Below are 135,274 nucleotides of genomic sequence, written 5' to 3' on the forward strand. Positions count from 1 at the left end.
AATGTTAGCTGAGGCTGAGGCCCAGGCAGAGAGAGAGCGAGAACAGGAGGAGGTGGAAGTGGACTCTGCCTTTGGGAGTAATCGCAGCGTGCTGGCCACCTCAGCCTCTAGCGCCAGTACCATAGTCCACACTGACGGAGAGGTGGAGGAGCTAGAGGAGGAGATGGTGAGCTGGGCCAGTGTGAGGATGCAGGGGGATAAGAAGAGACAACATGCCACCCATGAGGATAATCAGACGTACAGTCTGCTGATGAAGGGGTGAGCCATCCACTGTTCAAACACACCATACCTTGAAAGCAAATATAGAGATGAGTTTAACACTTCATACCTACAGTACCTGTGCCTACCTCAAATCTAAACTAAAATGTATTCATTGAAACAATGTACAGATCTGTTGAACTTGTAGAAAAACAATGTGAAGGTGTATCCCATGTTAAGATGTACATGTTTTTTCCCCCTGTAGTCGTCCGTTGGACTACATATCAGATTCCCATTCAGCACTCAAGTCCCCCATCTCATTGACCAGCCCTCGCAGGACCTCTGCGGATGGCCTTGACTCCTTCAGCCACCACTTTGAGAGCATTGTGGAGTCTCACCGGGCTAAGGGCACCTCTTACAGCAGCCTGGATAGCGTTGACCTCTTGACCTCCAGCGGCCCGCACGTTTTCACCTTTGACCTTCCCACCCTCACCCCTGAGATCCAGAGCCAGATATGTGAGAGTGCGCGTCACATCACAGAGCTGAGTTTTGCCCCCCTGGCCCATCCAGAGCCTCCCAGAGTGTCTGTCCCTGTCCGGTCTGAGAACACCCTGGCCCCCACAGGAGACGGGCTCAGCAGCTACTCTGAGGATCCTACTTCAGGAGGGAAGTCCTGGTTGGAGAAAGTCTCAATGAAAACTAACTTAGACTTTCCTCTCATTCGGTGAGTGACAGACAAACAGTCCAGATGAAAGCGTGGACGTCAAGGTTTACTTAATTTAGACCGTTTTGTATCAGCAACTTTGCCGTGTCCGTGCAGGAGAAAGTGGTAACATGCACGCGCAAAGTCACAATCCCTTCACCAACCTCGAGATTGTTTCGCTGTGATATCTCTTGAGTGCATTTGTGTGTTTGGTGGCAACACCTACAGTGAGCTCCATTTTTGTTGTTTTGGCTCTGAACTCCAGGCCTTTGGATTTGAGGGGATACAATGACTGTCCGCTTTAATTTGAGGGTATTTTCATCCATATCAGCTGAACCGTTCAGTAACTACAGCGCTTTTTGTACATAGTCCCCCCCATCAAGTATATTGTAAAAATGCACTTATGTGTAGTAAAAACTTCAGTATTTGGTTCCATATTCATAACGTGCAACGACTACATCAAGCTTGTGACTCTACAAACGTGTTGGATGCATTTGCTGTTTGTTTTGGTTGTGTTTCAGATTATTTTTGTGCCCAATAGAAATGAATGGGAAGTAATGTATTCTGTCAATTTGGAGTCACTTTTATTGTAAATAAGTATAGAATATGTTTCTAAACACTTCTACATTTAATGTGGATGCTACCATGATTATCCATGATTATGGATAATCCTGGATGAATCGTGAATTATGATGACTGAGAAACCTCTCCCTGTTATTGTAATGGTGAGAGTTTAGCATGTCTTGGGGGTATGATATTTACCATTCATTTCTATTGGGCACAAAATAATCTGAAACGCAACCAAAACAGAGAGCAAAATGCATCCAGCAAAGTTGTAGAGTCAAAAGTGTGATTTTTCTAATGGTTCACCCGATCTGGATGAAAATACCCTCAAATTAAAGCCGACAGCCTGCGCTTTAACCTCATAGCCATTTCAAATCCAAAGTGCTGGAGTACAGAGCCAAAACAACATCAAACTTGGCGCTGTCCCAAAACTTTTGGAGCTCTCTGTATTTTGCTATATGAAGATCCTATTATAAGATATAGTATCCTATTATGCTGTTTCATAATGGTAAACCGCTTAATGCTGCTTCGGTTATACGTCTTTACTCCTAGATGACCTACAAAAGGACTGTCACTAAAATATCATGCCATGTGTTGTCCCTTGAATGGTTGTTCCCAATTATTTGGATTGCATTTGGAGTTTAGAGCCTATGATCTAAGCAGGTGTGACATATGGTTTGGTCTGGCATTTCCATTATTGACAGTCTGTTTTTGTATATAGCTGTTTTGATCAGCATCTGGCTGACCTGACCAAATGAATCACGTAGAGACGCGCCAGACTCTCCGAAGCTCGGAAGGCCTGATGTTAGAGTGCAAATAAGACTAAATTGCCTCCTCCTCACAGTCTGTCTTTAACTGTGCCATGCATTTCCCCATCACATTTAACCCCAGGGGAGTCTGAGCTGAGGTCCTCTGAGCAGGTCGTGAGTCCTAGGTGTCTCAATTCTCAAGAGTTCCAATTCCTATTATATTAGGATATCTCTCCGAAATATGTGTTTTCAAAGGACCCAACTAGGTGAAAAATCTGTCCGTGCCCTTGAGAAAGGCAGTTAACCCTAATTGCTTCTGTAAGTCACTCTGGATAGGAGTGTCTGCTAGATGATGAAAATGTAGTACATTATATGGTTAGGGTAGCCTAGTGGTTAGAGAGTTGGACTAGTAACCAAAAGGTTGCAAAGTTCAAATCCCCGAGCTGACAAGGTACAAATCTGTTGTTCTGCCCTTGAACAGGCAGTTAACCCACTGTTCCTAGGCCGTCATTGAAAATAAGAATTTGTTCTTAACTGACTTGCCTAGTTAAATAAAGGTAAAATATGGAACTCAACCGCAGAGATTTAGTTGTACCACTAGATGGGGCCAGAGAGCCATTGTTTCTTTTCATGAATGTTTATCCAGAAAGTATTTATTACCAGTACAGCACTGTCTGCTACATGGTATTGGATTGAGTGTGTTGTGGATTGATGTCCAGTGATTTGGGCTCAGCAGTATGATACCTCTGGTTAAGGTACACTATCGGTCAAAAGTTTGAACACACCTGCTCATTCAAGGTTTTTTAATTTTTTTTTTACTATTTTCTACATTGAAGAATAATAGTGAAGACATTAAAACTATGAAATAACACCCATGGAAGCATGTAGTAACCAAAAGTGTTAAACAAATCAAAATACATTTGAGATTATTCAAATAGCCACCCTTTGCCTTGATGACAGCTTTTTGCACTCTTGGCATTCTCTCAACCAGCTTCATGATGTCATCACCTGGAATGCATTTCAATTAACAGCTGTGCCTTCTTTAAAGTTAATTTGTGGAATTTCTTTCTTTAATGTGTTTGAGCCAATCAGTTGTAGTGTGACATGGTAGGGGTGGTATACAGAAGATATCCCTATTTGGTAAAAGACCAAGTCCATATTATGGCAAGAACAGCTCAAATAAGCAAAAAAAACGTCAGTCCATCATTACTTCAAGACATGAAGGTCAGTCAATACGGAACATTTCAAGAACTTTGAAAGTTTTCAAATGCAGTCGCAAAAACCATCAAGCGTTGTGATGAAACTGGCTCTCATGAGGACCGCCACAGGAATGGAAGACCCTGAGTTACCTCTTCTGCAGAGGATAAGTTCATTTAAGTTACCAGCCTCAGAAATTACTGCCCAAATAAATGCTTCAGAGTTCAAGTAACAGACACATCTCAACATCAACTGTTCAGAAGAGATTGTGAATCAGGCCTTTAGTGGTGGTTTCATTGCAGAAATCCAACCATAAAGGACGCCAATAATAATAAGAGACTTGCTTGGGCCAAGAAACACAAGCAATTGACATTTGGACTGGTGGAAATGTGTCCTTTGGTCTCTTGGAGATTTTTGGTTCCAACCACTGTCTTTGTGAGACGCTGTGTGGGTGAACAGATGATCTCCACATGTGTATTTCCCACCGTGAAGCATGGAGGAGGAGGTGTTATGGTGTAGGGGAGCTTTGCAGGTGACACTGTCTGAGATTTATTTAGAATTCAAGGTACGCTACAGCAGCATTTTGCAGCGATACCCCATCTGGTTTTGGCTTAGTCCCACTATCTTTTGTTTTTCGACAGGACAATAACCGAACACCCCTCCAGGCTATGTAAGGGCTATTTTACCAAGAAGGAGAGTGATGGAGTGCTGCATCAGATGACCTGGCCTCCACAATCCCCTGACCTTAACCAAATTGAGATAGTTTTGGAGGAGTTGGACTGCAGAGTGAAGGAAAAGCACCCAAGTGCTGGAAAAATCCTTCAAGACTGTTGGAAAAGCATTCCAAGTGAAGCTGGTTGAGAGAATGCCAAGCGTGTGCAAAGCTATCAAGGCAAAGGGTGGCTATTTGAAGAATCGCAAATATAACATGTTTTGATTTAACACTTTTTTTTTGGTTACTACATGATTTAATTTGTTATTTCATAGTTTTAATGTCTTCATTATTATTCTACAATGTAGTGGCTAATAAGCATGTTGGTGTTATTTTTATTGGAAGGTGTAGTATATCAGTCCCACCAACCCTGCTAAGAATGGAATTATTATAAACTTTGTTTACAGGACAAATTATATTAATAGGGGCCTGAGAATCCGAGTACCCGGGTCCTATTAGTGAATGTTAATTTAAGCATAAGTGTACATTATATAAAACATGTGTAGGCTTACTCATATCCAGTGTATTTTCCCATCTATTCAGTGAGTGAGCGTTTCCATGTGTTAGCGTTACTGGTTTCACTGAAAGTCAGTCAAACACCTTCTGCCATGCCACCTGGCTCCTTGGCTGCACCGCCTTTCACGTAAGGCAGCCAATCAGATATGTAGCTCAGCCAGACATACTGGGTAACCATGGCAGCTGCAGATTAACTTCCTGGACCATGTGATTTCAGGGTTTTAAAATAGAGAAGAGCCAGTTGAGTGTGAGGTTGAGCCCTCGTTTGGACCATTAAGTCACAGGAGGCTACAGTATTAACACAACTCCTTTTTCAAGTCCCACCATGAACTCCAAAGTCTTTTGATCAAACTACAAAAGGCACTTTTTAATTTGAATCGAAAGCTCATTTAAAGATGTGTCCAGTGTTACAAGTTGACTTTGAGAAAATCAAGTTCACTTCTGTTGGCTTTTGATCCACAAGACAACAAGAGACCCATTGTTATAGAGCCAGACTTGTTGGACTGAGTGGTCTGGAAGGAGTCTTATCTTAGGCCAGATTCTTTACTTAATGTGCCAGAAGCCATGTCAACAATGACTTTAAAATATGAATTAGTAAAACCATAATGTCTGTTCTTTGGTAGACATTAAATAGATTTATTAGTAAAGGAATAGATCTGGTATCGTCAGTCTGTATGATGTCATTGTATGCTACTTTGATTATCTTTCATTTCTGTTTGTTTGGCTTTACTGCAACACGGACACACTTGTCTTTTTACTGAAACTGTACTGGGATTTAAATCCGATGGGCTACATGTGTATTTGTTTAGAGCAATAGGAGCTGACAGATGTGAAATCAGAAAATAGGTTAGAAACATAGAAAGTGGGAGGGGAGGTAAGGGGAGACAAAGAGAGGAAGAGAAGAGAGAGGGGAAAGGAGGTAGGATTGCAGCCATGGCGAGAGGAAATGCATGCTTTCTCCAGCAGCGGAAAATAGCCCAGCTGATGAGCCATCCGCAGAGAGCGGCACACGATGGATACTGACTGAGAGACAAGGCAGTGAAAGACAGAGTGACCGAGTAACTTTGAGTTCAACAAAGATCCTGCCAAATTATTACCACATACTGTGTCCACACTGGCTTGGATACTTCAGATTGAGAGCTACAGGCAGAGACGGAAGAGGAAGCGAGACACCCCACTCTGTTTTTTTTCTGGTTCAATGAAATTCAATGTACTAAGGAGACCAGATCCAGCTGCTATTTCATTCACACCCAGTTAAGTAGACCGGAACTGACCTTAAAAAAACAACAAAAAAAACAATGGACTAAGCAAAGACAGTACAGTATGAAACTTTGTGGTGGTTTAGTTCACTCAGGCCACAGAGTTTCTATCTTCATTTATCCACCATCTTTGCTACAGGGAGCCAGAGAGGGAGGAACTGACCGAGCCAGCGAGAGAGTTAAAGAGAGACGGGACAGCAGGGGAGGACAGCAACAGGGTAACTGCAACAGATTAGGGCGCCAAATAAGGCAGAGCGAGTATCCAGACACCAAGGAGGGGAAATGGAAGATAACATATTGTGAAATGCACCATGAGGCTCTGCTAGGCTCAGGCTGGGAGCAGTGTCGGGCGTGTGGCTGGAGATTCCATGTGGTCAGTGGGATAGACTGTTGACTGGCAGGGTTACCTCACCGCAGAGTGCCGTTTTTGGGTGTGAAAGGGGCAGGGCTCTGGGGACAACATGGCACGCTATTTGCTCTGCTGGGGGGGCGGGGCTTTGGAAGACGGGTACCTGTATGCCCCCTATCCAGCCATCTACCGGTGAGTTCCCCACGGTACCATACCTACATCCGTCTGTCTGTCAGAGGTGTGTGGACCTCGACAGTGTTATGGACAGCAGAGGTTGACTATGTGTTTTTAACATTTAGTTACGAATGGTCTAATGTTATGAAGTCAATGTGAGCTGATTATCTGTGTTTCTGTGACTCCTAGCTGGCTGGACAGTGTTATACAGTGTCTGGTAAGAAATGGGTGATGTACATTACATTGATGTACAGGGTGAGCGTGACAGTGTGTGTTCCAAGGAGCTATGTGGCACTTCATGGTGTTATTGATGGCGTGATTAAACCTGTTGGCTCTGGTCCCCACGACAGAGGCTCACCTACAGTGATCAGCTCGCAGACTTGGCTTCACCTAGGAGGGGGGGTTCTTCAGTTACTATAATAACCTAGAACCAAAGAAGTTCTAGAATGTTACGTTGTTCATGGACCATGTGTTCTTTGTCCAATAATTTCAGCTATTTTGCCATTTCCTGACCTGAGACTCGTCAACTGAATCCGCAACATAGATTCCTGTTTATTGCCTCTGTATATAAACTGTAGCGCCTAGATTCTTGCTCTGTGTAGAATGCGAAATTGAATTCTTGATTAGGGTGTATATTTTTGGTTTATTTAGAAATGTGTTGAGTGAAACCCCTTGACGTGACTCATCTGATTTTTCCAGGGTGCTTTGGCTCTGAACTATCTGTACAGCAAGAGCTAAAACAGTTAATAATTCATAGCACAGATGGGAACTGGGATAAAAGCTCTAAGATATTTCCTAACAGGGGAAGCAATGTGATTCCTTCAAGTAGGCCTAATAACTTCCACAAACAACTTTGTGCCTGTTGGGGGGGAAATGTGTGTGTGTGTGTGTGTGTATGTTGTAACATGCGTGGAAGAATACTAACTTATTCAGTAGCCACATACACTCATCACTCCTGTTGCTGCTCTGTTCTATAGCATAGCCTGAGTCAAAGAGCAAATATATCAGAGAACATGTAACTCCCATTGTTCAGCTTACTTTGGTTACCTTTTAGATGTCATAGCTTCACCTGGAGCTTTGTCTGTCCGTCTTAGTTGGAGGGTTTCTTCTCAGTGGTGATATGTTGTCAGCCCTTGTCAACAAAGGCAAGACTGAGCACTGTGTGTGTGTGTGTGTGTGTGTGTGTGTGTGTGTGTGTGTGTTGCAGCACAACCAGTTTATGAGACTGCTGTTTTGGGGACATAAGATGTCGGTTTGCGATAGAGACCATGTGTATAACTTTACAACCAACTTTACATTTGACTGTAAAGTTAAGGACATAACCTGCCAATATAAAGGCTGGAGGTCTGGTTTTAAATGTTGAGACTTTTCTATAGAGCTCCATGGACGCTGTTGAATGAAATATCCACTGGCCACTCCTGCTAGCATCCCAAAAGAACAGTCTCCCTCACCACACCCTGGAAAATAAGTCTGGGAGTCTTTCTCTCTCCCTTTCTGTGGAGGAGTGGATCATAAACCCATTGTTTTAAGAATAAACAAACTCAGCCCCCTGTTACTTATCTCCCCACCCACCTCCTTTGTGGTGGACCATTCTGTCAGAGGGGGTGACCCAAAGGGCCGGTGGGATAAACCAAACACAACCAATAAACAGGGGTGTTCTATATCCTGAGATGGGTTGCTACCTTGCTGTGGAGGTCTGAAAGGAGTCATGCGTTTGAGGAGGAACTCACTTGGTTTAAAGCAAAGTGGACTACTAATCAATGGACCATGCTGTTAATTCGGTAGGGCAGATGACTTCATCTTATCTAGATGGGGATTCACCCACTGTAAATGCATGGGCATTTCTGCGACGAATGGCTGCAACTCTCTACCATGTTGTTGTAGGAAGGACTTGCTGACAGTTCCATTCAAGCTCTTAAATGAGCTCTGATTTTGTATTTTCTCAAATGTCTGCAGAGACACAAGTCTAACTTTAGTCAATTTGCTTTGTGACTATCGTGGGTGTAGTTTGTAGACGCAAATGGAAATGTTTAACAATTTTTGAAACTCTCTCTTTATAGAGTATTTCAAATTTGAAGAATGAATTGACATGGTGATTTATCCATTCCATACATGACTCATATCATTGCATACAGATTCTCCACTAGGGAAGAGCTTATTAGTTAAGCACTGTGCATGATCTTTATTCTAGAAATTCTCCAGCCCGTTTAACATTTCAGAAGTGCAATAGATGGATCATCCTTTGAGATACAACCAAAATAACTGACATTTTCTGTTAACTTTTTTTCTTTTTGTCGCTCCATTTGATTAATAACAGTATAGTAGGTCATAATCATTTGCAATCCACGCATGTTATGAGCTGCAGAAGAACATTCATGCACAGAACCCTTTTGATGATGTTCAAAAATGGAGAGAGACCTGTGGGACTGTTTAGATACTACTGTGAATAGACATGCTAATACTATACTATTAATAAGAGCCTGAAGCTGGAGGGGCTGGAAATAAACAAATCCAGCTGCGTGTTATGAGTGACAGCAACGCGGAGCAATGGAGAAAATCGACGGGTGTTTCCCTTGGAGACCATGGATTTAATACAGAGTTCATCTCGGTGTAGTGCATGTTGAAAGGCTTGTATGGTTATAGTACAGCTACATGCTTGGAATAGTGGTTCTGTTACAATTGGCTATATCCTGCCAAGTATGGAAGGGCTGTGTGCCCATTTCCCATGACAATAACCTTGGCACCTGCTAGTCAACTGATTTTATAAATATGGCACCTGCCAGTGCCAACCGTCTTCTTTACTATCTGCCAAGACAGTTTGGCACCGACAGTTTTATTATTATACATTTGGCAAAAGGTAATACAGAATTTGAGACAGACCCAAACCTGTCCCGTATAATCGATTGTTACCTAGCTACCGGTTTTATAATAGGGCTAGAACAGCCTCATGTGAGTCATCCCTCCTCTCCTCTTGTCATCTGTCAGGGAGAAGCCAGGCCACCGGGCTCCAGACCTGTTCCCACAGCAGGACGTGGGCGAGCACTTGGCCCTGGGCAGCAACGAGTCCCTGTCCAACGGCAACAAGGCTGACCTGCAGGCTGCCAAGCGCCTGGCCAAACGCCTGTTCAACCTGGATGGCTTCAGGAAGTCTGACGTGGCCAGGCACCTCAGCAAGAAGTGAGTTTACTGGAATACAACATTTTTTGTGTGTGTGCACGCGGTGGTGTGAAAATACTTTAAAATAACATTTAATTGGTCACAAATTTAGCAGATGTTATTGCGGGTGGAGCAAAATGCTTGTGTTTCTAGCTCTTAACAGGGCAGTAGTATCTAACAATACACACATCTAAAAGAATGGAATTAAGAAATATGTAACTATTAGGACAAATCAAATTTTATTTGTCACATACACATGGTTAGCAGATGTTAATGCGAGTGTAGCGAAATGCTTGTGCTTCTAGTTCCGACAATGCAGTAATAACCAACAAGTAATCTAACTAACAATTCCAAAACTACTGTCTTATACACAGTGTAAGGGGATAAAGAATATGTACATAGAGATATATGAATGAGTGATGATACAGAGCAGCATAGGCAAGATACAGTAGATGGTATCGAGTACAGTATATACATGAGATTAGTATGTAAACAAAGTGGCATAGTTAAAGTGGCTAGTGATACATGTATTACATAAGGATGCAGTAGATGATATAGAGTACAGTATATACGTATACATATGAGATGAATAATGTTGGGTATGTAAACATTATATTAGGTAGCATTGTTTAAAGTGGCTAGTGATATATTTTACATGTCCCATCAATTCCCATTATTAAAGTGGCTGGAGTTGAGTCAGTGTGTTGGCAGCAGCCACTCAATGTTAGTGGTGGCTGTTTAACAGTCTGATGGCCTTGAGATAGAAGCTGTTTTTCAGTCTCTCGGTCCCAGCTTTGATGCACCTGTACTGACCTCGCCTTCTGGATGATAGCAGGGTGAACAGGCAGTGGCTCGGGTGGTTGTTGTCCTTGATGATCTTTATGGCCTTCCTGTAACATCGGGTGGTGTCGGAGTGCTGCTGACTGAAATACAGTAGAATAGAAGTGGGGCTAAAAAGTATTTAGTCAGCCACCAATTGTGCAAGTTCTCCCACTTAAAAAGATGAGAGGCCTGTAATTTCATCATAGGTACACTTCAACTATGACAGACAAAATGAGAGAAAAAAATCCAGAAAATCACATTGTAGGATTTTTAATGAATTTATTTATAAATTATGGTGGAAAATAAGTATTTGGTCACCTACAAACAAGCAAAGCAAAGGGACCAGGACGACTGATCCATGTAAAGGAAAGAATGAATGGGGCCATGTATCGTGAGATTTTGAGTGAAAACCTCCTTCCATCAGCAAGGGCATTGAAGATGAAACGTGGCTGGGTCTTTCAGCATGACAATGATCCCAAACACACCGCCAGGGCAACGGAGTGGCTTCGTAAGAAGCATGGTCCTGGAGTGGCCCAGCCAGTCTCCAGATTAATACACTTTCAATATAACATGCATGAAAACAAGACTAACTATGCTAAATATTTTGTTGTGCAAGAGATTTTGTTGTTGGCAGACTGCATCGTAGCAGGATTCTGTTGCGACTCGGGGCCCTACTCTACAGACTGGTGCGCCATAACCAATCAGAGCTGCAGTAGGCCTGTAGGCAAATCACTCATTGACACAAATCCATATGGAATTCACTGTGAACTGGATTGCATGGAGCCTTGTGTGCACTTTTGTCTTATTCTCTGTAATAATGGAATTGGAATAATAATGCATTTTATTTTGTAAAGTGGTTTCTTGCATCAAACAAGATGACAAAATGTTTAGTCACCTCCTTGTCTGAAGGACAAGTGGATAAACAGGTTAATGTCAATGTAGGCCGACATTGAACACCACACATTGGCTGCTACTGTAGACTGAATTATAAAACAACTATTTCCATATTAAAATGTTATGTGATACATTTTCTCCATAGTTTTTTTTATGGTAGGCCACAGTAGCCTACTTGGCCGCTGTTAAACAGTAAATTAAAGCAGGTACAGTCTGTGTTCACAGTAAACGCGCGCCGGAAGTTACACAGAAGTTTCACAAGGTTCAAGTTTGCGCTCAGCAGACCTGAAATTTGCTCCGTGCTGAAAAATATTAGCAGGAACACTTGCTTGACATCAAAAAGTACTCGGTACATTTCGAATGCTTAGCAGGACAGAAAATTGGTCTAATTCACGCACTTATCAAGAGAACAACCCTGGTCATCCCTACTGCCTCTGATATGGCAGACTCACTAAACACACATGCGTCATTTGCAAATTGTTGGAGTGTCCCCCTGACTATCGATTAAATAAATAAAAACAAGAATTCTGCTGCCTGGTTTGCTTAGTATAAGGAATTAGAAATTTACTTTTGATACATAAGTATATTTAAAACCAAATACTTTTACTCAAGTAGTATTTTACTGGGTGACTTTCACTTGAGTAATTTTCTAATAAGGTATCTTTTATTTTTTTACTCAAGTATGACAATTGGGTACCTTTTCCACCATTGTGTGTGTGTGGTGCGTATTCTTGTGTGTTGCTTAATACAATATATACAGTTGAAGTCGGAAGTTTACATACACTGAGGTTGAAGTCATTAAAACTCGTTTTTCAACCACTCCACAAATTTCTTGTTAACAAACTATAGTTTTGTCAAGTCGGTTAGGACATCTACTTTGTTCATGACACAAGTCGTTTTTCCAACTATTGTTTACAGACAGATTATTTCACTTATTATTCACTGTATCACAATTCCAGTGGGTGAGAGGTTTACATACACTAAGTTAACTGAGCCTTTAAACAGCTTGGAAAATTCCAGAAAATGATGTCATGGCTTCAGAAGCTTCTGATAGGCTAATTTACATAATTTGAGTCAATTGGATGTGTATCTGTGGATGTATTTCAAGGCCTACCTTCAAACGCAGTGCCTCTTTGCTTGACATCATGTAAAAATCAAAAGAAACCAGCCAAGACCTCTTAAAAACATTGTAGACCTCCAAGTCTGGTTCATCCTTGTGACTAATTTCCAAACACCTGAAGGTACCATGTTTGTCTGTACAAACAATAGTACGCAAGTATAACATCATGGGACCATGCAGCTGTCATACCGCTCAAGAAGGAGACGCATTCTGTCTCCTAGAGATGAACGTACTTTGGTGAGAAAAGTGCAAATCAATCGCAGAACAATAGCAAAGGACCTTGTGAAGATGCTGGAGGAAACGGTACAAAAGTGTCTATATTCACAGTAAAACGAGTCCTATATCGACATAACCTTTTAAAGGCCACTCAGCACGGAAGAAGCCAATGCCTCAAAACTGCCATAAAAAAATCAGACAACGGTTTGCAACTGCACATGGGGACAAAGGGCGTACTTTTTGGAGAAATGTCCTCTGGTCTGATGAAACAAAAATGTAACTGTTTGGCCATAATGACCATCGTTATGTTTGGAGGAAAGGGGGAGGCTTGTAAGCCGAAGAACCCCATCCCAACCGTGAAGCACGGGGGTGGCAGCATCATGTTGTGGGGGTGCTTTGCTGCAGGAGGGACTGATGCACTTCACAAAATAGAGGATGGAAAAGGATGTGGATATATTGAAGCAACATCTCAAGACATCAGTCAGGAAGTTAAAGCTTGGTCGCAAATGGGTCTTCCAAATGGACAATGACCCCAAGCATACTTCCAAAGTATGCTTGGCAAAATGGCTTAAGGACAACAAAGTCAAGGTATTGGAGTGGCCATTACAAAGCCCTGACCTCAATCCCATAGAAAATGTGTGGGCAGAACTGAAATTGTGTGCGAGCAAGGAGGCCTACAAACCTGACTCAGTTACACACGCTCTGTCAGGAGGAATGGGCCAAAATTCACCCAACTTATTGTGGGAAGCTTGTGGAAGGCTACCTGAAATGTTTGACCCAAGTTAAAAAATTGAAAGGCAATGCTACCAAATACTAATTGAGTACATGTAAACTTCTGACCCACTGGGAATGTGATGAAAGAAATAAAAGCTATGATAAATAATTCTCTATTATTCTGACATTTCACATTAAAATTAAGTGGTGATCCTAACTGACCTAAGACAGGGATTTTTTTAGTAGGATTAAATGTCAGGAATTGTGAAGAACTGTGTTTAAATGTATTTGGCTAAGGTGTATGTGAACTTCCGACTTCAACTGTAGGTACAGTAAAATACTTTTGCTATCTTTGGTTTGACCGGTCTAATTGTCTGTATCTTGTCATTCTGCAGTAATGAGTTTAGTCGGATGGTGGCAGAGGAATATCTCAGTTACTTCAACTTCTCAGGCCTTACTATTGACCAGGCAATACGGTGAGATCTCTTTCAGTGGAAATGGTCAGAATATGTAGCATAATGTCCAAGTGATTTATTTATTTTTCTTTATTTGAATAGTGAACACTCACAATGCTATATGTCTTCCACAGAGCCTTCCTGAGGGAGTTTGCCCTCATGGGAGAGACACAAGAGAGGGAGCGAGTGCTGGCCCACTTCTCTAGGAGATATCTACAATGCAACCCAAATGCAATACCTTCTGAAGGTTAGACCGGTTGAATGTGTGCGCACGCACGTGTACATGTGTTTTTGTGTGTGTATATATGTGTACATATATGTCCACACACACATTATTTTGTTCAAGTTGTTACAGTTTTAAGGTTATTAAAGAACACATATTATCCATATACTGTGTGCCACTGTGGGGCACTCTTACGCTGATATTGCATTTGAACACACTGAAACATCTCTCGCTCTTTCTCCCTGTTCCAGACAGTGTCCACACTCTGACCTGTGCCCTGATGCTGCTCAATACAGACCTGCATGGCCACGTGAGTAACTGTGGGTGAGCCAGGGGCTAGAGAGCTGTGGAGGGAATGTTGGTAAAGAGTTGGTAGTTTTCTGGTTGAAAATATAGACCATTGCCTTGAGCAGGAAGACCACTGGGCCCTGGTTATAGCTTATAGATATGTAACCTATATGCTATAAAACATCAATACAGACCTAAAGTTTTCCTTCGAGGGGTCCTTAAGCAGACAGTGTGAGTAAAGGTGCTTATTTTTCCTTCCTCAGAATATTGGCAAAAAGATGTCCATTCTGCAGTTCATCAGCAACTTGGAAGGACTAAATGATGGAAAAGATTTTCCTAGAGAACTGCTCAAGGTCTGTTGAATTAGTTCAAATATACAGTAGAAACTAATATAGCTAGATGTGTGGAACCAGGCGCGCACGCGCACTTGCACGCGCACTTGCACGCGCACTTGCACGCGCACTTGCACGCGCACTTGCACGCGCACTTGCACGCGCACTTGCACGCGCACTTGCACGCGCACTTGCACGCGCACTTGCACGCGCACTTGCACGCGCACTTGCACGCGCACACGTGCACACACGCACGCACACACGCACGCACACGTGTGCACACACACGTGCGTACATACACACACACGTGCGTACACACACACACACGTGCGTACACACACGTGCGTACACACACGTGCGTACACACACACGTGCGTACACACACACGTGCGTGCACACAGTGGGATCCTTGGTTTAGCTGCAGGACCTCAATTTGACCACATGATCTCTTGATATCCATGATCTGGTTTCAGTCAGTCTTGAGAACTTTGTTTTTTCTCCCCCCCGATTGTTGGTTGACATCAGAGTAACTTACGCCACTGACTGGCAAACCTGCTCAGACGATATCGAGAGATGCATGTCCTGAAAGCTGTCAGAGACGTAATGTTTCTCACCCTCCAATGTGTTCTTTTACATGCGTGATCCAGCATTACGTAGTTTCTCCCTGTTGTAGTGGAAAGGGCTTTCTGTCTATTATAAAGGATTTGAATGGGATCTGTTGACCACCTCTGAGCTGTTGTTAACAGCACCATGTTGTGAAGATCAGAGAGAGCGAGTCAACATGTTCTACCTTCCACCCTCTCACTCTCTGCCTCGCTCCTGTGAGCAGCATCACCTCCTACTCCCTGGTTTTCATCTCCCTCCCTCCCTCCTTCCTGTGTTTTTCAGTTTCTCTTACTCATTCTGTTACAAATCATATCACCGCATGGCAGAACATTTTCCATCTGCCTGCTTCTGTTCTTCCCTCGTTTCTCCATTTCATGTATGAAGTATATATTTTTCTCTCTCCCTAATGGCTCCTTTGCTCTCTGTCTGTGATACGTGTTGTGTTCCTACCTTTCTGTTCCACCTACCTCTGTGGGAGCTCAACCCAGCTGCCCACAGAGATGACCAAGCTTTGTTACTCCTTAGAGTCTCTGTTAACTATTCATATCACAGCTGAGATATCACAATGATGAAATATTAGGGAAGGCTCAGCAATCCACCGTCTGTTTGTCTGTTCTATTGGTGCAGAGAGAGGAGGCTGCTACAGTACAGTAGTCAATGGGGCAGGGCTCATATGGTAAATTACTGGTGACGGGTGAGAGGGAGGACAGGCCTCTCAGTAAATGGGAATTCGGCTGTCACATGGTGCCGCCTGCTGTGATGAGCGTTTTGTCATGGCATTATCAGACAGGCGTTACAAATCACTCTGTCTTTCTCACTCGCTGCTTCCTCCCTTTCTGTCTCTCCTTTCTTCCATATTATTCTCCATATCCTATCTTTTCATAACCTTGTCAGTATTTTGTGTACAGTGTGAGTAATGTTAATGTGTCTGTTGGGTGGCGATTATGCAGGGTATGCTAATGCAGACAGTGTGGTGTATGAAAATATATTCACTCACCACTAAGTTGCTCTGGATAAGAGTGTCTGCTAAATGACTAAAATGTAAAAAAACGAAGTGTAGATTTCTACTTTTTTTTCTCTGGGTGTCAAGGGCATAGTTCTCTGTTGCTGTGGCGCATATTAACAGAACTCACTACAGTGGAGAGGTTCACTTTGCTTCCTACAATCAGCATGTCACACTGTTCAGTTAGTGTCATAGGAAACCTAAACAGTGAGTGTATTGACAAAATGAGTCTGTGTTCATTGAGCTCACTTTGTGAATAGAGATTCATTTTATTTCACCTTTATTTAACCAGGTAGGCCAGTTGAGAACATGTTCTCATTTACAACTGCGACCTGGCCAAGATTAAGCAAAGCAGTGCGACAAAAACAACAGACTTACACATGGAATAAACAAACGTACAGTCAATAACACAATAGAAAAATCTGTATACAGTGTGTGCAAATGAAGTAAGGCAATAAATAGGCCAATAGTGGCGAAGTAATTACAATTTAGCAATTTACACTGGAGTGATGTATGTGTAGATTGTGCAAGTAGTGGTGTGCCAAAGAGCAGAAAAACAAATATGGGGTTGAGGTAGGTAGTTGGATGGGCTATTTACAGATGGGCTGTGTACAGCTGCAGCAATCAGTAAGCTGCTCTGACAGCTGACGCTTAAAGTTAGTGAGGGCGATATAAGTCTCCAACTTCAGTGAATTTTGCAATTTGTTCCAGTCGTTGGCAGAAGAGAACTGGAAGGAAAGGTGGCCAAAGAAGGTGTTGGCTTTGGGGATGACCAGAGAAATATACCTGCTGGAGCATGTGCTACATGTGGGTGTTGCTATGGTGACCAGTGAGCTGAGAAAAGGCGGAGCTTTACCTAGAAGAGACTTAGATGACCTGGAGCCAGTGGATTTGGCAACGAATATGTAGCTAGGACCCGCCAACGGGAGTATACAGGTCGCAGTGGTGGGTACTATATGGGGCTTTGGTGACAAAGCGGATAGCACTGTGATAGACTACATCCAATTTGCTGAGTAGAGTGTTGGAGGCTATTTTGTAAATGACATTGCCCAAGTCAAGGATCGGTTGGATAGTCAGTTTTACAAAGGTATGTTTGGCAGCATGAGTGAAGGAGGCTTTCTAGATTTAACTTTGGAGATGCTTAATGTGAATCTGGAAGGAGAGTTTACAGTCTAACCAGACACCTAGGTATTTGTAGTTGTCCACATATTCTAAGTCAGAACCGTCCAGAGTAATGATGCTGGGCGGGCAGGTGCGGGCAGCGATCGGTTGAAGGGCATGCATTTCGTTTAACTAGCATTTTAAAAGCAGTTGGAGGCCACGGAAGGAGTGTTGTATGGCGTTGAAGCTCGTTTGGAGGTTTGTTTGCACAGTGTCCAAAGAAGGGCCAGATGTATACAGAATAGTGTCGTCTGTGTAGAGGTGGATCAAAGAATCACCCGCAGCAAGAGCGACATCGATATATACAGAGAAAAGAGTCGGCCCAAGAATTGAACCGGGTGGTACCCCCATAGACTGCCAGAGGTCCGGACAACAGGCCCTCCGATTTGACACACTGAACTGAGAAGTAGTTAGTGAATCAGGCGAGGCAGTCATTAGAGAAACCAAGGCTGTTGAGTCTGCCGATAAGAATACGGTGATTGACAGAGTCGAACGCCTTGGCCAGGTTGATGAAGACTGCTGCACAGTATAGTGGGTCAATCAATTTCATTTTAAAATATGTCCCGACCCAATAGTGGGAAACGGAATATCCACTTCAATGGGATAGATTGATCAGATACATTTTAGGGCAGTTTATTTAAAATGAATCTGCCCAATCCCAAAACAACCACTGCCCCTACCTTGTATGCAGTTATATAGATCTGAAAAGATTGGATCGGTATAAGCAGTATGGCAATGGCTCCACCTTACCCTCTAGGCTAGGTATCCTATGCAAAGCTTTAAAGGCAATTTGATGCAGAGCAATTTGACTCGGGCAAAAAACTGTGTACGGATAAAAAGTAAAGCCCTGTCAACATGATTTAGTCCTTTGTGTTTTTTAGCTCCCGTCATCCTCTAAGACCGCTTCCTCTTTTCATTTGGGGCTGGATGCAATAGCACCTCTGTATGCATGTCAACCCCCTACCATCCCAGTCGGCTGACCAGACTGAGAGATCTTTTTCTGACAGGCTACCTTCCAGAGGATTATTTTCCTCAGTGACCTGGAAATGTTACCTTTCAATCAGGAGTTCTGATTATTTTGGTGTGTGTGTGTGTGTGTGTTTTGCAAGGAGTTTCTGTTTAATGGTTTTACATTATGTTCTATACATTGCTCATCCCATAGGTGATCATTTTCTGTCCTTTTTGTATAGCCTATATTTCAGCCCACAAAATGGTAGCAGTATCTGGAAGGCAGATTTCTTCCAAAGACTATTAATTACTATAGTAGAAAGGCACCATTGTTTCATACTTGTCCCTGGACTGCACATTCCTTTCTTTTACAATGTTAGACTGGTGGAAATGGAGTGTGAAAAAGACCTGCATTTTAAGAAAACAGTGATATGGAGGCAAATGATTGACACTAAAAGGAGGGAGGGATCTGAACAGAAACATGGACCGGGATTTGCTGCTCAGCCGGCGAGAAATGCGCATAGAGAGAGAGAGAGAGAGAGAGAGCAAGCTCTCTGTCCTCATCATCCGCTTCCTTTTGTCACTGTGATTCAGTCTGTTTTTTCATCTGAAGCACGCAGGGAAATAGAACGACAGTTATTGAAAAGAGGGAGATGAAAGGAGTGTGAAGCACAGATGCAATTTTCTCTCCCGACTCTCATAAAGGGCTTTTCGGAGGGAAATAAGAGATTGACGCATACGAAGGAGAAATAAGTGGATGTGTGAGAACCATTTACAAGTTTGAAGACAAACCAGTAAAGAGGCGAGGATCCAGGAACAGAGAGAACAAAGAGAGAGAGGGGGGACCTGTTCAGTCCCTCATCAAGCCAAAAGCCTTTCATTTATTAGAGAGCAACAGGGTAGTCTGTCTCCAGCATCTGTAGCGTCAAGCCGTGGATACATGTTAGTTCCAATAGGATGTGCGGTGGCGTCAGTTTGAGGGTTCTCTTCGACAGCTTGCCTGTGAGTGAGTGGGTGGAGTCCTTTCCCTCCACCCGCTCTATCTGGTTTGGTGTGTGCTGGTAGTGTATGTATGTGTGGGTGAACTCCGTTGCTTGCTCATTGCTGTCTTATGGTTGCTATGATCGTCTAGTCGTCATTCGGCCTCGTTAACTGGGTTGTTGTTTACGTGTGTGTGTTTTTTTTTGTGACTCTCTTGAGTATCATTAGTTGTTACGGAGTGTATGGTGGAGCAGTATGCATGTATGTATGTATGTACCAGCTCTTGAATAGCATGTTGGGAACTGCTTGACATCCTTCCAAAAAGACTTCCACCTTCATAGACTTGACGCAGAATGGTGCCACAGCAAGTGGCAGTTGCACACCACTGTTTCTCCATACATGCATAATGAATGCATATGGATCCATTATGCAGGAACTGAAGTCCCTTCGGAGGGCTTGAGGCCCATGTTAACCTCCATCAGTGGTTTCCTCAAACGTCCAGTGAAGCGCAATTCGTCGGACCGCAACCCCTGTTGTCAGTCACCAGTGACAGTGACTGTCTGCCTCTCTGTCTGACACCTCTGAGAGTCACCTCTTTGTCATGCTCTCTTTTTTTTGACCTTTTAACTGAATCTCTACATTTCGGTGTTAAGCTTTGAAAGAGGCCATATACAGAATCTGTGGAGCCTTTGATCAACAGGAGAGATCCAGGATTATCTGGCTTTATCCATCCCTCCACCGTCTCTTCTCCTCTCGACTGCTCCTGTTGGTGCATTATCATGATTGGTGTAAACAGCATCCACTCTGATGGGCGGAATCGCTCCCGCTCTCTTTGCTCTGTGCGTGTTCGCCGGGACTTCCGAGTGATGGACCCTTTCCGCTACCCCCGCGCCCCTCGCTCTCGTTCCCTCAAACCCTTGTCCTTCCCTGACCTGCTGGGAAGGTCCCAGGATGGACAGAACCACCCACAGGCCCGCAAGAAAAAGGCACAGCTTGGAAAATGCAGGGTACATTTTGTGTGGTTTGCTTTGGTCGAAGCAGCAGGCTTGTGTTTCGATCAGTGTGACTAATATGATCAATGTGAACTGCTTCATTCAGGGCATCTAATGATTGTTGTCGCACAATTAGCAGGATGACCAAGGGTCCCTCCACACTCATTAGACATTTCACACACACACACACACACACACACGTTTTTCATATGTGTGATGTTTGTTATGTCTTGTCTTTTTCTCTAGGCCTTGTACAACTCCATTAGAAACGAGAAGCTCCAGTGGACCATGTAAGTGCTCTTTGCATAAGAAGGATGTGTTTGTTCTCATGAAAGTATGGGCATACAGTACCAGTCACACCGACTCAGTCCAGGGTTTTTATTTGGACTCTTTTCTACATTGAAGAATAATAATGAAGACATCAACACTATGAAATAACACATGGAATCATGTAGTAACCAAGAAAGCGTTAAACAAATCAAAATCTATTTTAGATGATTCCATGTGTGTTATTTCAAAGTTTTGATTTCTTCACTATTGAATGAGTCAGTGTCCAAACTTTTTTGACTGTTACTGTATACGCATGTCTGACTTTATTTGTGCACTTGCCTTATTCAATTAACTGCTGTTAAGGTTTCCTGAATTCATATCGTAGTTGGATTCATTTTCTCAATGTCACAAAATGTGTTGGATTGAAAAAGTCTCTCAGCGTATCATATGTTTTTTAAAATTGTAATTAGCCGCAAATCTACTTGAAATCAGTCTACAAGCAATTTCCCCCCCTACAGAATCAACGACCAACTGTGCCCCTGTAGCATTTGCCAGACTGTGTGCGCACCAAGGGTTGCTATTCTGGACCTAGTCTTTTGTGATGCCCTGAGCCCCTAATTTAAGACGGAAGCTCTCCAGATGTTGTTGCCATGGATACACGTCCCTACTTTCCTCTTTCGTATTTACAGGGTCAATGTCTGACTCTGATTCTAAAGTGCAAACACATACAGCACACACAGTTTTAGGGGTACAGTCAGCCTCTGAAGGAGAGCAGTGGGAGCAGCATCTTCTCTCACATTCCCTTTCACTCTGCACCACTCTGCTTTAATCTTCCCGGCCCCAACATCCCAACGCTCGCCATGTGCCTCCCTCTCTATCCTCGTTTTTCTGCCTGTAGCCTCCCCTCTCTCCCCTGACCTCTTTCCTGCTCTGTATTTCACTTTTGCCTCCCCCCTCCCTGTTTTCTCCCTCTGAACCTCTCTTCTCCACTACTTGCTCTTGTGGATTCAGAGAGGTCAGCAGTTACTTAGCAACAGATGAGAGCTGTGATGTACAGTATGTGCTGACTGGTCGGTTCACTGTTCAGAATATACCTACATGTATTAGCAGCTGTAACACAAGTGGTTCGTTTCTGTCTTTTAAAAAAAAAAGCTAAATTGATGCAATTTTGTAACACTTAAAATTTGACCTGCGGGTATAATTTATAACTTGTTTATAAGCATTTTATAAACCTTTGTCTAACAAAAAGGCCTATTGTGTTATCTTTATGCATTTAATATTGCAACTGGCTCAAATTGGCTGTCAAAAAAATCACGAGGTGATTATATAAGACGTTATGCTTATGACAAGTCTTACAATGCATTATAACTGCATCATAATGCATGATACCTGCAGGCTATGGTTTGGAGGAGGTATGGTGAAAGAAAAATGGATAGAGAGCGGAGGTGAGCGACAGAGTTTAAGACACCGATCCCCCATGGGTCCTGGGATGCGTCACACCGAAGAGTGTCCGACTGAACCGCATGCACATGCATGTGTGGTTTGTGTTCATGTTTCTGGTTTGTGTGTCCACAGATGTGTGTGGCTTCTGTGACCGTGGATGATTTCATCTTAAAGATCGACGCGTGTGTGCGTGCGCCTTTATGTACACATCCGAGTGTGTCTCGCAGAGAGACGGAGGAGGTGGACAGTACAGTCAGGACAGTGTGACGCAGCAGCACTCCCCCTCTGACTAACAGCAATTTCGAGCTCATACATTAATGAATGTTTATGGGAGCAGCTGCAAGGTTCCACTGGTGTACAGATCTGCATTCAGTCAGTGTCTTCAGTGGGCGGGGAGACACCATCCTCCCCAAATGTCAGTACTGTAGGATTCTCTCTTATAGCCTCGTCGAACACTCGGACCCCTCAGTTCACGGGAACAGGGCATCACAGTCAGTCAAAGAGATGCCAGGATACTGTTATCTAACAGACAGTGAGTCACTCACCACTCAGGATTGTTCCTCTTGCAGCACAACCATTTTTTTTTTTATGTAAGAAATGAATTATAGATATCTGAATGATAAGTGAGTGGATGAGATGTTCGACATAGCGTTCATGCTTGTCCAAGTGAGTTCTGTCAGTGTTCAGGAGCAGGGTTTTTGAGCAGGGTTTCAGTTGTTAGAAACTTGGTGAACCCTTCTCTGTGATTGGCCAGTAAGATGCAACCAAGCTGCTCGGCGGGAGCATCATGGGATGTGACCTCTCAGCGTGGGTGACAGACAGCCAGTGGCCCGGAAATCCAGAGGCTCTCACAAGCGTGGCATGCTGAGTGGATAAAGACATGGCCTTCTGACCTCCAACCTATTAGGACTGAGCGTTCATTAATTCCTACTGGATCTGAACTGGAGGACACGACCTCAAACAGTTTGAGACGAGCAGGTTTTGTTGATTAGGGACGTAACTTTTTGTGTTTGAATTGTGTCCTCTCCATAGCGACGAGGAGGAGTTGCGCAAGTCCTTTTCAGAGTTGGCCGATTTGCGCACCGACTCCGCCTCTCACACCATGAAGCGAATCGGCAGTGGTCTAGGCGTGGTTCAGAATCCTGACGCCCTGATCTATAAGAATGGTTTCCTGGTGCGGAAGGTCCACGCAGACTCTGACGGCAAAAGAAGTAGGTTCTCTTTACCCTCCCCTGTCACCATTCACCTGTTAACCATAATCTGTTCCACTTCACTGCTGATAAATCTGACCGTGTCAATCTAAACATTGCTGTACTATTTGTAAGTTTGATTAAAAATCACACTTGGGAGCAGCAAATACCGAGTGGATATTTTCTTTGTTTCCATTATCTGTTTTTCAGCCCCTCGAGGTAAGAGAGGGTGGAAGACGTTTTATGTCATGCTGAAGGGATTGGTCCTTTACCTGCAGAAGGTACACCAAACCACACCCCTCCCAACCATCCTTATATCCCAGTCTCTGATTGGACGTGTGCAATAGCATTCCGCTCTCTGATTGGTCCGTAGGGAGAGTACCGTCCAGATAAGCAGCTGTCTGAAGAGGATCTGAAGAACGCTGTGTCCATCCACCACTCTCTGGCCATGAGGGCAGCAGACTACAGCAAGAGGCCCAACGTGTTCTACCTGCGCACTGCAGACTGGCGAGTGTTCCTCTTCCAAGCACCGTGAGACTCCTCATCCTCCACCCACTCCTCATCCCTACCCTTCTCCACCCATTTCTTATCTCCATCAAGTCCACCTCTTTAACTACATTCTTAATCGTATGGAATTATCTGGCCCAATTTTGTGCTCTGTATTAGCCTTGGTCGTTACTCTTTCTGCCTTCTACAAGGTTGTTCTGTACTAAAGCTGTGCTAAGTGCCCCCAAAACAGTAGTGATTGAGTGTAGAGTGGGCATTGCCCCTCATACAGCCCCAGGCTCAGGTAGAGGATCATGATGCTTCTGTGTCCCTGGAGGACACCGTTGTCTATGATGTTCTAGATATACACTTTCAGTGTTGGGCTGAATTCCATTTCTATTTAGGAAGTTAATAAGACAAATCCGAATTGAAAATAAGTGTCACACTTCTTCAATTGATAACTGACCCTAAGCCTGTCTACATGTGTTCTGGGGCTGATCATTTGTGGCCTTTATTCTGATAGCCAATATCCAGATTTGAACTCTGTTGTCCTCCATCTCAGTAATGCAGAGCAGATGCAGTCGTGGATCACCCGTATCAACGTGGTCTCAGCCATGTTCTCAGCGCCACCCTTCCCTGCTGCCATCGGCTCCCAGAAGAAATTCAGCCGCCCGCTGCTGCCAGGCTCCAACACCAAACTGTCTCAGGTACACAGAGGCCTCCACTCACATCATGACCCTTTCTCTTTCTCTCTCTGTCCTTCCAAGTACTAGTTCCCAGACCAATCTCACTCATGCCATCCAGTATCTGTACTGTAGAGAGATCAACCCCCAAAATTGTAGGAACTTGTATACTTTTTGTGTGTGTTGTAAATAGCAGTTCTCTGTTTTTAACTAACTCGAATGCGTAAGTAGGCTTCTATGTTGATCAGAATTCTGTGTGAGTAACTGACTTTGGTGTAGCCTTATGTTCATGGTCCTCCTTTGCCTTGTGCACTGACAGGAGGAACAAGTGAAATCCCATGAGACGCGTTTCCGGACCATCTCCTCTGAGCTGATCGAGCTAACTGCTGTGATTCCAGACAAAAAGGCCAAAGTTCGTGATCTGGAAGAGCACAAGCAACGTGAGGAGTACCTGGAGTTTGAGGTGAGGGAGCGATTGATAGTTGTTGTCTGGTTAAATCGAGTGACAGGGATTGATAGTTGTCACAACTGAATAGTTGCAGCCAGAGCCATAGTCAAGCTGAGTTTGGCAGACTGAGTTTGTTTGATATTAAGAATTTTAATGGCTGCCAAATGTTTCAAGACAATTCCATTCCAGGTTCAGCCAGAATGGAAACTTGATTGCTTTTGCTTGGTGCCAGAATCCAGAACAGATTGCCAAACTTTACTGCCAAACAATGGCTCTGATCTCAGCAATGCCGAATCCTGTTTGACATCAAGTGTTCTCTCTGGCACAGAAAACTCGCTATGGGACGTACGCAATGCTACTGAGGTCTAAGATCCGGAGTGGGGAAGAGGATCTGTCTCTGTTCGAGTCACGCCTCTTTGACGATGGGGGTCTCCAGAGGGCCCACTCCAGCCCCACTCTGCGGGAGGAGCACAGCAGCAGCAGCCAGGCCAGCAGTACCAGGGAGGGGGAAGCAGCAGCAGCCAGGCCAGCAGTGCCAAGGGGGGGGCCAGCAGCAGTAGTTCCAGCACCAGGAGGAGCAGCAAGACCAAACGCTCTGAGCCCCAGAGACACAGCTACAGACAGGCTGTCAAACAGTGAGAGGGACACAAGAGGGTGTTGGGGTGGACAGGGTGGTTTAAACGATTGGACTATCCGTGATGATCGATACACAAGGACCACTGGTGTGCCCGGTCTCCATGACTGGAAAATGGTGGGGAGGAGAAAGATAATGAGGGGATAGACCTGTTGCATGCTTCTATCCCGAGAAACCACAGACACTGGATGCACCAGGGCTAATTATACAGTACAGTGGATACTCAGTCTCCCATTTTACTATACAAATGACTAACTTCTGCGTGGTCCTACATTACTGGTAATATCCACATTTCATTTTATTTGATTATGCTTTTGGACCAAATTTTTGTTGACAGAGATCGGAATATTACGTTAAATCAGTCATTAGAGCTGGGGTTTTTAAGAGGTGTAGGTTGTTTTCCCTCCACTAAGGTTCAGTATCGATCCATTCCATCTACTGTATGTCATTACCGCCCAGCCCACCTCTCTGTGACCGAGACAGAGCTGCATCAGCTGATCCAACTGTTCCCATGGAGACTAAACGGACCCCGTGCCCATGTCAGGACCCCTACCGACCAGAGTGCCAGGACCTCAACCCACCCACAATGCATTTGGAGGAAACTGGAAGAAACACTGTATTCTTCATGAGACATGATCAATTGGAACGAATATAGAAGGTTACTGGACATCATTTTACAATGCTGCATGCACATACTAGTTTTGTTTTCAAAGTCTTTGCTATGATTTTGTTATTCTAAGGACTTTTCTGGTGACAAACTGCACTGATCCAGAACCAGGCCCGGTTTGAGTAACTGTGTAGCTCTGCTGGGTCTAATGATTTCTAAAGACCTTTTACACACATCAGCTATGGCACCGAGGGATTTGTCATACTAATGGGTTGATGAAGTAGATTGATCACACAGGCTGGCTATCTGTCCGTTTAATTAACTTTTGAAGAGAACTGCATGCATATCAGGAGCTTGATGACTCCGTCTTTGAGGACATGCTTCACTATATCAAAAGACAATCGTTTTTTTTAAAATTCTTACGTTATTCACGTGGTGTTTTGCATTTGTACAACTGAAAATGAAACATGACAGAGCTTAGTTTACAGTACATCTCAGTTGTATGTCAAACACTCGTTTGAAAGTGTCTACAGGAAGAACGTCAGATCATTTTCAAATGTTGGTAGAATGATTTAAATTCAGTATTATGAATTGTAATGAGGCACTTTCTACCACACCCAATATATTGTATAAAAGAATGTAACATGTGTAAAACTATATGGAATGTTACGGCGTGGCATAGCCATTTTCTTCTCAGGCTGGCAGTGTTGTCTGTAAACTGGTGCAGTAATGCCACCAAAGGGGGCAGTTCAAATGGGAAACGTTGGTCCTAGGTGGTAAGATTGACTTGACTGTATAATACAGGGTTTATCTGGGTGTCATGGACTCAGAGGCTGCATTTACACGGGCAGCCCAATTCTGATCTTTTCCCACCAATCACATCTTTTGACCAATCACCACAGATCTGATCTGATTGACCAAAAGACCAATTCAAAAATAATATAGATCTGCTTAAATGCAGCCAGAGTGAAGTCTTACTGCTTTACTTTCCCACGTGTTAAAATATGACCACGGTGAAATAGATTCCATGGGCGGAGGTTCCCAACAGTATGAGATTGTGTTATGTTGTGAGGTTATTCTGTCTAATTCAACATGGCGGAGATGGTTCTGTGATGAGTACCTTTGCCTGAAGACATTTGCGTTTTGAACTGTTACCTAGGCTTTAGCTCAGCGGGTTCAAACCAGCAACATTGGCTGTCATTGTAATTCTATGGGGACCATGACAGGGTGAGGCATGATGTGTTCAGTCATGCAGAATGCCACAATCACTTTTTGGGTGTGTCTTGCTCCCACTGTGAATACGTGAGGGACAATAAATCAACAGTAGACCTAAACTAAAGTAGCGTCAAGGACCTTTGAGTAGGGCTTTAATGTGATCGAACACAGGGGTTATCACACCCTCTGCACTTTGGGTTAGGGACTAGTGTTGACGTCTATCTTTTTTTTTTTCTTACCAGTTAACTTGGTCTTGTTGAGTATTTGTCACTGTCAAACGTAGACTGCTATTTCTGTACATGTTTCTACTGGACTCACTTCCCATAGAGACGCTAAAACGTGCAACTTATTTCTATACATTTTTCTTGATTAACTCTACATATTGTCAATAACACATTAAGATGTTGCTCTCAGTCAAATATACTAAATGGTTTATCTTTGGAGGAATAGTTGACAAAAATAAACACATTTTGAAAAGAAATTGTCAGAGAAATTCGTTTAATTCAACGAGAAGATATAGTTAACATTACATGGCAAATACACCTGCAATATGGCTGTACAATTATTTGGTGAATGTTAAACCAAATTAATACACAGTATTAGTAAGACTGTCAGCCAATAAATATGTGAAATTGATTCATAATTCCTTATTGCATATTTGAGAAATTCTTATTTATACTTTGACTTTTTGGAAGGTGTCAATGGACCATTAAAGACCAGCCTATCTTTTGTCAACTTTCACCATCAGAAATAATGTAAGGAGATGAGGCCACTGTTATAATTATTGAGACAGAGTTTTCCTTAGTTCGTTGCCTTCGGCTCTCTGTCTGCATAAGACAAATAACGTACAAGAACATTATCTGGATGCCCAACAATGTGAGTTGTCAACGTTGCAGTCATGGCAGAGAGAATTCTGCATTCATCAGCAAAGGCTCTGGAATGACATCCAATTCTCAATAGTTTCCCCATAGGGTGTGCTGAACAGGGTTTGTTACATCTCCCAGATGAAATGCTGGACTGAAACCTCCCACCCACCGAGCTGGTCCTGGTGCTCACTGGTTGGCCAAGGCTGGCTCATCCATTGGCTGACTCCCAAAGCCGCTGTCCACTGTCTGATCTGAATGGCAGAGTGAGGATGGTTTTTATGTCTCATTTCATATTAGGCATGAACAGATTAAATAACATTGAATTTGGATCAATTCTACTGTTTTGGGAAGGAACCTCTACATACAGTATGCCTTTGCAATGGCATAATTGTTTTGACTATTCTACTGGTCGCTCTGGTACCTGTGTTCTGTTTGTCCTCTCTCAGCTCAGCCCGTCTCAGCAGTCGCACTCCTTCAGTCAGACCCAGAGACTGCAGAGCCTCCACCAGTCCTTCCACTGGACCGCCACCCAACTACACAGAGAGAGAGAGATACTGTCGGCTCACTCGGGCACCATCAGCTTTCTCTTCAAGCACAGTCATGCCATTCTAACAGCCTACTTACTTAATACTAAGCCCCTTACTCGACACAGCCCCTCTATTCACCTTGTAATTCTCCAGCAGTTTGTAGCAGGGAGAGGGACTCTCCTGGTACAGGTGTGCCAGGGAGAGCATGTTGAGTTTCTCTGCCAGCTGTCTCCAGGGCACATCGCCCAGACTGAGGAGCTCACACAGTTTATGGAGTGTCTCACTGTCTAGCTGCTCACTTTCTGCTGAGGGGAATGGGAACAGTGGTTAGATTACTGGATAGAGCTCAGGTAATGTTCCAGAGTCAAAATGGTGGCATGACCGTTCTCTTACCGTCCGTACTGTTCGGTTTAGGCTTTTTACTTGAGTGTTGGCTGCACTTGGGTCTCTGTCTGGGGTCTAGAAGGTCTCTCACCTGTAGCAGGGGATGATTTATGTAAGGACTGAGGTTGCTGCCAATCTATCCACACCAAACACTATAGCATGTTCCGTTTTTAATAACTTTTTCCACACAAATGTCGGGTTGATAAGACGAATCAATCTCACCTTTTGACATTTAGTAAGGTCAAAGGGTGTATGTCCTGTTGCTGGTCTCTTACGAGGGTTGACTTGTACTTTCCCCAATGGTGGTGGGATGGTTGGTTGCTGTTGGATCTGTAACTCTCTGAAATCTCTTATTGGTCCATCCTCTTGCTCCTCATCTGAGGAAGAGGAGCTGAAGAAGAGCGGCTCATCATTCTCCAGATTCTTATCGGCTCCTGAGGAGAGGAAAGTCGTTAGTGTTCTATTTGCGTTCTATTCCCTTAACGGACACTTTTCCAAAGCAAAATAACATGGTGATCAAATTGAGTGAAATGCTTACTTACAAGCCCTTAACCAATGCAGTTAAGAAAAGTGTTAAACAATAAGTAGTTAAGAGCAGCAGTAAAATAACAGTAGCAGTAAAATAGCAGTAGCGAGGCTATATATGCACAATAAATGACTGCTCACACACTTCAATCTTGTTTTGTAGTCCAGTCCCTATGTAACTGACTGAGGTAAAACCATTCTGTTTGTCATGCATTGGATGGTTGGTAGGGGGTATGTATCTCACCTGCAGCAATGAGCATGGAGCAGAGAGTGGGGGAGCCCTGACTGGCGGCCAGATGGAGAGGAGTGTTCCCCCCAAACGTACACATGTTTACATCTGCTTTCAGCTGTAGGACAGGAGAGAAGGGGACACCACAGGTTAGATAAGAGAGAAACAGAGACGCCACAGAGTAAGATTAGTAGATGAGTAACTTCATTAAGGTGTGCGCACTGGGCGTCAAGTAAGGTACCTCTGTGATGAGAGTGCAGGCCACTTTCAAGAGGTTCTCTCTAACAGCCAGGTGGAGGGCGGAACATCCACTCCCACGCTCGGGGTCGTTGATCTTAGCCCCGCTCCCCACCAGCAGACGTAGACAGCGCTCTCCTCCCTTGCGAACAGCCAGGTGGAGAGGATGGAGACCTGAGAAGGAGGGAATTAAAGAGATTAATACCGTCTACTACAGTAATAAGCACCTAGTGAGTCTTAGGCCGAGATTCAATCTGACCGCGCCTGTAGACAAGGCGTCTTTTTAAAAGGCATTGTTCCCACGTTCTGCAGGGACGCTGCATATGCCGGCTCAATCGGAAATTACCTTTAAATGTCAAGGCGTTATAACAGACTGGATTGAATCCCATCCTTAAGTTAATTGAAGGAATACTGAGTTTACTACTATTGAGAGTAAGCAGCAACCACCATTGCTTAGTTGGTAATTCACATGGTCTAATTATCATGCTCAGGTCTCATGGGCGAAATAAACTCAGATTACACCCTTCTTTCCACCATCCCAACTCACCATGATAGTCGGCCATGTTGACCAGGTGGTTGTAACGTTCTCCTAGGTGCCCCAGGAGGACCCTGAGTGTGACGTCGTCCCCGGCCAGCGCTGCCAGGTGCAGGGGGGTCCGGCCGTCCCGGTCCAGCAGGGTGGGGTCAGCCCCGGCCCTCAGGAGAACATCCACCACCTTCACCTGCCTGGTGATCACCGCCAGATGGAGAGGAGTCTTGAGAGAGAGATGGCGGACACAGTCAGGAAGAATGAATCTCTTCAACACTAAACCACCCCTAACTGTACTACTAGGTAAACCTAAAACGTATTCTAGTTCCCCCCCCCCCAAAAAAAAGATGTCTGTGTGCAAATATTCTATAGTCCATCTTCTAAAGTTCAATCCAGCCCTGGTGAGTGGCAGAAGGGTCAATACCTGGCTGAGGTGGTTGAGCTTGTCGAGGACTTTGTGTTGCTGGATGGTGAGGATTGTATGAACCAGCTGCTGGATCACAGCTGACTGCTGGTGAATGATGGCCAGGTGCAAAGGCCTGTGGGGAGACAGAACACAGAAGTGAGCAAAGCAAACTCAACACAAAAACACACTGCATGTAGAGTATAATGTATAGAACGGAGGCAGACACTCAACTCAGATCCTCAAAAACATGTACTGATGTGCTGTAGAGGCAGAGTTAGACTCACGTGTCTCCGTTTTCATCCTGGACCCCACATAGGTGTCTCTGCATTGCCAGAAGGACCCGGACGTCCCCAGTGGTGCAGTACTGTAGGAGAGCCCCAGCTGTCTGCTTGGTCATCCGAGAGGCCCTGCTCTGGAGAGTAGCAGCTGGAAACAACAGGATAGTCTTATTAGCATAACACAACTTATGACAATTTCTCCAACATGTAGCTAGCTAACTCTAGTTTTCCCTGCACCAGCACTGCTATAATGTGGCTTACCAATCTGGAAGAGCTGCTGTTGTAGTAGTGGAGAGGCTGTCTGTCCTGGCGTCTGTCCTGGCGTCTGTCCTGGCGTCTGTCCGGCCGTCCCTCCAGCTTGCTGCTGGGTACCCTCAGCCTGGGCAGTGTTGCCTGACATCTGGGCTCCACCACCCCCAAAACAAGTGAATCCACCCCCCATCCACCCTGATCCATTCATCTGCTGGTTAAACTGGAATCCTGTAGATAGGAAAGAAATTATTTAGTGAGGAGGCCAGCATTTCATCTGATATCAACGAGATGAAGGGCAGACAAAAGAGTTCAAGTATGTAGATCTAGGTTCCTCACCTGCTCCTCCTGGTCCTCCGGCACCTCTCCCTGCCCCCCCAGCCCCTCCCAGAGGCCCTCTCCATGGGTCATTATAGGGAAGGGGCTTCTGCTTCTTACGCTGAACCTCCTCTTTATCTAAGTTACACACGCAGAGGAGAGATGGAGACGAAGAGAGAGGGGGAGAGGGGAAGAGAGGGAGAGGGGAAGAGAGGGAGAGGGGAAGAGAGGGAGAGGGGAAGGGAGAGTTAAAGGTTTGATTCAATCCAATGGGAGCTCTGGCTCTGGACTCCATCATTGTTCTCTCGCAGAAGGGATTGTGAGTATCAGACTAACTCACCTTGAATTTGAGGAACGTAGGTGAACTGCTTGGGGTCGCTGCAGTCTCCCACTTTCTTCCTTTTCAACTGGAGGAACACAGTGACTGAACGATCGATCTCTGTGCTGTGGTACGGAGGTGTCTTAAACACGATGGCATACTGCACAGGTAGGGGCCCAAACAGTGACATCAATGAGAGGGGTTTGAGTAAGATCATACATGGTGTGGGGTCAACGTTTGACAAATAATGTGCTTGGTATTCACAAGAATACTTATTACTCACACAACAGCCCCCCCCCCCCGACACACTCTCTCACTTCACACCAAGTAAGGACTCTGTACCTGCTTGTGGACATCAGTTGGAGAGAAGTCACCAAAAGCCTCCCAGCTTCCATCCTCCTCATAGAAGCGGATCTCAATATCATCTGCAAAGTAGAACAAAACGTGTGAAATTGTGTAAATTGTTTCCAGACAAACTATTGTAAAATGAGTGCGGGCTGAACTGCCCCCTCACCTTTTTGTACTTTGTCACACAGTAGGAAGATCTCATCCCCTCCCAGCACAGACCCAGAGGTCTTATCCATACGGGAGATTTTCAGGTTGGAGGCGTTGGGTGACTCTGGGTGGATAAATATAATCATGTGTTCACTACTGACAATAGTAATACATGTACATTTTTCAGCACAAACACAAGATATTCAACTAATCAAGGTCTTGATGATTAGTTTATTCATTTAAAATCTGATATGATAGTACTGGTCTGAAACAAAAGCCTGTAGGTTCCTAGGACCAGGATTGAAGAACACAGATAGAAAGAGTTTACTCACTGCTGTCAAAGATGGGATTGGAGACCACTGGCTTCAGGGCCCTAGAGAATCCTCCGTTACTGTCCTGGAGGTAGGCCGTGAACTTTAACCTCACTATGTTCAGGTCCATGATCCTGCCCAGCTCGTTGGCTTCTCTCAATATGGCTTGTTCCTCTGCATCTGTGAGAGAGACAGACAGAGAGAGGATGTCTTTGTAGTAGTTTTCACAATCACATTGATTTCTATGCACTAACATGTAAACCATGCGATGAGATTTGCAAAGTTGTGGGTTGCACATAGTATATCTCAAGTTAGGATTCCACCCTCAGAGTAGATTCCTCATTTGAAAGGACAGTAAAGTAGGCTCTTACCAGTAAAATGGTAGTGCTGCCCCCTTTGTCTCTTCTCGTCTCTCAGTCTCTTGAACAACACTTCTCCCACCCCTTTCTTTGTGACATGGAGGATGCCCAGGTTACTGAACCTACAGAGGAGAGAGAAATCAAATGAGAAACAGGTAGTTTGAGAGATGTTGACATTCACCAGTCAAGTTACGGCAGGTAGCCCAGTGGTTAAGAGCGTTGGGCTAGTAATCAAAAGGTCGCTGGTTCAAATCCCCGAGCCGGCAAAGGTGGGAAAACTAGGTAGACAACCAATCTGTACTCACTGTGCTGTGAGTTCATTGGGGCCCACATCCACACTGCATTTTCCACTTTCCGTGCAGCAGTGCCTCCCCACCAGACTGTGAGCGTGGACCTGGGGAGGGTCAGAGTGGGTCACCAGCTGCACCTCTATCCTGGCTATCCCCACATAGTTAGACACCTGGAGAGATGCAGACAGAACAAAAGAGAGGGAGTTAACACAGACCATTATTGACGAAAGATAACTATGTTCATGTCCTATGAGGCTGGACTTCACCTCAATACACCATTACACAGATACACTAACAACGTACAAAGCAAGATGATTCAGTGGAGAAGCACAACTTTACAGTTAAATTACTGTAACAATTGTTTTTATTCACAACGTGCGTCTCAAACAATAACGAAATGTCAATATATCGTGTATACCCATTCGAAAGCTTATTGGGCTCCATTGAGTTAAGACGCATGGTGAAAAGCAGGCAGACAGTGAAGCTAAGAAAAAACAGATAAACAGACAGCCAAGTATCCAACAGTGTGTACTACAGTACAGTAGCTGACCTTGACAGTGGGATAGGTTCTCCTGTTCCTCTCGCTGGAGGCCCCTGGGAGCCCACCGTGGGACGGACCCTCACACTCATAGCGGAATCTGAAGCCTCTCTGCAGACAGGCGAACAAGGAGGTCAAGAGATAATTCCCCAACATCAGTGCCTGCACTTACTGTAACAAAGAGTCACTTCCTAAATCCTGGACTTTCCAACTCAGCGTCATATTCTAATCCCATAAAGCAAAGACGGGAGTGAGGGACAAGCCTGACATTGGTATCTCGATTTCTACATTCCATTCTAGTTCAAAGGGCACCTTCTTTGGGAGAGTTGAGAGCAGGAGCAAGATATAAAGTACCTATAGGAAAATGGTTGGTGTGAATCAACTGATTATGTGAATGTCATAGTTTCGCAATGAAAGGCGGGAAGAACTCTGTAAATTTGATAGTTTCGAAATTGTTGTTCAAGTCTTATGCAATTATTTTTGAACAGAAACAGTAGAGCAAGGGAAGACGTCATTCCACTGTTTAAGAGCAACTCGCTGAGCTCACCTGTTTGGGCTCCTCAAGTATTTGAATGTAGGGTCCATGAACTGTTAACAAAGAAACACAGGGTCACTGTCACTGGAAGATGGAGGCTACAAATCAAGACTCACATCCAAGCCCTTCAAAAATCCAGGGTAGAGAATCCAAAGATTTAAAAAAAAAATATATATATATATATATAGGCAGCATATTTGCATTACATACATGTGCATGGTTCATTGTGTACGATATCATAATTACTATGCACTACATACGGCATGTGCAGTTTTGAAAGACATTTAAACATGTGTCAGTGAGATCCCTTCTACTTGAGTGACGTACGTGCCATATTCACATCATACCAAATAATATTACTACAGTACAAATTGAGTATGCAGTTTCCACGTGGTACAACGTGTACACAAGGTACAAACTCACCTGTCTCGGGTACGTAGGGCTCACTCTTGACCTCCACAGGTGGCATGAACTCATAAGTCGATAAATTCATCATCAGCTGGGGAGATAACATGATTACATTTTTATTTGCATATCTTTCAAAAATGTATTTCATTCTAACATAATATAACGGACATACTGACAAATCAAGCAAAAACATTACCTCATTTTCAATCATTTTCATGCTGTACTGAGCTTCATCCATTCTGAAACACAAGGTTGAAATACAAATGACCAAATGTAGTTTCTCGACAAAATGTCGACTCTTTTCTGATCATAAATAACAAGTCTCCACACCTTTCAGTTCTGTAGAGATGTACACAGACAGGAAGTCGTTTACTTCAATACTACTCAATGTGAAAAAGTCACTTGACTCACTAAGTCCCCTCTTTTCCCTCTCATCGAGATTTTAAAAAACAAAAATTCAAGTGAAAGAAATATGAGATGTAACAACAACAACAAAAATGGAGATAACGTTCAATCTCATACACTCACACTTTATAGCAATTGAACAAGGAAGGGTGTTGCAGTGTTCTGTTCTTTTCTTACTTTCCCCCCTCCCTCCCTCTTTTACTCACGCATATCACTTCCTGGAAGTGAGGAAGGAAAAAAAACAGAGAGGAAATCCCCCAGAATACCAGCTCAGCGCTGCCGCTGATTTCAGACTGACTCAGATACAAAAGCCTGGTGGGGTTTTTTTATTTTTATAAAGAGCCTTTATTTCTTTCTCTGTAATCTTTAAAATAACATCCAACCTTCTTCCTCTCCATTTTGCATTCGGAAGGTTTTCTTACAGCAGCTACCCTTCTAAGTTGACAGAGAAAAGTTTCCAAAAAAATCCAACTGAACTAAAGGAAAGGAGGATGTTTAGTCAGTTGTACAACTGAATGCATTCAACTGAAATGTGTCATTCTGCAATAAGGCTATTTGTATAAAAGTTCTGACTTGATGTGAACTGAGGTTAGCCTAACCCTTCAAAGTGAGACTACAAATGTCCAAACCTGTTTTTCTACTCTGAACAATAGGGAAAAAACCCTGACAGCAGCCTCCTATTCTAGAATAATGACTACGTATCTCCTGTGCCCTCCATATCCAGATTAACATGTTGTAAAGCAGCCTCCTTTCTTTGTCTTGGGGGGGGGCAGGTTCTAAGGTCATTGCCAGTGGCTTCCGCTCTGACTGGGCCATGTTCATGTAGTAGGTTTATAAGTAAGCAGGTTTAGCCCAGGTGCTTTTTGTACAGATGAGCAGGATGCTTTTCCGAACGTGTTACATTGTCATGGAAAATGTCACGCCTCTGTGAGACACTGTCATGATGCTGAATTGAAAGGAAGTCTGCGGTTTGAAGAATGTTAGCAGTGACATCTGTCATCTAAACCAGGGGTGTCCAAACACCAGTATCCGTGATACTAGGAATGAAGAAAGAAAACATAACAAAACATGAAGCGGACTTCATTTCTTGAGGAAATAGTCCGAAAGTTGTAAAAAACAGCCGTATGTTGACACAGTCACATTTGTTAATTTTGCTGAAGTAGGTTGTAGCCCTTCACACTGGTGGAATGCAGTGGCTGTACAGTAACATGCTATAAATGTCAGAGTTCAGACTCTGTGCTTCACAGCGCTGTATGGATTTTCACTGACAGACGTTCTGAACTTGAGCACTGAATGTGACAAGAAGTTGCCCCTCTCCCTCCCACTAATTGTGATTTTTTTTTTCATCTGAGTGAGGGAAATGCTACATTTTGAAAGAGACATTGAGGATTATAGTAAATAACGATTTGATGTCATACAAGCAAGCCAAACGCCTGTCCAAATGCGTACTTCACATTTCCATATCATAAAGCTCATGTTATACATTGTCAACGTTTATGATCACTATGTTTGATGTACAGTTACAAGATGACATGGCGTCCTACCCCTGGGTTGTTCTGACCAAAATGTCTGTTGTGAAGAAAATTCACCGTGGAACACAAGTCTTTTCTAGGCACCAAAATGACGATCTGTTTCTCTAAATTGCCCTGTGAAAGCCTTACACGGTAGAATCATATTTTATAACTTAGCTGGTCATGTTGACAATAGATTAAGCTTTCAAATGATGCCCACCTGGCCCAGATTGTGATTTATAATAGGCTGTTTCTGGATTTGCGTAACAACAACAACAACAGTATGTTAACTGTGTGATGGCGGGGATGCAGGGCTGTGTTCAAAACAACTTCAAGTCTGTTTGCTGTAGTTCCTCAGGTGGAGGGGGGGGGTCCAAAAAACACCCACCTTACAGCTGAAGACTCTTCATTGAGTCATAAAAGTGCATTGAAATGCCTTAAGAACCGTGTACACTTTGGGGAGGTGTGGCCACTGGGAGACACCCGTTAGTCCTCTCACTGAAACCCTTGTCATTTTTTGGTCTGATGTTCATCTACCCCACATTTTCCAGGAATATTCTTATCATGTTACTGAATGTATCCAGTACCTTCAGATTTTATTATCAAAAAAATGGGGCTCAAAGTAGAGCACACATCAAATCAACAGTGTAAATGTTTGGATTCAGTCTTGAGTCAAGTGAACCGTTCTGTCCTCAACTTTGGTCTAATCATTTCCCCATAATCTCCAAACTGTTCCCTTTCAACTGCTACCAGGTTTATGCATATGCTTTTACTATGTATTCTGTAAGACACATTAAATTTAGCCCTGTCCATATAGGATAATTCCCATGAGTAAAGGGCAACTAAAAGGACCATAGAGTGAAATCGGCTTCGGTTATTGTTTTGCAAAGAAAAATCTGGTATCACAGTACTGCGCTACCGGTATTGTGACAACACGAAACAAAACGGAGGCCTTTGTTTTATAAATTAGATTCCGAGTGGCATAAGAGAACGATGCGTGGACATATCAGAACACTCAAGAACGTGTACTTGTGTATGAACAGATTAATATGGCAAAGACAACTTTTAGATAAAGTCGGCAAACAGCACCACCTCCAGCAGCAGAATGAGTCTCCACCTTTCAGAAGTAGCACCATGAACACAGCTGCCATTTTACTCAAGTCTTCCTCTCGCGCTAGGCCTACTCCACCTGAGCTATCAAAGCGTGCCAGCTAAAGAACAGCAGAACGTTACGCAGCACTAAAACAAGCACAACCATTAACTGGTTCATTCCTTTACAACAGACCCCACTCTTGACCCTGAGCCATAGTTCCAGTCTGTTCAAATTGACCTCAATCAACTGTAGAGGACAATCAACTGTCAAAAGACTGTAGAGAGACCCCTCAACAAAGAAGCACAACAATCACAACAGCAGTACGTACCTTAGTGCTTCAGACATGATGCCTATCAGTGGATCATAGATGATAATACTTCAGGCTCACTGTCAGCTCCCTGCAATAGGAAACTGTTATTAGTCCATTGGGTATTTCTAATTCAGAGGGGTTGGGTTAAATGCGGAAGACACATTTCAGTTGAACGCATTCACGGACTAGGTATCTCTCTATTCCGTTCCCTTATTTCCTATGGGTTTAACAACATCATCCCACCGTTTGCCCCTCAAACCACCACTATAGTGGCTCACCACAGCAAGTTTGTGTGTTCATATCCAAATAGTACAGCAGCAGACTAATACGGGAATTTCCAGGCCCTGGTTGCTGAGATGGGGCCAAATCCGCAACCCACTTTTCCCCATGAAACAATGTTGAACAAATTAGAATGAATGTACATACAGTCAGTAAGCATAGACAACCAGTAACTATCTTGCACAATGAGAGCTTTATTAGTTGGTCCAATTTGTACATAATCTTGTTACATATTTATTAATGAAATAACTCAGTCTGCTGATGCCTAGGCTTCAGCTGTAGACCTATCATCACCTCACAGCCAGTCAACAATTTATGGCTGTGCGTTCATTGAGCACAACAAATATGCCTCGTCCATCATTTGTAAACAAATTCATACTACATATCATGTTAAAACACGTTCTTACGTCTGGCGCGGTCCCATTTCAATGTAACTATCATTCTTTTAAAATCATATTTGTTTGTGAATGTTTTCTGATGCATATCTAGCCAAGGGTTTATGAAGGCATTAGGCCGTTAAAGTTGTTTCATAACTTCAAACCATAATTTATAATAACGAAAAGGCCACAACTTTCCAGCAAGATATAGGGTATATATAGGCTTGTCAAAGGAGTCTGTCCTGGATTACGTATAACAGGGAAGACTACAACATACATGCAACCACTGTTCATAAAATCCCTTACCTTACAACTCCTCTGAACTTGATCCACCTCTAAGGAGAGAACTGGGCAGCACGACTGCTGCTGCTGAAGTTGATCAAACCGATGATGAAATGTCAGGGCGTACCTCAAAAGTACAGAGCACAGTGTTCACTTCACTCTCGGCTCAAATCCGGGATTTGTTCCATGTATTTCCCCATCTATTAAACTGTCGATTTTCTCATATTTAGCTATCTGTTATGATAGGCTGCCTCTCTTGTCTACGGTCTATAGCAAGCCAGCTGGAAAGCCCCGGAGAGCTGGGGGAATTCCGCAGACACGTGTCAAACTCGAGCTACCAATTGGTTGTGGGAAGTGCCCTTTCTACAAACTCCCGCCCTCATTGCAACGGCAATAAAATGATCTGGACTGCAAAGATGAGAGGTTCAAGCAAGGATGTAATGGATGTTTGTATATTTTAGTAATAAAATGTGATATGGACAGAAACAAAATGTACATGGTACTGTACTGCAATATTTGTACACTGAAAATATATATTTTTATTTCACAAGGAAAAATGATTAATATTCCAACAAATTCATACAAACATGACACCATTTTACATATCAACATAGTACTTTCAGGGAGGCCTAAACATACCTCAAAGATCTGTGATGACTGTGGTAGGGTAGTACAAATACATTCATGTGACATTTGGAGTTGTTTCAAGTGAGCCGAGACATGTTATGATTTGGGTTCATGAAAATCCAGCAATAGAAAGTCCTGGGCAGTGGGGACACTGTTCTCGTCACACAGGAAGTGGCTGCGGACGGTAAGGAGGAAGGTGCGTCTGGGAATGGACAGCAAGGAATAAATCCTCTCAGCCACTACCTGGACTAACCTCACATCTGACCCTGGAGCTGTGGGAGAAAGAGACATAATAATGTCAGTGTCACAAACTGCAGGTGGATGAGTGACAGAAAGATAAGAGGCATGGGGTTTGGCGGTGGGAAAACACATCCTCTTACCGACCGTCTTGCTCAGCTTGTCAGGAGGAGTGTCGAGCAGGATCTTCTGCAGCAGGACAGGTGGCACCTGCACACACACCTGGCTTTCCCCATTCTTCACTGTCAGTATTACTGGCCTGGAGTTAAGTGGGAAAGTCACTTTACTAAACCAAAACACAAGCCAAACAGTCAGTATGGCACTATCATAGTGTAAGCTAGTATTGGAGCTTGAAAGAGCCATTTGCGGTTGATATAATCACCTCTTTTAGAAAATGAGAGCTATTCAGGCTGCTTGAGTTAATTACCGGCCAATTCCATTTCCATTTGGAATGAGTGTGTTTGGTACGTCTGAGAAATGGACACTTCCACGAAGATAATGCGAGTCAGTGAGGGAAGCATTATTAAGGTCTCTCTGTATACCTTAATGGAATGTAAATGCTCGTGATGTTGGTGAGATGCACCGTGTTGTGGTTGTAGGACCTGTAATAGCGTCGTACTCCAGTATGGGGGAGGCAGGGGTAGCAGGGACAGTAGATCCCGTTGTCATCTGTGTCCAGCTCGGCAGCGCAGCGCCCACAACCTGTGAACGTGATGTCACCTGACACTGTGTCCAGGATACTCTCCAGATGCGTGTCGCTGTCCATCCGCTGCAGTGCATTCTGGGAGGGGCTGCCTTGAAACTGGAAAGCTGTGACGTGAACTCTCAGTTCCACATCACCTTAAAGGACAAAAAGCAACAAATGATAAAAGTCAAATATAAGTAAAAACAAAAGAGAAACATTACATCTGCTTGAGGCTGATGCCACACAAGCGCTTTCACGCAGCACACACACGCAGGTTGTTACACAGGTAAATAGTGGCACACAGAAACACACAGTTGGCCTTGCAGTGTTGAATATTGTTCTCCTGGATGTCTTTTGTTTAGCATTTACTGTCTTGTTGTTTTTTGTCGTTAAAAAAAGTATCCATTGTTGGTCGTTGGCACATCGTGGTTGTTTGAATATTAAAAAACAATTGTACAAAAATAAAAAGGCACCAATTGGTAGATGGGCATAAATTTAAAAAATGCAGACATTGGAATTATATATATATAAATAAATAAAAATGGTCAGCAACTTCTCAATGGGTTGTGAGAACAGCAATTTAGTGCTGATCCTGCTACTTTTCAATACAGAAATGCATTTACAAAACTGCTGTACTACATGACAGAACCACTATTTTTCGATTTCTCAAGTGTTGTAACATTTTTGTGGCTTGACCAACCAAAATTCAATTGTATTTTTCTGTGACCCTACAAATAAACAAAGTAATGTTCCTGGTCAAAACCCATGTTGTGACCCAGTAGGAATTGCAATGGCCATGAGTCACGCGTAGGTCCCAACCCACTATTTGTCAAACAAACACTGATGTAGCGGCTTACCAGTGTACTTCTGGGACAGGAGAGTGTGCAGGTCTATCTCCAAGCTGGTGCTGGTATGTTTGGCAGGGCCTGGCCGGTAGAACTCCAGCGCCCGCGTGTCGTCGGGGAAGAGAGGCTCACAGGAGCCCCAGGGGGTGGAGTGCAGCTCCAGCAGGCCTGTCGTCATACTCTCTCTTACCAGGAGCAAACGGAAAACCCACACTGCATCTGCACAGGAGCAGGGGGCAGCAGCTCACTCATGCAGCAAGATCTAAATAGCTGGTTAGATTATGTAACGCATACAAGAAGAATGATTGCTAGCACTTGGCTAAATGTTTAGCAAAGTTAGTAACTCATTCTTATTTGTTCTGACTTTACCTTTGTTCCTGTTGATACGCTGCAGCCAGGTCAAGGCAGCTCCCCAGAGCACCACTGCCCCCTGCTGTCCATCCCCCTGCACTACAGTCAGTACAGCCTTCAGTACTCCTCCTACCCTGGACGTGCCCTCTGCCTCGGCTCGCCACCCTGGGTTACACACAGAGTCAGACACACAGGCTGCTGCTGTCAACACTCATGTATTGATCGATGTCCATACAACCACCTTCCATATCAAAGTCAAACAAAATGCATAGCAGACAATAGGGATACATTCAGAAGTGTGCGCATACCTGTCTAAGTGACAGCGGTGGCGATCTCGGTGCATGTGACAATGCTATGTTGTGTGTGTGAAAGATATAGTGTGTGTTTACATGATGTAATCTCCTAGTCTGAGGTGTATTACCTGTGGTCATCTCAGTGTGTGTGATTCGAAGCAGGGCATGCACCAGTGTGTCAGGTCTCAGGGTCCTGAGACGGGCGTGGGCGATGGTGTTAGGATCCTGAGGGACGCGAGGAGGGAGGGACACCAGCAGGGGACGCTTCTCACGCAGGTAACCACACAGAGACCTCAGTGTCCGGCCATTCACATTCTGTGGAACTGCAGAAGACAAGAAACATTTGTCAATCCCCTCTAGATGTAACGTGGGCTTTTTAAGGACTCAACAGTCAGAGATGAACATGTGCAAGGGGCTTTCACAAACACTGACATCATGTGAAGATCAACACCCTCTGAAACGAGTGTTCAATAAAAAACAAGACATCAGGAAGCTATTCAAATGGTCACACTATGCCAAGAGCAGAGAGCAAAAGTGAGTAAGTGAATCTACACCATAAATCAAGACAACTGTGAGAGTGTGATTAGAAATTCTACAACTTCTAGGGAGGGGTGATAAATGTGCCGCAAGATAAATTGATAGGCACTTGAGAAATTCCCTGTCTAGTCACCAGATTAAAAATTACATATACAGTGCCTTGCGAAAGTATTCGACCCCCTTGAACTTTGCGACCTTTTGCCACATTTCAGGCTTCAAACATAAAGATATAAAAATGTATTTTTTTGTGAAGAATCAACAACAAGTGGGACACAATCATGAAGTGGAACGACATTTATTGGATATTTCAAACTTTTTTAACAAATCAAAAACTGAAAGATTGGGCGTGCAAAATTATTCAGCCACTTTACTTTCAGTGCAGCAAACTCTCTCCAGAAGTTCAGTGAGGATCTCTGAATGATCCAATGTTGACCTAAATGACTAATGATGATAAATACAATCCACCTGTGTGTAATCAAGTCTACGTATAAATGCACCTGCACTGTGATAGTCTCAGAGGTCCGTTAAAAGCGCAGAGAGCATCATGAAGAACAAGTAACACACCAGGCAGGTCCGAGATACTGTTGTGAAGAAGTTTAAAGCCGGATTTGGATACAAAAAGATTTCCCAAGCTTTAAACATCCCAAGGAGCACTGTGCAAGCGATAATATTGAAATGGAAGGAGTATCAGACCACTGCAAATCTACCAAGACCTGGCCGTCCCTCTAAACTTTCAGCTCATACACGGAGAAGACTGATCAGAGATGCAGCCAAGAGGCCCATGATCACTCTGGATGAACTGCAGAGATCTACAGCTGAGGTGGGAGACTCTGTCCATAGGACAACAATCAGTCGTATATTGCACAAATCTGGCCTTTATGGAAGAGTGGCAAGAAGAAAGCCATTTCTTAAAGATATCCATAAAAAGTGTTGTTTAAAGTTTGCCACAAGCCACCTGGGAGACACACCAAACATGTGGAAGAAGGTGCTCTGGTCAGATGAAACCAAAATTGAACTTTTTGACAACAATGCAAAACGTTATGTTTGGCGTAAAAGCAACACAGCTCATCACCCTGAACACACCATACCCACTGTCAAACATGGTGGTAGCAGCATCATGGTTTGGGCCTGCTTTTCTTCAGCAGGGACAGGAAAGATGGTTAAAATTGATGGGAAGATGGATGGAGCCAAATACAGGACCATTCTGGAAAAAACCTGATGGAGTCTGCAAAAGACCTGAGACTGGGACGGAGATTTGTCTTCCAACAAGACAATGATCCTAAACATAAAGCAAAATCTACAATGGAATGGTTAAAAAATAAACATATCCAGGTGTTAGAATGGCCAAGTCAAAGTCCAGACCTGAATCCAATCGAGAATCTGTGGAAAGAACTGAAAACAGCTGTTCACATATGCTCTCCATCCAACCTCACTGAGCTCGAGCTGTTTTGCAAGGAGGAATGGGAAAAAAATTCAGTGTCTCGATGTGCAAAACTGATAGAGACATACCCCAAGTGACTTACAGCTATAATCGCAGCAAAAGGTGGCGCTACAAAGTATTAACTTAAGGGGGCTGAATAATTTTGCACGCCCAATTTTTCAGTTTTTGATTTGTTAAAAAAGTTTGAAATATCCAATAAATGTCGTTCCACTTCAAGATTGTGTCCCACTTGTTGTTGATTCTTCACAAAAAAATACAGTTTTATATCTTTATGTTAGAAGCCTGAAATGTGGCAAAAGGTCGCAAAGTTCAAGGGGGCCGAATACTTTCGCAAGGCACTGTATAATTAACTTGGCAAGTCAGTTAAGAACAAATTCTTATTTACAATGACAGCCTACCAGGGTACAGTGTTCAGGGGCAGAACGACAGGTTTTTACTTTGTCAGCTCAGGGATTCGATCCAGCAAACTTTCGGTTACTGGCCCAATGCTCTAACTAGGCTACCTGCTGCCCCAACGGGGACAAGGCCTACAGGTGCCCAGGTTGGAATCGAAATAGTTGGCTGATTCTACTCCTCTACTTCCACAGTTTATTGTATCCATATGGCTTTGGCATGATATTCGATTCATAGTAATTAATTTATAAATATGTCACCACAATTAAGACACAGTGGTTTACAAATGGCTTGTGAATGATGTGGTGTTTCCTGTCTAAACAGCCCCACCTAGAGGTGAGCTGCTGCCGGTGACTTGGCCCAGGTTGAGGAGCTTGCTGCTGTACGACGACTGCAGAACCGTCTCTCCTCTCCACTTGTCCTCATTCACCATCACACCTGTCATGATAACACAACAGGTACAGTAGCTGTTACTCCTGTATCATATAGACAATTGATAGTCTATTGGTAGCAAGTACAAATATAAGGAGCAAATGCAAGGAACTTCCTTGCACCCTTGATTGTTGTTACTGTAGTACATAAACTGGACAAAGGTGAGTACTTGCAACTGCAAGAGATAACAGCACTATTTTATCTATAAAAGATTTATAACAAAGTAATACAAGTAACTGGGTAGTTTATACCTACCAGTGATGAGCAGCACATCTCCAGAATACACAGTCAGGGCCCAGAAAGCTGCCCTCCTCCACAGGACCACCTTCATCTCCACTTCTGATTGGTCAGTAACCACCACAGAGGCCAGGGGGATACAGGAGCCAGCAGACGCCCCGGACCTCACTCTGATCTCCTTCAGATGACACGGGTGCACCACGGCCACTAAGATGGAGTAACGCACTCCCTGGGTGCCACATCTAGCCAGGGTGGTGTGGGCTTGGGAAGTAACACAACCCTTCCCTGTAGTCTGGTCTGATGACTGATCAGTTCTGCCTATTGTGGGGGAGACTTTACTCCTTTTAGGGGATGGGGGTGCCGGTGAGGTATTTACAGGGGATTTAGGTGATGGGAGAGGGCTTTTGGAGACTACACCCACTTCTTTGTTCCCCTTTGGGTTACCCTGAGAGCAGAGCACCCCATCAGCAGTGGCCTCCAGTATCACCCCTCCTTCCTCCTGCCTCTGGCTCAGCAGGGGCTCATAGAAGAGCTCCATGGAGCCCTGCTGGGTCCCTCCTTGGCCCCGCTCTCTGGGGGACTGAGTGGGGGTGGCTGGGCTGTACAACTCTGGGGAGCTGGTGAAAGTGGATGGCGTAGATTTAGGTGGCGTTTGTGGAAGTCTGGTTTTCACAGGGCTGGTTTTTGGTTGTCCCCCCAGTCTTCCTCTCAGGAGCAGGGCCTGGCTGACTGTCCATGCACTGAGGTACTCCGTCTCCACAGACACAGACTGAGCAGGGGCTGGATCTGACTGGATGCCTGCTCTCTCAGGGGCAGACTCAGGCCCTGGGTCAGGCTGCCCGTCAGGGAAGCAGCTGTCCAGATACTCCTTCACTGATTCAGAACACATGTCCTCATCATTAACAACTGTTTGCTCATTCTGGGGAGTTGAGCTCGCCAAAGGGGCCAGGCCAGCCTGGGTTGTCTCTTTACAGCCTGGTTCTCTCTGTAAGGGAAATCCGGTTTGAATCTCAGGACCTTGGAGACTGGTACCGTGCTTGCTGGTACTGGGCAGCTCTCCGGGCTCTGATGAAGCGTCAACCTCACCTCGACCGTCACTTCCATGGATCCCACCCTCATCTTCCCTGGCCCTCAGTCTGCCCCCCTGCCAGCAGAGCTCCATGGTCCTCCACTGACCAGACTTTCCCTCATCAAAATCAGACACAGGTGTGAGGGGAGGGGCACCCATGAACACATGAATTTTGGGTTTGTCGGCCATGCTGCTGTTTTCACTTAAAGCCACATGTCAGAATCTCTTGGGTCCCATAGACACTGTGATGCAATCCTTTCCTCGGGACAGAAAATACTCCTGTGAAGAAAACAGAATCTACGATATAACATGTGCATGTTGATAATGATTACTTCATCCCTGTGATAGATTTCTAATGTTACTATGGTTATTATGTAGGCTAATGCTTAGTAAATGTATGTGTTTATTGGTCAAATAAAGATTAACTCTTTGCCACAGTATGATGCCAAAGAGCAGGACTAGAAGACTTTAAGGTGGGACACTGTAGAGCCCAAACTCACTGATGTGCGAAATCACCTTGGAGGGGTTGAATACTGTACCTCTCTGACTTCCTCTCTTTAAACAGGGCACATTTCAAAAAGGACAAAGAAGGATGTTTAGCTATTGCTTGGGAGGACAAATAGATTTGTTTCGTCAAGCAAACCTCACACACGAGTCAGCAGAAAGCGTAATGGTGATTTGAAAAACATGGCAGAACCACCCCCACGGTCAAACCCCCCTCCACACTCAGTACAGGGATTTTAGTGCAGCAGAGGTATACAGCGCCACACCTGGCAACAATAACAGAGGTCATTAGTCACAGAATCTGTTAAATACATGTTCCTGGAATGTGATGTTTCTTTGGAAAAGCCAAAAAAGGCCATGTGTTTGAGTAACTCCCTAGAACTCACCAACCAGACGATGGGTGTTGTGAGCACGTGGGCCAATGATCCACCAGAACTGTCCGCTTTGAACCCACATCAAGGTTGATCGCAGCCCTTGAACTACAGAACGCTGTGGTGAGAGACAAGAGAAGATGGGAGTGAGGAGAGGGTGTAGGCCTTCTGATTGTCAATGTTGTGAGTGTGCTTATACCACAGACACTGCCAGAGTTGGTGCAGCTGTAGAACGTTTTGTGGCTCTATTAGCATAGTTGTGGTTGATCATTGGTAGATTTCTTATTTAAGAAAGCATGGTGGACTGGACTCTGTGTCTGTGTGTGTGCGTGTGTGTGTGTGTCCAGCACTAGGGGTGATCTTATCTGTTTACTCAGGGTAGAGTCCACAGCAAGGGTTCAGTGTGGTGGTAGTAAGGAATTACAAACTGAAACAGCTCCAACCTGTTTGATATCAGGTTGCATCAGCCAGTGCTGTGCCTTTTAGACATGTGTAAGCAAACCCTTTGACACACCGCCCAGTAAGCAAAATGAGGTGGAAAGACCTCTTTTAGATGTCTTTTCCAGACATTGACATCACATGCATTTCAGGTGCTGAATGAAAGGTTAGAAGACATCCTATTTCCAGATGTCGAAAATACATTGAAAAGATGTCTTATATGGATGTCAAAAATATGTATATTCCGGACATTGTAATTAGGTGCTGAATGAAAAAGTACAAAAACAAATTTTCCAGACGTTGAACATTCTGCCTGTCTTGCCTGTCTTTCCCAGACTATGAAAAGTTCTCATTTACAGACATTGAAAATACATATTTTTCAGTCATTGATTCTATGGCCAAATTTCAACTACTACACATTCTCAAATAAATAAGCATTATATCACAATAATAATTTCACACCTCTTAATAGGAGAATTGCCCAAAATGTAGTATTGCACCCATGTACTGTATCACATGGACTTATGTTAACTTTTTCAAAAGCTTTAAAACTGGCAACAATGATATTCAAAGTTGTCCAACATACAGAATAAAGGTTATATTTATTTATTTTTTGCTATGAATGTGATAGGTTGTTGTTAATCTACTTTAGTTGAATGCACTGAAGACAGTCCTATAAGTCACACTAGATAAGAGCGTCTGCTGAATGAAAGTTCTCAGGACATATCAACACAAACACTTGCAAAGCATGCTGGGTATTATTCTAAGGAGCTCCGCCCCCAAACATGTAAACATTTGGTCGGTGCCGACCAGATCCAAAACTGAACGAATCATTTTTCACAAGTTCAAATATCACAGTACAGTAGAGCACAGTAAAAACAGAGTACAGTATAGTACAGTTCTATATGGTACAGGACAGTAGAGTTTTATTCAGTAGAGTACAGTATGGTACAGTAGTTTAATTCATTAGAGTAGACTACAATACAGTACACTTTACACTAGTGTGCTCTATTGTACTGTACATTTCCTTACTGTACTGTGCACTACAAGGATGGGCCCGCGGTTCAATTTCCTCAAAAACTTTTTTAGGAATTTACTGTTGAGAGTTAAAATAATAGAATACACAAGGTGCCATTTTGAAATTTGGTTGTGCATCAGCACTATTTCTCTCGTCATGTCAGTCACTGAATTAGCCCATGTCAGGTATAATGTTTCAGATTGGTAAATTAACTTGCCGCTAGATTATCTCAATTTGTAGTAATCATGGTCGAATTACCGACTGGGGGGCCCCCATTGATTTTGGTAGTCACTCTCACTAAAATATGATATTAAAAACTGCAAACAACTTTCTCCAGCCTATGGCAAAATATGTAGAGTTTCATGAAATTGGCTGTTAAAACTGCACATTTTTCTCTCCACCCCATGGCAAAACAAGTAGAATTGCATGAAATTAGTCTGCTTTCAAGAGGGTTCTGACCTGCATGTGTGGGTTTGGATGTGCGTATACTGACCCAGAGCCACGAAGGTTGAATTCAGATTTTTTTTGTGGCCCCGACCTCCATCAAAGTTGCCCATCCCTGGTGTACTGTAATGTACTGTGTAGCTCAGTTGTAGTTCAGTTGGTAGAGCATGGCGCTTGCAATGTCATGGTTGTGGGTTCGAATCCCATGGGGGGACCAGTATGAAAATGTATGCACTCACTTCTGTAAGTCACTCTGGATAAAAGCATCTGCTAAATTACTAAAATGTCAAATGTACTGTTATCTGCTGTGCTCTACTGTCAAAACTTGTGAAACATAGATGTATATGATTGGTTCAGGGTTGGTCCTTTCCAGACCAACCGATCATAGACGTCCATGTTTGGACTAAATCAAGGTTGGTCTGGACAAAATCTGAATGTCTATGTTTGGTTCAGATTTGGTCCTTTCCAGACCAACCGATCATAGACGTCCATGTTTGGACCAAATCAAGGCTGTTCTGGACAAAATCTGAATGTCTATGTTTTGGCCAAATATGGTGCGGACCGTAAAAAGACGTCGCCTGACGACAAATGCTTGGGGTGCTAGATCTACATCTAGACGTCAGATTGGGCGTCACTGGCACAGATGTGACACGACACCCTTCTTCCCTGCCAACCTATGACATCAGGGAGACACCCATAAAACACACCAATGTGCAGCATCTTACTTACTAAGGGACACTCTCTGCCTTGGCGTTCATTCCTAAAAATTGGGATGTCGTGGTGTATGACTTTGATGGTTTCTACAACTGCTACAGTCTGCAAGTCTCCTTCCCTCTGTGATGCAAAATAACTAAATGTACTGAGCATATGGAATATATTTTCTTCAGTGCTCTCTAACGTTACTCCCTTCCCATGGGTGAACCTGCCGTCTTTCAAAGTGACAGAGAACTTTTGAGGGGGGTTTTGGAGCAATCTAAGGGTGCTGCAGTTCAAGATATCAATTTTGAAGACCCAAAATGTGTATCTCAATCCATTTATTTTCCATAATTCAGTACTTCCTGTATACCCCACACCCTTGAACATACCCCTCTCCAACTCATGAATTGATATTCTACAAATACAAATTAACTCTCTACCACATCATTCACTGTGCAGGATTACACACACGTTTTTGACATTTTGCTTGAATCAATGACAAAACAACCAGGCCATGTTCAGTACGAAAACATTGTGGAACGTTGCAGATATAAATGCTATGACTAGACTGATGTGATTCCTTATGAATATCACACATTTATATCTGAACGTTGCGTCCTGCTGAAAACGCCAGGGAGCGCAAAAATGTGTCGCGGAGGCGCGCATTAATTTGCATGCGCGTTCAAGTGGAACCCTCCCAGTGAGGTGGGAATCCACACAAACACGCCTGCCTTTAAAACAAGAAAGGGGACGCATGACTGCTGTAAGATCAATTCGAAACGGGACAGGACAAGCCGTTGTCTTGTTATAAGTTTTTGGTTTGCCTTCACTTTTATTTGAATATCATTCGTTACTAACCCGCTACCTCAGTTAAAAATGTACAGATATTTCGGAGAATTACTTACTCGTGGTGCAAGCAGTGCTCTGGCCTCGGGATGTGTCGAGTCGGCTCTTCCAGTTACCGCGTCGTTGATGAGGGTGCGCCACTACAGCGAGGTCGTGGGAGAGAAAGATGCAGATGACCCCAACTTCTTTAAAATGGTGGAGGGATTCTTTGACCGCGGTGCTAATATCGTTGAGGATAAACTGGTGGAGGATCTCAAGAACAAGGAGACGCCAGTGCAGAAGAGACACAGAGTTCGCGGAATTCTCAAAATTATCAAGCCCTGCAACCATATACTGAGTGTATCGTTCCCCATCAAGCGAGACAACGGCGAATGGGAGGTGATTGAGGGGTATCGTGCCCAGCACAGCCAACACAGGACCCCCTGTAAAGGAGGTAAAGCGGGAAAAGTGAAATGACAGTGAAGGGGCGTGGGTCATACAGTGCTAAAGCTGACACTAACTAGCATGTTCGCCAGCCTGTTAACTCCTGTTCAGATGGTTCAAATATTTTCAAACTTTCCTAAACTACGTATGTTTCGATGCTAGCTCGCCAATATTGACTTTTAAAACTACTTTGTGTGAGGAAGCGGCTGGTTTCCATGTCTTGCTAGCTACTTTGACAGTCAAATCATGTGTCCCCCGGGGGGCCACGCAAATCCACATAGCTAACTTACGTTAACGTTACCACCTTAAGGTAATATGCATTGGCTTAATTACTAACTAGTTAACTAGGTAGCTTAGCTATCCATCACCAAGCCAGCTAGATAAGTTATGACACGTACAACCGTATTCTGTTGCTTGTACTCCATGTACAATGATGATGTAATAAATCAAACTATAAAACGAAAGCTGATGCACAAAAGGTCTTTCGTCAGTCACCGGGCAAATTAGCATCTGAGGTTGCAGGGGCCTATCTTCTTTTGTCTTCTTCTATGAGGTTTAACGGCGGTTGGCATCTAATTTGTTGCATTACCGCCACCTACTAGACTGGAGTACAACTCCCTTATACTTTGCTTGATTAAAAAAAATATATATAAATAAGTACCCTACCATCTAACACTACTCACTAATTTCAAAACGAACACCACCCTACTCCACTAATGCAATGTATTTATTCCTACCTCATGCCATTCTGAAAGGATGGGACATCACCACTTAACACACCCTGTAACTCTTCTGATGTCCAGTCTCATACACTTAAATATCTCTCTGCAGCTGCCACCACAACCTCAATTTTCTGCATCTTCCATTTCATCCCTGCAGTACAGTTGATAACCATTGCTATGAATGCTAAAAATCCAATCTTACTGAAACGTATCACTTTTTGGCCTATCCCTCTGTACTGGTATATCGCTACTACTCTCACCACTCCTCACTCTTAACTCATCTTCCTCTACTTTCTAAACTGCCTCAGCATATGACAACCTCTGCACTACTCTAACTGTGGAAACCTTAACCTGACTCTCTCCCACAGGACATTTCTGATCCCCAGCTCAGTGGGCACCCCTACAATTAATACATTCTACTACTTTCCCCAATACTACACATTCCTTTGTCTCATGCCCTTCTGCACACTTCTCACACCTTTGACCCTCCCTCCTACACACTGCTGCCACATGCCCATAAGCTTGACACCTGTAACATCGTAATGTATTCGGCACAGACGCTCGTACAGGATAACTTATATATCCTAACTTAAACTCAAAAGGACAGACAATGACTCTTCTGTTTCCCCACTCTCGCCACCCTGTCTGTGTTGCATCAAACGACGAGCATCACATACACCGGGAATCTTTCCCCTTAGCTGGTCAACTTTTATATTTATCTCCTTTCATTGGTGCCCTTTTCTTGAGAGCGAAACAAATTCACTTTTCTTGCCCCCATTTGTTTACTCCGATCGCCTTCTCCCTCTGACCAACAGAAACACAAACAATTATCACTAGACCACTTCTGGTTACCCTCACCGATTACACATTACACATCTCTTTTCTTCACCCACCATGAAACCAAAAATGGATCAGCCAAAAGGCAAGAGTACACTTTTTCCATAAACTTCACTCCTACTGTCTGACTCATCTTTTTTCTGACCCTTGGCGCATACCTTGGTCTCCGATAACTTCACCACACCTATCACCTCCGATACTTCCTCCGATACTCCTCCTGTCTTCAGCTCCCTCTGCTTACAATTTCTATTTAAAAAATCTTTAAAAGCATCCTTTTTTCAATTTTTTTATCCAACTCAAGTTCACCCTCTTCTTCCCTCTCTCTTAGACCTCCTATCCCTCTTTTTCTCTCCATTCCTCCTCTGTTTTCAAGTATACGTATCCTTATGATATTACTGCACTACTCCTGGCAACCATCTTGTTCTTTCTTTCTCTAGCGACTCCATTTCCCTCACATCGAACTGTGTGATACCCAGGGAAACGGGAAACAGAAAGTAGGTTGAAAATACTGTATCCCTGAACCGGAAACGGACACTTTATACCTCTCAGCAGAGAGTGGTAGCAAATAGTTAATCTGTGTCGTTTTTCAATGGGAGCATATGAAGCACAGTGGGCAGAACAAGCAAGGAGGTGGGCGAAGCACAAGCTAGATCCTATTGGCGCATTGTAGAATATATTTGCATATTTCCGTTAGGGAACGCCGCCTCGGAAGTGCGCATGTGCACAAACTCAATTTGACCTTGCACTCCTAAACATAGCAATTTTTTAAAAACTGACAAAGCATCAAGTCTAAAATGTAGGGCACTGTGTTCATAACAGATTCAGTTTTGAGAACAGAAAAATGTTTTGTGATCAGATGTTTCGTCGTTGAGAACATTTGCAGAATGTCAGCACAGTTTCACCGTGTTCCATCCCCTCCCACTACCCACGACTGGACTTCCTCTCACTACCGTATTTGTGACTCGTTTCAGGAAACTAGGTGTATGTCATGCATCACCACTTCACAAGAGCGCCATTTGAACGTAAACATTTATTTTTGATCAAAATGTGTTGTTTTTTTTAGAAGAAATGCCTTCTGGAACATGTGAACTTTCATGTGCATTAATAACAAACTTGTATGCCGTCTGTAAATACAAATAAAAATGTAAATAAATAAAATAAAATGTGTAGGTAATCAGTATGTGTAGGTAATCCTTTCTAACATGGCTTTTTTGAAAGATATCACGTAGGGGAACTGCATAAATGTTGCTCTCCACTTTCTGGAGGAACAAGTTTTGAAATCAGTGGAATTAATCTGATAGCTAAGAAGATGGAGAAGATTGTGACATTTGATTGCAAATATGCAGACTGAGTCAGATAACGCACAGAAGGCTGTTGTATAAAACACCCGTTTCCGGATTACATCTTAAAACTAATGGGAACAGTGACATCTGTGACATAGAGGGAGAAGCAAATGGGTAAGAGAGTGTAGCTAGCTTCATTTTCAGATTTGATACGTTTCTAATTTTGTCAGTTGTATTCGCTTCAAGTTAGTGTACTGTTAGCTACCGTTAGCTGGCTGGCGAGTTAGCTAACGTTACGTGTATGATCTGTGTAGTAATATTATTCATATCTCAGAGCCATTCGCATTGCTAGTTATGGCCTAATGTTAGCTAGCTAACATTGAACCTGGTTGGTTAGCTACCTTCAAATTCATGCAGGGTAGTAACGTTATGAGTTGGGATTATGGTTAATTGTTTAGCTAGCTAGCTACATGTCTAAACAAGACTCCACTATGCAAGTAACTATTTCAATAGAATGTTTGATGTCACTGTGACAACTGTTGCCTAGTGGTTAGAGCGTTGTGGGCCAGTAACCAAAAGTTTGCTGAATCGAATCCCCGAGCTGACAAGGTAAAACATCTGTTGTTTTGTCCCTGAGCATGGCAGGTAACCCACTGTTCCCCCTGCGTCGAAGATGTCGATCAAGGCAGAGGGGTTGGGTTAAATACGGAAGACACATTTCAGTTGAACAACTGACTAGGTATTTTCTCTTTCCCTAAATTCGCAGAATAACTGATGAATTTACGAACGCTCAACACCCGTTGAATATGGCCAGTGTCAGTAAACGTTGGCAAAAAAGCGTAATTAAGTTATTACCAGCAACACAGCTGCTGTCACCAACGCTCTGGATAGTATAACAGCCTAACCTGCTCTGCTAGGATGAGTAAACTGGTCAGTGAGATGTTCTCTCATTTGTGTCTGTAGGTAGCTAGCCAACGTTAGCCAGTTAGCTTGGGTGCTTGACTGCTGCTGTTAGGTCAGAACACTCGGATCAACCCTACATTATGGCCAGAGCGTCCAGTGTGTGCTCTGAATGCTCCGAGAGCGAAACGGCTCTGAATTTACGAATGGCCAACCTGACAGTGCTCTGAGTTTACAAATGCCCAGAGCACACACTGGCATTCAAATCAAATCACATTTTATTTGTCACATGCGCCGAATACAACAGGTGTAGGTAGACCTTACAGTGAAATGCTTACTTACAAGCACTTAACCAAAAATGCAGTTTTAAGAAAATACAAAAAAAAGAGATAAGAATAACAAATAAAGAGCAACAGTAAATAATAGCAGAGCTATATACAGGGGGTTACCGGTACAGAGTCAATGTATTGAGGTATGTACATGTAGGTATGTACATGTAGGTAGAGTTATTAAAGTGACTATGCATCGATAATAACAGAGTAGCAGCAGCGTGGGGGGGGGGGGTCAATAAAATTTCTGGGTAGCCATTTGATTAGATGTTCAGGAGTCTTATGGCTTGGAGGTAGAAGCTGTTTAGAAGCCTCTGAAGCTGTTTAGAATATTACATTTACGAACACACCCATATTATAAGCCAACATTTAGTCTTGATATCTTTGGTTGTTTAGTACATTAGTACATGGCCTCACATGTGAATCCTTAAAGAGATGGGTGGGGCTGGCTTATGAGGGTGTGAATGATGCTGAATGGGTTTAGACAAAGAAGTGCTCTCCAGTAGGTACCAAAACAATCAAGGGCCATTTTCTCAAAGGTGAGGTTACAAGTTTATCAACTTTCAAAGCAGAATGACTTTCCCATTGTTCCTCAACAGTAGTGTATGATATACAATTGAGTTGCTACTTTTATCCAGTGTAAAAAACAGCATTTAAAATGTTGCTACATAACACCGAATCCAGCCGGTCGGTCACATTTTGGTGGTGAGAAAACATTCTAAACGGATGCCTCAGCTTTACAGCCCCTGTGAAGTATCTGGATTGCCCCTTCTGTCTGTGGTGGTAGCTGATTGGAAGGGGAGACACTATATATGGACACCTGCGGCCTAAGCGTCAGATCAAAGGTGTCATTAAAAAAATGCACCCCCCTCCTAAACATTCAAAATATTTTCACCCGACTCTCCCCTTTCACCGTAATATACATTGAATACCCTCCCCCCTCATATAATTAACTCATAATGTTTATGACCAACTGTAGCGACCCTGGATATCAACTTTGCCACTTCAGCGTGCTTTTGTGGCACAGTCGATGCCACGCAGGACTACAGGCCAGAAGGTTGAGGGTTCGCCGACCACCACAGACAAGGTCACTCTCCCTGCCATGTTTCATAACACTATGATCAGAGCCGGCTATAGACAATGGTCAGGTAGGGGGGAATCTGATTTTCAACATTTTCATGCCATATTTGTAATTATATTAAATATATGCTGTGAATTTTCCACAAACGGGTTTCTGTACCAATCCACCACACAACCAATAAACAAAGCATACTGACTTTGGGCACTTAAATATCATGGTTTGTGTTTTCAACACCACAATAAAAAGACTGTCAATCTCTATGAACAGAAAATGCATCCCTCCCTGCCTTGTAGGCTTACCCAGTATCAAAGGCTTGGCTTGACATTCTCTGAATGTCATTAAACTTTTTGGTGTTTTGTAATGTATTTTTCCATTCATCAATTGGCCGCTGCACAGTTAGGATATATAGATTTTTTATTTTTATTTGTCAGTATAAAAATAAAGCACAATAAAGCCAGGGACTTATTTCCATTTGTAATCCCTATTTTATTTATTTTATTTTTTAAACAAAAATACATATACCATAAGAGATGAAAAAATGCTCAACCTCCCAGATGAGTAGGAGGGGGTACAATTCTCACCAGCTTGTTTGGCATGGAGCTTATTCTTTAGATGTTTGGCCAGCTGGTGAACCATGATGTGCAGCCATAATCAAAGTGACACTGGACTTTTGCATTTGCCTTTAGGGTGTCTATAGCTAGGTTTCCATTCAGTTGGCAACATATTTTCATGTGAATATTCAAAAATCCATTAAAAAGTATATGCCATTGGAGTTTCTTTTAAGAAAATTTAGCATCAGACAACATGACAGGGAAGATTTTAATTTACAGGACATTTGAAAATTTTAATGGACATCCTTATGCATTCAGATCTGACCTGGCGCAGCCAGTGCCATCAATAAATGAGCGATGTTGGCAAAATGATAATTGTTTACTCTGAAAAAAAAGTAAACTACGGTAGACCTACACACTTCAATGCAAAAGATCAACTGGCTGTTCATCTGTTAAATACCGCGCTGCCTGTCGGACACTTGAAATTATAATAGCCTATCTAATAGGTCCAATTAAATGAGCATGGTAATTTGTTGAATGGCTACTTTGGGAATATGAACTCATCCATGGCCAGAAAAGCTGAGAAAAGTATTCTGCAATGGTTACGATATGTATTAATGTTTATAAATAAAGTATTGTCTACTTGAGAAATTTGACATTACACTATTCAGATGTAGTGGTCTACAAATGTCAATGGTAAAGGTGAACCATCTGTTCTACCATTAAACTGCTCATCGGATCGCATAGAGCAAATTACTTTAATCTATTTACTGCTGTGAAGTGTGTCCAATTAAATGAGATGGGACAAATGGTAGGCTATCCAAACTTATTCTACAGTCTTGGCCCAAAACATTGGCCACCTTGCACTTTTTTCAGATAATGCACCATTTCTTCCAGAAAACGGTTTAAATTTAAAAAAAATTGGTGTGCAGTTGAACTAAACAAAATCAGAATAATTGACCAAATCTTAGCTTATTCCACAAAGAAATCCTAAAATGGCCAAGACAATATTGGCACCTTCTAGAAGTAGTTAGAAATAATTAGATTTCAAGCAGGTGATTTTCCTTTGTTGGAATTTAACTCACCTATGGGGAGTTGCAGGTACCTGCAACATACTAATCACATTCAACCAGTTTGAATAGAGAAAATGACTCCTTCTCCTGCTTTGTGTACCGCAATGAGCATGGAGAGAAGAAAGAAAACCAGAAAATTATCTGATGTCAGACAAGATTGTATCTCCAGAGACATTGATGTTCCTTTTTCCGCCGTACGTAATGTTATCAACAAGTTAAAAGGCCCATGCCACTGTAGCCAACCTCCCTGGACGTGGCCACGAGAGAACTTGATGGAAGATTGCAGTGAAGGATTGCTTGAATGGTGGAGAAAGCACCTCAGTCAACTGCCACACAGATTGAAGCTGACTTTCAGACACAACGTATGACATGTTTAACTCGTACCATCCTTTGCCAACTCAATGAAAGGGGGTTATATGGTAGGAGACCCAGGAGGACCCCACTGCTGGAAGACATAGGAAAGCCAGACTGCAGTTTGCCAAAACGCACCTGAACATGCCAAAAACCTTCTGGGAGAATGTCCTGTGGACAGATTAAACCAAATTAAGAGTTTTTTTTTTGGTAAAGCACACAATCTCTGAAGGCTTTATTTTGTTTTCTGTAAACAAAGAAAATAACACCTTCCCTACAGTCAAACAATACAGTCAAACAAGGAGTCGGTTCAGTGACATTTTGAGGTTGCTTTGCTGGCACCGGGTCACTTGAACGTGTGCATGGCATCATGCAATCAGGAGAATACCAAGGCATTTTGGAGCACAATGTTAGACCCAGTGTCAGAAAACTGGGTCTTTGACTCAGGTCATGGGTCTTCCATGAAATTGATTTGCAATGACTCCAGTGATATCGTAATTTCAACATTTATTGTATCAAATGGTAGCCTACAATGGCATATACATCAATGGGCTACTTGAAAAGAGGCAAATGTATAATTCTCCACATTTAGCCTAATTTCAGTTCATTGAGGACTTTTTCCCCATAAACAAAACGCAAGGGAGTTCTATAACTTCCATTTCAAATTTCCACTCTGGCAGCACCCGAGACCCAAGAACTGAGCATCCATAAAGCACCTTGCTTTATATCGTTTTCTTTAAGCAGTCAACATTAGAATGCAGTTTAAACAACCACCCAGCAGATTTATGTAATGCGCCCAAAGTCGTTTTCCAGTGCTTTGTCTCCATTACTTATTGACGTGCATCAGTTCTAGAGTATTTCATGTTTTATGGAAAAAGGTTTGGAAATAGGTTACTCCATAATCTAAATAGCCTACCTACAACTGGTAAAACGTTGTCAACGTCTCCTGCCGCTCACGTGACTCAGCCAATCACTAGTGCTCTCTCAGCACACATGCACCCCTCTGGCCCTCAGCAACAGCCTGTCTCACTGTGAAATATAGCAGTGAAATATACATTTTTTAAGATCAACGCCTTGGCGACCGCCAAAAACCCGTGACCAATACATTTTCACCCGCGACATCGTTTTCAAAGTAGCCCAATTTGCCAGGAAAATCGCGAACATGGCAACACTGCCTGTGGGAAAGAACTGCAGCCCAGTGGGAAGCAACTCACGTGAGCAACCACCTCGTGTACAACATAGTTGTACTGGTCATTCGTACCGTCTTGTCGTTAAGTTAGCGAATTGGCATGTCATGGTGACCAATACTACAAGTTAATTCTCCCTCGCCCATCTAAATAAACACGTAACAACTTTTAACTAGCGGCATGGTGCTGTTGTTTCCAGCTAGCCAGCATAAACTAATTTACTGGAAACTGTTCGTCGCCACACTGGACTCTGAGCTGCGCGATCTACGTCATCAATTTGGGCACCAGGCGTGTCTGCATAGCCTCTCCTGATAGGAAGTTTGGAACTGAGGTCAGTATATTATTTACACGCGAGGGGCCAAGAAATGACTGAGCCATAGAAATAGAATAGATGGACTGAATCACAATTCCAGATTCAGAGGGTTGAAAATGGAAGATCATAAATCTAGTGCAGTTGAATGGAAGTTTGAACTCCACCCAGGACAGGAATGCTGACATTACAGTTGTTGGTTTGTTTATTCAACTGGGCAGAGCCTTGTATGGCTGTGTGAACATTGGCACTTTCAGATTTAGTCTGGATATTGATCATTGATGATTTATAATAATATGCAACTTAGCAGACCACCAAAGCATGACATGAAGAACCACTTAAGGCTGAACTTGCTAGGTGATGCTAGTCTGCATGCTCAATTTTAAGAGAGCAGGCAGCTCTCTTCCTCAATTTCTGTCCAGGCTGAATTGTATAAAGCTTGGTGTGGAGCTTCAGGATTTGTTCTGAACTTTTAATAACAAATTACTTGTAGCTTCTCTCATTTGTCTCTCTGGAGTTTGTTTTAAAGGAAGGATAATGGGGTTGTGCCAGTTTTACAATTATTAAACTCGACCTGACCAACTCAGAGCTGGTCAAAACCAAACCTGGATAAGGTAGTGGTGTGAGATGAGAGCATAAGTCCTTTACATGGGAGGAGGCTGCAGTGGCTACTGGGTTGGCTAAAACGGCGGGGTGTGTGTGTGAGACTATTGTGTCGTGCTGCTCCTGTCATAGACTGGAATGACCCCCTGACAGAGGCAGCCCTACTATATTTAACCTGTGATGAGGATATGAATTCTTGGACCTTAAGTGCCTGCTTGCCTCACTCATCTCAGTGAAATGTACGGTGTCAGCCAGTTTCTCTGTATTCAACTTTATGCCATGAATTAGGGATCCAGAAACCGAGACCCTGTTGTTTCTTGAGTCTTGTTAGGCTAGCTAGTCCATCATTGTAAATAAGAATTTGTTCTTAACCGACATTCCTAGTTAAATAAAATGTTCACCAGTAGCCAGCCATTGAGTAAAAGCCATAGTACAGAAATGCTGGCACTGGCGATGACGGGGGCGGTGTTAGAATAATTTTTGCCACCTTCCACGGTTATTGGAATGAAGACTCTCTGGCATTACATCTCTGGGCACTGAGCCTTGGTATTGATGGGTGCACTGGAATCTCTCTGTTTGGCTCCCTGTCCAAAGATGACCTGAGTTTGGTACAGGACGACATGACATTTCCCTGAATATTTGAGGTGGCTTTTCTAATTTGAACCTCAATTCTGTTATGTTAGTCGATTCTGAGCCATGTCCATATGTCAGCTGACTTACAGTAGACCTATGGCAGATGGTTGAAATCTGGATGAAATCTGATTTCTTAAGAGTGTTGTTGATGAAGCTAGTCACAATCAAACAATTCTCTCCCACTGGAAATATATTACACTTCTTTCAATTACAATCCTGTTAGGTCTGCTTTTGAATTGCACACCTTCCCAAAACCAGTTCTCTGCATCAAGTTTGAACCATCAGCCTCATGTTGCACTAATTAGAAATACCCTGCACTTTATGCAGCTATTAAAAGCTTCAGTGTCTTCGGAAGTGGAAAGTTTGAGGTCCTGTGTGTTGAGCAGCCATACTCTATAGGTGGACTGCCGACCTGATCCGGACACAAAACGAGGTCATTATGGACCGCGGGTCCCGACCATTAAAAAAAAGTCACTTTTTGGGAAGTTGGTCGTGATTTCACTCCTGGTATCATATGAAGATCCATAAGACATGGACAATTTGTAGAATTGCAGGAAATTATCTTTGAAACGGCAACATTTTCCCATCGCTCCATAGCAAAATGTCTATAATTGTATAATCGTGGTGGCAGGGTAGCCTAGTGGTTAGAGCATTGGATTAGTAACCGAAAGGTTGCAAGAGCTGACACGGTACAAATCTGTCGTTCTGCCCCTGAACAGGCAGTTAACCCACTGTTCCTAGGCCGTCATTGAAAATAAGAATTTGTTCTTAACTGACTTGCCAAGTTAAATAAAGGTAAAATAAAAAAATAATTGGAGGAAATTAGCTTTAAATCTGCTCATTTGTCTCTCTGCCAATGAGGGTATGAACAGTTTGGGGTTGCAAGGTGGGGGTTTGTTACTATGTTGATGAATGAAAATATCCATCCGGACCTTTGCCACCCAGGACATTTGTGTGCCCATACCTCAAATACTATTTGAGTACCCCTGCCTGGTATAGTGGTAAGAGTCAGTGAACAAGACGGTCCTGCCAGGAGCACATTTAGTTTCCAGCTCAATGTTTTTCCTAATTGTGGGTGAGAGGAGTGGAGGGGGGCCGGCGGTCTCGGGAGTGAGAGCGTTATATTAGTTTAAACACGTGGCTGCAACCCAGGCGTGGTTGCCCCATTCAAAGCCGATGGTGAAGTTGACTAAAAATAAAGTGATGTATGTCAGACACATGGAGTAATTACTTGGGATTCCCATTCAAAAGTGTTAGCTTTTTTAAAATCTGCCTTCCCGGGAAAAAAACTCGTTTGAAAATGTAAGTCACATTACAAGCCCATAGCTTGGTGCAACCTGGTTCAGCCTAATCAAATCCTCTCAGTGAGCAATAGCACTAGACAGAGATGTGGTTTCACCACCCTCGCGTGCAAGCCTCTCCTCTCGACGGAGCTCTACTGTAAGCACAATTTCCTTTCGTAGGATAGCTGTAAGTCATTAATATTCATGAGTTACATCTGGTGATTTGTTGAGCCTTCTTGCTTGTGTGACATCATAGAGATGCACTGCAAAGCCTTCTGTTTAGCTTGCTCACCAGCATTAGCAGTAAGCACAGAACGACTTAGGAAACCCAGGTTCGGCTTAATTAAATGTGAAAAAAATAAAAGCCTCACCAGCTAGCTACCAACTAATTTTATTTTCACTGTCTGATCGTTCATTAAACGAATCCACTAATTGTTATTTTTACCTTTCCACAAACTCTGTTGCTTGATATGTGCAAGTTGACCCAAATGTATTAAAGAACAGGAAGTCCACGATTAGTTCTCTAGTAGTGGCTACATTTCAGTCATTTAAGTTAGTTATCCTCTTAAATGCGGCGGACAATGGATAAACTAACAAGAAGTTGCACATAAACTCAGCAAAAAAAGAAACATCCTTTTTTCTGGACCCTGTCTTTCAAAGATAATTCGTAAAAATCCAAATAACTTCACAGATCTTTGTTGTAAAGGGTTTACACTGTTTCCCATGCTTGTTCAATGAACCATAAACAATTAATGAACATGCACCTGTGGAACGGTCGTTAAGACACTAACAGCTTACAGACGGTAGACAATTAAGGTCACAGTTATGAAAACTTAGGACACTAAAAAGGCCTTTCTACTGACTCTGAAAAACACAAAAAGAAAGATGCACAAGGTCCCTGCACATCTGCATGAACGTGCCTTAGGCATGCCGCAAGGAGGCATGAGGACTGCAGATGTGGCCATGGTAATAATTTGCTATGTCCGTACTGTGAGACGCCTAAGATAGCGCTACAGGGAGACAGGACGGACAGCTGATCGTCCTCGCAGTGGCAGATCACATGTAACAACACCTGCACAGGATCGGTGCATCCGAACATCACACCTTAGGTACAGGATGGCAACAACTGCCCGAGTGACACCAGGAATGCACAATCCCTCCATCAGTGCTCATTCTGTCCACAATAGACTGAGAGAGGCTGGACTGGGGGCTTGTAGTCCTGTTGTAAAGCAGGTCCTCACCAGGCATCACCGGCAACAACGTCACCTATGGGCACAAACCCACTGTCGCTGGACCAGACAGGACTGGCAAAAAGTGCTCTTCACTGACGAGTCGCAGTTTTGTCTCACCAGGTGTGATGGTCAGATTAGCATTTATCGTCAAATGGAATGAGAATTACACCGAGGCCTGTACTCTGGAGCGGGATCAATTTGGAGGTGGAGGGTCCGTCATGGTCTGGGGCGGTGTGTCACAGCATCGGACTGAGCTTGTTGTTGTTGCAGGCAATCTCAACACTGTGCGTTACAGGGAAGACATCCTCCTCCCTCATGTGGTACCCTCCCCGCAGGCTCATCCTGACATGAACCTCCAGCATGACAATGCCACCAGCCATACTGCTCGTTCTATGTGTGATTTCCTGCAAGACAGGAATGTCAATGTTCTGCCATGGCCAGCGAAGTGCCCGGATCTCAATCCCATTGAGCACGTCTGGGACCACGTCTGGGTGAGGGCTAGGCCCATTCACCCCCCAGAAATGTCCAGGAACTTGCAGGTGCCTTGGTGGAAGAGTGGGGTAACATCTCACAGCAAGAACTGGCAATTCTGGTGCAGTCCATGAGATGGAGATGCAGCTGGTGGCCACACCAGATACTGACTGATACTTTTGATTTTAACCACCCCTTTGTTCAGGGAAACATTATTCAATTTCTGTTAGTCACATGTCTGTGCAACTTGTTCAGTTTGTCTCAGTTGAATCTTATATTCATACATATATTTACACATGTTAAGTTTGCTGAAAATAAACGCCAATTGACAGTGAGAGGACGTTCCTTTTTTGCTGAGTTTTTCTGAAAATGAACTAGTCGCTAGTTGTTGCCAATGGTGTTCTAATGTTTAACCCGTAGGCTATTGAAGCCAGTGTGCCCATGAGCTCCCAAGTATAGTTAGCAGTGTTTGGCGTCCACGATTAGCCAACAGTTAGTTGGCTACTGCCTGGCCAGTGTGATCCAGCATGCTAGCTACGTTTCAGTCAGTAGTTATCCTAAATGCGGTGGTCACTGGATAAACTAGCTATGAGTTGAACGTATGCTGGTGAAAACTAACTTGTAGCCAGTTGTTGCCCATGGTGGAATCATATCTAACCAGCTGGCTCCTGAAGCCTATGTGACATGTCTATACAAATGTGCTCCCGAGTCTAGGTGCAGAAAGCAGCTGAGGTGAATCAAACCCTGTAGCTAGCTAATGTAACAGTATAACTTTAGACCATCCCCTTGCCCATACCCGGGCGCGAACCAGGGACCCTCTGCACACATCAACAACAGTCACCCACGAAGCATCGTTACCCATCGCTCCACAAAAGCCACGGCCCTTGCAGATCAAGGGGAACCACTACTTCAAAGTCTCAGAGCAAGTGACGTCACCGATTGAAACGCTATTTAGCGCGCACCACAGCTAACTAGCTAGCCATTTCACATCCGTTACACTAACAAGCACTCCTTTGCGACAATGTTACTGGGATGCAGGAATATTTGATGTCTTTTCATTTTAAGATCACTGTCACTGAAGTTGGTGGTTACTACTGGTTTTAGATCTGGGGGGTAGAGAAATTGTCCGCAAAGGGCTCAGAGTGATGTCCCACACCCAAGAATCCTCAACCAATCACCCGACGGCTATTAATGACTTTGCCTCCGGCAATCCTACGAATGGAAACTTTACCTACTGTGACTGACACTGGGTAACTGCAACCATTTTGTGCGGTAATCAAATGTTATTGGTCTTTATACACATGGTTATCAGATGTTTTTGCGAGTGTAGCGAAATGCTTGTAAGGACTAGAAGAGAGGCAGCCCTCTCGGTCGGCTCCATCTTGGTTAAAACTGACTACCTGCAATAACTACGAGAGGCCAAGTATGAAATGGAGATTAAGTTAATGGAGGAGGAGGTTTTAGAAAGTGGATAGTGTACACACTTCACTTGTTTTATTGTACAGCAACTTATAGGCTTATTGTTTTCATCATGTATAAGGTACATACACACCTACTCTAGCTAGAGAATGAAAATGGGAAAACATGGCTTTTTTCAGCCAAGTCTGATATCACAGGTTTCACACCGCTAACTCTGCCATGTTGTATGTTTCAGGTATCCGCTACAGCACCGAGGTGTCGGTCGATGAGGTGAAAGCCCTGGCCTCGCTGATGACATACAAATGTGCTGTCGTGGGTAAGGGCTTTTACACACCTGGCCTTTATCTTTGAGACATCAGGCCTCCAGACATGTTTATATAGCCTGTTGTGTTTTCTGATGTAACCCCTTCCATTTTAAATTCCTTCAGATGTTCCATTTGGAGGAGCCAAAGCTGGAGTGAAGATCAACGTAAAGAATTACACTGTAGGTATTAGTTTGTTTCGGGATACACCAGAGTATCTTAAGAAATTGTTGATGTCCTTTCATCCCATTCTCATTAGCTTTAGATTGTGTTCCCTTTATGTACAAAGCAGTTTCTCAATAGACAACAAAGTCAGTTTCTACTTTATTTTAAACTTGTTTATCTGTGACTCAGAGCTTATCGTACAGGCTCACATTACCAAGTAATCTAAACGAGTGATAAGGGTGCTGTCAAGGCATGTCATTTTCATCTCACTACGTCCATTGTGATGTATTTTACCCCTAGTGCATAGATAATAACCATTGGGCACACACTGTTTGTTTCAACGCATTGACATGGAATCAATGTGGAAAATACGTTTGATTTGAACAAAGTAATCCAATTTTAATCTAATTTCAACCTGCTTTGTAAACATTGAAATTAGGGTAATACTTTATCTTAAATGAATTGACTTAACCTGACTAACAGACATCAATTTAATTTTAACCTAATCATCAGATCTACATTATCAGTCTCAAGTTTATACACCTACTCATTCGAGGAGTTTTATTTTTACTGTTTTCTACATTGTTGCACAATAGCGAAGACATCAAAACTATGAAATAACACATATGGAATCATGTAGTAATCACAAAAGTGTTAAACAAATGAAAATATATTTGAGATTCTTCAAAGTAGCCACCCTTTGCCTTGATTACAGCTTTGCACACCTCTTGGCATTCTCTCAACCAGCTTCACACGGTAGTCACCTGGAATGCATTTCAATTTAAATGTGTGCCTTGTTAATTTGTGTAATTTCTTTCCTTAATGAGTTTGAGCCAATCAGTTGTGTTGTGACATGGTAGGGATGGTATACAGAAGATAGCCTTATTTGGTAAGTTTAAATCAAAACGTTATTTGGCACATGCGCTGAATACAAGTAAGTGTAGACCTTACCATGAAAATGCTTACTTACAAGCCTTTACCCAACAGTGCAGTTAAAGAAAGAGTTATGAAAATATTCACCAAATAAACGAAATAAAAAGTAACACAATAAAATAACATTGACTCGGTACTCCCTGTATGTAGCCTCGTTAATGTGCGGGGATACTCGTTAGTGGTGATTTGTACATCTACAGTAGGTAGGGGTGACGTGACTATGCATAGATAATAAACAGCAAGTGGCATCAGTGTAAAAAAAGGGAGGGGGGAGGGGTGTCAATGTAAATTGTTCGGTGGCGATTGTATTAACTGTTCAGCAGTCTTATGGCTTGGGGGTAGAAGCTGTTAAGGAGCCTTTTGGTCCTATACTTGGTGCTCCGGCACCGCGAGCCGTGCGATAGCAGAGAAAACCGACTATGACTAAGGTGAATGGAGTCTCTGACAATTTTTGGGGCTTTCCTCTGACACTGCCTAGTATATAGGTCCTGGATGGCAGGAAGCCTGGCCCCAGTGATGTACTGGGTCGTACGCACTACCCTCTGTAGTGCCTTATGGTCAGATGCAGAGCAGTTGCCATACCAGGCGGTGATGCAACCGGTCAGGATGTTCTCGATGGTGAAGCTGTAGAACCTTTGAGGATCTGGAGACCCATGCCAAATATTTTCAGTCTCCTGAGGTGGAAAAGGTGTTGTGCTCTCTTCACGACTGTCTTGGTGTGTTTAGACCATGATAGTTCGTTGGTGATGTGTACACCAAGGAACTTAACTCTCGACCCGCTACACTACAGCCCCGTCGATGTTAATGGGGGCCTGTTCAGGCCCACCTTATCCTGTAGTCCACGTTCAGATTCTTTGTCTTGTTCACATTGAGGTAGAGGTTGTTGTCCTGGGACCACACTGCCAGGTTTCTGACCTCCTCCCTATAGACTCTCATCATTGTTGATGATAAGTCCACTGTTGTGTTGTCAGCAAACTTAATGATGGTGTTGGAGTCGTTTTTTGCCACGCAGTCGTGGGTGTACAGGGAGCACAGGAGGGGACTAAATACACATCTCTGAGGGACCCCAGTGTTGAGGATCAGCGTGGCAGATGTTGTGTTGCCTACCCTTACCACCTGGGGGGGGTGGCCCGTCAGGAAATCCAGAATCCAGTTGCATAGGGAGGTGTTTAGGGTCCTTAGCTTAGTGATGAGCTTCATGGGCACTATAGTGTTGAATGCAGAGCTGTTGTCAATGAACAGAATTCTCACATAGGTGTTCCTTTTGTCCAGGTGAGAAAGGGCAGTGTGGATTGAGATTGCGTCATCTGTGGATCTGTTAGGGCGGTATGCGAATTGGAGTGGGTCTAGGGTATCCGGGAGGATGCTGTTGATGTGAGCCATGACCAGCCTTTCAAAGCACTTCATGGCTACCGACTTGAGTGCTACGAGGCCATAATCATTGAGGCAGGTTACCTTTGCTTTCTTGGGCACAGGGACTATGGTGGTCTGCTTGAAATATGTAGGTATTAAAGATTCGGTCAGGGAGAGGTTGAAAATGACACTTGCCAGTTGGTCTGCGCATGCTTTGAGTACACGTCCTGGTAATCCGTCTGGCCCCGCGGCTTTGTGAATGTTGACTTGTTTGGCTACCGAGAGCGTTATCACACAGTCATCCAGAACAGCTGGTGCTCATCTGCATGCTTCAGCATTGCTTGCCTCGAAGCGAGCATAAAAGGTATTTAGCTCATCTGATAGGCTCCCGTCACTGGGCAGCTCGCATCTGGGTTTCCCTTTGTAGTCCGTAATAGTTTAAGCCCTGCCACATCCGACAAGCGTCAGAGCTGGTTTGTAGGATTCAACCTCAATCCTGTAATTGACGCTTTGCTTGTTTGGTGGTTCGTCTGATGGCATAACGGGATTTCTTATACGTGTCCAGATTAGTGTCCCATTCCTTGACAGCGGTAGCTCTAGCCTTTAGCTCGATGCGGATGTTGCCTGTAATCCATGGCTTCTGGTTGGGATAAGTAGGTACAGTCACTGGGGACGACGACGTCGTTGATGCAATTATTGATGACGCCGATGACTGAGGTGGTTTACTCCTCAATGCCATTGGATGAATCCCGGAACATATTCCAGTCTGTGCTAGCAAAACAGTCCTGTAACATAACATCCGTGTCATCTGACCACTTCCATATTGAGCGAGTCACAGCTTTAGTTTTGCTTCTAAGCAGGAATCAGGAAGATAGAATTATGGTCAGATTTGCCAAATGGAGGGTGGGGGAGAGCTTTGTATGCATCTCTGTGTGTGGAGTAAAGTTGGTCAAGTTAATTTTTTATTTTTAATTTGGTTGTACAGAGGATACGTTCATTAGAGTTACCAGCCTCAGAAATTGCTGCACAAATAACTGCTTTACAGAGTTCATGTAACAGACACATCTCAACATCAGCTGCTGAGAGGAGACTGCGTGAATCAGGCCTTCATGGTCGAATTGCTGCAAAGAAACCACTACTAAAGGGCACCAATAAGAAAATGAGACTTGCTTGGGCCAAGAAACTCGAGCAATGGACATTAGACCGGTGGAAATCTTTCCTTTGGTCTTTAAAGTCCGAATTTGACATTTTTGTTTCGAACCGCGTGTCTTTGTGAGACGTAGAGCAGGTGACCGGATGATCTCTGCATGTGTGGTTCCCACCGTGAAGCATGGAGGAGGTAGTGTGATGGTGTGGGCGTGCTTTGCAGGTGACACTGTCTGTGATTTATTTAGAATTCAAGGCACACTTAACCAGCATGGCTACCACAGAATTCTGCAGCGATATGCCATCCCATCTGGGTTGCGCTTAGTGGGACTATCATTGTTTTTCAACAGGACAATAACCTAACACACCTCAAGGCTGTGTAAGCGCTATTTGGCAAAGAAGGAGAGCGATGGACTGCTGCATAAAGTGACCTGACAATCATGACAATCACAAGACCTCAACCCAATTGAGATGGTTTGAGATTACTTGGACCACAGAGTGAAGGAAAAGCACCCAAGTGCTCAGCATATGGGGAAAATCCTTCAAGACTGTTGGAAAAGCATTCCAAGTGAAGCTGGTTGAGAGAATGCCAAGCGTGTGCAAAGCTGTCATCAAGGCAAAGGGTGGTTATTTGAAGAATCGCAAATATAAAATAATTTATTTGTTTAACACTTTTTTGGTTACTACATGATTTCATATGTTATTTCATAGTTTTGATGTCTTCATTATTATTCTACAATGTAGTGGCTAATAAAGTTTTTGTTATTTTCATTACAAGGTGTAGTATATCAGTCCCATCAACCCTGCTAAGAATGGAATTATTATAACTTTGTTTACAGGACAAATTATATTAATAGGGGCCTGAGAATCCGAGTACCCGGGTCCTATTAGTGAATGTTAATTTATGCATAAGTGTACATTATATAACACATGTGTTTCCATGTGTGTAGGCTTACTCATATCCAGTGTATTTTCCCGAGTGAGCGTTTCCATGTGTGTTTAGCGTCACTGGTTTCACTGAAAGTCAGTCAAACCCCTTCTGCCATGCCACTTGGCTCCTTGGTTGAACAAGGGAATCTATATTCCGTCCTGCCCTTGACTTTGGTGCAGGGCATATGATGTCCATAGCCTCTTCGTCACCGCTCACTCTGAACAAGCAGGAGATGCTGCTCTTGCTTCTTCAGCTTGACTGATTTAACAGCTTCTGGCAGATTGACAGATCTGAAGACCTGATAGGTGTTCTTCTGCCACTGCCAGCACAGGTCTGTCCTCGGCTTAGTGCTTGAGATGTGGGGCAGCAATTTTCTCCACACATTCCTGAAGGAAGACAGCCTAACTACACGTACCTCTGGAAAATACAGAAAACATTTAAGCTCAATAAAAGTCGTGCCAATAATGTTGGTCAATTAAATAATCAAGATGTGTTTTTGCTTTACATTCCAAGTGTTGTCATCAATTCCTTGTAGAGATGCCACACTGCTGCTTTTGTCACATGGGATGACCGCAGCTTTCCACCAAAGTGTTTGTGTCCTGGGTGGCATCCTGGTAATATTATTGCATTATCCTCTGAGTAGTTGTTGAAGTTCACCACTCGCTGCAAGTCCTCATGCCTCAGGTGTAACCTGTGCTTGCTTGGGCCAGCTCTCTTTTTGATGGGAGGCATTAGACCATTCTCCTTGTATGACTGGTTGAGGAGAGTCAGGCGTGTTCTGGTGAAGCTGAAAGACGAATTCCAGATACAAATATTTTAGCATTATTATACAATGGTTGCGAAATGGCATTCTGAGAACATAACTACACACAGTTCATACACGTAATGTTCAATAGCTAGCCAGCCATCTAACGTCAGCTGGCCTAGCTAACAGCAAGCTTTAATTAGCAATACAAACCTGATTGTCATAGCCTGCTAAAGTTAACCAAGTAGGTTCAATGTTAGCTAGCTAATATTAGGCTATAACTAGGAATGCGAAATGGCATTCTGAGAGAATATCACTAAAAATATTTTTACCTAAATCAGCGATATCCTCATCTGATTAATTTTCAGTCAGAGAGAGTCGGCATGACACGATCGTCCTCAAGAAAGTAGTCCATCACAACTTTTTCCCGCTGACCTTTGTTGATAGCGCCTGATAAATTCAGGGCAGAAATGTTTAGCACTAGCAACATATTTGCAGTTCTCCATGGCTAACGTTATATCTTTTGAAAACAGCAATAGAAAGGATTATCTACGCATAACGAGCAGCTCATTTTAGACACAAGATGCTACACCGCAGACCAATCCAAACTCATCGCTCCGCATGTCCAGTAGACTCATTATCTCAGCCAATCATGGCTAGCGGGAAGGTTGTGGTCTTTTTCTGTGGCTAAACCAACTAGGCCTGTAATTTAACAGTTTATTCATATTTACAGGTGGCATACAAGTTTTGATATTAAGGCACATGAAAGTTCACATGTTCGAGAAGGCATTTCTGCCAAAAAACACGTTTTTACATTCAAACGGCTCTTTTGTGAATTTGTGACTTTGAGACATACGCCTAGTTTCCCGAATCGGGTCACAAATAGGACATTTCTGTTTTCCATTTTTATAAATGTGCTAAAAATTCTAAACCTGTTTTTGCTTTACCATTATGGGGTATTTTTAAATACATTTTAGAATAAGGCTGTAACGTAAGTCAAGTGGTCTGAATACTTTCCGAATGCACTGTATACACTGAGTATTCCGAACATCTTCCTAATATTGAGTTGCACCCTCCCCTTTGCCCTCAGTATAGCCTAATTTCGTCAGGGCATGAAGGTGTCCAAAGCATTCCACAGGGATGCTGGCTCATGTTGAGTCCGTTGCTTCCCAAAGTTGTCAATTTGTCCATTCTTGATACACACTGAAAACTGTTGAATGTGAAAAACCCAGCAGCGTTGCAGTTCTTGACACAAACCGGTGCACCTGAACCTACTACCATACCCCGTTCAAAGGCACTTCAATCTTTTGTCTTGCCTATTCACCCTCTGAATGGTACACTTGCACAATACATGTCTCAATTGTCTCGAGGTGTAAAAAACCTTCTTAAACCCGCCCCTCCCTTTCATCTACACAGATTGAAGTGGATTTAACAAGTGACATCAATTGGGGATCATACTGTAGCTTTCACCTGGTCAGTCTGTCATGGAAAGACCGGGTGTATATAATGTATGTTAAAAGACATCAATAACGGCAAGGTAAAAGTTGTCTAATCATCTATTTGGCATGCTATTTATAGGGCTAGTGGTAACTATGTCTAACTTCCAATCAACCTTAGATGAATGATAGTACACCTAGCTTCACATTGAAATGATGGTGTTCTCTGGGCAAATCGAATGTCAATGCAGCCTTCATAATCTAGTGATGGAATAAAAAATCCATAGTTACATATCGGAATATTAATTTTGACTATCACAATATTTCTGTGCTAGTTGGCTGTATCTGCATAGCTTGTTCTCCTTTTTCTTTTTAAATAGGAAGCCAATTTTGTTTTCAACACTTATTTCCATAACTAATCAACTTGTTTTCTCATTGCTCTCTCTTGTCCCTCTGCAGCAGACATATGATGAGCAATATCAATATCAGTATCAATACATATACTGTAGAATCGTGAGAATTGCCATACATATTGTATTGGTACCGAAGTATCACGATAATGTCACAATTCCAATGCCTAAGATAAACCCAACCTCACTCAGAATTGACTTTTAACATAGAGCTTTTGTAAGAAAAGTTAGTTACTTTCAACTCTTATTTAGGTAGTCTACTCAAATAAGTATGGAAGCTGGTCAATGTCTAAATGTGTTGACATGATAGCTCAGCTGAAACGAACACAGCTTGTTTACAACGCTAAGCAGGGTACATAGTTAGACATCTGGATGGTAAACTAGTTCTCCTTGAAGTGCATTACCCCGTCATGTATCAGTAGGAGTCCCTCAATGTTCAAGCAGAAATTGTTACTGTGGCTACACATTAAATTCAATATACCACATCACTTAGGTTGATAGCATGATAAACAATTACATTGATTCAAACATACCATTCTATCAACATTGAAACAAGGTCAAATAACATGTCTAATCAAATATGAACCATAATATATTGAATATAGAATTAAAAAGATGAACATTTCTATGTGGAATTTCAACATATATTTCTGGTTATGTTGAAATTAGATTGTAAGTTAGGTTAAGTCTATGTATTTAAGTTGAAGTTGTACCCTAATTTCAATGTTTACAACGCTGGGTGCAATTAGATGAAAACAACTGGATGATGACTTGTTTTCAAATCCAATGTATTTTCCACGTTGATTCTGCGTCACAATACGTTGGCAAATTACATTGAAACAATGTTGATTCAGCCAGTGTGTCATGTAGGAAGGCTGCAGGATGTCCTATTATGTGACCATTCATTGGAGTGTTTGTTTTAGCAGTGATCGGAACAAGGATGAGAATCTCTATCTTCAACTTTGACCCCAGAATTAGCCGAGATTACTACTGATAGGGAAGAAGGAGCCATAGAAAATTATTTTATTGTCTATGTTTCTCAAAAATAGAAAATATGCATGACCTGTACTTAATAGTTATTTAAATTTGCGAATAAGAATGTTATTAAGTGCATATTGTACATATTATAGCACACGTTATTAAGATGTTGAATACCTTATCTAAATTTAAAGATCACACCATTCCTGAAAGCCCCATTGTGTTCAATAGAGCTGTGCACAGGAAGCTGTTAGTCAGTGGGCTCTCCCTCCACTTCCTGTAGCCAGCCCAGCGCTGACCTGCCCTGTGTTGTTATTAAGCATTGGCAGCTCTGCTCTGGGGGAGAACTGCTGAGCCATCAGCTGGTAAACATCATGACGGGGACATTTACCCCTTATCCATCTGCTTGGCTGCTGGCTCTGAAAGAGCAGGAGGGTTTTTTTTTTGTCCCTTGATCCTCCTGAGCCAAACTTATAGTCCTTGAACCAGGTGGATGAGTGTTTCACCTTCAGTTTTCATTCAATAAAGTAATCCAGCTTTGACATTAGTATTAAACTACCTGAAGCTGATGTTGCATCTCAATATTTGAGAATCATATTCTATCACAAAGCAGGATGTTTTTGTGCTGTTTAAAGAGCACAATTGGTTATTTGGTCTGACTTTACTGCCAGTGAAATATTCAATGCCATTTATCATACTGTTATTTCTCTGCCTGCAGGACAATGAACTGGAGAAAATCACCAGAAGATTCACCATTGAGCTGGCCAAAAAGGGTTTTATTGGTGAGTCGTGTCTGTGATCAGGGGAACACTGAAGGCTGGTGGTGAAAATGTCTGGCGGTAATGTGTATGTCCGCATGAATACATGGTCCCCTGTAGTGGGGGAGGGGTTTCATGAGCACACGACGCAGCACAAACATAAATAACCATGATGAGAGAGGAGTTAAGCAGAAGGCTTGACGAGGGGAAACTGTACACCAGAAAAAAATCTAAGACGGAAAAAATACACCAAATATTTTTGAGGGATGTCAGAATTAAATAAGCAGTTCACATTAACTTCACGTTCTTTGTAACAGTGACCTATCATTCCCAAGGACTTCCGTTTGTTTCAAGAGTTATTTTAGGATGATGCTTTCAAAGTATGAAGTACCCGTGACCTGACTTCAGGCTTTCGTAGGGGGTTTCTAGCCTGACAAGTCCAGCGTTTAAATAGGCAAGAATGGCACTCTTTATGTCTCTGTTATTCAAAGCTGTAAATGTCGTCCACATGATCACTAAATCAGGAAGTTCAGAGGAAGCCAGTTATTAAAAGGCATTCCAGGAACATTCATCCATAGTGGGATGAGGGAACTGTTTATATAGCGACATGTCTTGGTTACACGTCATGTGACTAGACTACCTACAGTACACTGCAATAGCTTCAAAGTGGGCCATGAGTGCCTCTATCTAAATACAGTACTACTGTTTCACACCAATATGCGTTTCAGTATGAGTTTGTTGTTGGTGTATTGTTTGTTTCTTCTTTACTGAAGGCATTTTTTGTTATCCTAGAAGTTCACTTTAACCTCTCTTCTTTCCCCTGTCAGGACCTGGCATTGATGTCCCTGCCCCTGATATGAGCACTGGAGAGAGGGAAATGTCCTGGATTGCTGACACCTATGCCAACACCATGGGCCACCATGTACGTGTTCCCCCTATGAGAACTCACTGCCCTGTCGTGGAAATTTCCTGTATTACCAAATCATGAGAGCAAACCACACACAAGTCAGAGTTATCATAAAGTCCATCTTTAATTATTTGAGCTCCATCACAACCCTGTGACTCTCAGATCAATTCAGTGTCTATAAATGAATTCTCTGAGAGTGCTTACATATTTGCAACTGAGATCCTTTATAGCAAAGACACACATAGCCAGACAGTATTGGCTATAAATTATCGTCCAGTTTGGTCTCCTAAACGAAGCTCTTATCTCGTTCTTGGTACAAAATAGTACCAAGACATTACCTCATCCAATGGTATATATCAATTGTCATTTTAGACACTCCCATCCCAAATACAACCCATCCTGGACAAGCTCACAGAGAGGAGAGTGAGCCTCTAGGTCAAGATAAGGGCAACCTCAGAGGGAACATAGAATGGTTCCAGACACTGCCATCCTCCTCTACCCGATGGGAATAGTAGAGAGTGACTGGCACACGGACATTGTGGAGCCAAGAGATAATTGGTTCCCCCTCAATCATCCCTTCACATGGTTTAAAAGATACGTTTACACATGACACATTCACAGATAAGACTAACCAGACCTCTCCCCTCTCTGGGCCCAAGTATCTTTCCCACATAAACATGCTATGAAATGAATAAAGCATCTTATTTATCAATGTTACCTAAAGAATTCTGATTCTGCCACGACAGCCCTCTCCCACAATAGACATGGTGTTTCCCCCAGCACTTCCTATCAACTAAGCTAAACAGCGTTGAACAATTATTGTAAACCACTTAAATGAGGGAAAACTTTCTCAGCTCTTCCTCCGCTTGGTATATTTTATCACCAAGAAATATGTTCATGTCTTATCAACCTTATAACCAAGCAACTATGTTACACGACCACAAAGCAAAACGGTGTACAGTAGCTAGTGGTCAAGTGATAAGTTGTCATTATTCTGTGTGTACACTAGCCATCCTTATTGACTTTGCTGAGTAAATATTTCCTGTATGTCACTTTTTTGTTTTTGTTCCTTTATCCCTTCTGATGATTTGAGTTTTTACACAAAGTTCTGCTGGCCTTTTATATGACCCTTATTTTCCTGTCCTTATGATATTGTTCCAAGTCTACTGAAAGACAAAGCTCTAGATTCCATTAAGTTTAACTGTCTCTTGCTGAATGACACTTATATGTTTTGTTGATTGCCAGGGAGGAGGTCAGGGAGCACTCCAAAAGTAAGGCATTTCAATTGTACACTAGAACTTCAACCCTATAGCCTAGTCATAGAGGATGGCCTCAGTCTAAAATCAGAACTACAGAGACGTGCTCTTGTCCTGTCTAGGATGAAAACTTATCACAGTTTGAGAACAACGCTGTGTCCATGTAGGCCTCATGTTGGGACTTTTTGGCATAGTCTTCCAAATAGACTCGTTTCTGGGATATATTGATGTCATTATTGTAAAGAGTCTCGCTAGAGCCTTATCTTTATCCCTCGGATGATTGGTCTCTGGTACATCACAAAATGTGTCGATCCCCATCCAGTGTGTCTCTTACAAGGTTGCAAAACTACTTAAAATAAAATGGCCGCCTGCTCCTTTTATTGGCTTATGTGAACTTGCTAACTCCACCACTAACTATCCACATGTTCCTCTCCTCTGTGTTCAGGACATCAACGCTCATGCCTGTGTGACTGGTAAGCCCATCAGCCAGGGTGGCATCCACGGAAGGATCTCGGCCACCGGGCGAGGAGTATTCCACGGCATTGAGAACTTCATCAACGAGGCGGCCTACATGAGCCAGCTGGGCCTGAGCCCTGGCTTCACCGACAAGACCTTTGTCATCCAGGTACACAGACACAGCATTTATTGATTAGGAATGGCATTTGATTTACTTTCATCAGGTCTCAAAGCACTTTACAGTGTATGGGGTGGCATTATAGTAAAAGGTACAGTACCAGTCAAAAGTTTGGACACACTTACTCATTCAAGGGTTTTTCTTTATTTGTACTATTTTCTACATTGTAGAATATTAGTGAAGACATAAAAACTATGAAATTACACATGGAATCATGTAGTAACTAAAGTGTTAAACAAATCAAAATATACATTTTAGATTTATTAAAGTAGCCACCCTTTGCCTTGACCGCTTTGCACACTCTTGGCAGTCTCTCAACCAGCTTCACCTGGAATGCTTTTACAATGCTCTTGAAGGAGTTCCCATATATGCTGAGCACTTGTTGGCTGCTTTCCCTTCATTCTGCAGTCCAACTCATTCCAAACCATCTTGCTTGGGTTGAAGTCAGGCGATTGTGGAGGCCAGGTCATCTGATGCAGCACTCCATCTCTCTGATTCTTGGTCAAATATCCCTTACACATCCTGGAGGTGTATTTTGGGTCATTGTCCTGTTGAAAAACAAATGATAGTCCCACTAGGCGCAAACCAGATGGGATGGCGTATCGCTGCAGAATGCGTGCCTTGAATGCGTCACGATGTTGAGATGTGTCTGTTACTTAAACTCTGTGAAGCAGTTTTTGGGCTGCAATTTCTGAGGCTGGTAACTCCAATGAACGTATCCTTTGCAGCTGAGGTAACTCTAGGTCTTAATTTCCTGTGGCGGTCCTCATGAGAGCCAGATTCATCATAGAGCTTGATGGTTTTTGCAACAGCATTTGAAAGTTTCTTAAAAGTTCTTGACATTTTCCAAATAGACTGACCATCATGTCTTGAAGTAATAATGGACTGTTGTTTCTCTTTGCTTATTTGAGCTGTTCTTGCCACAATATGGACTTGGTCTTTTACCAAATAGGGCAATCTTCTGTATTCCACCCCTACCTTGTCACAACACAACTGATTGGCTCAAATGTATTAAGAAGGGAAAAATGATTTTATAAAAAATGATCATTCTTTTTGGTTTGAGGTAGCAACATGAGAGACTACTCTAAAGGATGGCAGCCACGCTGTTGGTATAATCACTAAATAGCAGACATAGCTTGTTAAATGTTGATGTATAGAGGACTGTCCTCCCTCCTACAGTAGAACACTGTTACAGCTAATTACAAGCTGTACTGATTGGAGGCTGTACCATGTGTTATCAATATCAGAAGTGATCCATAAACCCACTGGACCAGAAGACACTACATTACACTCATTAACAAGAACGTAAACATAAATGTGCATTTGGTACATACAAGCGGAACAGGCTTAACAATATGTGACTTACAAGGCACTCGGGCTAAAATGGCTCCAACCAATGTTCTTATTTTATTCTGAAACATGTCATTCTTCCTTCTCTTCTCCCAGGGTTTTGGTAACGTTGGCATGCACTCCATGCGTTACTTACACCGTTTCGGGGCCAAGTGTGTTGGTGTTGGAGAGATGGATGGAAACATCTGGAACCCCAATGGCATCGACCCCAAGGAGCTGGAGGACTACAAGCTGGTTAGTACACAACTCACAGCTACAGTCACTAACCTACAAGTTGATATCTCTCTGTCTGTTTCATGCCAATGTGGAAAGCACGGTCTAAGGGTGCCACCTAGGGGACGTACAGTCTTCCTACACCAAACGTCCTCCACAGCCGTACAGCCAACTTGGCAAACCATTTGAGGTGCATGACCAAGGATATACTTTGGTCCTGTAACTGTCTACTGTATGTCTCATTCTCTTTCTCTCTCGTTTTTCTCACCAGCAACACGGCACCATCGTGGGCTTCCCCAACTCCACACCATACGAAGGCAGCATCCTGGAGGCCGACTGTGACATCCTGATCCCGGCCGCCAGCGAGAAGCAACTGACCAGGAATAACGCCCACAAAATCAAGGCCAAGGTCAAAGTTCAACAATCATGTCCAGACCAGCAGTCACTCTTATTACACACTGAGTAACGTGCAGTAAATCCACATTAATGCAGGCTAAAGTTATATAAAATGTACACAATCATCACTGACCTCTATTGAACCTCACTAACAGTAGAAAGGTGTCTGTGGAAAGCTGAATTCGGTATGTAAAGTGTATTTAAATCGTCTTGTTTTTCCAGATCATTGCTGAAGGAGCCAATGGACCCACCACCCCTGACGCTGATAAGATCTTCCTGGAGAGGAATATCATGGTGATTCCGGTGAGAGGCTGTATGCAGATTTCAGATTGCATATTCATATTTTCTACGTTTTTGCAACTTGTAACAGGTTCCATTAGATTGTGTTGGTCCTGGAGACCTAGATATTTTTAGGGCCGTTTTCACAGACCCAGATCTAAACATTTTGACCTAGAAGTAGGCCAGGGCCCGTATCCACAAAGCATCTTGGCGTCGGAGTGCTGATCTAAGATCTGTCCATACAATTGCATTCTTATTCATTATGAGCTTAAAAGCAAAAGTGATCCTAAATCAGCACTCCTACTCAGAGGCTTTGTGGATACGGGCCCAGATTCTGACTTGTTAAGTCTACAGTGAAGACCGGGATTTCCTGAACATTGATTAGTTGGATTGTATACCTCTGGTTTCCAGAGTCTGACTCTATTTCTTTGAATGGAGATTATTCATATTTTAAACTATTTGTTTAGAAGCAATTTTATGCAGATAGTTGCTTAATCTGTCTCTGTGTAACTTTCTCTTTGACTTCGCAGCTCTTGATTGCCTGTATGTTACAGCATAGCTGTAATGTTAGTGTTTGCAAACTAGCCCACCATCTCTTGTTTATTCAGGACATGTACCTGAACGCTGGCGGAGTGACTGTCTCCTACTTTGAGTGGCTGAAGAACCTGAACCATGTCAGCTACGGTAGACTGACCTTCAAGTATGAGAGGGACTCCAACTACCACCTGCTCAGTAAGTCTGACACCTCCCAAACCGTAGTGATGCACTCACCCCTGCTAGTTCAGCCTACTCTCTGTTATGCCACATAAAGATGGATTTTGTTTATCTTGTATTATGCTAAAGTTGTATTTATCACTGTAGTTCATGTTGAAAGCCTTAATTACATTCATTACTGGAAATGAGGACTATTTGACATTTCAGAAACCATTGGCTGCTTAACCACAATGCTTTTTTATTTTACGGCTGTGACTTGCAGTATGTTGCACATTGAATATTTTTTTGACTGCAGAGTACACACACACTTATGTTCCCATATGACAAACTCAATGTTGCTCACAACAAAGGGAAACAAAAAGCAGTGCAACAATGTTGCCTTTTCAAGTGTACCAAAAAGACATCAAGGTTTTCTAGAATCTCTGAGTTACTCAACCAGCACAGAGTGTATTGAGCTTTCCTCGTACTCTTGAGGAAGACTGTAGTCACCGGTGACAGCAGTGGCTTCAGGCAGAACATCACTACCAGTTTCCATCGACTTCTCTGCCCGATTGTAGTGGGTGAAGTATGGTTTCAACGTGTTGACATGATACAGCCGGGTTTTGTTCCTGCACACTGGTGACCCCAGAATTGGCAACAAAACCAGGACTTGGTCACCCATGTCTAAAGTGCAGTCTTGGGCCTTCCGATCATACCAGACTTTCATTTTAGTTTGCGCCTTCTCCAGATTCTCACTAACAAACTCACAGCCGTGGTGTAATCTGTATCAAAAAATGCTAATGTGCTCCAACAGATTTGTTTTAAAGTATCGCCCTGCATCTCACTCACTCAGCAAACTCAAAGGACCTCTGATATGATGTCCAAACACGAGTTCATTCAGACTAAAACTGAGAGATTCCTCGACAGCATCCCGTGTTGTACACAGCACGAGAGACCCCTTCACCCCAATTTTCTTCAAACTCATAGCAGTAAGCTCTCAACATAGACTTCAAAGTCTGAAAGGCACTAGACTAGAGGGGGCATTGGATTACACCCAACTGTTGTAGCACTTGCTGGAAGACCTTTGACTTGAAATTCATTCCTTGGTCCGACTGCACTACCTGCGGAAGTCCAAACATTGACAATATTTTCACCAGGGCACAGTGAAACAGTACTGGGAGCTGTGATTTTCCTCAGTGGAATGGCCTTAGAGAAACGATTGGCAGCACACATTATGGTGAAGAGAAACTACTTACCACTCTTGGCTTTGGGCAAAGGACCAACACAGTCCACCAGAACCCTGCTGAAAGGTTTGTCAAAAGCAGGAATAGGCTGCAAAGTTGCAACCAGTACAGATTGGTTCTGTTTACCCGTCCACTGGCAAACATAATAGGATTTACAGTAAGACACGACATCCTGTTTCAGACCAGGCCAATAGAAGTTACGCAAGATATGGTCATACGTCTTGTTGACCTGCCCATACTATCATCATGAGGTAACCTCAGTATCACTTGTCGAAGTGCAACTGGAATGACAATTTGAGATACACTGGGCCAATCGTCCTGCCCAGAAGTAGCGGATCCGGGATCCTATTTAAAGCCTCAAGCTCATTAGCATAACGCAACGTTAACTATTCATGAAAATCGCAAATGAAATGAAATAAATATATTTGCTCGCAAGCTTAGACTTTTGTTAACAACACTGTCATCTCAGATTTTCAAAATATTTTTTTCAACCATAGCTAAACAAGCATTTGTGTAAGAGTATTGATAGCTAGCATAGCTATAAGCCTAGAATTCAGCCAGCAACATTTTCACAAAAACAAGAAAAACATTCAAATAAAATCATTTACCTTTGAAGAACTTCAGATGTTTTCAATGAGGAGACTCTCAGTTAGATAGCAAATGTTCAGTTTTTCAAAAAATATTATTTGTGTAGGACAAATCGCTCCGTTTTGTTCACGTTTGGCTATGAAAAAAACCTGTATCCAGTTATAGCCTCAGGCTCATTAGCATAACGTAACGTTAACTATTTATGAAAATCGCAAATGAAATTAAATAAATATGTTATCTCTCAAGCTTAGCCTTTTCTTAACTACACTGTCATCTCAGATTTTCAAAATATGCTTTTCAACCATAGCAAAACAAGCATTTGTGTAAGAGTATTGATAGCTAGCGTAGCAGTTAGCGTAGCATTTAGCGGGCAACATTTTCACAAAAACCAGAAAAGCATTCAAATAAAATCATTTAACTTTGAAGAACTTCGGATGTTTTCAATGAGGAGACTCTGTTAGATAGCAAATGTTCAGTTTTTCCTGAAAGATTCTTTGTGTAGGAGAAAAATGCTCCGTTTTGTACATCACTTTTGGCTACCAAAATAAACTGAAAATTCAGTCACCAAAACGCCAAACCTTTTCCCAAATTAACTCCATAATATCGACTGAAACATGGCAAACGTTGTTTAGAATCAATCCTCAAGGTGTTTTTCACATCTCTTCATTGATATATCGTTCGTGAAAGTCTGCTTTCTTCTCTGAATTAAATGGAAAAATACTTGCAGCTGAGCTTTACGCACCAATTTCGACGCAGGACACCGGGCGGACACCTGGTAAATGTGGTCTCTTATGGTCAATCTTCCAATGATATGCCTACAAATACGTCACAATGCTGCAGACACCTTGGGGAAACGGCAGAAAATGTGGGCTCTCTCCTTGTGCATTCACAGCCATATAAGGAGACATTGGAAAACAGCGCTTCAAAAATTTTGCTCATTTCCTGTTTGAAGTTTCATCTTGGTTTCGCCTGTAGCATCAGTTCTGTGGCACTCACAGATAATATCTTTGCAGTTTTGGAAACGTCAGAGTGTTTTCTTTCCAAAGCTGTCAATTATATGCATAGTCGAGCATCTTTTTGTGACAAACTATCTTGTTTAAAACGGGAACGTTTTTTTATCCAAAAATGAAATACTGCTCCTAGAGTTCAAAGAGGTTAAGAACACCATTTCCACATTAGAACACCATCTCTGTCAAATAACCCCTCTGGAGTTTGATGAAACAGCGGGTATAGGGAAATATCTTTACTCTGTTCAGCAATCAGCTGCTTCCTAGACGTCAAAGTGTCAACTGTAGGACCCCTATCTTCCTTCAGTGGTTCTACAAATTCGCTCACCTTTGTGGTTTTCAAAGGAGAGGTCAACTCCGGTTTATTGAAATCAGGATCACCAATCTGACAGATCGCCCATGGTGGGATCTATCGGCACACGCTGGGAACACTCTACAGTACTTTTCTGATAACCCATCAGGTTCCTCTCCTGAGTTCCTTACAAACGACAGGATTTGTCACAACCTTCCCTCCATCCAAATCGTTTCCCAAAATGAATGAGACCCCCTTCACCGGTAGGTTAGGCCTCACTCAAATGACATCGGAAACAGAAATAAGATCAGACTTGAGTTCCACATTATACAAAGAACTTCCATGCAACCCATCTTCACGCTTTGTACTAACACAGTGGTTCCCTAACTTTTTATAGTCCCGCACCCCTTCAAACATTCAACCTCCAGCTGCGTAGCCCCTCTAGCACCAGGGTCAGCGCACTCTCAAATGTAGTTTTTTGCCATCATTGTAAGCCTGCCACACACACACTAGGCAATACATTTATTAAACATAAGAATGAGTGAGTGTTTGTCACATCCCAGCTTGTGGGAAGTGACAAAGAGCTCTTATAGGACCAGGGTACAAATAATAATCAATAATTTTGCTCTTTATTGAGCCATCTTATGTATGAAACCTTACTTCATTAAATTGTGAATAACTCAACATAGGTTAATGAGAAGGGTGTGCTTGTAAGGATGCACATAACTCTGCAATGTTGGGTTGTGTTGGAGAGAGTCTCTTAACTATTTTTCCACACAGTCTGTGCCTGTATTTAGTTTTCATGCTAGTGAGGGCCGAGAATCCACTCTCACATAGGTATGTGGTTGCAAAGGGCATCAGGGTCTTAACAGCACGATTTGCCAAGGCAGGATACTCGGGGCGCAGCCCAATCCAGAAATATGGCAGTGGCTTCTGATTTAAATTAAATTAAAACCGCTTGTTGCAATTCCAATGAGGCTCTCTTTTTCAGATATCGGTAAGTGGACTGGAGGCAGGGCATGAAAGGGATAATGAATCCAGTTGTTTGTGTCGCCAGTTTCGGGAAAGTACCTGCGTAATTGCACACCCAGCTCACTCCGGTACTTCGCTATATCACGTTTGACATTGTCCGTAAGCTTGAGTTCATTTGCACACAAAAATCATACAATGATGGAAAGACCTGTGTGTTGTCCTTGTTAATGCAGACAGAGAAGAGCTCCAACTTAATCATAGCCTCAATTTTGTCCCGCACATTAAGTATAGTTGCGGAGAGTCCCTGTAATCTTAGATTCAGATCATTCAGGTGAGAAAAAACATCACCCAGATAGGCCAGTCGTGTGAGAAACCCGTCATCATGCAAGCGGTCAGACAAGTGAAAATTAGGGTCAGTAAAGAGAACTTTAAGCTTGTCTCTAAATAAAAATGAACGTTTAAATACTTGAAAACCAGTGCACTTCTGTATGTTGTATAAGCGTTATATGGTCACTGCCCATATCATTGCATAGTGCAGAAAATACACAAGTTCAGGGCCTTGTTTTAACAAAGTTAACCATTTTCACTGTAGTGTCCAAAACATCTTTCAAGCTGTCAGGCGTTCCCTTGGCAGCAAGAGCCTCTCAGTGGATGCTGCAGTGTACCCAAGTGGCGTTGGGAGCAACTGCTAAGTCTCACTGTCATGGCTTTTGCGCCATCAGTACAGATACCAACACATCTTCACCGCCTAAGTCCATTTGATGTCACAAAGCTGCCCAGTACCTTAAAAATATCCTCTCCTGTTATCCTGGTTTGCAGAAGAGGATGTCTTCCTTAATTGACCCCCCCCATAAACGTAACGGACATATACCAGGAGCTGTGCCAGGCCCGCCACGTCTGTTGACTCATCCAGCTGTAACGCATAGAATTCACTGGCTTGTAAGTATGCGAAGTAGTAATTCTTTCAAAACATCTCGTACCATGTCACTGATGCGTGGTGAAACAGTGCAGATGTAGTACTGCTTGTAGTAGCAGTACTACCAGTACAGCTGGTATGTGTCTCTATGGATGGGGGGCTTACATTTATTAACAATTTATCAATTTTCAAGGAAACGGAATGAGCAGCATCTGTTTGGCTAAATACATTTTTGGGCGGCCGTTAGTGGAATTCCCGTGAGAGAGTAATGGTTAATGTGATTGGATGTTAATTGTTTGACTAGGCAACCTGTATTTGACATTGTTGTTATTTTGATGAAGACTAGATGGTTTAATTATATTTTTGGCAGTGAAATGAGGCTACTCAGGCGAGAGAAAAATATCACCCAAATGTATAGCCCCAATGGAAAATCTAAATAGACTGTTTGAAAATGTGTATCACATATATATTTGCCGTACACCCGACAGCATTGCGCGTACCCCACCTCAGTTTGGGGATAGCCGTACTAACATACTGTAATCAGTTGCTGAAGTGTCAGACAAAGGCAAAACACCCTGCATTATGAAGGATTGGGCCACCCTAGTGTGTCGCAGTATCTTCCCCGGCTGTTTAAAAGTATCGCCACTCTGCAGAGACACGAACCCATCTGAAACCGAGTTCATGCACATCTGATCCCAAATCGTGTTTAGGAGATACACCATTCCCAACCAGAGACTTAATGGGCTGGAGGACTCCCACAAGAAGAAACTGCTTTTTCTCTGTCTCAAATTTCTGTTTCTACTTAGGCCACTGAGAGACAATGTGTCCTTTCTCACGGCAATGAATGACAAACTGGAGGATATGAAAAACCTGTTTTCTGCCGATCCTTATCTTTGGCCACTGTAGAAAAGGACTGAAACCTCCTCAGTAGCAGGTGACTTATCTGGATAGCTTTTTGTGTAGGAATTACTACTGGGTGCTTTGTTTGAAGGTAGTTTTATGTGTCAACACAAACTCATCTGCAAGAACTTCAGCTTTCTCCAGATATCCTTGTGCTCATAAATGTGGCTTGCAACCCTTTCATGAAGGCAATTGTTGAATTGCTCGAAGTGTTGTCTTTCATAATTTACAGAACTGTTGTCTGTATGCCTCTGGGACCTACTCTTAAGCCCAACGGATAGCAGCATTAACAGTATCATCATCTGAACTCTTGTTCAGCGATAAAGTGGCGTACACTTTGAGCCTTTCCCACTAGGACACTTTGGAAGTGCAGTGACCAAATATCTTGCGGCAATTTTGGGGATGTAGTTTTCTGCTCAAATTGAGTAAAATATACATCCACCTTTTTGTTAAAAGGCGATACCAGCCGGCTGTTCTGACCAAGATCAAACTCTGTTGAGGATGCCAGATGGCCTGACTGGATTCAGAGTGCCTCCTCCAGGTCCATCTCTCTTAATCGAATGGCATGTTCAGGTTCTTGATGTTTGGCTGCACGCTCGTCTTGTCTTTCCCTGTGCTCAAACTCTAATTTCTGTTTTTCCAACTTAGCCTTTAGTTCTAACTCTCACAGCTGTACGTTTTACAGGACTCACCCCACTACCCCTAACGCCCTTTTCATTAGCCTCTCTGTCCGAGAGGAATTCCTCCTCCACCAAAACAGTACACAACTCTTTGACTACTGCTTTTGGATCGCCAGATGCCACTTTGACGTCATAATGCTTTGCGATGATGAGCAGATTCGCCTTTGTACATTTATCTAGCATCTCCCATGTAGGATATTCTACATTCTTCCAACTTAAAGTCCATGGCTCTTTTTTTTAAAATGATCCCGTGTGTGTATATATGCAACGTTCAAAATGATTCCACCAATCTTATAACCTCTCAGGGTGTACTGAATTTTGAACATAAATATCTGGGCACAGCAGAGCTTCAAAGTAGTTGATTAGAGCCACTACCATACTCATGAGAAACAAGATCCCGGACGAGCCCCCATTTTGTTACATTACCATACGTCAAACTCCGTGTCGCACACAACAAAGGGAAATAACAAAGGAAAAAATCACTGACAAACAAAACTTAAACAGGTGGGTTTTAGGAGGGGTTCTCAAAGACACTCATGGGGCTGTCCCAGAAAGTTGACTAGCAACAAGTCTGGGTCCTAAAAGACACCCAACATGAATGCCATCTAAATTTGCCCAAGAAAAGGCAAATAAAAATAAAAACCTAAACCAACTTGGGGAACTAAAAGCAAGTGGAGCAAACCGAAAGGGAGAATCTCAGAAGAAGAGTTAAACTGTGGTCAATCACTTCCAACATCTCTCATGCCCACTCTCTCTCGAAACCTGTAAAACACAGACACAGGACCGGATTTAATGCAGGGGTTTACCGAGGCTGAAGCCCTTGGGCCCAGATCCGTGGGGGGCCCAAAGAGGCAGCAAAAAAAGTTAAAAAAACATTTTTTTTAAACACATACTGTCTATATTAGATATGTAGTATATATTTGTACTTGTACTTTTTGCTGCAACCATCAACCACAGGAGGATTCAGGAGCCCGCTCTCAATGAGTGTAGACAGCCTGCTGCCTCTGCTAATTGTCAGATAGGGGAGGTAGAGGGCCCATGTAGGTAACTGGGGGCCCCTGCCTTGATTGGGTAACTGATTAATGCAAAAATAACTGCATAATCAATAAATCTAACTGTTCAATTGTGTTAACACGAGGCAAAAACATCAAGTTTTTACATTTTTTTATCCAACCACACGAGTCCGCTCTCAATCTTGAAAATACACCAGAGCATAATTTTACCACAGAGGATCAATTGTTTCTAAAAAGAATAAGTGGATTAAATTTGATCAAACTCATACAGGGAACTGCCAAAATAAAGGAAGCGCCAACAAAGTGTCTTAAAAGGGCTTTGGGCCACCACGAGTTGCCAGAACAGCTTCAATGCACCTTGGCATAGGTTCTACAAGTGGACCGAAACCATGCCAGGAAAATGCACACCATAACACAGACTTTGTATCCTTAATTTACTCAAGGGTTTCCTTTTATTTTGCCAGTTACTGGTTGCCTATGTTCGGGAAGGCCGCAATTTGGGCAGCATGTGTGCTAGTTATGTATGTTGTGGCCATAAACATATAATCCATAGAAGGGTTTTGGAACCTCTAACCCTGGCAATTTGACTGTTTCACTCATGGGTACACTAGCAATGGCTGACTTGAATGAGAATTGCCATCTATGGATTATATTTATACTGTGTGGTTAGTTGCGGCTGTCTCTTTGCCTTTTGCAAATTTCAGACAGACAGACAGACAGACAGACAGACAGACAGACAGACAGACAGACAGACAGACAGACAGACAGACAGACTGTCTGTCTGTCTGTCTGTCTGTCTGTCTGTCTGTCTGTCTGTCTGTCTGTCTGTCTGTCTGTCTGTCTGTGTTTCTTTCTTTCTTTCTTTCTTTCTTTCTTTCTTACAGTACAGGTCACAACCCCTCTGTGCCTGGAGATATACAACATTATTGGCAGTCACATGCAGAGTTTTCAGGAAGAGGTGGTTGCTGATTGTCTGCAGGCCATGTCTGACAATCTCACTCACCCGCTCTCTCTTTCCCATCTATCAGCAGCATCAGTCAATGAGGCGGTCTCACATTGTGCACATGCATTTTCACACAAAAGCCCTTTATAACATTGAGTCACTCATGATGAGTGGATTAGCATTGGATCTCTATCTGGCTGGTCATCTTGCATTCAATTATGTCATCCTATGTAGGTTAGTGTTTTCAGTACATTGCAGGGGAGGTTTGAGCTGGGGTTATGCTTGTGACCGAATGGGAGGTTTTCTGAATATTTCAGAAGCTGAATCCATTCACCAGTCCCATGAGTGGCAAGATTGGGTAATGTTGGAGACATGGTAGAGGGCTCAGAATAGATACAGCTGTGCGTTGCCAATCCCCAAAATGTTGGCAAAAAGTGAAAATGTATACCAGATTATTAATGCAAGTGAACAAACTAATCTAAATTTAGTTCACTTTATTGTTCAGTGAGGATTCATATAGTCTAATACATATAATCTATTCATATACATATGAACTGTCTGTGTTCTCCCTCAGTGTCCGTCCAGGAGAGTCTGGAGAGGAAGTTTGGGAAGCATGGGGGAGCAATCCCAGTGGTCCCTACCTCTGAGTTCCAGGCCAGGATCGCTGTGAGTACAACCCTTTTCCCCTTATTCTTTCAATGCCCCTGGATTACTTTCCCCTCATTCAAACAATAACCCTAAGATACAGTATTATAGACATTCAACAGCAGCTGTTGATTTTGTTCCATTTTAATTGTTTGTCTCCGTATTCACAAACACACACTCTTGTTGTCCAGGAGTTTTTTGCTAAAATAAATGTGTGCTTCATAGGAAAATAACTCGTCTTTACACCTGTTCACCTAATGTGAACTCCATTGAACGCGTTAACCTTGTATGGGACACCAGTAAACAATGCAACCTGATCCTGATGATAGACTATCCCCTGAGGGGATTTATCCTGGGAAAAACCGCTCCCTCCCTGATGCCACAGTCAAACAGACTCCTTTAGGACAGACTTGTAAAATCAGAACCATCCTCTGCTTGCTGTTTTCCCCAGCCACCATTTTGTACATTAGTCTCAAAGATTTAAACACATTACCTTACTGTTGATAAATGAGGCTCACTGAATGACAGACTGGAGATAAATGCTTTGGTCCTGCAATTTCATTATAACCAAGTTGAGAGATATTTCAAAGTTGAGCTGCGTTTCTCTAGAGATGAGTAATGGTTTAGTTTAGTAGGCTAGATGTGCACTCTGAGCCTTATTTTCATTGTATTTTCTTTTGTTTGGTTCCAGGGCGCTTCAGAGAAGGACATTGTGCACTCAGGACTGGCCTACACCATGGAGAGGTCTGCCAGGGTAAGAGGCTGATTGCATAAACATGATTATCTGTGCTAAACTATTCCTCACAGGCCAGAGGTTTTGTAGAAAGGAAATGCTGTCTTAATCCAACTTTATGTCCTGGGGCATCTTATTAGGGGTAATGAAGTCTTGAAAGTTGAAGGCATCAAGTTCCATTTTCTGTTTTATACATCTCATTACTCAAACAGCACTAAGCAGTGAAAAGGCAATATGAGCCCTCTCGCCACCATTTTATTTTCCCAATGCCAGCTCATAAAAGGAATCCCTCTTGAATATGCGTACACACACACACACACACACACTCTCACTGGTTTGCTGTGCGTGCGAGCAGAGCCTATGGGTAACTGGAGAAGCCAGGGCTTTGTTAGTCTCATTCGTTAAGCCCCAGCTCTGACGCTAGAGAGAGCATGAGGATTCAGGCCATGACCTGCTCCTAATCACACGGACCACCCTCTACCATTAACACACCATATAGCCATCAAACACTGATGACTTTAATGTCACGTGTGACTGAGGATACAGTAACTGCATAATACAGCGTTTCCTGTACCGCATCCCAGGAAATGTAATACTCTGTGCAGACATACTGCCTGACAGTCTGCTGGTTTATTACTTCGTTATATTTCCCTGGGGGTTATTTCTATACAATTACACACAGATGCTTTATTATCCTGTGGAAATGGATCACTCCATTGAAAATGGAACAATAGAGGTGTATTGCTGTATGTAACAAATGGCAAAGGGAGGGGCAAGTAATGAGTACTTGGAAGGGACAGGGTGATTTTATATATTTGAGTTGATGTTCTTTGTTTTCTGTTCCCCTTTTTAGCAAATCATGCGCACAGCTAACAAGTATAACCTGGGCCTCGACCTGAGGACGGCAGCGTACGTCAACGCCATCGAGAAGGTCTTCAAGGTGTACAACGAGGCTGGTCTTACCTTCACATAGGTGGCACCTCCACAGCCTCTGTCCATCCGAGCAGACCCAGGGCCCCGCCTCTCCCAGCCTCCAAGCAACCTTCATAAAATCTTTATATAACGTTCAGGCGTTTACATTTTACACATGACCGTTAGCTTTACTCTTTGCATATGTATTTCAAGCAAATCAATACACATTATTTTGCATTCTCATATTATCAAGAGACCACATGTTCTAGCTTGCTTTGAATCCGCTGTTATGAAACTACTGTGCCTATGGTTATTTTTTTGCCTGTCGTCATTCCATCGATTGAATTGCTGCTACTATATTATTATGCCAGGTAACACCAAAAACTCTGGTCTGCAGCTTTTACGGGCTAGTTCTTTTATGAATTAGTGCTGTGCTTGTTCAGTGTCTGTTACGGACATACTGTTACTTCACTGACAGAGTTGAAGAAGTCGGTTAACAGAATGTAGAGCAGAGACACACGTAAAGCCTTAATTTCTCCTGTGTTGAAGTGGAGTAGGTTAATCATTTTTATCTGTACCAGAATGTTTTTTCTATTTAAGGTCAGTCCACTTACAGTATAAAGCAGTGTCTACACTTCAGGGTGATAAAATGTGTTAGTAAGCAGATTTATTATGTTACTCTGTTGACATGACACTAAAAGGATCCATTCCAGAAGATTGTTCTTTGTTGTTACTGGTGTTTGCTTGGGCAGCCACAGTTTGAGTGTCTTTCTCTGCGTTTTTGCCTTTGTTTAATTCTTTGTCTCGCCTCAGAACTTGATCAAGGTCGGTGTGGTTTTTGTGCTGAATCCTTAGGGCTAATGGAAGGGGAGAATATGTGGGAATAACATTTTTCTTTTTCCTTATATCAGCCTTTGACTGCTTCGGGATTCTATGTAACATCATTTGTATAGCCTTTTCATTGAAGAATTCATTAAACTACAAAACGATTGATTGTGTTGATTCAAACCAAACTATGATTCCCTGTGGGGTATGTAAAAGATTTTTCCATGGAAGCAAATCCTGTTTATTTTGTATATCAACAGCTAGTTATTGGCTGCATAATCCCCACTGTACCTATTTCATCCAACACTACAACCTCTACGGGATGGGTGTTCCCATACAAATAAAATAAAAACTTTTTGTTTACTTTTCAAATATAATACAAAACATTAACATTACACAATGCATTATGACAGTATTGGATTATTCTTCATAGGCAATAACCATAGGTATGCCAGATTGATCATCAGGTCCTGAGTTGGATTTTGCTATGTCATTTTAGTCCAACATTTTTTGAAAAGGGTTTGATCCTTGCTCAACGGAGCATTCAACAGATTTTTGGGATAAACATTTTTATTTACTTTTACATAATATTATTCATAGGCTATATCCAGAGGCATGTCAGTTTGATTGATCTGTTACCAGAATAGGCTCATCCCTAGCTCCAGTTCCTCTTATGTCCAATTCAGATCTGAGACATACATAGACAATGTGTATATCAGAGAAATGCCCCTGGGGAGCAGGGACATCATTGAGATTGCTAGTGAGGAAAATACACACAGGCAAGAGAGGGATAAGACCATTAAGATTACATTGAAAAAAAGAAATGGCTTCAGTTTGACTCAGCCAAAGAGACTTCCCAAATGATCGCACTTGGTCTGCGTTGCTGTTGTCCTTCTAGTTGCCATCTTTCTCGCCAGATATCTCTCCTGCAATGTCTCCCAGTAGGTCGTTCAGGTCTGAGGGATAGGCAAAATTGATTAGAATTAATAGTTTGAAATTATACAGATGTTATTTATTCTGGTCTCTTAGCAGCAGCAACACACAAAAACAGCAGCAAAGGTACTATCAGACTTCTTTTTAAAGGCACACCTGAATAGAATACATGAAGTTTTTACTTCATAATAGTATGTAATTTGTACTTCACTGTACTATGCAGGGCATTCAACTAAAACCACATTAACTTTACCTTGGTCACCTCCTCCGCTACTTGACTCTTTCTCATCCTTGCCAGATAAGAAACTTCCAAAGCCTCCTTCCTCTTTGCCCTTGTTGCCATCCATTAATCCTCCAATACCGCCGATACCTCCACTGATATCCTTGCTGGACTCCTTCTTCTTTGAATCATCTCCTCCAACCGTGGGCTTCACCTTCTCTTTACCACTGCTTCCCCCGCTGGGCTCCTTCTTTGAGTCTAACATAGTCTTCACCTTGACTTTGGCAGCTTTAGCTGCAAGACATCACCAAATGCACTGTTAGGAAAACTAACCAGAAACAAATGACGCATGAAACTAAAATGAGACGGTGTTATATTTGCCCCTGACATCACCCTACCAAGTTTTAAAGTTACAAACTGTGTGATATCATATTTGAAGATTTCAGAGAAAGCAACTGTGTACGACATAAAAAGCAACATATATGTTTTTTGATTTGGTGCCAGATGCCAAATTCCTGATTACCGTCTATGGGTGTAGTTGTGCATAATGAACTGACAGCATCGTCCAACAACATTCCAAGCCAACACTTCTTAGGCCTACATGTTGTAAACGCCTAGGTGATTACACCGTAACGTAATTAGTTCCATGGATACAAAATTGAGCACAAGTGGCTTAGTTTACAACACAATCCTAAAAAACAGGTGCAATATATTGCATTTGCATGTGTCATCGAGTGCTGTGTTTTGGTTAATCAGCACACATTGATGTTAACTGTACCAGTTACAGTCAAATCTGAAATGATTTCTCATCTAATTAGAGTAAATGAGAAGCTGAAAAGCGAGGCTCGGATTGTTTTAAAGCGTGCTGACCTTTACAAAATCAAATTGTATTTGTCACATGCTTCGGAAACAACAGGTGTAATTTAGACTAACTACTTATGGGTTATTTTCCAACAATGCAGAGTTAAAGATACATAAACATCAAAATAGAAAGTGACACAACAAATAAATACACAGTGAATAACAATAACGATTAAAATAACATGGCTATATACAGGGAGTACCAGGACCGAGTTGATGTGCAGGGGTACGAGGTAATAACATGGCTATATACAGGGAGTACCAGGACCGAGTTGATGTGCAGGGGTACGAGGTAATAACATGGCTATATACATGGAGTACCAGGACCGAGTTGATGTGCAGGGGTACGAGGTAATAACATGGCTATATACAGGGAGTACCAGGACCGAGTTGATGTGCAGGGGTACGAGGTAATAACATGGCTATATACAGGGAGTACCAGGACCGAGTTGATGTGCAGGGGTACGAGGTAATTGAGGTAGCTACAGTATGTACATACTGTACAAACCATACAAACCATTAGGAACACCTTCATAATATTGATTTGCACACCCTTTTGCCCTCAGCAGACTCTAAAAGTTGTTGAAAGTGTTCCACAGTGATGCTGGCCCATGTTGACTCCAATGCCTCCCACAGTTGTGTCAAGTTGGCTGGATGTCCTTTGGGTGGTGGACCATTCTTAATACACACGGGAAACTGTTGAGCATGAAAAACCCAGCAGCCTGGGTGTTCTTGACACACTCAAACCAGTGCGCCTGGCTACCATACCCCGCTCAAAGGCACTTAAATATTTTGTTCATTCACCCGCTGAATGGCACACATACACAATCCATGTCTCAATTTTGTCAAGGCCTAAAAATCCTTTTCTAACCTATCTCCTGCCTTTCATCTACACCGATTGAAGTGGATTTAACAAGTGACACCAATAAGGGATCATAACTTTCACCTGGATTCACCTGGTCAGTCTATGTCATGGAAAGAACAGGTGTTGGTAATGTTTTGTACACTCAGTTTATATAGGTAGGGGTAACAAAGAGGCTTGAGGAGTGATTGTTTTAAAAGTCAAGGCCAGATCATTATTTACAGCTGAAAGAGGAATTCCACTGAGCTGCTTCAAAGAGAGTTACTGCTTTTTATACACATATCTGAGCACACAGGACAAGGCAGTGGGAAAACAACACACAAAAACAAGTCAGGTCTATCCAAGTGGGCAACCGCCCTCAAATGCGACATTTTGTATGACAGCCACAAAAAAAACATATTTCTGCCTTTAATCATTTGCAGCTGCTGCAAGCCTCACTCCAGCTAATGCAAGGTATGACAGTGAAACTGCACAAAAGAACCATACAGAACAGAAGTAAAACAAAGTCACCCACTTCTTCCCCTCCTCACCCAACCTCATCTGCTCCCCCTTTTACCCCCATCTCCCCCTCAGGACTCACCTGCCGTATCCACTGCCTGGTCGACATATTTGTCAGCTGAGTTGCCCAAAATGCCTTTGAGGAAAGACATGTCTCTGAACAGTAGTCAGTAGTGTCCCGAGGGCAGGTTGTGTCGTGAGAGAATATTTCAAAGTAGTGTGGGGGCAAAGGTGGTCATGGAGTCTTATAGAGGTTGGCACTTTCTGTCCCTGATCCTATGCCTCTCAGGGCTCTGCTGATTGGCCAGAGAGGTCAGGGTGTATCTCAGGATGGTAGGGAGGTGGGCTGGCTAGACTGGCTACACTGGTTTGAGGATCGGATTCTGAATAGGTGATGTACTGTATTTACCTAGTTACCTACATACTGTATGTAAATATACAGTGGGGAGAACAAGTATTTGATACACTGCCGATTTTGCAGGTTTTCCTACTTACAAAGCATGTTAGAGCTCTGTAATTGTTATCATAGGTACACTTCAACTGTGAGAGACGGAATCTAAAACAAAAATTCAGAAAATCACATTGTATGATTTTTAAGTAATTAATTTGCATTTTATTGCATGACATATGTATTTGATCACCTACCAACCAGTAAGAATTCCGGCTCTCACAGATCTGTTAGTTTTTCTTTAAGAAACCCTCCTGTTCTCCACTCATTACCTGTATTAACTGCACCTGTTTGAACTCGTTACCTGTATAAAAGACACTCAATCAAACAGACGCCAACCTCTCCACAATGTCCAAGACCAGAGAGCTGTGTAAGGACATCAGGAATAAAATTGTAGACTTGCACAAGGCTGGAATGGGTCACAGGACAATAGGCAAGCAGCTTGGTGAGAAGGCCACAACTGTTGGTGCAATTATTAGAAAATGGAAGAAGTTCAAGTTGACGGTCAATCACCCTCGGTCTGGGGCTCCATGCAAGATCTCACCTTGTGGGGCATCAATGATAATGAGGAAGGTGAGGGATCAGCCCAGAACTACACGGCAGGACCTGGTCAATGACCTGAAGAGAGCTGGGACCACAGTCTCAAAGAACCATTAGTAACACACTATGCCGTCATGGATTAAAATCCTGCAGTGCACGCAAGGTCCCCCTGCTCAAGCCAGAGCATGTCCAGGCCCGTCTGAAGTTTGCCAATGACCATCTGGATGATCCAGAGGAGGAATGGGAGAAGGTCATGTGGTCTGATGAGATAAAAATAGAGCTTTTTGGTCTAAACTCCACTCGTCGTGTTTGGAGCAAGAAGAAGGATGAGTACAACCCCAAGAACACCATTCCAACCGTGAAGCATGGAGGTGGAAACATCATTCTTTGGGGATGCTTTTCTGCAAAGGGGACAGGATGACTACACCGTATTGAGGGGAGGATGGATGGGCCATGTATCGCGAGATTGTGGCCAACAACCTCCTTCCCTCAGTAAGAGCATTGAAGATGGGTCTTCCAGCATGACAACAACCTGAAACACACAGCCAGGGAAACTAAGGAGTGGCTCCTTAAGAAGCATCTCAAGGTCCTGGAGTGTCCTAGCCAGTCTCCAGACCTGAACCCAATAGAAAATCTTTGGAGGGAGCTGAAAGTCCGTAATGCCCAGCGACAGCCCCGAAACCTGAAGGATCTGGAGAAGGTCTGTATGGAGGAGTGGGCCAAAATCCCTGCTGCAGTGTGTGCAAACCTGGTCAAGAACTACAGGAAATGTATGCTCACTGTAATTGCAAACAAAGGTTTCTGGAACAAATATTCTTCTTTTCTGATGTATCAAATACTTATGTCATGCAATAAAATGCTAATTAATGACTTAAAAATCATACAATGTGACTTTCTGGATTTTTGTGTTAGATTCCGTCTCTCACAGTTGAAGTGTACCTATGATAAAAAATTGCAGACCTCTACATGCTTTGTAAGTAGGAAAACCTGCAAAATCAGGCAGTGTATCAAATACTTGTTCTCCCCACTGTATATATACTTTTATGACTCGTCCAATCTTTCCTTGACTACTTTTATCCAGTGCACCTGAGGGCTTTTAATTTGCTTTTGATAGTGAATTCCCTGACTGCTTGCCTTTCCCCCGAATAAAATATTATTTGTGGCTAGGTAGCTAAATCACAGGCGTGCAGTGAGTAGCCCGTGTATGTGTATGTTGGGGAGGGTGGGTCTTGGAAACTGGAAATGGAAAAGTTGGAACGCCGCTCTGTCTCCTCCCTCAGTAGGAATGCTTGAAAGAGTAGATGACTCACCATAATGATACTCTTGCTCTCACACGCAGACACAGAGATGAGAGGTGCCAAAAAGCGGTGGCCTGGATACAAATCAAATGTTATTGGTCGAATACACATATTTAGCAGATGTTATTGTGAGTGTAGCGAAATGCTTGTGTTCCTAGCTCCAGCAGTGCAGTAATATCTAACAATTCACAACAATACACAGATCTAAAAGTAAAATAATGCAATTAAAAAATATATAAATACTAGGACTAGTGGCATTTACTAGAACACAGTAAAATACAGTATATATATGAAATGAGTAAAACGGTATGTAAACATTATTCAAGTGAGCAGTGTTACATTATTAAAGTGACCAGTGATTCTATGTCTATGTACATAGGGCAGCAGCCTCCAAGGTAGCCGGCTAGTGACAGGGACTAAGTTCAGGGTAGGGTACTGGATGGAGGCCAGCTAGTGATGACTATTTAACAGTCTGATGGCTTTGGATAGAAGCTGTTTTTCAGTCTCTCGGCCCCACCTGTACTGACCTCGCCTTCTGGATGATAGCGGAACGAACAGGCCGTGGCTCGGGTGGTTGATGTTCTACCTGTCCTGGAGGACAGGTAGTGCTCCCCTGGTGATGTGTTTGGCAGACCTCACTACCCACTGGAGAGCCCTGCAGTTGTGGGCGGTGCAGTTGCCGTACCCGGCGGGGATACAGCACGACAGGATGCTCTCAATGGTGCATCTGTAAAGGTTTGTGAGGTTTTAGGGGCCAAGCCAAATTTCTTCAGCCTCCTGAGGTTGCACCTTCTTCACCACACTGTCTGTGTGGGTGGACCATTTCAGATTGTCAGTGACGTGTACGCCGAGGAACTTGAAGCTTTTCACCTTCTTCATTGCGGCCCCGTTGATGTGGATAGTGGTTGGCTCCCTCTGCTGTCTCCTGAAGTCCACGATCAGCTCCTTCATTTTGTTGACGTTGAGGGAGAGGTTATTTTCCTGGTGCCAATCTTCTAGGGCCCTCACCTCCACCCTGTAGGCTGTCTCGTTATTGTTGGTAATCAGACCTAGTACTGTTGTGTCGTCTGCAAACTTGATGACTGAGTTGGAGGCGTGCATGTCCACGGAGTACAGGAGAGGGCTGAGCATGCACCCTTGTGGGGAGTTGAGGATCAGCGTAGTGGAGGAGATGTTTCCTACATTCACCGCCTGGGGGCGGCCCTTCTGGAAGTACAGGACACAGTTGCACAGGGCAGGGTTCAGACCCAGGGCCCCAAGCTTAATGATGAGCTTAAAGACTACTATGGTGTTGAAGGCTGAGCTGTAGTCAATGAACAGTGTTCTTACATAGGTATTCCTCTTATCCAGATGGGATACGGCAGTGTGCAGTGCGATGGCGATTGCATTGTCTTTGGATCTATTGGGGCGGTATACAAATTGAAGTGGATATAGGGTGTCAGGTAAGGTAGAGGTGATATGATCTTTAACTAGCCTGTCAAAGCCTTTCATGATGACAGAAGTGAGTGCTACACGGCGGCAGTGTAGCCTAGTGGTTAGAGCATTAAACTAGTAACCGAAAGGTTGCAAGTTCAAATCCCCAAACTGACAAGGTACAAAATCTGTCGTTCTGCCCCTGAACAGGCAGTTAACCCACTGCTCCTAGGCTGTCATTGAAAATAAGAATTTGTTCTTAACTGACTTAGTAAAATAGAGGTAAAAAAAATAAAATAAATAGTAATTTAGTTCAGTTACCTTTGCTTTCTTGGGTACAGGAACAATAGTGGACATCTTGAAGCAAGTGGGGACAGCAGAGATTGAATATGTCTGTAAACCCTCCAGCCAGCTGGTCTGAGCATGCTCTGAGGACGCAGCAAGTGATGCCGTCTGGGCTGGCAGCCTTGCGAGAGTTAACATGCTTAAATGTCTTACACACATCGGCCAAGGAGAATTAGTGCCCACAGTCCTTGGGAGTGGCACTCGTTGGTGGCACTGTGTTATCCTCAAAGCAGGTGAAGGTGTTTAACTTGTCTGGGAGCAAGACGTTGGTGTTCGCGACCTGGCTGGTTTCACATTTGTAGTCCGTTATTTTCTGGAGTCCCTGCCACATACAGTGGGGCAAAAAAGTATTTAGTCAGCCACCAATTGTGCAGGTTTTCCCACTTAAAAAGATGAGAGAGGCCTGTAATTGTCATCATAGGTACACTTCAACTATGACAGACAAAATGAGGAAAAAAATCCAGAAAATCACATTGTAGGATTTTTAATGAATTTATTTGCAAATTATGGTAGAAAATAAGTATTTGGTTAATAAACAAAAGTTTATCTCAATACTTTGTTATATACCCTTTGTTGGCAATGACAGAGGTCAAACGTTTTCTGTAAGTCTTCACAAGGTTTTCACACACTGGTATTTTGGCCCATTCCTCCATGCAGATCTCCTCTAGAGCAGTGATGTTTTGGGGCTGTCGCTGGGCAACATGGACTTTCAACTCCCTCCAAAGATTTTCTATGGGGTTGAGACTTGCACAATTGGTGGCCGACTAAATACTTTTTTGCCCCACTGTATAGAAATATATACAGTTGAAGTCGGAAGTTTACGTACAACTTAGCCACATACATTTAATCCGAGGTAAAACTTCCCTGTCTTAGGTCAGTTAGGATCACCTCTTTATTTTAAGAATGTGAAATATCAGAATAATAGTAGAGAGAATGATTTATTTCAGCTTTTATTTCTTTCATCACATTCCCAGTGGGTCAGAAGTTTACATATACTCAATTAGTATTTGGTATCATTGCCTTTAAATTGTTTAACTTGGGTCAAACGTTTTGGGTAGCCTTCCACAAGCTTCCCACAAAAATTGGGTGAATTTTGGCCCATTCCTCCTGACAGAGCTGGTGTAACTGAGTTAGGTTTGTAGGCCTCCTTGCTTGCACACGCTTTTTCAGTTCTGCCCACAAATCTTCTATTGGATTGAGATCAGGGCTTTGTGATGGCCACTCCAATACCTTGACTTTGTTGTCCTTAAGCAATTTTGCCACAACTTTGGAAATATGCTTGGGGTCATTGTCCATTTGGAAGACCCATTTGTGACCAAGCTTTGACTTCCTGACTGATGTCTTGAGATGTTGCTTCAATATATCCAATATATCCATTTTCCATCCTCATGATGCCATCTATTTTCTGAAGTGCACCATTCCCTTCTGCAGCAAAGCACCCCCACAACATGATGCTGCCATCCCCGTGCTTCACGGTTGGGATGGTGCTCTTTGGCTTGCAAGCATCCCCCTTTTCCCTCCAAACATAACGATGGTCATTATGGCCAAACAGATCCATTTTTGTTTCATCAGACCAGAGGACATTTCTCTAAAAAGTATGATCGTTGTCCTCATGTGCAGTTGCAAACCGTAGTCTGGCTTTTTTATGGTGGGTTTGGAGCAGTGGCTTCTTCCTTGCTGAACGGTCTTTCAGTTTATGTCGATATAGGACTCAGTTTACTGTGGATATAGATACTTTTGTACCTGTTTCCTCCAGCATCTTCACTTGTTCTGGGATTGATTTGCACTTTTCTCACCAAAGTACGTTCATCTCTAAGAGACAGAATGCGTCTCCTTCCTGAGCAGTATGACGGCTGCATGGTCCCATGGTGTTTATACTTGCGTACTATTGTTTGTACAGATGAACGTGGTACCTTCAGGCGTTTGGAAATTGCTCCCAAGGATGAACCAGACTTGTGGAGGTCTACAATTTTTTTCTGAGGTCTTGGCTGATTTCTTTAGAATTTCCCATGATGTCAAGCAAAGACGCACTTAGTTTGAAGGTAGGCCTTGAAATACATCCACAGGTACACCGCCAATTAACTTAAAGGATGTCAATTAGCCTATCAGAAGCTCCTAAAGCCATGACATCATTTTCTGAAAATTTTCCAAGCTGTTTAAAGGCACAGTCAACTTAGTGTATGTAAACTTCTGACCCACTGGAATTGTGATACAGTGAATTATAAGTGAAATAATCTGTCTGTAAACAATTGTCGGAAAATTACTTGTGTCATGCACAAAGTAGATGTCCTAACCAACTTGCCAAAACTATAGTTTGTTAACAAGACATTTGTGGAGTGGTTGAAAAACAAGTTTTAATGGCTCCAAGTGTATGTAAACTCAGTGTATGTAAACTTCCGACTTCAACTGTATATACACTACCGTTCAGAAGTTTGGGGTCACTTAGAAATGTCCTTGTTTTTGAAAGAAAAGGACATTTTTTGTCCATTTGAGTGGGAGGCTTGTATGAACAACTGAGCAAGAGGACAAGTACATTAGAGTGTCTAGTTTGAGAAACAGACACCCCACAAGTCCTCAACTGGAAGCTTCATTAAGTAGTACCCGCAAAACACCAGTCTCAACATCAACAGTGAAGAGGCAACTCCGGATGCTGGCCTTCTAGGCAGAGTTGCAAAGAAAAAGCCATGTCACAGACTGGCCAATAAAAAGAAAAGATTAAGATGGGCAAAAGAACACTGGATTGAGGAACTCTGCCAAGAAGGCCAGCATCCTGGAGTCGCCTCTTCACTGTTCACTAGGTTTTCCCTTCACGCCTTCCCTAGAATGCGCCACCAGTGTTCCCTCTTAGACCTTCACTGATGGATCACGTTGAGAAGATCAACCATCCTCTTTGTGACAAAAAAGTTGACATGTTAATTCACCTCTAAGGACTCAAACTCAATGTAAATGAATCAATCTCTATTATCACGGCCAGAGAGGTTCACAAACTCAATCCAAGCTTTAGTCCTTATGTACTGCTACACAAACAAGTGATATAAGCATGAGTTACAGTATTAATTATTAACGTTGGTTCCTGCATGTGACTGGCGAGGCTTCTTCTCTCAAAGCTGGGACCTTGGAACTGAGATACTCCTTTTGGTTCCAGAGCAATGTTCTGGCCGTACTGTCAAATGGTCTGAGGAGGAGGTCACAGTCACTTCCACAAACCAAGATAGAGTGAGAGGAGATGCTGTGTACAATTCAAAGCTCTCTTCAGACAATAACATTTTCCCTCACAAATCACATTTTAGATGTATTTTGACTTTAAGGTATAGAGAAAGAAAAATGGATACTATTGCTGATTAATATATATGAATTAGATATTTGTGGTAAAACTTGATGTGGCAGTGTGAGACTCCTCTGAAGAGTGAAGAAGTTTCTGGAAGCTAACCCCCAGTGTCTGTGTATGTTTTTGTCCTGTTATCCTTTTTTATATGTACTGGTTTGCAGTATTACCTTTGCTTGAAAATAGTGTGCATTGCATGTTCACTTTGCTAGTTTTTTATTTATTTTGCCAATGCCTTTATAATTTTAAAAAATTGTGTGCTAATCCATGGTGTGTTACCTTTAAGTCATTTTGTGTGCAGTGGTGTCATTTATTTTATGACAGTTGTGAGGACATATTTAAAAATCAGGGGGGGAAATGTAACTGGGTGGAACCGTCAACCTATTTTGACCACACCCGTGTTGGTCTGCCAGTGCCAGGTGTATGTGATTGTTAATTAAGGGCTTGGCCTTTTGTATAAAAGCCTTCCTGTGTGCCATTCTGGTTTTTGCCTTGCTATGTGCTGGTCAGTGTGCCTTGGGAGGATGGGAGTGGGAGGATGGGAGTGGGAGGATGGGAGTGGGAGGATGGGAGTGGGAGGATGGGAGTGGGAGTGGTGGTGGTTTTAATAAATTAAGTATAAGAAATAGGAATGAATTGAGAAATAGGATTGAGCGCAGCCATTTCACTTGTAGTTTCCATCCGGTAGAGGTGCAAATAGACATTGTGCAGGGGTATTTTGGGGTGGTAAATCAGTTTGTCAATTGATCTTTGAGATGTATGCCCTGTGAGAATAGGACCAAGTGAGAGTTTAACACATTACCGATACTGTGATCAGAGCTTAGAATGTGCCAATGTTTGTGAACGATTCCCTTAATTCAGAGCACTTAGAACAGCGGGTAGTAAGACTGCAAGAACAATTATTTTTGTGAGACAGTCCTTGAAAGGGATGTCTAGATTTGTTTGGGATTTTCTCAAAGCCGGTGACAGCTATCAGCCCTTAACATACTGTTATGATCAGTAGGTTTCCTGTAAAGATCAGTGTGTAGAACATTCTCCTCACACAAATTCAGAAGATCAAGGAAACTGATTTGACGTGGGTCAGATTACATAGTAAATTTCAGGTACTCAGAACAAGAGTTAAGAAAAGCATGGAATGCCTGGAGCTGTTTTGCATCACCCCTCCATAGGGAAAAAAAATCTATGTACTGTTTCCAAATAATGTTAGGCAAGAAAGCATTTGAGAGGACTGAGAATGGGCTGTTTTCTAACTATTAGCATAGTTTGGAGCCACGGGGATTCCAAAGCAGTACCCTTTGTCTGAATAAAGAGAGTGAGGTTCATTAACGTTGCAGAAGAAAATGGTTCCATGGCTTCAATACCGCCCTTGTGTGGAATATTCATGTATAACGACTCAACATCGAATGTTACCAACAAAGTATTCTCAGGGAGAGGATCAAGAGATTCACTTCTGAGTTTTTTGTAAAAGGTGTTGTCAAGCTGTTGTCTATGACTCAATAACATAAACTGTCCTATCCATGAGTTCAACCAACCCACCCTTGTCAGCAGGGTGGGTAAGGACTGACGTATCAGATTGTAAATCAAGCAAAACTTGTTTTTTCATCCATAGGTAAATGATGGAAAGATATGTACTCATGTTTGTTCTTTAGCATGAGCTGGCGCACACCCAGAGATGAGTTTTTAATTTAGAGGTGCCAACATCTTTTGTGTAGAGATTACCAACATATTTTTCAACGAGTGTGCATTATGTCTCAATAGTGATTGCGATTGGCTGGAAGTTTACCTTTAAGTAATTTTGTGTCCAGTGGTTTAATTTATTTTGTGTCAAATGTGAGGACACAATGAGGGGGGAAAGTGCCATTCAGGGGTTCTGGTCAGCGAGCCTAGGAATGACTGGCGCGATTGTGGTTAAGAAAGTATGTATGAGAAACAGAAACTATTGTACAGTGTTTTTAGGCATTGGCGCCCATATTCCACCTAGACGTGAGGTCCTCGGGACTAAGCTAAACATAACAGGGTTGTTGCATCAAGGAGTAGAGCATGGGAATTGGACAATATCAGGATGCAACAACCAATTTAATTTCAGTGTAACAAGGCCCAATCTCCATAGGCTTACATAATTTCCATACATAATTTGCATACATCTTCAGCTCCAGGAGCTTTGTACAAAGGTCCTAATAGACAGACTTCAACAGATAGTAATATCAGATTTCACAAACAAATATCACTAGGTTTATATGTTTCATTCACATAAACACAATGTGTTACAATGCTCACGGAGGGTGTGCCCAGGGAGAAGAGCAGGTCTTGGTGGAATATGGGTGCCAACGCCTAAACACATGTACAATCATTCCTATTTCTCATACATACTTTGTTAAACCACCATCACCACTCCACTCCTCTCCTCCCAAGGCACACTGACCAGCACACAGTAAGTGGATCAATTGAATGACAAACAGGAAGGCTTTTATACAAAAGGCCATGCCCTTAATGAACAATCACATACACCTAGCACAGGCAGACAAGGTTGTGTTCCAAATAGGTTGACGGTTCTACCATTGCATATGCAGTAGGTTGATAATGATATCAAAGAAATGTCAGACATTTCAAACAGAAAGAACAAGAGCCCCAAGTTTGCCTTGTTAAATAATTTGAAAGGCTGCAAACGGGAGATTGAGGGATTTTTACAGCCATAACCCAGTACGACCCAAGTGACCGCAGTGAAATATTGATCTGTGATGAGGTATTGAAAATTGTTCTTTGACTTGCAAAGTTTTATATGACCTTTTTTAAGGGCCATCCAGACCAAGGGAGATAACGGTAACTATATAATGATAAACTATACCCAACTATAAAATATTGGCGAGCATCCACACTAGAGGACAAGTTGTTTTTATATTTTACCGTAACCTACACCTGTCAATCAACTGATCAACGCATTCTACTGCATGAATGCACGCTGTACAGTGCCTTCAGAAATTCATACCTCTTGACTTTTTCCCCATTTAGTTACAGATTGAATTTAAAACTGGATAAACATGAGATTTGTCACTGGGCTACACACAATAACTGCCTTGTTCAGGGGCAGAGCGACAGATTTTTACCTTGTTATCTCGGAAATTTGATCTTGGATCAACAACATTGTTACTCCACAATACTAACCTAATTGACAAAGTGAAAAGAAGGAAGCCTTCCTGTCCGGCAACTGTGCAGGATGGACGCCTGTATCTTTGTAGTGACTGGGTGTATTGATACACCATCCAAAGTGTAATAACGTCACCATTCTCAAAGGTATATTCAATGTCTGCTTTTTTTGTGTACCCATCTACCAATAGTTGCCCCTTGCGAGGTACTGGAAAACCTCCCTCGTCTTTGTGGTTGAATCCGTTTGAAATTCACTGCACAAATGAGAGACCTTACAATTTTCTGTATGTGTGGGGTACAGAGATGAGGTAGTCATTCAAAAATCATGTTAAGCACTATTGCACAAAGTGAGTCCATGCAACATATGTGACTTGTTAAGCAAATTTTTAGTCCTGAACTTATTTAGGCTTGCCATAACAGGGGTTGAATAGTTATTGACTGACTTATCGACTCAGCTTTTAATTTAACTTCACTTTGACATTGTGGGGTATTGTGTGTAGGCCAGTGTCGCCAATAGGATGGAAAGCTAGCTACTGTAGCCAGCCTGGCTCCTGGTAGTCCACTTTTCACAGTTTCCAGCAAGTTTGAATCCCAAGTGAGATATTGTTGTTTCCTTTGAAATTTAGAATCACATTTATTGTGATAGATTCGCGAAAGGAAGCCCAACCAAAATCGTGTAAATGAAGATTACAAATATATTTAATGAGGAGCTTCTTGTCGTCCCTCTTGCGCTCATGGGAGACTTACTCAAACGTGTTCTCAGAGCAGAAATTGATTATGATTGGTTGCATCAGGCAACCAATGAAAATGGAGAGGAGGCGGGAATACCAAACAGCAGGCGAGGCAGTGGACATGTCATTAGACAGGTTTTGAAAACATTTGATGGACATAAGGAAGAAGAGGAGCAAGCAGCAATAAATAGTGAAGCATTGAGCATTTCCAGCCAATTGTGTCAAATAGGGTCATTAATCGAGGCTTTGATCAACACATTGTACACTAGTGGCACATGCTGATCAAAATAATAAAAAATAGCCAAATTAGTATTGATGACGTCACACGCCGCAACGCGTGCCCAGGGTATGCTTTTTGTCTTCAACCGAAACCAATACCAAACCAAGCAGGTGGTAGTTCGACAAAACGAAGCTTCGAACGTCATTGATCACCTGCTTCTAATGAAGTGATTCAAGCATAGCCACACTGCTTCGAAGTAAACTGCTTAGTGATTTCGACGCATGCCTCGGAGCGTAACATTACTAGCAAGAAACCACAACAAGGTACATTGGCCACGACTTGTACTTTTTTCAAATAATGCACCATTTATTGCAGAAACTGATGAAATGAAAAAATATTTTGGTATCCACATATGTATGACTTTGGTTTACAGTTGGGAAAAAATCATAAAATGGCCCAGACAATATTATTGGCACCTTATAGAGGTCGTTCAAAATCATTTTATTTCAAGCAGGTGATTCTCCTTTACTTTGGAATTATACTCACCTGTGGTGAGTTGCAGGTGTAACAGGGTTATATTGGTGATTCCCCTTGCCACTTTATTGTTAAGCCAATGGGGTTTTGGTTTGAGTTTGTCTTGCCTTCACCTACTCAACATGGTATCTTATTGGCTGGTTTGCGTAGCTTGCTTACGAGGGGGGATGTTCCAGTTAGAATCGTCCCAGTGAACAAGCACCAAACCAGCAGTAAGTTGTTGTTTGCAAAGCACTGTACATCAAAAGTGATTTTTATACTCTCAAGTGATGATTTAAATGTACAATTTATATCAAATTGTTTGTGAATGTTATTCGAACATCACACATAAGATGCAGCGGTTTTTGGAGAATATTTGTTGTGCATTTTGTTGTAGAGAATTCCCGCCAGTACTAGCTAGCAACTTACTGTGTCTGGTGGGGGGGGTTCACATATTTTGTACAGTGCGTGAATGCAGAGTTGGATGGTGAGATGTGCATTGCATGACGTGCAATTTTGTGCCGTTCCTATCAGAATAAATCTACATGACTGGTGCTACATGTTGGAGTTCCGTGTCGATGACTGATTGTACACAACACAAGAAGAGTACTGTTACACAGGTGCCTGCAATATAAAAATAATTCAACCAGTCTGAACGATGCTGGGCCGATCACAGCCGGATGTGATTCAGCCTGGATTCAAACTAGGGACTGTAGTGACACCTCTGGCACTGATGCAGTGCCGTAGACCACTGAGCCACTCAGGAGCCCATATATCTCTTCTTAGAGCAGTTTGAGTTAACTGGGTCCCCTGCTGTTTGGATGTTAAATTACGAGACAGAGGCATTGATGCAAGTAACCAGTCTTGTTCAGTGCATTGCAATACATCCAGGTATCTCAAACACCGGTAAAAACACTGGAGATGCAGTAATTAACATTTACCAACAGATAGAATCACTGTGCCATCTTACACCCATAACATCTTCCCTTTTATAAAATAGGACAGGAGCTGTCAATTCACTAACAAAACAAACCTAGTAATCATTTCCAACATGGACAGTTTAGTTTTTTTTCAGGTATCAATTTAACACATTTTGATAGTCTCTTCATTTTCCCCTATTTTTTATATCTCTGTCTGTCAACAATCCCTAATGGGAAACCTACAGATTAAGTTGAGCAGAACTGTACTGTGTTATCTTGATGTTGCTGCTCTAGGAGCATTTTTAGGTTAACTGGCGGCGCTGCTGCTGAACTAACCCTGTTTTAGTCAGTTTTCTTCCGTTTGGTGCCTAATGAATATGACCCAGGGCTCAGATCCAAACTAACGATATTCAGATCTTACATGAGGACATTTTTGACCAAAATCCATGCCACCACGCTCATGATAATAGGTGGGCTGGCAGCACACACCCTTCTCATTGTTGGCCGCCACCAGCAGGGGAGGAGCAGGGACACAGATTAGTACACTGCACAGCACTGAGAATGAACCAACATCCTTTTAACCTCTATAGCAGTAACTTGTTTTTATATACACTGAGTGTACAAAAAATGAAGGCCTTCCTCGATCCTTATTGCTTAAGTATAACGTTCCTGTACTTAATTTCTTATGTGGGCTAAGCTTACGTTTTATTTGCATTATTATGATCATCCACTTCATCAGATATGCGTTATTTGTATTCCTTAACAAAAAAGCTTGATGCAAGTTGGCCTCGAATCTGTGATTAAAGTGCATTGATAGTTACAAGTCAAGTGCTTTAGTGGTATGTGGCAACAGGAAAGCAGTGATGGACGTAGTAGGCTACATGATAGCTACTTGACAAGTCCATAAGGCTCTTTTGACTTTTTTAAATTAATGATGTAGGATGAACTTATATGTTGTATAGACCTCTATCTTTTCTCCTTAAAATGTATGTGAAACGGATAAGCAAAGACGTGGGATTTTGTCACGTATGTGAAAACTAACTTTGTCAAAATGTAAATTTGCTCTGGCTATCTACTCCGATTTCAGAGCACTTTCGTTTGTGCCAAAGCGCAGAATAACTGCACCCGTTGTGTATGGCCGGTGTCAGTAAACGCCCGCAAAAAAAAATCATTAAATTATTGCCAGCAGCACAGTTGGTACACCAACGCTCTGGATAACATGAGAACGGTTCGAGTGAGGTGTTCTCTCATTTATTTCTGGAAGTAGCTAGCGAGCAAGCTAACTTTAGCCACTTAGCTTGGGTGCTTGACTGAAGCTGAGGTCAGAACGCTCGTATCAACCCTAGTGGGGTGGCAGAAGCTGAGGTCAGAACGCTCGTATCAACCCTAGTGGGGTGGCAGGTAGCCTAGTGGTTAGAGCGTTGGGCCAGTAACAGAAAAGTTGCTAGATTGAATCCCTGAGCTGAAGGTATAAATCTGTCGTTCTGCCCCAGTACAAGGCAGTTAAAACACTGTTCGTAGGCCATCAATGTAAATAATAATTTGTTCTTAACTGACTTGCCTAGTTACAAAAGTTCAATAAAATTCTCCTTGCCAGAGCGTCCAGTGTGCGCTATGAAAATGAAATGCTCTGAATTTAGGAATGGACGATCTGACAAAGCTCTGGCACTCCAGAGTGAATTTACAAACGCACCCAATAGTAAGCAGCCTTTCAACGATGCGTTGAGCATGCAACAGACACTCTATACTTGTGAGGGGGAACAAAAGTAAACCTTGAATTTGGAGGTTTAAATCAATCCGGTTGCGGTGTTGATCTATTTAAAGAAATATAATTGGTTTGTGAATAAAAAGTTTAAGATCTTTCATAGGCTGATGCGGAATTTGTTACAGGAAATAATCACTGCCACCTGGCTAGGTTAGCATAGGGCTAAATGTGCCAAGGAATGTAATGGGATCAGCTACTGTAACATTTGAATACGTGCAACTACGTCAACAATTTTAATTGGCTGATGCTTAAACGAAAATAACGTTTTTCTTTCGTTTGCAAGTATGGCTGGCATGTGTTGTGCTAATTTTACCATTGATATGTTCTAGGCTATTTTGAGAGCTTCAGATACTTGGAATGTCTACAAATGTCATGTCCATCTTTTTCTTAGAAATTACACTGATCACTCAAAACATTTATAAAGTATAAAAAGCCCTCAATTTAGATTATATTATGCAAAAATGGTTTACTTATGATTAGTAAATGGTTTATAAGGACCTATATTAACCATCTTATGAATCAATATTACCTCATTTAAAAGTTGTTTATAAATGTGTGAATAACTTGCTTACTAACATTTACAAATCTGGGAGTAATGATGAATAAATTAGTAAACTAGTTTCTAATCCATTATAAATGCTTTATTACAATGTGTTATTATGAAGTACTAACAAAAAAGTTACCAGAATATGAAATGATAGGTGGATCATTCCACGAAATGAGTCCCTTTTGTGTAGTGTAATTTGGTGAATTATTTATTTTTATTTCACCAATTTTAACATTCTATCATAACCCTTACAACAATGGACCATGGTACTACCATGGTACTTTCATTCATACATGGTACTACTATGGTACTTTCACTCATAGCCTTGAAGTATGATGGTACTGCCATTGTACCTAAATATCACCACGGTATGACATAATTTATACCATGGTATAGATCTGAATCATGGAAATGTACAATGACTTTAGCTTTGTAGTGTGATGGTACTGCCATGCATCTAAATAATACCAATGGTATTGCCTAGTTTATACCATGGTATAGATGTGGATCATAGAAATACCATGGCTTTAAACCGCATTATGCATTCTACCATGGAAATGCACAATTATGCTAAATGGTACCAAACATTATTATACTGTCCCATTTTATTAATTGTGTTACCATAGTTCAATGGCAGTATAATGCATTAAATAAATGAACACCCCAAGGTCAAAAGAGGTTGGTTGGTATTATATTGATTCATTTATATACCAGTATGGGCAAGTTTCTATTGTTGGTCCTAGTTTGTTACATGGAAGAAAAGGGAAATTGTTGGTATGATAAAGGTGTAATTAATAGTACCGTTTTTTTCTCATGTTTGGGTTCCCTGTGTTGCTTCTTGAAATGTGGGAGAATGTGCGATATATTGTAGCCTAATCTTTATCATTTTGTAATCATTTACAGCATTTAAAGTCAATGGGTGTTGTACTTGTTTCGGACAGCAGAGAGAGCCGCTCGCTCTAGTGGTTGCTTCATCCGCTTACTCTACAGTGTCGCAAGCCTGCCTAGTCGGTGTCAGTTGAATAAGAGAGTCATGCCAATTGAACTGAAGAGAGAAGCACCAGATAAACTAAATATTTTCAACGTTATCATAACGGTGGGCATAGAAGCGAACGTCGGCTAAAGTTAGCTCCAGTCAAGCTAGCCTGCCATAGTCATGGCGACAGAACCAATGAACGTTCACACAGTGTAACTTGCTGCTATGAGAAGATGATAATTAAAACATTTTTACAAATATTTTTTTTATTATGTCTATTTTTTATAATTGTATAAGAGAAGCCAAGTCAGAGCCAACTGAGAACTGTATTGAAGTGATGCACCATATAAACATCACTATTTTAAATATTCAAAGTTTCAGATCATTCATTATTTTCACCAGTGGCTGTTCTAGCTTGTATGGCTCCCTGGACATTTGGAACAACACAAATAAATGATCATAACATTGAAAACTATATAAATATATACAAAAGACTCATAAATATAAAAAAGAAGTAACAACGACAAATAGAAACAAATTTGTTGAATTGGCACTTGAGCATCAATACATTACCCATCCCCCAACACTGTCAACCAAGAGTCAAGACTAAACCAATTCACCTGGGTGGTGTGTCGACTGGTTTTATATTATTCTTAACAATTTTACACAAACCAGAAAAAAATGCAACTATGTCTGTGAAACTATATATTCACAGTTATGAATGAATTGCGGTTTATTTGGTAGCATTTCGTAGCCTGGCTGATTTTAATAATTGCATCAGTACAAAGTTAAAGGTGTGCTATTTTATAGATTCCCCCTACCTTGGGCTTTCAGTGGGGAGACCTAGGTCACCCTACCCCTGCCCCATCTCGTACTTCTGAGTGGGAGACCATTCCAGGCAGTAGCCTGCCTAGCTCACAAACTAGAATCAGGGCGCCCACCCCGACAAGGTTAATTGACTCACAGTCCAACACGGTGACATGATATCATTGACGTGGCTGGCAAATGAGCGATAGAAAACCGATCGCGCAAATGTCAGCATTCGCCCCCCAAAATTGTCCGGGTGTCCCCATGCCGCCCCCAGCAAGATGCCGCCCTGGGCATCTGCCCATGTCGCCTATACCTAAATCAGCCACTGTTTCTCACCATACATTAGTAAGGTCTCAAGCAAGGTTTATGAGGGTACACTACTAGACCATGTGAGTTATGGTTTTTCACGGAGTTAAAGGGATTTAAGAGGGTACTAGGCCTATGCTTTGCCATTGCAGTGCAAGTATATTACCTGAAAAATGGTGGGACACGGACATCATAATACATTGTAAACAACTACCATGATTTCATGTTTCACTACATGCTGCTAGTACAAAAGCATGATATTTGTTTCATTGTACTACCAAGGTTGATTTGTGTACCATTGTTGGTTGATTTGTGTACAATTGGGTGAAAAATATGTTTTTTTGGTCACTACCATGGCAAGAAAATACCATGGTATTTGCACCAGTACCAATGTATTTTCCTGCCATTGTAGTGACAAAAAAACCATGGTATTCGTTTCAATGTATTACCATGGTACATGTTTGTAAGGGATGTTACATTTAAAGAGCAACTTCCCCTAAAAACCAACACCTCATTTATAAAATGGCCTGTGGCATCGATATGAGTTAAAAAATTGACTACAAAATTGACTACAAAGTGTAAATAGGATAAGTTTGGTCATAAAGTCAGTCTTGTCCAAAATGAGTAAAAACGATAAAGGAAGGTTGGGTTTATTTCAATCCAGCCCACAGCTGGCTGCACACAAGTAATCATCAAGTCAGAGTGCAGCTGCAAGAGACCCGATGTTAATGCCTGTGGTAAATGTGGAATCAATTTGGATATCCCTAAGGGGCTAATTAGGGACCATTGGTAAATTACACTGTTACAATTTCAATGACTTAAAGAGGGACTGTTTTTCCTGATTTGGCCTTGTTATAGATTTGGTATATAAGAAATGTTAGCGGCCGTGGCTGAATTCAAACATCAGTCGGGTTCCATTCATTTTTTGAACTGGTTCCAGGGAACCTTCAGACGAGTCTGTTGAGACCTGTGGGCGTCCTAGAGAAGTGTGTAGTCAACTGTTTGGATGCTCCAGACAGAAGTTGACAGATCCGCTGCACAGAGTCCCAAAACACTTGTGGGCATCGTAGAGCAATACAGAGAACACCATCGTGTTCGTGAGACTCATCTGTCCATAGAGGGGTCATAAGTTTGTAGGCCAAACAATTTGGACGCTACAGACAATTTGGTGTGAAGACTGATTTTTGGGATGTCTCATGGTCTGACAAACACAGCTCTAGCTCTGTCACCTTTCTCCACAGATCCAGAATCACGACATAGGTGGATTGAGTTGTTTGAGACGCATCCTATGCCAAAAAAACATATCTAGCTTAAACTGACATTTTTATGGGGATTTTTTAAATTTCTGCTGGGGCGTGGACATTGACCTCAGGGTTTTAAAAATAAAAAACGTAGTTGCCCACTCAAGAGGTTAAATAAAACAATTACAATATTAAGTGCCAAATAAAGTAACAGGGTTGACGATTTCATCTTAAATCAGCCATATATCCCCTTGTGACAGGGGGAATGGCAGCTTGTTGTGTGCAATAGAGAGGGGCAATTGAATGCCAGCTTCACCATTAAAAACAAACCAAAATTCTAGCCTGTCTATCTCTGGGTAACAGGGTTGACATGTTATGCTTGAACCGTTCAGCTTTCCACCACAAAACACAAGAAAATGGCCAAAAGATATAACCAGCTCACCTGCTATTACAATATAATTTGACTATTAGAATTTCTTTAGATTGTTATTTATTTTTATAAAAGTTTCATCATAGTTGCCCTTTCCTGCAGTCAATGACCAATAGTTCTCTCTTTTGGCCTCATGGGTGGAATGTTACTATACTGAACAAAAATATCAAGCAACATTCATTGATTTTGAGTCACAATTCATATAAGGAAATCGGTCAATTGAAATACATTTGTTAGGCCCTAATCTATGGATTTCATGACTAGGCAGGGATGCAGCCATGGGTGGCCCTGGGAAGGCATAGGCCCACCCACTGGGGAGCCTGGACCAGCCAATCAGAAATAGTTTCCCCCCACAAACGGGCTTCATTACAGGCACAAATACACCTCTGCACCCCCTTTCCCTGCTGACAATCCCACAGGTGAAGAAGCTGGATGTGGAGGTCCTGGGCTGGTGTGGTTACAGATGGTCTGCATTTGTGAGGCCAGTTGGACGTATTGCAAAATTCTCTAAAATGACGTTGGAGGTGGCTTATGGTAGAGAAATTAGCATTGAATTATCTGGCAACAGCTCTGGTGGACATTCCTCTAATCAGAATACCAATTGCATGCTCTCTCAACTGGCGTTGTGACAACTGCCCATTTTAGTGGCCTTTTATTGTCCCCAGCACAAGGTGCACCTGTGTAATGATCATGCTGTTTAATCAACCTATTGATATGCCACCTGTCGGGTGAATGGATTATCTTGACAAAATATAAAATGCTCACTAACAGGGATGTAAACAAATGTGTGCACAAAATTGTAGAGAAAAAATATATTTGTCTTTATGGAAAATTTGGGGGGTCTTTTATTTCAGTTCAGGAAACATGGGACAGCACTTTACATGTTGCGTTTATATTTTTGTTCAGTGTAATTTTTGAAAATGTCATAATTTATAAAAAATATATATAATTAACAACAAATCTGGTGTTTCTATGTCAAACAATTTTGTTATTTCAGTCTTCTGTGATGTACATAAAGTGTAATATTGGGACGGTAACTCAAAATTGAATACATTTCAACTCTATCTGACATGGTACAGGTCTTATTTTTTTAAGCCCATAAGCATGTGAGATGTATACTTTTTTCCCCAAGACTACCAAGAATCACTCTGTGACCCTGATTTTAGCCCAGTGCAGTAAAAGGTTAAAACGAGAGTTAAGTTCACATAAACCTAAAATGGGGGACAGTATTTTTTTTTTTTGCCTTCAAATGAATCACTAATCACTTTAAATAAATAATAATCAATAACTAGGCCTTTACAATGGTGGTGAAAACATGGAGAAATGTTGGGGTTAAGTGGGTTAAAATCTTCCTAGAATTCACATAGGGTGCACATGTTGGCACTTCAGCAAGTATTTATTCATATTTAAAATGAAATGTATAACATTTTCCATGTGGTCAATATTACTGGGAGCTTAATTTAATATATTTGTAATATAGTCAACAACTAATTCTAAAACACTGAGAAATATAGACATTTCATTGATTTAGACATGACCCTCCCCTGGACTAAATAAAAAAAATACTAAACCTTCCCCCAGACTGAAATCGAAAAAGCATGACCCTCCCCAAAATTCCTCCATGTACCACATTCCATGAATTCTGAAAGGTCCCTAAGAATATGAACACTTTCTAATATGAAGCCAGTATGATGAAAGCGCATTAAAATGCCTCTCCAGTTTAATTTCCTTGGAGCCCAGTAAACCCTGATTTCCTGCCAGTGTCATGTTGAAAAAATTATGTGCAAATGTTATTGACCAAGTGAACACACTCTACAATCTCTGGCTGTGAGAGCTTTACATACTCTGTGGCCTGTTTATTAGGTACATCCGCCTAGTACTGGTTTAGACCCCCCCCCCCCCCCAACCCTTTGCCCACAGAGCAGCCTGAATTCTTTGGGGCATGGATTCTACAAGGTGCCGGAAACGTTTGGTGCTCAATTGGTATCAAGGGACCTAACGCTTGCCAGGAAAACCTTCCCCACACTAGTACACCACCGCCACTAGTCTGTACCATTGACAACAGGCAGGATGGGTCCATGGACTCATGCTGCTTACACCAAATCTTGACTCTACCATCAGCATGACGCAACAGGAACTGATATTTGTCGGACCAGGCAATGTTTTTCCACTCAATTGTCCAGTGTTGCAATGTTCTTGGTAAACTAATGTGCATGAAAAGCCCAGGAGGGTGGCCGTTTCTGAGATGCTGGATCCGGCGTGCCTGGCACCGACGATCACACCATGCTCAAAATCACTTTGGTCACTCGTTTTGCCCATTCTAACGTTCTCTCAAACAGTAACTGAATGCCTCAATGCATAATTCACTGTAGGACATTTTTTGTGAACGGGGTGGTGTACCTAATAAACTGTATAGTGTATGTTTGAACGTGAGTGCATCGTGTGTGTCCATGCCTCCTTGTGTGTGCACGAGTGTGTCCATTCATCCATCCGTATGTGCCTGTGTATGTACTGTATGACATGTGTTCGAGGTATGTGTTCATGCTTTGAGTGGTGAAGGTGTGTTTGCTTCTTCTCCTATCCCTGGCGAATCACTCTGATGCAAATGGAAGTGCAGGACATGTGGCTTAAATAAGTTATAGCTCTGTGGCTGTTACTAACAAAAGCCAAGCGCTCTGCTTTCACCACTCGACACCAGGTGGCAGTTGGGAGAGCGTGTGATGTCTATTGCTGCCACTGCTCTTTGCTGTTGGTCTCTCTGCAGATCAGCACAGCAGCCAGCAAGTCAATAGAATAGCAGAATGGTCATCCAGTTTACACTGTATGCTATTATTTATAGAGGCAGCAATTATGCTCCACTGCACAGATGTGTGTGTGTGTGGGGTGGGCTGAGAATAATAAAGGAGTAGCCAAGAATATCATGCAATAGAAAGTGTAAATAATTAAAATGAGCAGTCCAGGTATGTTTGCCTCAATTTGGTATTGTCTCAGGAAATTATTATCCCACAGTGAAAGATAATAAAAACAGAAAACAAGTTTTGGATTTAAACATTTTTATTTCAGTTCAGTTGTACTGTTTTATAAAAGTCTGCTTTGATACCAACATATATTTGCATGTCTGTGTGAATGTGTGTCACCTCTAATTCTTGGATAAATGTGTGATATGTGTATTTTAATTTGTGAGGTTGTTTTTAGTACCAATGAATGCGTGTCTGAGTATGTGTCTGGTTGTTAGTAAGGCAACATGCAGTCTCATTTCAGATGGCTTCAAAGGGCAAACACTGTAATGGTTTAAAATACCTGTTTTAGCCAGGAGAGCAGACACAGGGGAGGGGCCAGGGCACATTGTTGAGTGACAGGAGGTGTGTCTTGTATGACTGAGCAGTAAAAGCATGACGAATGGGTGGAGAGATTTGTTTCCTCTGAGACCAGATGTATGGGATGTCAAGCAGTGGAGGCTGGTGGGAGGCGCTATAGAAGGATGGGCTCATTGTAATGGCTGGAATGGAATTAATGGAATGACATGAAACCACATTTGACTCCGTTCCATATATTCCATTCCAGTCATTACAATGAGCCCATCCCCCTATAACGCCTCCCACCAGCCACCACTGATGTCAAGGTATTTCACCTGTCGACTACTTGCATCCACTTCTGAGGTAGGCCTACATACTGAATCTGTTGGGCACTTTATCTTTAATCTGATCACATGCAAAAACACCTCAGATCTTATTTATTGCCTTTCATTGCAACTAGTGAAATTATAAAGGCCATTGCAAACTCCTGATGTAACCTTTCTCTCTTTGATAACGCTATAATTGCAGACCCAGGTTTGAGTGGAAAGACAGCTGGAAACACCAGACAGTATCTGTTTATGAGATACATAGTTCCCTGTATGTACTGCAGCCCCATTGAAGGTGTGAGACTGGGTAACGTGATCGGTCATGTGAATATGGGGAGTAAAACAGACAATATGATACTGTTAACCCATAACTCCACTTTCACTCCGACCCTGAACCCCGATCTGTCATAATAAGGGGATGTCAGGCATTAAGACACAAGGGGTTAAATATACACAGGCTTCGAACACATATTAATCAACAAACCTGACTAAAGCATACACTGATATAAGTACATCTACAGTATAAGTACAGGTGTTACGTTAGCTGACAGCGTGAACACTACCAGTAAGTCTCACATTGCCGAAACTCTTGGGGAGAAAAAAATAAAATATTGTTCTGCGAAGTCTTTCTCAACGTTGTGGTGTATATGTGTGTGTGTACTGTATGTGTGGTAAGGTGATCTTGAGTGGGCACAGGGGATGGTGGGTGAGGATGGTCACAGTGGTAAGGTGGGTAAATGTCGGGAATGAGGTATATGGACGGTAAAGGCATTAGGGTAGGAATGTGTAGAGTGTTTATGTTTGAGGGTTGCTTTGGCTGGGGAGGATCTTTTTGATTTTTTGTTGTTGTTTCCATCGATTCACACAAAGAAAGCATCAGAGAGGAGACGCTGGGGGCAGTAAGGTTCCCCAGGACCCATGAGGTGACGATGGGATACGCAGGACAAGCAGCAGCTCTTCTAAAACAGAAGACGAGGGAAACCGCTGCTAATCACTGAGGTCAAGACCAACACTCCTGAGAGAGAGAAAGAACATTTTAAATATTGTGAGTGAGAGAAGCAGAAGTAACAGATTTCTGCTGCAGATGTATTCATCAAAATGGACTTGTAAACATGTGCGTTTTGGCAGAGTAGTGGATTATCTGGCATCTTTGGTGCCACCCTAATTTTCAGTCCCCATGTATTAAGAGGTGTGCTTTCAATATATGAGAACATGTAGTTCCTGCATTAGGATATGGTTGACTGATACCCAGGTGTAAAAAAAAATTCCCTAGCTCACACCTAACCCCATACCTCACACCTAACCCCGTACCTCACACCTAACCCCGTACCTCACACCTAACCCCATACCTCACACCTAACCCCATACCTCACACCTAACCCCATACCTCACACCTAACCCCATACCTCACACCTAACCCCATACCTCACACCTAACCCCATACCTCACACCTAACCCCATACCTCACACCTAACCCCATACCTCACACCTAACCCCATACCTCACACCTAACCCCATACCTGTCACTGTATGTCCATTTTGACTCTGTGCGCTGAGGCTTTTTGCCATGGCCCTTAAGTTAAACGCTTTACCTTTATATATTAGTAGATCACCTGCTGTTATTTGGATACTGCATCAAATGTCACAGCAATTGTAGGACTGCCTCAAGCACATCAAATTAACATATCGCTATTTCAAGAGGATATACCACCTTGATCCCTGTCTATACATAAACACTTGCACATAAATATGACCACACACACACACGTACAAACACACACTCACCTACTGTCCGGCCTGCTCAGCTCCCTGTGAGAAGTCACCCTGAGTGGCACAAACAAAGAAAGCGGATTAGCAAGAGAACTAATATATACATAATCTCTACTACTTCTGCAGCCGCCCATGCTGCTACAGAGGAGAACGGTGATGACAACTTCCTCTGATGTAATTTCCAGCTGAGCATGTGAGTAATGATTTGGAGGAGGGTTAAGTTGGAGAGAAAGAGAGATGTTAGTGTTTTCAAACCACGGTTCTGGTTAATCGACATGCACAGGCATCTCTTTAGTAGGATAGTTATGGCAGACAATGAATTGAGATATCAGGAGGCTCAGGCACTCAGGAGAAAAGATCCTTGATAGTTTCATCAGTTGATTAATGCCCAACAATTACCATGGCAATCATCTGTATTAGGGTAGAAATTATAATTCTGACTCCTGGCATGGAATTAGGATATTAGTTTGGTGAATGGTGTGGAGTTTGATTGTGATTATTCATGGCAGTAGCAATATTCCCTGATTTGGTTATAGAAATGTTAATATGATGTTATTGCTATGGGAATAATTATGAGCTCAATCACCAATATAATTATTCATCTGATTAGAACCGGTGGGCAATAATTCTAGCAAGAAGATGTCGCAATCATCATGTCCTTACCACATTCTATAACAGTGACGGAAAATTTGATAATGAGGATGATTTGTGCCAGATCATAGTATGTCTACGGTTGTTTACTCTGACCTTGCCTCTACTGTACTCTCCTACAAAAGGCTTTTTAGTGCCTTTGAAAATGAACATATAATAGAGCCGGGAGAGAGATGGAGCGATGGGAGATTGAAAAAGGAAGGGGGTTGATTGCCTGCTGCGGTGAGGAGCGATGGAGAGATTGTTAGGGTTGTGGATTTAATTACAGATGGATCTTGCTTTATATTACAAAGAGCCTGAAAGAAGAAAGTTCACACAAATGTGCACACACGCACACCGGCATACGAACACTCACGCATGCCTGCATGTTCACCCACACCCACAAACAAGAACAAAGAACATATTTCAATTGAGTGGAATTAAGTAATGCTATCAATATGCTGCGAACAAACAAAGATGTTGTCCCAGAGTACACTCCATCTGTCCTGCAGCCATAGAGCCCAGCCTGCTGGGTCAGGGGCAGGAGACGCATGTTAATGTAGCGGGGACACCGCCATCTTTACTGCACTACAAATGACCACAACATACTGGAGGGCAGCTTTTAAATTAACCTTCATCAATTTCATATTTGAAAGGGATCTATACTCTACCTTTTAAATTCATAACACCTTTTCAATGGTCTGTATTCCTTTGAATTCATTGTATGATTTGGGATTGGGGGCTTGTGTTCTTGCAATTTTTTTCTCAATGGGGGCGATTCAGATTTAGGAAATGTATTCTTTTCCTACATACTTCTCTTGTATTTGATATTCAGACTCTGCAGGTGTGGCAAACCTTTCGCGCTCTGAATAAATTTCATTCAATCGCTAAAAACCCATTTGCTGGCCAACAGATCTTCTCATTCAGTTTTCAATCAGTAGGGGTTTCAGTACATTTATCTTAAGCCATCCTTTTAATATGATGTACCGTTTTAAGTTAGATTTTTTCGGCACTCACTGGAATATAGAGAGAAAGGGTTCCGAATATTAGAGATCATTGCTGGAAAGCTATCTAAATATATGCATATTCGTCTTAGTTTCAGCACCAATTGGTAGATTAAAAAAAAGACTCATTTGGTAAATTATTTTAGGTTTAGGAAATTATTTTTGAATCAAACAGGGTTGAAGAGCCTTTACGCACGAAAGAAAAGGTGGTTTGATTCATTCTGAAAATATCCACATTCAGTCCTTCAACCCATGGTAATGTAGGAAGAATAGTGTACAAATGAAGGTAAACGAAACAATGTAATTAAATGGACTGAATGCAGGCTATACCAACTGAAGGGAACTAACAGTAAATTGGCAGTTAAATATGTGGTTATTAGGCCTGCAGACGGTCGATACTGATAGTGGTTAATATTTAACATAATTAAGACATAGTAATGCCAAAAATAAAAATAAATGACATTTGAGAGTGCCCATCTCTGCAAGGTAGAAGGCCATACACATTCTGCATAATGGCACAGCGTTTCTTAAACTTTACTGTGGGAAAGTTGATATCCTTCAGTTTTCTGCCACATGACAAGTGTCATTTGTATGTATAATTCCCTTATCCAAACGCATTACTCATTGACCTGTTATCAAGTTGTAAATTATAGTACATGTAGAATGGTGTTATTTCTAAATCGGGGGAAAAAAGAAAGGAGATACTTTTTCCACATGGACCCGGCAGGTTCGCTAGACCTTATTCATGGTTTCCTTGCGCGTAAAGATGGTGGAATTAAGTCAAGGTCAGAATAGGGTGTAGCTGTAGACGCACTGCCTTTATTCCATCTCCACCCCAAACTAATAGCGTTTGAATAGCATGCTATTCTCATGCTTAAATTCAAGGTCAGAAAACGCAGAGAGAGAAAAGTGCATGAAAAGGAATTTACGTTCCATATCCGCACGTTTCACGTGCGTTGGAATTCTACCCAGTGTGAACATACACTTGCAGCTTGAGAGAATGTTGACTCATTTGGAGCTGATCAGTCGCACATCCATCTGTCCTCCTTCAAGCCAACCAGCACCCAAACACCATTGTAGCCTACCAGCCAGCATCCACCTTGACTGCTAATTACTGCATATAAAGTCATGGTGCTTCAATCACAAGGCAATAAAGGCAGCAAGCATCATGCAGTGCATTCATTCATTCGTTTGTTCTACTAAACTCTCCACCACACCCCCCTTCCAAACCAGAAACAGCCACCTCAGTTACAGCTTCTTCCTGTCCCTGTTCCTGCCAGACACCCCAGTTATGGATGGAAAGAGAAGAAACAATACAAGTTACCAACAACACTCACAGACACGAAAGGTCCAAGTAGGCTTTGATCCTTTAACTCAGCATTCCTTATAACTGACAAGAAATTTGCACACAAGTCAACTTCGAACAATCAGTGTTTTTGACCAGGATTAGATTGTTGATAGAAGGACATGTTGAAGACTCCTCTCCTGGAATCCCAAGGCTGATCTCAACTCTGTTATAACTAGGGTTGCAAAGGTGAGGGTATAATACTGTAAACTTTTGAAGTTTACCAGTAAACTACCAGAATTTTGGGAACGTTCAAGGAATATGACATTTTATCAGATGACATCTAGTGGCCTTTTTGGGTACTTCAGAGAGTTTTGGGTCTTATAAAACCATACCAAATGTAACATATCATACTAATTTGAATGTCCCCGGATTTATATTTACTGTTATGTCTAGTCAGGCTGTGGGGTCAAACCAGGCTGTGGGGTCAAACTGGTGAGAGTTGTGAAAAAAGACAATAGTTAGAAGAGTGCCATTGTTGATTATATGCTTTTCTAATTCATTAGGCTATTTTCTCTTGAACCCTACGGTCTATCCACTATGGTCTATCCACTAGAAACACAATATGGACTCATGTATAGAACATAAAAAGGAATACTATAAACTAATGCATTCGGTATACGTTATTCAAGTATAATTTACCAAAGTTACCATACATGACCTGTTAATTACCGATAGCTTTGCAACCCTTGTTATAACTGTATATGGCTTTAATTCAACCACCTCTAACTGACCAGCCCACAGTTCCCTGTAGAGGAAAGGAGTTTGTGGCGGACTGGCCACCCCACATAACCTGGTTCCTCTCTAGGTTTCTTCCTAGGTTTTGGCCTTTCTAGGGAGTTTTTCCTAGCCACCGTGCTTCTACATCTGCATTGCTTGCTGTTTGGGGTTTTAGGCTGGGTTTCTGTACAGCACTTTGAGATATCAGCTGATGTACGAAGGGCTATATAAATAAATTTGATTTTGATTTGATTTTGTCATCTTCACAATATGAAAAGGCAGGATGTGACGCACCTGGTTCACCAATCCGGAGTTCACTGCCACATTCTCCAACCCCTCCACTGTTTGCTGAGACAGCTCATTGGCCCCGGCAACCGTTGCGTCCCCGACAATATTGGCCTGGTCAGTCGTTCTCTGGGCCACTGGGAAAAGGGGACAGGGAGTTGTCATACTATGTTTCTCCTCAGAATTTTGTTATGTGAAAAAACCTGTGTGAGTCTGATCCCTGTATAGTTAGAAATGTAATGCAGTGTATTTTCTGTGGGTAGCGTTGCGCTGACCTGTGTTCACACCTGCTACCATCCCGTCCTTTGTCTTGTTCCCTATAGAAGAGAGAAACAACCTTCTTAAAAAGAGGTAGATGATTTATGTTTAAATAGCGTTTCTCAAACTCAAAGAGCTTAACATTGGATGGGGGTAACTCATCCCTTTCATCATCAATGCAGCTTCAAAATAATTTGGTAACATGGAATAGCTCAGTAAGGACACCAAGTTCGGTACAATATACTATACACTCCACTACCAATTTATTTGGACAGTGAAGCTAAAACGTTTAATTTGGCTCTATACTCCAGCATTTTGGATTTGAGATATGTTTCATATGTTTCATATGAGGAAAGAGTACAGAATGTCACCTTTTATTTTAGGGTATGTTCATACAATACACAAAGTTTAGTATTTGGTCCCTTATTCCTAGCACCCAATGACTGCATCAAGCTTGTGACTCTGCAAACTTGTTGGATGCATTTGCAGTTTGTTTTGGATGTGTTTCAGATTATTTTGTGCCCAATAGAAATTAATGGTAAGTAATGTATTGTGTCACTTTTATTGTAAATAAGAATAGAATATGTTTCTGATCACTTCTACATGAATGCTACCATGATTACAGATAATCATGAAGGAATCATGAATAATGATGAGTGAGAAAGTCACAGAGGCACAAAGATCATACCTCCAAGACAAGCTAACCTCTCACCATTACCAATAACAGGGGAGGTTAGCATTTTATATCATACCTCCAAGACATGCTAACCTCTCACCATTACCAATAACAGGGGAGGTTAGCATTTTATATCATACCTCCAAGACATGCTAACCTCTCACCATTACCAATAACAGCGGAGGTTAGCATTTTATATCATACCTCCAAGACATGCTAACCTCTCACCATTACCAATAACAGGGGAGGTTAGCATTTTATATCATACCTCCAAGACATGCTAACCTCTCACCATTACCAATAACAGGGGAGGATAGCATTTTATATCATACCTCCAAGACATGCTAACCTCTCACCATTACCAATAACAGGGGAGGTTAGCATTTTATATCATACCTCCAAGACATGCTAACCTCTCACCATTACCAATAACAGGGGAGGATAGCATTTTATATCATACCTCCAAGACAAGCTAACCTCTCACCATTACCAATAACAGGGGAGGTTAGCATTTTATATCATACCTCCAAGACATGCTAACCTCTCACCATTACCAATAACAGGGGAGGTTAGCATTTTATATCATACCTCCAAGACATGCTAACCTCTCACCATTACCAATAACAGGGGAGGTTAGCATTTTCTGGCGTATGATATTTATGCCTCTGTAATTTTCTTACTCATCATTCTTCATATAAACAAACTGTAAAGGAATCCAACAAGTTTGTAGAGTCACAAGCTTGATGTAATCATTGCATGCTAGGAATTAATACACATACGTTCATTTGTACAAATTACTTAAAACACTTTCAAATGGAGGGGAAAGGGAAAGGGGGATACCAAGTCAGTTGTACAGATGAATGCCTTCAACTGTAATGTGTTTTCCATATTTAATCCAACCCCCTTGAATCAGAGAGGTGCGGGGGGCAGCCATAATCGACATCCACATCTTCGGCCCCGGGGAACAGTGGGTTAACTGCCTTGCTCGGACTATATACATAAAAATGCTTTCATTTCTAAATAACAAATATGTATGAAAATACCCTCAAAGAAAAGCTGACATTCTGTACTGCCGACTCATGAAACATTTGAACTCAAATCCAAAATGAGTACAGAGCTAAATTAAAAGTTTTACCTTAACTGTCCAAATCAATATGTAGAGAAGTGTACAAGCCCGATCAACATCTACAGGCTTCCCTAACACTTCAATACTTAATGATTTGGGCACAGAAACAGTCTCCCTCTCTCATGGTTATTTTATAGGGCCAGATCCTTGGTGTCTGTTTAAAGACCAATGGGTTCTGCTCAGCTGGTCCAGTACTGTCTGTTCTCTCCCATTCCCTCTGGGCCCTTTGGAGCTCAGCCCATCTCTGCCTCACAAAGAGTCCTTGAGGGAAGAAAAGGTCAGTCATTCCACCAGACACAGAACTGTATGGGTCGAGTCCTGCTGGCCAGCCAAACCCACTCAACGACCTCAAAACAACTGGCATGGAGCATTAGAGTGGGTTTCCCCCTCCCTCCCACTCAAATCACCAACACAACAAGCCTTGCTCTGTTCTCCCTTCTGACCCTTTGAGCCAGGGGACGTGTTTGAAAGTCCCTCCCAGTCCCCGCACACAAACACATTTCTCTTGTCAAGCGTGCCATTGTTATTGTACTCACTACACGACAATGGGCTAATTTAGTACTGGGGTTGTAGAAATGGCCATGGCCTAAAGTCCTCCTGTCCTATGTAGAACACAGACAGACACAAGAGCCAGGCTATTGTATTGTCAATGCTGTAATCAATACAGAGGAGGTAATATCGCCAAGCAACTGTCGACACTGTAACATGGTCAGTTTGTGAGGAATCGAACAATCTGTGGTTACAAATACTTCCCCTGCAGCTAAGATGGTAGATACTGATACTATAATACATGATTACACACCCACAAAACACAATGTTAGAGTGATTACGAGCAAAGATAACTGAAATACAGCACCTCATTGTCTCATAAGAACGTGATAGCATCTTTGATTTTGTATGTAGTAATCTCTGCACCCAGAACCAGATTTCACATGGACGCTGGCAAGCTAATTGTTTAGTCTGTCACATGATAAATATTTAGCATCACATGAACGCCACTCTGCACAACAATTATGTGTTTAGGGTGTTAGGGTGCAATGGTGGATTCCATTGCATCTCTCTCTGATTAATTTACACTGTCGTAGTCTAGAGTTTCCTCACATCCTGCTATGATAAGATGACACTTCTGTCAGAGACAGAAGAGGAAGCGAGACCAGAGGGAGGGAGAACAAAATGGCTAAGTGAATGTGGTGCTGAATGGAGAGCGGCACAATCCAGACATAATGGGATGATTACGTGTGCATATATACAAAGGTAACTCTGACCTCTCATCTGTGATTTTACCTCTCTCCCTCCCTCCCCTCCTCACACACACCATCCTGTAGCACTAGGCCTCGTGACTGTCTACCACCCACCCAGGAGCAGCTGAGCATCGGGCGCACACACACACACACACACACACACACACACACACACACACACACACACACAGGATTAGCACTCAGTGTAGATGGAGGCAGCAGATCAGGGACAGGGGGGGATTTGAGACGGTTCTCCTCTTTAAAAAAAAATCCTAATCCATTCTCTCTCATACCGTAGATGACTCAGATAATAAAGTGCTTGATGCCTGGTGGGCCTTTGCTGTGTGTCAGTACGCTCAGCACGCTTCACTGCTCCGACCGCACTCTCAGGGCACTCCCTCTTCTCTTAGTCCCGCAGCTAGCTCGCCTGGGAGGGCACTGGGCTCTCTCTATGGCTGGCTGTCCGTCTGTGCATATCTGCTTGCCTTTCCGGAGTAGAATGCTGCCACTCTTTTAGCCGTCACTCCAATCTCTGCCACCCCCACCTCCTTCACCCCACCACCACCCCACAGTCCACTTATCAGTGCTGTCTGTCTGTCAGGATCGCTCACTGAGAAGAGATGCAGGCAGTGAAGGAGAGACACTGTCTCAAGACTGACAGTTGTTTGATCACAGAAAGGCAGATCTGACTGTCCCAGCCACAGTAAGTCCAGTGATGAATGTGGATGGGTATATAGGGATTCACACTGACAGGGATGGGGGGGATTGGTACGCTGTATTGGCTTTCAGACGAAGAGGAGAGAACGACAAAGATTTAAAAAAGGAGACAAAAATGAAGCTGATGATAAGATATGACTGAGCAGTAATGTTAGAGGTCAGATGATCTCTTTACAGCGCTGTGAAGATCAATAAACCAGTGAAATGTGATGGGCCCTGCCCTCTGTGAATGGCTCCACGAGGTCCTTCAGCAGAACAGGGTGGATCCCCTGTGGTGGGGATGATTTTGGATTAATGGATAAGGATTATCCCACAGCCTCCTCCTCTGTCTCTGCTTATTGACAGCCAATGAATGAGAAACTGTAATTATTGGAATCTGAGAGTACGCCACCCATTCATTCATTCATTGTCTCGTTACCTCATTCTCATGATCTCTTTCTTTTCTCTCTCTCTCCCTTTCTCTTCTCCCCTCCTTTTACCAGAAATTAAACCAGGAATCAGTTGACTCTCAATTGTTTAACTCATTAGTTTATCGTTGCCCTCTTTCTCTCCTTCCCTCTCTTCCCTTTCCTCTTCTCCAGGTTGTCATCGCTGTAACAGAGACAGTGAGAGTGTCATGTTTCAGTATTCTGTATGAATCTGTGTATGATTCAGTGTTGTAATGTGTCAGTGTTCTCTCGATGTCTCAGTGTTCTGTATGTGTTAGTGGTGCTCAGGGCTGTTGAACTGGCCTGTGCTGAGTTGGGTGGGGTTGGGCTGACGGGGGGGGGGGGGTTCTGGCCATGGGGCGAGCTGCATTAGTCACGCTCCGAGACGCCCATGATAAATCTCACTGCTGCAGCGGACAGACAGGCATGTGGGTGGGTGGCATAGCAGATTCAGAGACCCCTCCCTCTCACCCCGGTAGCACCATATTGTACCATCACACATACAACCTAACAAGCACATACACACCCATCTAAATATATGTGAAAACACACATCTATTCAGCTTGATAACACTGAGCAATATTATAGTACAATCACCTCCCCCTGCTCTAAAATGTGTGTGTGTCACATGTAGAGAGATAGGAGATTGCATTTAATTTATATGACCATCAATATTATTGACAATATTTTGTTGGCCATTATCCACTAGGGGTGGATAATGAATAGAATGCCTCAGTACTGCTCAACCAGACTCTTTCCTCTTAAATTACTTGTGCCTGAGGCATGTGCAAATAAATAAATATCTTCCTCTACCTTTCTGCCCCTTTTATCTGCTCTTCTCCATTCTCTTGCCCCTCTCCTTCGGTCCTTTGTCATCTTTCTCTTTTTCTTGTTCAAAATTCCCTCCAGCTCTCTACACATGCACTGCCTGGATGTCGATCACATTTTATTCAAACATCGCAGACAGACTAGTGCACTCACCCATCAAAAAAACAAGCACAGCAGGCAAGTGTCACAGGATCAAAACGTAAACCAGATTATCCCACATAAAAACTGTGATGTACTATTTTCAGCTAACCACCTCGGTCAATCCTCCACACCCTTCACCATCATCACCACTCCTGTACTCACCCACATACATGACTCCCTCCTTAGTTTTGGCAGCTGCCTCCTCCACCCCTGCCTTGGTCTTCTCCGCTGCTGCCACGACGCCCTCCTTGGCAATTGAGAATCCTTTCTTCAGTGCATCCATGCTGGTCTGCTGTTATGGGGCTGTGTCTTCTTGCTGGCTCTGGCTGCGTCTTGGAGCTGGTAGATTAGGCTGCTTGGTGTGCCTGTCTGCGTGTGCGCCTGCGAGTGTGAGCGTGTCTGCGAGTGTGTATCTCTGCGTGTTGGGTGTGTGAGTGTGCGAGCGTACGTGCATGCGTTGCTCTTATGAGAGAGCGGGGCTGGACTGATCTGTACTGCTGAGGCAGATTGGAACACCCTCAACAAGGAGAGCAGCTGAGCAAATGAGAGGGAGAGGGGGGGGGGGGTGGAAAGGCTGGGAGAGAGGGATGGAAAGAGATGGGAGAGAAGAGGTAGAAAAAGAGAGAGCAAGTGGGTGAGGAGCAGAAATGCAGAGATGGATTCCACAGGACACTGCTGTATTTCTCAGTTATGCTACCTACCCCATTTCTTCTGCTATCGTGCACACAGAGGCAAATACAAATAGGATTAGTGGATTATTCAAGACTGGATTTATCTGTGTGTCAACCCTGGAATGACACCTTTTCCATTTTATTCAACACCAAAACTGCAGTTCTCTGCTCTCCCTCACGACATTTAAGATACTATACAGACACTGATATATTGATATGATACAATGCAGTATATGATGATTCAATGAGATACACTTTATTGCCCATTTCCATGAAAATTCATTTTATGAAGTCAGCAGCACCTCGAACATACAGATTTAGGATGTCAATTTGAGCCAGTTTGCTACAGCAGGAAAATAATCATCCAGCAACAGGAAATGTGAATTATTATGTGGATTATAATTAATGGTACTTTTTGTAGGGGTTGACATTTCAAACGTAAGCCTTTTTAAACCTCTAGTAAACTACAAGTAAAACATGTTCTGCATTGTAGGAATGGTCTCCTGCAACAGGGTGATCAAATTAAGATCCTACATCTGTATTGTACATCCCACTATGCATAATTCATAGCCGGTACATATGTAGGATCTTAATTTGATCACTGTTTTGTTGCTGAGAATTTTCCTGGATATGAGCTTCTTGATTGACATAAATTCACTGAAAACACACACTAACACATGGTTATATTAACAGTATTGCACTTTTCATATAGCCTATTTTTGGCCAGCTAAATGCCTAACCACTGATCAAGCAACATTATGGACCAAATATTCAAATACGGTTGCTGCAGGATTATTCTCGCTGTGACAATATTGTCAAATTAAGATCCTACATCTATATATACACCACACTCACTCGTACATTGATAAGCAGGTTTCTTCCTGGAAATTGAGATGCCACTTCGATCACTCGTAGCAAGAGGACTGGGAGGGGGAATGGATCATTTAAAAAACAAACATATTTTACCTTGATTTAACTAGGCAAGTCAGTTAAGAACTAATTCTTATTTTCAATGACGGCCTCGGAACAGTGGGTTAACTGCCTGTTCAGGGGCAAAACAACAGATTTGCACCTTGTCAGCTCGGGGGTTTGAACTTGCAACCTTCCGGTTACTAGTCCAATGCTCTAACCACTAGGCTACCCTGCCGCCCCATCATGAAGCCCAGAGCTATAATTAGCACTTGTGAAGCTAGTTACACATGGCTGCTAAAGCACATCCATTCAATACACACAGCATCCCCCCACTCTACATCAAAGTGAATGGCAGAGAGCCCTTTTAGATTGCCTGACCTGTAAAAGCTATCCAAACTCATGGTAATACTAAATGGTGGTGCAGATAAAGTATTTTTTAGAGATATAGCTAAATAAATATACAGTCGTATCATTGTATATGTATGTATGCTTCAGTTTAATAAAGCTCAGGACTTTCTATAAGGAGAGTGCTGTAGTGCCATTGAGGGTAACATTCAAACAACAGGGTTTATGGTCATCATGACTTGATGTTCTATCAGAGAAACACAACTTGTTATTGATGTCGGCTGCACTCGTCTCCACTCAACATTATCCAGCAAGGAATAGAGATCCAGACACCGTGTCACTCCCCTCTGTATCAGTAAGGAAATAGAGATCCAGACACTGTGCCACTCCCCTCTGTATCAGTAAGGAAATAGAGATCCAGACACCGTGTCACTCCCCTCTGTATCAGGAAGGAAATAGAGATCCAGACACTGTGCCACTCCCCTCTGTATCAGTAAGGAAATAGAGATCCAGACACCGTGTCACTCCCCTCTGTATCAGTAAGGAAATAGAGATCCAGACACCGTGTCACTCCCCTCTGTATCAGTAAGGAAATAGAGATCCAGACACCGTGTCTCTCCCCTCTGTATCAGTAAGGAAATAAAGATCTAGACACTGTCACTCCCCTCTGTATCAGTAAGGAAATAGAGATCCAGACACCGTGTCACTACCCTCTGTATCAGTAAGGAAATAGAGATCCAGACACCGTGTCACTACCCTCTGTATCAGTAAGGAAATAGAGATCCAGACACCGTGTCACTCCCCTCTGTATCAGGAAGGTAATAGAGATCCAGACACCGTGTCACTCCCCTCTGTATCAGTAAGGAAATAGAGATCCAGACACCGTGTCACTACCCTCTGTATCAGTAAGGAAATAGAGATCCAGACACCGTGTCACTCCCCTCTGTATCAGTAAGGAAATAGAGATCCAGACACCGTGTCACTCCCCTCTGTATCAGTAAGGAAATAGAGATCCAGACACCGTGTCACTCCCCTCTGTATCAGTAAGGAAATAGAGATCCAGACACCGTGTCACTACCCTCTGTATCAGTAAGGAAATAGAGATCCAGACATCGTGTCTCTCCCCTCTGTATCAGTAAGGAAATAGAGATCCAGACACTGTCACTCCCCTCTGTATCAGTAAGGAAATAGAGATCCAGACACCGTGTCACTCCCCTCTGTATCAGTAAGGAAATAGAGATCCAGACACCGTGTCACTCCCCTCTGTATCAGTAAGGAAATAGAGATCCAGACACCGTGTCACTCCCCTCTGTATCAGTAAGGAAATAGAGATCCAGACACCATGTCACTCCCCTCTGTATCAGTAAGGAAATAGAGATCCAGACACCGTGTCACTACCCTCTGTATCAGTAAGGAAATAGAGATCCAGACACCGTGTCACTCCCCTCTGTATCAGTAAGGAAATAGAGATCCAGACACTGTGTCACTCCCCTCTGTATCAGTAAGGAAATAGAGATCCAGACAGACTCCCCTCTGTATCAGTAAGGAAATGATCCAGACACGTGTCACTCCCTCTGTATCAGTAAGGAAATAGAGATCCAGACACCGTGTCACTCCCCTCTGTATCAGTAAGGAAATAGAGATCCAGACACCGTGTCACTCCCCTCTGTATCAGTAAGGAAATAGAGATCCAGACACCGTGTCACTCCCCTCTGTATCAGTAAGGAAATAGAGATCCAGACACCGTGTCACTCCCCTCTGTATCAGTAAGGAAATAGAGATCCAGACACCGTGTCACTCCCCTCTGTATCAGTAAGGAAATAGAGATCCAGACACCGTGTCACTCCCCTCTGTATCAGTAAGGAAATAGAGATCCAGACACCGTGTCACTCCCCTCTGTATCAGTAAGGAAATAGAGATCCAGACACCGTGTCACTCCCCTCTGTATCAGTAAGGAAATAGAGATCCAGACACCGTGTCACTCCCCTCTGTATCAGTAAGGAAATAGAGATCCAGACACCGTGTCACTCCCCTCTGTATCAGTAAGGAAATAGAGATCCAGACACCGTGTCACTCCCCTCTGTATCAGTAAGGAAATAGAGATCCAGACACCGTGTCACTCCCCTCTGTATCAGTAAGGAAATAGAGATCCAGACACCGTGTCACTCCCCTCTGTATCAGTAAGGAAATAGAGATCCAGACACCGTGTCACTCCCCTCTGTATCAGTAAGGAAATAGAGATCCAGACACCGTGTCACTCCCCTCTGTATCAGTAAGGAAATAGAGATCCAGACACCGAAATGTCCAGACACGTGTCACTCCCCTCTGTATCAGTAAGGAAATAGAGATCCAGACACCGTGTCACTCCCCTCTGTATCAGTAAGGAAATAGAGATCCAGACACCGTGTCACTCCCCTCTGTATCAGTAAGGAAATAGAGATCCAGACACCGTGTCACTCCCCTCTGTATCAGTAAGGAAATAGAGATCCAGACACGTGTCACTCCCTCTGTATCAGTAAGGAAATAGAGATCCAGACACCGTGTCACTCCCCTCTGTATCAGTAAGGAAATAGAGATCCAGACACCGTGTCACTCCCCTCTGTATCAGTAAGGAAATAGAGATCCAGACACCGTGTCACTCCCCTCTGTATCAGTAAGGAAATAGAGATCCAGACACCGTGTCACTCCCCTCTGTATCAGTAAGGAAATAGAGATCCAGACACCGTGTCACTCCCCTCTGTATCAGTAAGGAAATAGAGATCCAGACACCGTGTCACTCCCCTCTGTATCAGTAAGGAAATAGAGATCCAGACACCGTGTCACTCCCCTCTGTATCAGTAAGGAAATAGAGATCCAGACACCGTGTCACTCCCTCTGTATCAGTAAGGAAATAGAGATCCAGACACCGTGTCACTCCCCTCTGTATCAGTAAGGAAATAGAGATCCAGACACTGTGTCACTCCCCTCTGTATCAGTAAGGAAATAGAGATCTAGACACTGTCACTCCCCTCTGTATCAGTAAGGAAATAGAGATCCAGACACTGTATCAGTAAGGAAATAGAGATCACGTGTCCCCTCTGTATCAGTAAGGAAATAGAGATCCAGACACCGTGTCACTCCCCTCTGTATCAGTAAGGAAATAGAGATCCAGACACCGTGTCACTCCCTCTGTATCAGTAAGGAAATAGAGATCCAGACACTGTGTCACTCCCCTCTGTATCAGTAAGGAAATAGAGATCCAGACACCGTGTCACTCCCCTCTGTATCAGTAAGGAAATAGAGATCCAGACACCGTGTCACTCCCCTCTGTATCAGTAAGGAAATAGAGATCAGACACTGTGTCACTCCCCTCTGTATCAGTAAGGAAATAGAGATCTAGACACTGTCACTCCCCTCTGTATCAGTAAGGAAATAGAGATCCAGACACCGTGTCACTCCCCTCTGTATCAGTAAGGAAATAGAGATCCAGACACCGTGTCACTACCCTCTGTATCAGTAAGGAAATAGAGATCTAGACACCGTGTCACTCCCCTCTGTATCAGTAAGGAAATAGAGATCCAGACACTGTCACTCCCCTCTGTATCAGTAAGGAAATAGAGATCCAGACACTGTCACTCCCCTCTGTATCAGTAAGGAAATAGAGATCCAGACACCGTGTCACTCCCCTCTGTATCAGTAAGGAAATAGAGATCCAGACACCGTGTCACTACCCTCTGTATCAGTAAGGAAATAGAGATCCAGACACCGTGTCACTACCCTCTGTATCAGTAAGGAAATAGAGATCCAGACACCGTGTCACTCCCCTCTGTATCAGTAAGGAAATAGAGATCCAGACACTGTGTCACTCCCCTCTGTATCAGTAAGGAAATAGAGATCCAGACACTGTGTCACTCCCCTCTGTATCAGTAAGGAAATAGAGATCCAGACACCGTGTCACTACCCTCTGTATCAGTAAGGAAAGTAGGATGGGGATATATCCTGAGGTAGCATGGTATTACTAATGAAGCTGATTAATGTCTGATTCTCTGTACGATGCAATGTGACATGAATGTATGAACGAAACAGACATTGAATGAGAATCACATGGAAAGGAGGGGCTAAGAGAGTGCTAAAATATGTTGAGGTCAGGTGTAT

At 42.7% G+C, this 135,274-nt stretch overlaps 6 protein-coding genes across 16 annotated transcripts; 2 read left to right on the plus strand and 4 right to left on the minus strand.

Moving 5' to 3' along the window:
• The first annotated feature begins 5,553 nt into the window (after positions 1 to 5,553).
• On the plus strand, positions 5,554 to 27,143 carry psda (pleckstrin and Sec7 domain containing a). Of its 2 annotated transcripts, XM_064932269.1 has the most exons (13): positions 5,554 to 6,439; positions 9,407 to 9,598; positions 13,739 to 13,819; positions 13,933 to 14,045; positions 14,273 to 14,331; positions 14,573 to 14,662; positions 20,579 to 20,622; positions 23,078 to 23,256; positions 23,446 to 23,516; positions 23,609 to 23,766; positions 24,284 to 24,428; positions 24,724 to 24,867; positions 25,181 to 27,143. In XM_064932269.1, the coding sequence occupies exons 1-13, from the start codon at positions 6,360 to 6,362 to the stop codon at positions 25,631 to 25,633; spliced, it is 1,809 nt and encodes a 602-aa protein (XP_064788341.1). In that variant the 5' UTR covers positions 5,554 to 6,359; the 3' UTR covers positions 25,634 to 27,143. The 2 variants fall into 2 exon arrangements, with proteins under 2 accessions (XP_064788341.1, XP_064788342.1); XM_064932270.1 differs by lacking the exons at positions 5,554 to 6,439; positions 9,407 to 9,598; positions 13,739 to 13,819; ... (1 more) ...; positions 14,273 to 14,331; positions 14,573 to 14,662 and adding an exon at positions 18,924 to 20,347.
• Positions 27,144 to 27,789: 646 nt separating this feature from the next.
• LOC135510926 (nuclear factor NF-kappa-B p100 subunit-like) lies at positions 27,790 to 39,649 on the minus strand. Of its 3 annotated transcripts, none has more exons than XM_064932261.1 (24): positions 39,393 to 39,649; positions 38,449 to 38,518; positions 35,308 to 35,350; positions 35,127 to 35,202; positions 34,716 to 34,756; positions 34,181 to 34,279; positions 33,646 to 33,800; positions 33,353 to 33,462; positions 33,003 to 33,161; positions 32,690 to 32,794; positions 32,518 to 32,600; positions 32,197 to 32,335; positions 31,878 to 31,994; positions 31,551 to 31,769; positions 31,296 to 31,437; positions 31,030 to 31,144; positions 30,624 to 30,831; positions 30,081 to 30,250; positions 29,855 to 29,957; positions 29,308 to 29,519; positions 29,095 to 29,176; positions 28,840 to 29,003; positions 28,596 to 28,707; positions 27,790 to 28,425 (listed from the first exon to the last, which is right to left on the minus strand). In XM_064932261.1, exons 2-24 carry the CDS (start codon positions 38,463 to 38,465, stop codon positions 28,361 to 28,363), a joined length of 2,736 nt encoding a protein of 911 aa, XP_064788333.1. In that variant the 5' UTR covers positions 38,466 to 38,518; positions 39,393 to 39,649; the 3' UTR covers positions 27,790 to 28,360. The 3 variants fall into 3 exon arrangements, with proteins under 3 accessions (XP_064788333.1, XP_064788332.1, XP_064788334.1); XM_064932260.1 differs by having other exon boundaries at positions 28,840 to 29,006; XM_064932262.1 differs by lacking the exons at positions 38,449 to 38,518; positions 39,393 to 39,649 and adding an exon at positions 35,442 to 36,220 and having other exon boundaries at positions 28,840 to 29,006.
• Positions 39,650 to 39,883: 234 nt separating this feature from the next.
• Positions 39,884 to 47,578, minus strand: shld2 (shieldin complex subunit 2). 6 transcript variants are annotated; one of them, XM_064932263.1, is made up of 9 exons: positions 47,406 to 47,578; positions 45,465 to 46,794; positions 45,108 to 45,215; positions 42,535 to 42,729; positions 42,132 to 42,278; positions 41,775 to 41,981; positions 40,835 to 41,072; positions 40,376 to 40,491; positions 39,884 to 40,267 (listed from the first exon to the last, which is right to left on the minus strand). In XM_064932263.1, exons 2-9 carry the CDS (start codon positions 46,702 to 46,704, stop codon positions 40,092 to 40,094), a joined length of 2,427 nt encoding a protein of 808 aa, XP_064788335.1. In that variant the 5' UTR covers positions 46,705 to 46,794; positions 47,406 to 47,578; the 3' UTR covers positions 39,884 to 40,091. The 6 variants fall into 6 exon arrangements, 5 of the variants coding, with proteins under 5 accessions (XP_064788335.1, XP_064788336.1, XP_064788339.1 ...); XM_064932264.1 differs by having other exon boundaries at positions 47,016 to 47,578; XM_064932267.1 differs by having other exon boundaries at positions 40,128 to 40,267; positions 40,852 to 41,072; positions 45,465 to 47,578.
• Positions 47,579 to 50,695: 3,117 nt separating this feature from the next.
• On the plus strand, positions 50,696 to 92,241 carry LOC135510929 (glutamate dehydrogenase, mitochondrial-like). Of its 2 annotated transcripts, XM_064932271.1 has the most exons (13): positions 50,696 to 51,265; positions 65,756 to 65,836; positions 65,949 to 66,004; positions 74,638 to 74,701; positions 75,505 to 75,599; positions 77,286 to 77,465; positions 78,921 to 79,058; positions 79,309 to 79,446; positions 79,656 to 79,736; positions 80,321 to 80,444; positions 89,535 to 89,626; positions 90,297 to 90,359; positions 91,192 to 92,241. In XM_064932271.1, the coding sequence occupies exons 1-13, from the start codon at positions 50,863 to 50,865 to the stop codon at positions 91,309 to 91,311; spliced, it is 1,635 nt and encodes a 544-aa protein (XP_064788343.1). In that variant the 5' UTR covers positions 50,696 to 50,862; the 3' UTR covers positions 91,312 to 92,241. The 2 variants fall into 2 exon arrangements, 1 of the variants encoding a protein (XP_064788343.1); XR_010451187.1 differs by lacking the exons at positions 90,297 to 90,359; positions 91,192 to 92,241 and adding an exon at positions 85,328 to 85,447.
• Positions 92,242 to 92,300: 59 nt separating this feature from the next.
• On the minus strand, positions 92,301 to 95,715 carry zgc:193505 (uncharacterized protein LOC559113 homolog). Its single transcript, XM_064932272.1, has 3 exons — positions 95,532 to 95,715; positions 93,262 to 93,522; positions 92,301 to 93,031 (listed from the first exon to the last, which is right to left on the minus strand). Exons 1-3 carry the CDS (start codon positions 95,599 to 95,601, stop codon positions 92,970 to 92,972), a joined length of 393 nt encoding a protein of 130 aa, XP_064788344.1. The 5' UTR covers positions 95,602 to 95,715; the 3' UTR covers positions 92,301 to 92,969.
• A 21,748-nt stretch (positions 95,716 to 117,463) lies between these two features.
• sncga (synuclein, gamma a) lies at positions 117,464 to 129,753 on the minus strand. 2 transcript variants are annotated; one of them, XM_064932276.1, is made up of 6 exons: positions 129,375 to 129,753; positions 124,073 to 124,114; positions 123,807 to 123,934; positions 122,691 to 122,720; positions 119,829 to 119,867; positions 117,464 to 119,058 (listed from the first exon to the last, which is right to left on the minus strand). In XM_064932276.1, exons 1-5 carry the CDS (start codon positions 129,493 to 129,495, stop codon positions 119,829 to 119,831), a joined length of 360 nt encoding a protein of 119 aa, XP_064788348.1. In that variant the 5' UTR covers positions 129,496 to 129,753; the 3' UTR covers positions 117,464 to 119,058. The 2 variants fall into 2 exon arrangements, with proteins under 2 accessions (XP_064788348.1, XP_064788350.1); XM_064932278.1 differs by lacking the exon at positions 122,691 to 122,720 and having other exon boundaries at positions 129,375 to 129,741.
• Between the last annotated feature and the right edge of the window lie 5,521 nt (positions 129,754 to 135,274).

The sequence above is a fragment of the Oncorhynchus masou genome, chromosome 23 (assembly GCF_036934945.1).
Source record: "Oncorhynchus masou masou isolate Uvic2021 chromosome 23, UVic_Omas_1.1, whole genome shotgun sequence".
NCBI lineage: Eukaryota > Metazoa > Chordata > Actinopteri > Salmoniformes > Salmonidae > Oncorhynchus > Oncorhynchus masou.

Coding starts and splice junctions, on each gene's coding strand:
- sncga (XM_064932276.1), bottom strand. CDS start 129,495: ATGGATGCACTGAAGAAAGGATTCTCAATTGCCAAGGAGGGCGTCGTG. Junction 122,721..123,806: donor ACTCCGGATTGGTGAACCAG/GTGCGTCACATC, acceptor GGTGTCTGGCAG/GAACAGGGACAGGAAGAAGC. Junction 119,868..122,690: donor AGGAAGAAGCTGTAACTGAG/GTGGCTGTTTCT, acceptor TGTGCCACTCAG/GGTGACTTCTCACAGGGAGC.
- psda (XM_064932269.1), top strand. CDS start 6,360: ATGGCACGCTATTTGCTCTGCTGGGGGGGCGGGGCTTTGGAAGACGGG. Junction 14,046..14,272: donor AAATGCAATACCTTCTGAAG/GTTAGACCGGTT, acceptor TCCCTGTTCCAG/ACAGTGTCCACACTCTGACC. Junction 14,663..20,578: donor TTCCTAGAGAACTGCTCAAG/GTCTGTTGAATT, acceptor CTTTTTCTCTAG/GCCTTGTACAACTCCATTAG.
- LOC135510929 (XM_064932271.1), top strand. CDS start 50,863: ATGTACAGATATTTCGGAGAATTACTTACTCGTGGTGCAAGCAGTGCT. Junction 80,445..89,534: donor CTCCAACTACCACCTGCTCA/GTAAGTCTGACA, acceptor GTTCTCCCTCAG/TGTCCGTCCAGGAGAGTCTG. Junction 90,360..91,191: donor CCATGGAGAGGTCTGCCAGG/GTAAGAGGCTGA, acceptor TCCCCTTTTTAG/CAAATCATGCGCACAGCTAA.
- LOC135510926 (XM_064932260.1), bottom strand. Junction 33,162..33,352: donor GCAGCACTACCATTTTACTG/GTAAGAGCCTAC, acceptor TCTCTCTCACAG/ATGCAGAGGAACAAGCCATA. Junction 29,177..29,307: donor ACCTTACTAAATGTCAAAAG/GTGAGATTGATT, acceptor CCCCTGCTACAG/GTGAGAGACCTTCTAGACCC.
- shld2 (XM_064932263.1), bottom strand. CDS start 46,704: ATGGCCGACAAACCCAAAATTCATGTGTTCATGGGTGCCCCTCCCCTC. Junction 42,730..45,107: donor CGGCAGCAGCTCACCTCTAG/GTGGGGCTGTTT, acceptor TGTCTTCTGCAG/TTCCACAGAATGTGAATGGC. Junction 41,982..42,131: donor GCGTATCAACAGGAACAAAG/GTAAAGTCAGAA, acceptor GCTCCTGTGCAG/ATGCAGTGTGGGTTTTCCGT.
- zgc:193505 (XM_064932272.1), bottom strand. CDS start 95,601: ATGTCTTTCCTCAAAGGCATTTTGGGCAACTCAGCTGACAAATATGTC. Junction 93,523..95,531: donor CCAGGCAGTGGATACGGCAG/GTGAGTCCTGAG, acceptor GATGTCTTGCAG/CTAAAGCTGCCAAAGTCAAG. Junction 93,032..93,261: donor TAGCGGAGGAGGTGACCAAG/GTAAAGTTAATG, acceptor CCTATCCCTCAG/ACCTGAACGACCTACTGGGA.